A 144179-nucleotide genomic window follows, 5' to 3' on the forward strand; every position below is an offset into this window, starting at 1 on the left:
GCTTACAACCTATGACCCTGGGCAAGTAAGGTCCTCACCCTCCCTGAGTTTGAATTACACTTTGGGTAATGAACCCTTCCACAAGATATGAAAGAGGAAAACAAGGACCTACTGTATAGCACAGGGAACTATATTCAATATTGTATATAACCTATAATGGAAAAGAATCTGGAAAAGAATATATCTATATATATAAAGATATATAAATAACTGAATCACTTTGCTGTACATGTGAAACTAACACAACACTGTAAATTAACTATACTTCAATTTTAAACATGGTTTTAAAAAAAAGATATGAAAGAGGGAGATTTGGAATAGAAGATGGTTACCTAAGGGACAACATCTACAATGAAGCCAGTGAAAAGGTTCTCCCACAAACCCCAAAACACAAGTAGGTGAAGACAAGCCTCCATCACTTACAAAGCCTGCAGGGTATCAGGGGTTGCGGTGGGTTGCAGGAGGAGGAAGGAAAGAAGGAAGCATCAAGTGTCCAATAGGCTCGAAAACAGGAGAAACCCCATCACAGCCAAAGTGTTCCCATACCGCAAAAAAAAAAAAAAAAAAAAAAAAAAACTTTACCTAATCTGAGCACCTGCTTGCATCCACTTGTTTGTGGACAAACTAGGTAAGCTTAAGAACAAGTTATTTAAAATAATTTGCATACAGGAGGTTAATTACACCAGAAAACAGGATATCTTGGCTACAGATAAATGTTCCCTGCCTCACTTTTGCCATAAGCTCCACAAAAGAGAGAGGGCTGCGATTTTAATTAGGGTGCTTTGGGAGAGGCTCCCTGAAAGAGGATATTCTGGCAAATATGTGTAGGAGGTGAAGGAGTGAGCCCTGGGGAAAAAATTCCAGGCATGAGAATTCCTGGTACGTCAGGGAACAGCAAGGTGGTCAACGTTGGGGGGCAGAGATTGAAGGTGAGAGAGGCCATGGGGCTCAGTGCAGGGCCTTGTAGGGCCTTTGAGGACTTAGGCTCTTACTTTAGGTGTATGGGACCCCACTTGCGAGGTTTTGAGCAGAGGAATGCCATAATCTGAATAATGTTTGAAATGGATCATTCTTGCTGCCATGTTAGTGAGAGTTACTAACCAGACTGTGGATGGCAAGTGTGGAAGGAAGGAAACCAATGAGAAAACTCCTGTAGCTATGAGAGAGGAAGATGAGGCTGCCCACGTCAGCTGGCAGTGATGACATTGGTGAGAAGTGGTCAGATTCTGGATATATTTTAAAGGCAGAACCAATAGGACTGGTTGATTTATTAGGTGTGATGATTAAAAAGAGAGGATCCAAGGATGGCTACAATGTTTTTGGCCTAAACAAATGGAAGGATAAAGTTGCCATCAACACAGACAGGACAGACTGTGGCTGGAGAGTGTTATGGGTAGAATTGTATCCCCCACACCCCGGAAATTCATATGCTGAAGTCCTAACTCCTAGCCCCTCAGAATGTGACCTTATTGGAAATAGGGTGTTGCAGCGCAGACCCAGCGGCCATGGCTCACGGGCCCAGCCACTCCGCGGCATGTGGGATCTTCCTGGACCGGGGCACAAACCCATGTCCCCTGCATCGGCAGGTGGACTCTCAACCACTGCACCACCAGGGAAGCCCAGACTAGTGTTCTTTTAAAAAGGGGAAATTTGGACATAGACATGTCCAGGGAGAACATTGTGTGAAGATGAAAGCAGAGGTCTACAAGCCAGGGAGCACCCCATATTGCCAGCAACCACCAGAAGCTAGGAGAGATGAGACAGATGCTCTGTTACAGCCCTTAGAAGGAGCCAACTCTGCTGACACCTTGATTTCAGACTTCTAGCCTCCAGAACCATGAGACAGTAAATGTCTGTCATTTAGGCCACCCGGTGTGTGATACTTTGTTACAGCGGCCCAGGGAACTAATAAAGAGGGGTTTGGAGGGAAGCGAGGATCAGGGATTTAGTTTGAGCCCCATTAAATACAAGATGCCTATTGAACATCTAAGGTAGGTCAAGGAGGCAGCTCAAAATTAAAGTCAAATGCTCAACAGAGACGTCTGGACTAGAAATTTGTTTTGCAGATTATTAGCATACTCATGGTATTTAAGCCATGAGATGAGTGAGATCTAGAGATCCAGAGAGCGAGTCTAAACAGAGAGAAAACAAGGTCCAAGGAGGAGTCCAATCAAGGTTAGAGGAATAAGGAAGAACCAGCAGAGGAGACGAAGAAGGAGCCACCTGTGCAGTAGGTGGGAAATGAGGACTCTGCGGTGTCCCAGAAGCTGAAGGAAGAAAGGGTTTGAAGGATGGTGCAGAGACAGGCTGTGTCAAATACTGCTGGTGGGTGAGAGGGTAACAGAGAATCGACCACTGGTATTAGTAATATGGGTGACAGCGATTTTAGTGGAAAACCTACTATGTATCTAATTGCATAGATTAGATAGATCCAGAGGCAAGGAATTATAGACAATTCTTTCTTATAAAGGAAACAAAGAAAATGAGCATTAGCTGGAAATGAAAGTGGGTTGACAGAGAATATGTGTGTGTGTGTGTGTGTGTGTGTGTGTGTATGCACACTTTAGTTTAAGACTGGAGAAATAACCCTACGTTTTTATGCTGGTGGAAATAATCCAGAAGAGAGGGGAAAATTCATGATGCAAGTAAAAGGAGGAAGAATGGCTGGAGTCATGTATTTCAGTAGATGAGAGGGTCAGGGAACCGGTGCCAAGGGGAGTGTTGTCCGTGGATAGGAGTATGGAGGCTTCTTTTACAGGAACAGGAAGGAAGGCAGGTATGTGGAGTCTAGGAGCTGGTAGGTGGGTAGATGTTGTAAAGGAAGGCTTACCATTAGTAAAACCAGGAAATCTCCGGAAACAATGCCTTCCAATTGCCTGGAACTTCTGGGTAGGCATAAGGGCATAGAGTAGCTTTTGCCATTCAAAAGCCATTCCCTGCCTTTAGATTCCAGAGTCCTTTCCACTGACAGCCACTCAAGCAAGTCCATGTGTCTAATTAAAAATATGGATTTTCCGATGTGAGTTAAAGCCAAAATATAGCTTCAAAATTTGCTTGGCCAAGTACATTTAATAATACCTAAATGCTCTCATGTGTTAAATATTCATCCATTTTCTCCATAACTGCTTACCATAAATATTGATGATGGCCTAACTTTGAAAATTGCTGTGTACACAGGAGAATATTCACGTGTGTCTCACTGATTTTCCTGACAGGACCAAATGGAGCAGGTAAGCCAATTTAACACAACCAATTTCCAATTTTGCACAGACTGAATAGGAGGAGGGCCATGGAAATGAATAATCAATCTTACTACCATTATTATTAATAATATTTAGCTCACATACAGCTCCTTCCATCTTCTAAGCACTTCTCCAACATTAAAAAATGTATTTACTAACACTCAAGGGAGGCATTTCTGTAATGGGAAGGAGAAGTCAAGAGAGACGTACGTGGCTGCCTAGGGCTAAGGAATAAGTCGGTGCCCTGGTGCAAAACAGGATAATCTTCAGTGAGTCCCGGTCCCCACTGGATTTCCTACCTCCTTAAATGTTGGAGACATATTGCAAGCCCAGGAAGCAAGTCTCATTTCCCAATCTTAGTTTTATAAAATGTATGTTCCCCATAATAATAAGAACTGCATAATAAAAGCTACTGTATTTTGAACACCTACAATGTGCTCAACACTGCTGAGTGTTGGGGATTGGAAAAGAAAAGAGACTCTGCCCTGGAGAAGCTGACAGATCAGTGAGGGAGAGGGAGACGTGATGGACCAAACTGTATGCAGTGAGATGAAGCCGTTCCTGAGGTAAACAGAGAGGCACAGCCTCCCGGAGAAGGGCACCCAGCACATCATGAACACCTTCTCTGAGAAGGTGATGCTTCTACTGGGTGATGAGAATGGGGTGAGGGATTTGAGCAGGGGAGACAGCCATTGTAGGGAAAGGGAACAGCCTGGGGAAAGGTGGCCTGGAAGAGCTCTGTGTCCTCTGGAAACTGCAAATACTTCAGCCTGACTGGAGTGAAGGCTGCCTGCCTGAGAGGAAAATAACGTGATGCCAGAGGAATAATTGCTGAGGCCTTGTGTGCCATTGCAGCAGGTCGTATTTTCCAAAGATGGTTCTATAATAGCTCCCATCTCACTTGTTCCTCTACCATGTGACCTGCCACCCTCTTCCATCTAGATGTGGATTATGTCCCCTCCCCTTGTATCTGCGTGTACAGTGGATGGATGCTCTGTGACTGGGTCAGAGAAGGCAGTGCCACTTCTGCCTTATCCACTGGGCCACTTGCTTTCAGAGTGCTCAGCCACCAGCCACAAAGTCCAACAAGCCTGAGGCCACCATATTGGTGCCCAGGCCACCAGGCTACATGGAGAGGCCACATGTAGTTGCTCAGGTCAGCAGCCCCCGCTGAGACCCTAGCTGACAGCCAGCACTGGCCTCCAGACGTGTGAGTGAAAACACTTCCAGACGATTCCAGCCCGCAGCTGTCAAGCCACTCCCAGCTTTTGCATCTTCCCGGCGGAGACCCCAGACACTGTGGAACCCAGGCAAGCTATCCCCATGGTGGACCGTCTACATTCTGACTCATGGAATCCACGAAGCATAGTATCAATACAATGGTTGAAATTTGGGGGTGGCTTGTTATGGAGCAACAGTAACCGGAACAGCTGTACTGCAGGCTTTTTATTCTCAGAAAATGGAGAATCACTGAAGGATGTTAAGGGGAAGGTGATGTCATCAGGTCTGGTGCTGAGTGGCAGGACCAGGGGGATCCTGTTTGAAATGCAAAGACCAGCTGGTTAGCGGTTTCTGTGTCTCAGGCAGTTGGATCATTCTTCTCGGGTGAGTCTGGGTTGTCACCTTTTTCTGTCACTGTTGATTAATTTTGTCAGTCACATGCCTCTCCCTGTAGCTCAGTGATTCTTGTTCCTGGCTGTACATTAGGATCACCTGGGGAGCATTTAAAAAATCCCATTTCCTGGGCCCCACCCGTGATCAATTAAATCAGAATATCTGGAGAGGTGGGACTCTGACAGGGGTATTTTGAAAGTGTCCCCAAGTGATTCTACTGTGCAGCTAAGGTTGAGAAGCACGGAGTGAACTGTTTACGGACCATGAGGGCTGAGCTGGGGGAAGACAGTTCCTGTGGTAAATGTGAAACTCGGTTGAGAACTAGAATTACACATTGCAAAATGTTGTTATACTCTCACACCTTGGTAGAAAAAGAAGTTTCTAGACACTAGACTCTGGTTACTGTAACAGACCAAAGCAGAAGTTACAGCCCCGAGGCCATATTATGAAAAATATATGCGTTCCTGAGGGTGAATTTAGGCAAAAGGTAACGCTGAGGCTTTCTGATCATGAGGCTTGTTTATTTTCAATAGAGAGCTCCTTTCTCTAAAACATAGCTTCCCCAGCATGGTTTGATGAAGCATCTATTCCAACAAACTATTTTCTTTTGCTCTGACATTGGCCCAAACAAAAATGGATCAGTTTCATAGTCATAGCGCATGTCTAGAAAACTGAATAAAAGAATGAAGAAAACCTCCCCCTTGTGTTGCATGAATATGGAGATGAGAGGGCACGTGTGTGCAGGTCCAGGGTCTTAATACTGAAAAAGTAGTGGATGGGCAGGATGGTATAGAAAGGACTGGGCAGAGGAGAATGAAGTTATGAATGCTTGCTGACCTTGAGCAGGCCACCTGCCCCTGCTGGGCCCCAATTCCCTCAGCCATGTAAGAAGGTAGGATGATCTTGAGGTCTCCTCCTGAGCTTGAAACTATGAGTCTATCATTCGGTACCAGAAACCTCTGTATTCTGTTTTGTAATTATCATTCTGCCCCAGACTAGCAATGAGTCCTGTTACGTGGCAGCTCATTCCTCTGTGTATTAACCATGTGGCTTTTTTAAAATTGAAGTATAGTTGATTTACAATATTATGTTAGTTTCAGGTATACAGCAAAATGATTTAATTATTTACATATATATTTTCAGATTCTTTTCCATTATAGGTTATTACATGATATTGAATATAGTTCACTGTGCTATACAGCAAATCCTTATTGCTTATCTATTTTACATATAGTAGTATGTATTTGTTAATCCCATACTCCTAATTTATAACCATGTGTTTCTGATGCTTTGAAGACCCTTGGGGAGACTACCCCTCCCAGGGCAAGCCAATTCCTGGAGATGAAAAGGGCTTACCTGCCAGCATGCCTTTCATATGAAAATAAACCAATCCAGAGCCCACACCCCAAACACCTCCTTTATCAGACCTCATAAGTCTCACACGCTGGACCACTCGCCACCTGCCCCGATCACCCCAGGACCAGGTAGCAGACAACTACAACTAAAGCGTCTATGAACCAGAGCCTCCTGAAATTATTCAAACTAGCCAATCCTCAGCTCTGCTTACCCTGCCGTGCCTGTTCCCCCCTCAGAAACCACAATAAAGGCTCTTGCCCACGCCTGACCCTCACTCCCTCTGCCTCCTGACTGACCTGGTTCTGCCAGTGTGCCCCCTGCTCTTGGGATCTGGGAGTGCTAACAAGCTACCTTTGCAATGGCAGTCAGCCCCTGATCTGTTGGCTTTGCCATACCTGAATAATAGCAAAACCTCCATTTTAAAACATTCTGACCAGAGCATTCTCATTTGTAAGTCACGGATGAGAATGGCAGCCTTCCTCTCAGTGTTTCTGAGACCAACCCCTGATCCCAGTGACACAAATGCAGTCCACCAAAGCATGTATGCTTAAAAATTATAGCAGCATTTCAGACCAATACATAAAAGCACCTTTCGGGGCTTCCCTGGTGGCGCAGTGGTTGAGAGTCCGCCTGCCGAGGCAGGGGACACGGGTTCGTGCCCCGGTCCGAGAAGATCCCACATGCCATGGAGCGGCTGGGCCCGTGAGCCATGGCCGTTGAGCCTGCGTGTCCGGAGCCTGTGCTCCGCAACGGGAGAGGCCACACAGTGAGAGGCCTACACACCTCAAAAAATAAAAAATAAAAAAGCACCTTTGAAGTCTGCCTATTATGATGGGCTGGTCCAGGCAGCCATTCCCTCACCCTTAGATCTGTGCAGATTGGTAAGGAAATCGTCCATGGTGTTACAGCTGATTGGGATAGAAACTGGGGGAGTGAATACAAAGCAGTCCTTCAGTGTGACCCAGCAATCGGGGTAGCGTTGCATCAAAGAAATCGACATTAACCCTTCCAGACAAACACTCTGTGCTCCACAGTATGTATTCCCATTATCACAGCAGTCCATTATGCCTTGAGTTTGGTAATGTTTCCCATAATTTGTATCATAATGGTGCGCTGCTATTATGTGAGAGGGACCTACAGTCTCATCTCAGCTCCCCATTTTCATAGCTCACACAGCAGGCTTAATTTCACAGCTTTTAGTTTTATTACATTCAAATACCAGCAATTGATTGGGGGGGAGGGGAGAGCCCCAAATTGATTGGAAATATCTCACTGCAAAAAATCCTGAAGGAAAACTTGCCACTTTGTAAAAGGTCGCCAGATAAATAATTGCCTTCTGAATGGGGATGATTGCTGTTGCCATTTAAACCTCAGCAGAGGTCTAACACGCTTTAATACTTTTGCTAAATGCCGAGAGACAGCGGCACCATCAGACAATGAAAGCTAAGCAATTGGGGCCCGAGTCACAAGGCTTTTTCTTTTTTTCCCCTTTTTTTATGCCTAAGATGAAATGATAGGCACTTCTCAACTTTGAGCCTCCCTTTCTGCAGTGATCGTCATTCTATCCATGGGAACAGGGGTGATTAGGGGCTTAGTTCCTACTGCTGACCCGCATTGCTTTTACCGCAGGTGTTTCTCATTCCTTCTCTCACGCCGTCTCACCCTCACCAACATGGGAGAACAGTTGTATTCACCAAACGATGGGACCTTTCTAGACCTTCCTTCTGGTAAGTGGCTGCTGTGGACTGAATTGCATCCCCCCAAATTCATATATTGAAGTCCAAACCCCCCAGTGTGACTGTATTTGGAGATGCACCCTCTAAGACAACTGTCTGAAAGCCAGGAGGAGAGCCCTCACCAGAGCTCAGACCCCACTGGGCCTTGATCTTGGTCTTCCCAGCCTCCAGAACTGGAGAAAATTAATTTCTGTGGTTTAAGCCACACAGTCTGAGGTATTTTGTCATGGCAGCCTGAGCTGAGTGACACAGTGGCCTCTGGAGGAGAGGAAGACATTTCTCACTTCTCCACTGAGCAGGCCCTCACGGCCAGGAGGGACTGTGGGCACAGATTGCCGGGCAGAGGTGCAGGACGATTTCACTAAAGAGGCTTTCTGCCTGCAGAGAGGGAGGCAGTCATGCCAGTCTCCAGCCCCTCAAGTAGAGGGGATGGGCGAGGATGGTCAAGGGCATGGGACCGCATCTATAGAACGGGTCATGTGCAGAAGCTCTTGTTATTAAGTGTTGCTGTATCTGTGCGAAATGGTCTGACTTTTTGCAAGAGTTCTTTAAGTCACAACAAGGGAGAGGACGTGTCATCACAGGTGTATGTTTATGTAATAGGAGTTAACCCAGGCATTGGCAGAATTCACTTTCCCCTTGAAAGCTGGTCCTAGAATTATCTAAAAAAATGGTTAGTCAGACTCACTGGTCAATGACCTCTCTGGATGCTGTAGGTGTTTCTCTGCTCTGCTAAATGGAGTGGATCCAGCCCAGGGTCACCTGGTAGATCTTTCTTTAAGCTCTGATGCTCAAGGAGCTCCTGATCTAATCTCAGCCTATAATCAAGCAGTGTGAACCTGCATGTCCCAGAACTGAAACCTCAGCCTCAGAGGCATGTCTCCTGGGCTTGGAGTTGAATGTCTGATAATCACATGTGAGCTCATTGAGAATTTTTAACTTAGCTTATGAGAAACTCCTGATTCTACCACACAAAGCAAAATAATATGTGTGTGTGTCTCTTAATTCATTTCTTTCTGAAAAAAGATGCAAGATGTAGAAACCATCTTTTAGTAACCCAGCATTTCCAGAGCACCCACTCTGAGCTAGGTGCTTTATATAGTAGAAACTAACATTTATTGAGTGTTGTATTAAGATCATTATATGCATTACTTTATTTAAGCCTCACAGTGACTTCACAGGAGTGTGTTATTATCTGCCATTTACATAAAAAGAAACTGAGCCTTTGAGAGGTTTGGTAACTTGCCCAGATCATAAAAAGTAACAAAATCAGCCTTCAACCTAGGTTCCCCTGGCTCTAATATCTGTGTATGGCCCCTGTATCTCATTAATCCTCAGGTAACCCTATACAGCAGGGACCATACCATATTTCATGGACCAAATAAAGTTGCTTACTCCATATCACACGATTGCTAGTAAGAGAACCAAGCCTTTCCCAGATCCAAGTGGCTCCCAAGCCCATGCACATTCTGTGACACAGCAGGTGACCACAGCATGGCACACACAGAAAGTGCCGCAAAACAGCGCCCCCCAAATTTTAATGTGCATTACCATCTACCCAGGGATTCTACTCCTCAGTATCTACCCAAGAGGAATGAAAACATATACCCATACAAAGGCTTGAAAGCAAATGTTCTTAGCAGCATTATTCACAATACTCAGAAAGATGGGGAAAAAATGTCCATCAACTAAAGAACAGATAAACAAAACTGGGTGAATGCATACAATGGAATGCTGTTTGGCAATAAAAAGAAACAAAGTGCTGATGCATGTACAACATGGATGAACCTCAAAAACATTATATTAAGGGCTTCCCTGGTGGCGCAGTGGTTGAGAGTCCGCCTGCCAATGCAGGGGACACGGGTTCGTGCCCCGGTCTGGGAAGATCCCACATGCCGCGGAGTGGCTGGGTCTGTGAGCCATGGCCACTGAGCCTGCGCGTCCGGAGCCTGTGCTCCGCAACGGGAGAGGCCACAACAGTGAGAGGCCTGCGTACCGCAAAAAAAAAAAAAAAAAAAAAAAGGGCTTCCCTGGTGCCGCAGTGGTTGAGAGTCCGCCTGCTGATGCAGGGGACATGGGTTCGTGCCCCGGTCCAGGACGATCCCACATGCCGCGGAGTGGCTGGGCCCATGAGCCATGGCTGCTGGGCCTGCGCATCCGGAGCCTGCGCCCCGCAACGGGAGAGGCCACAACAGAGAGAGGCCCGCGTATCACAAAAAAACAAACAAACAAAAATAAAACATTATACTAAATGAAGGAAGCAAGACACAGAAGACCACATATTGTATGATTCCGTTCAGATGAAAGATCTGGAAAAAGCAAATCTATATAGACAGCAGATCAGTGGTTGACTCAGACAGGGGTGGGGAACAGGGATTAAGAGTAAACGGACAGGGGCTTCCCTGGTGGCGCAGTGGTTGAGAGTCCGCCTGCCGATGCAGGGGACACGGGTTCATGCCCCGGGCCGGGAAGATCCCACATGCCGCGGAGCGGCTAGGCCCGTGAGCCATGGCCGCTGAGTCTGCGCGTCCGGAGCCTGTGCTCCGCAATGGGAGAGGCCACAGCAGTGACAGGCCTGCGTACCACAAAAAAAAAAAAAAAAAAAAAAGAGTAAACGGGCAGGCAGGCCTTCAAGATGGCGGAGGAGTAAGACATGGAGATCACCTTCCTCCCCACAAATACATCAGAAATACATCTACATGTGGAAAAACTCCTATAGGACACCTACTGAACACTAGCAGAAGATCTCAGACTTCCCAAAAGGCAAGAAGCTCCCCACGTACCTGGGTAGGGCAAAAGAAAAAAGAAAAAACAGAGACAAAAGAATAAGGATGGGACCCACACATCTGGGAGGGAGCTGTGAAAGAGGAAAAGTTTCCACACACTAGGTAGCCCCTTCACTGATGGAGATGGGGGGTGGCAGGGGGAAGCTTCGGAGCCACAGAGGAGAGTGCAGCAACAGGGGTGCAGAGGACAATGTGGATAGATTCCCACACAGAGGATCAGTGCTGACCAGCATCCGCCAGCCTGAGAGGTTTGTCTGCTCACCCACTGGGGTGGGCAGGGGCTGGTATCTGAGGCTTGGGCTTTGGAGGTCAGACCCCAGGGAGAGGACTGGGGTTGGATGCATGAAGACAGCCTGAAGGGGGCTGATGTGCCACAGCTAGCCAGGAGGGAGTCCGGCGAAAAGTCTGGACCTGACTAAGAGGCAAGAGACCATTATTTCAGGGTGCGCAAGGAGAGGGGATCCCTTCCCCATCTGCCCACAGAAGGCAGAGCACAGCCAACACGAGCTCCAGAGATGGGCGCAAGCCACAGCTGTCAGCTTGGACACCAAACACGGGCATGAAATGCTAATGCTGCTGCTGCAGCCACCAAGAATCCTGTGTTCAAGTACAGGTCACTATCCACACACCCCAGGAGCCTGTGCAGCCCTCTATTGCCAGGGTCCCTTGATCCAGGGACAACTTCCCTGGGAGAACACATGGCACACCTCAGGCTGTTTCAACATCATGTTGACCTCTGTTGCCACAAGCTCGCCCTACATTCCAATTATAACTACCGTACCCCTCCCTCCCCCTAGCCTGAGTGAGCCAGAGACCCCAAATTATCTGCTGCTTTAAACCTGTCCTGTCTGGTATGGAACAGGTGCCTGAGGGTGACCTACATGCAGAGGTGGGGCCAAAACAAAAGCTGAACCCCAGGAGCTGTGCGAACAAAGAAAAGAAAGGGAAATTTCTCCCAGCAGCCTCAGGACAGCGGATTAAATCCCCACAATCAACTTGATGTACCCTGCATCTGTGGAATACCTGAACAGACAATGAATTATGCCAAAACTGAAGCAGTGGACCTTGGGAGCAACTGTAGACTTGGTGTTTGCTGTCTGTGACTGATTTATTTCTGATTTTTATGTTTATATTAGTATAGATTTTAGTGCTTGTTATCATTGGTGGATTTGTTTACTGGTTCAGTTGCTCTCTACCTTTTTTAAATTATTTTTTTATTTTTTATTTTAATAATTTTTTTGTGTTATTATTCTCTTTTCTTCCTTTCTTTTTTTCTCCCTTTGCTTCTGAGTCATGTGCCTGACAGGTTCTTGGTGCTCTGGCCTGGTGTCAGGCCTGAGCCTCTGAGGTGGGAGAGCCAAGTTCAGGACATTGGACCACCAGAGACCTCCCGGCCCCATATAATATCAATTGGCAAGAGCTCACCCAGAGATCTCTGTCTCAACGCTAAAACCCAGCTCCACCCAACAGCCAGCAACCTCCAGTGCTGGACACCCCATGCCAATTGACTAGCAAGACAGGAACACAACCCCACCCATTAGCAGACAGGCTGCCTAAAATCATACTAAGTTCAGAGATACCCCAAAACACACCACCAGACGTGGCCCTGCCCACCAGAAAGACAAGAACCAGCCCCACCCACCAGAACACAGGTACCAGTCCCCTCCACCAGGAAGCCTACACAAGCCCCTGAAAAAACCTCACATAGTGGGGGCAGACACCAAAAACAATGGGGACTACTAACCTGCAACCTGTGAAAAGGAGACCCCAAACACAGTAAGTTAAACAAAATGAGAAGACAGAGAAATATGCAGCAGATGAAGGAGCAAGGTAAAAACCCATCAGACAAAACAAATGAAGAGGAAATAGGCAGTCTACCTGAAAAAGAATTGAGTAATGATAGTAAAGATGATCCGAAATCTTGGAAATAGAATCGAGAAAATACAAGAAACCTTTAACAAGGACCTAGAAGAACTAAAGAGCAAACAAACAATGATGAACAACACAATAAATGAAATTAAAAATTCTCTAGAAGGAATTCAATAGCAGAATAACTGAGGCAGAAGAATGGATAAGTGACCTGGAAGATAAAATAGTGGAAATAACTACTGCAGAGCAGAATAGGGAAGAAAGAAAGAAAAGAATTGAGGACAGTCTCAGAGATCAGTGGGACAACATGAAATGCACCAACATTCGAATTATAGGGGTCCCAGAAAAGGAAGAGAAAAAGAAAGGGTATGAGAAAAAATTTGAAGAGAGTTGAAAACTCCCCTAACATGGGAAAAGAAATAGTCAATCAAGTCCAGGAAGTACAGAGAGTCCCATACAGGATAAATCCAAGAAGAAGCAGGCCAAGACATATATTAGTCAAACTATCAAAAGTTAAATACAAAGAAAAAATTAAAAGCAGCAAGGGAAGAGCAACAAATAACATACAAGGGAATTCCCATAAGGTTAACAGCTGATCTTTCAGCAGAAAGTCTGCAAGCCAGAAGGGAGTGGCAGGACATAGTTAAAGTGATGAAAGGGAAAAACCTACAACCAAGATTACTCTACCCAACAAGGATCTCATTCAGATTTGACAGAGATATTAAAACCTTTACAGACAAGCAAAAGTTAAGAGAATTCAGCACCACCAAACCAGCTTTACAACAATTGCTAAAGGAACTTCTCTAGGAAGGAAACACAAGAGAAGGAAAAAACCTAAAAAAACAATTAAGAAAATGGAAATAGGAACCATACATATCGATAAGTACCTTAAATGTAAATGGATTAAATGCTCCAACCAAAAGACATAGACTGGCTGAATGGATACAAAAACAAGACCCGTACATATGCTGTCTACAAGAGACCCACTTCAGACCTAGGGACACATACAGACTGAAAGTGAGGGGATGGAAAAAGATATTCCATGCAAATGGAAATCAAAAAAAAAAGCTGGAGTAGCAATTCTCATATCAGACAAAATAGACTTTAAAATAAAGACTATTACAAGAGACAAAGAAGGACACTACATAATGATCAAGGGATCAATCCAAGAAGATATAACAATTGTAAATATTTACGCACCCAACATAGGAGCACTTCAATACATAAGGCAAATGCTAACAGCCATAAAAGGGGAAATCGACAGTACCACAATCATAGGGGACTATGATTGTAGTAGGGGACTTTAACACCCACTTTCACCAATGGACAGATCATCCAAAGTGAAAATAAATAAGTAAACACTAGCTTTAAATGACACATTAAACAAGATGGACTTAATTGATATTTATAGGACATTCGACCCAAAAACAACAGAATACACATTCTTCTCAAGTGATCATGGAACATTCTCCAGGATAGACCATATCTTGGGTCACAAATCAAGCCTTGGTAAATTTGAGAAAATTGAAATCGGCTTACCTGGTGGTGCAGTGGTTAAGAATCCACCTTCCAATGCAGGGGACATGGGTTCAAGCCCTGGTCTAGGAAGATCCCATATACCACGGATCAGCTAAGCTCATGTGCCACAACTACTGAGCCTGTGCTCTAGAGCCCAAGAGCCACAACTACTGAGCCCATGTGCTACAACTACTGAAGCCCATGTGCCTAGAGCCCATGTTCCACAACAAGAGAAGCCACCGTGATGAGAAGCCCACACACCTCAACAAAGAGTAGCCCCTGATCACCACAACTAGAGAAAGCCTGTCACAGCAATGAAGACCCAATGCAGCTAAAAATAAATTAATTAAAACACAAAAAGAAAATTGAAATCGTATAAAGTATCTTTTCCAACCACAATGCTATGAGACAAGATATCAATTACAGGAAAAAAACTGTAAAAATACAAACACATGGAGCCTAAACAATTCACGACTTAATAACCAAGAGATCACTGAAGAAATCAAAGAGGAAATAAAAAATACCTAGTAACAAATGACAGTGAAAACATGACAACCCAAAACCTATGGGATGCAGCAAAGGCAGTTCTAAGAGGGAAGTTTATAGCAATACAATCCTACCTCAGGAAACAAGAAACATCTCAAATAAACAACCTAACCTTACACCTAAAGCAATTAGAGAAAGAAGAACAAAAAAACCCCAAAGTTAGCAGAAGGAAAGAAATCATAAAGATCAGATCAGAAATAAATGAAAAAGAAATGAAGGAAACGATAACAAAGATCAATAAAACGTAAAGCTCGTTCTTTGAGAAGATAAACAAAATTGATAAACCATTAGCCAGACTCATCAAGAAAAAAACAGAGAAAACTCGAATCAATAGAATTAGAAATGTAAAAGGAGAAGTAACAACTGACACTGCAGAAATACAAAGCATCATGAGAGATTAATACAAGCAACTCTATGCCAATAAAATGGACAACCTGGAAGAAATGGACAAATTCTTAGAAAAGCACAACCTTCTGAGACTGAACCAGGAAGAAATGGAAAATATAAACAGACTGATCACAAGCACTGAAACTGAGACTGTTCTTAAAAATCTTCCAACAAACAAAAGCCCAGGATCAGATGGCTTCACAGGCGAATTCTATCAAACATTTAGAGAAGAGCTAACACCTATCCTTCTCAAACTCTTCCCAAATATAGCAGAGGGAGAAACACTCCCAAACTCATTCTACAAAGCCACCATCACCCTGATACCAAAGCAGACAAAGATGTCACAAAAAAAAAAAAACTACAGGCCAATATCTCTAATGAACATAGATGCAAAAATACTCAACAAAATACTAGCAAACAGAATCCAGCAGCACATTAAAAGGATCATACACCATGATCAAGTGGGGCTTATCCCAGGAATGCAAGGATTCTTCAATGTACACAAATCAATCAATGTGATACACCATATTAACAAACTGAAGGATAAAAACCATATGATCATCTCAATAGGTGCAGAAAAAGCTTTTGACAAAATTCAACACCCATTTATGATAAAAACTCTCCAGAAAGTGGGCATAGAGCGAACCTTCCTCAACATAATAAAGGCCATATATGCAAACCCACAGCCAACATTGTTCTCAATGTTGAAAAACTGAAACCATTTCCTCCAAGATCAGGAAGAAGACAAGGTTGCCCACTCTCACTGCTATTATTCAACATAGTTTTGGAAGTTTTAGCCATAGCAATCAGAGAAGATGAAGAAATAAAAGGAATCCAAATCGGAAAAGAAGAAGTAAAACTGTCACTGTTTGCATATGACATGGTACTATACATAGAGAATCCTAAAGATGCTACCAGAAAACTACTAGAGTGAATCAATGAACTTGGTAATGTAGCAGGATACAAAATTAATGCACAGAAATCTCTTGCATTCCTATACACCAATGAAAAATCTGAAAGAGAAGTTAAGGAAACACTCCCATTTACCATTGCAACAAATAGAATAAAATACCTAGGAATAAACCTACCTAAGGAGACAAAATACCTGTATGCAGAAAACTATAAGACACTGATGAAAGAAATTAAAACAATATGATCAGATGGAGAGATATACTATGTTCCTGGATTGGAAGAATCAACATTGTGAAAATGACTATACTACCCAAAGCAATCTACAGATTCAATGCAATCCCTATCAAACGACCAATGACATTTTTCACAGAAATAGAACAAAAAAATTGCACCAGCTATATGGAATCACAAAAGACCCTGAATAGGGAAAACAATCTTGAGAAAGAAAAACAGAGCTGGAGGTATCAGGCTCCCAGACTTCAGACTATACTACAAATCTACAGTAATCAAGACAGTATGGTACTGGTACAAAAACAGAAATATAGATAAATGGAACAGGATAGAAAGCCCAGAGATAAACCCACACACGTATGGTCACCTTATCTTTGATAAAGGAGGCAAGAATATACAATGGAGAAAAGACAACCTCTTCAATAAGTGGTGCTGGGAAAACTGGACAACTACATGTAAAACAATGAAATTAGAACACTCCCTAACACCATACACAAAAATAAACTCATAATGGCTTAAAGGCCTAAATGTAAGGCCAGACACTGTAAAACTCTTAGAGGAAAACGTAGGTAGAATATTCCATGACATAAATCACAACAAGATCCTTTTTGACCCACCTCCTAGATAAATGGAAGTAAAAATAAAAATAAACAATGGGACCTAATAAAACTTAAAATCTTTTGCACAGCAAAGAAACCATAAAAAAAGATGCAAAGTCAATCCTCAGAATGGGAGAAAATATTTGCAAATGAAGCAACTGACACAGGATTAATCTCCAAAATATACAAGCAGCTCATGCAGCTCAATATCAAAAAAACCAACAACCCAATCCAAAAATGGGCAGAAGACCTAAATAGACATTTCTCCAACTAAGACATACCGATTGCCAACAAATACATAAAAAGATGCTCAGCATCACTAATCATTAGAGAAATGCAAATCAAAACTACAATGAGGTATCACCTCACACTGGTCAGAATGGCCATCATCAAAAAATCTACAAACAGTAAATGCTGGAGAGGGTGTGGAGAAAAGGGAACCTCTTGCACTGTTGCTGGGAATGTAAATTGATACAGTCACTATGGAGAACAGTATGGAGGTTCCTTAAAAAACTAAAAATAGAACTACCATACAACCCAGCAATACCACTGCTAGTCATATACCCTGAGAAAAGCATAATTCAAAAAGAGTCATGTACCACCATATTCATTTCAGCACTATTTACAGTAGCCAGGACATGGAAGCAACCTAAGTGTCCATCAACAGGTGAATGGATAAAGAAGATGTGGCACATTTATAGAATGAAATATTACTCAGCCATAAAAAGAAATGAAATTGAGTTATTTGTAGTGAAGTGGGTGGACCTAGAGACTGTCATACAGAGTGAAGTAAGTCAGAAAGAGAAAACCAAATAGTGTATGCTAATACATATATATTGAATCTAAAAAAAATGGTTCAGAAGAACCTAGGGGCAGGACAGGAATAAAGACACAGATGTAGAGAATGAACTTGAGGACACGGGGAGGGGGAAGGATAAGCTGGGACAAAGTGAGAGGGTAGCATGGATATATATACACTACCAAATGTAAAATAGATAGCTAGTGGGAAGCAGCCGCATAGCACAGGGAGATCAGCTCTGTGCTTTGTTACCACCTAGAGGGGTGGGATAACGAGGGTGGGAGGGAGATACAAGAGGAAGGGCATATGGGATATATGTATACATATAGCTGATTCACTTTGTTATACAGCAGAAACTAACACCTCATTGTAAAGCAATTATACTCCAATAAAGATGTTAAAAAAAAAGTAAATGGGCATAAGGGATCTTATTGGGATTTTAAGATGAAATGTTTTAAAACTAATTTATGTTGATGGATACACAATTTTCTAATTTCACTAAAAATTATTGAATTGCACACTTGAAATGGGTGAATTAAATGTTATATAAAATATGCCTAAATTAAGTTGTAAATGATATTTTAATATGCTATTGAATCATCTTGGGATTTTTTTTTTTTTTCAATACGTGGGCCTCTCACCTTTGTGGCCTCTCCTGCTGCGGAGCACAGGCTCCGGACGCGCAGGCTCAGCGGCCATGGCTCACGGACCCAGCTGCTCCGCGGCACGTGGGATCCTCCCGGACCAGGGCACGAACCCATGTCCCCTGCATCGGCAGGCAGACTCTCAACCACTAAGCCACCAGGGAAGCCCCCATCTTGGGATTTTGTTAAACTGCAGATTCTGAGTCAGTAGGTTAGGGGTGAGGCCTGCATTTCTATAAAACTCCCAAGTGATGCTGATTCTATTGGTCCAAGGTTCACATTTTGAGTAGCCAGGAGACAGATATCCAAATTCCCGCTTCTCCAATTCAACCAACCCAGACAGATTACACTCTTACTTGGGCTTTGTTTATGAAGATGGAGTATGCCAATGTTCTCTTTCTTGATTCCTCATTTGCACTGGACCATGTCATGATTGTACCAAACCCTAAATAAAAAATTTTTATTTTTCTCCATCCTCTTCTATGTTAATGTAAGCCAGCAATTCCCCATATTTTGTGTGCATCAGGTTCACCCAAGGAGCTGTTTAATACGCAGATTCCTTCGCCCACCCCTGAAATTCTGAATCTGTATATCAGGACTAGGAAGTCTGTCTTTTGAATAAGCACCTGAAGTGCTTATTCAAAAGACAGATTTCCTAGTGCTTTAAAAAATTAATTTACAATGTTGTGTTAGTTTCATAGTGATTCAGTATTTTTTCAGATTATATTGATTATAGATTATTACAAGATAATGGGTATAATTCCCTGTGCTACACAGTAAATCCTTGCTGCTTATCTAATTTATATATAGTAGTTTGTATCTGTTAATCCCATACCCCTAAATTGTACTTCCTACCTTCCCTTTCCCCTTTGGTAACCACAAGTTTGTTTTCTATATCTGTGAGTCTGTTTCTGTTTTGCATCTACATTTGTTTGTATTATTCTTAGATTCCCCGTATAAGTGATAGAGTATTTGTCTTTCCCTGTCTGACTTATTTCACTAAGGATAATAAGGATTTCACTATTTCACTAAGGATAATATTCTGTAGGTCCATCCATGTTGCTGCAAATGGCAGTATTTCAGTCTTTTTAATGGCTGAGTAATGTTCTATTATATATATAAAATCTTAATCCAGTCATCTGTTGATGGGCACTTGGATTGCTTCCATACGTTGGCTATTGTAAATAGTGCTGCTATGAACATTGGAGTGCATGTATCCTTTTGAATTAGTGTTTTCTTTTTTTCTGGATATATACCTGGGAGTTGAATTGCTGGATCACATGGTAGTTCTGTTTTTCGTTTTTAAAGGAACTTCCATACTGTTTTCCATAGTGGCTACACCAATTTACATTCCCACCAACAGTGTACGAGGGTTCCCTTTTCTCCACATCCTCTCCAACGTTTCTTATTGGTGGATTTTTTTAATGATAGCTACTCTGACAGGTGTGAAGTGATACCTCATTGTATTTTTTTTTTTTTTTTTTTTTTTTTTTTTTTCTTTTTGGCGGTATGCGGGCCTCTCACTGCTGTGGCCTCTCCCGTTGCGGAGCACAGGCTCCGGACGCGCAGGCCCAGCGGCCACGGCCCACGGGCCCAGCCGCCCCGTAGCATATGGGATCCTCCCAGACCGGGGCACGAACCCGTATCCCCTGCATCGGCAGGCGGACTCTCAACCACTGCGCCACCAGGGAGGCCCCTCATTGTATTTTTCATTTGCATTTCTCCAATAATCTAAAATTGGTGATGTTGAACATCTTTTCATGTGTCTGTTAGCCATCTGTATGTCTTCTTTGGAAAAATGTTCATTCAAGCCTTCTGCTCATTTTGATTGGATTGTTTGTTTTTTGATATTGAGTTTTATGAGCTATTTGTATATTTTGGATATTAAGCCCTGTCAGTCACATCATTTGCAAATATTCTCTCCCATTCCATGGGTTGTCTTTTAGTTTTGTTGATGTTTTCCTTTGCTGTGCAAAAGCTTTTAAGTTTAATTAGGTCTCATTTGTTTATTTTTGCTTTTATTTCTTTTGCCTTGGGAGAACAATCTAGAAAATATTTCTGCGATTTACGTCTGAGAATATTTTACCCATGTTCTCTTCTAGGAGTTTTATGGTGTCATGTCTCATATTTAGGTCTTTAAACCATTTTCAGTTTATTTTTATATATGGTGTGAGTGTTCTAATTCCATTAATTTACACATAGTTGTCCAGCTTTCCTGGCACCACTTGTTGAAGAGACTGTCTTTTCTCCACTGTATATTCTTGCCTCCTTTGTCATAGGCTAATTGACCATTAGGTGTGTGGATTCATTTCTGGGCTTTCTATTCTGTTCCACTGATCCATATGTCTGTTTTTGTGCCAGTACCATGCTGTTTTGATTAATGTAGCTTTGTATATTGTCTGAAGTCTGGAAGGGTTATGCCTCCAGCTTTGTTCCTTTTCCTCAGGATTGCTTTGGCAATTCTGGGTCTTTTGTGGTTCCATATAAATTTTAGGATTATTTGGTCTAGTTCTGTGAAAAATGTCATTGGTATTTTGGTAGGGATTGCATTAAATCGGTAGATTGCTTTGGGTAGTATGGCCATTTTAACAGTATTAATTGTTCCAATCCAAGAGCATGGGATATCTTTCCATTTCTTTGAATCATCTTCAATTTCCTTTATCAATGTTTTATAGTTCTCAGCATGTAAGTCTTTCACCTCCTTGGTCAGGTTTATTCCTAAGTATTTTACTTTTCTGATGTGATTTTAAAGGAATTATTTTCTTAATTTCTCTTTCTAATAGCTCATTGTTAACTGTAATGAAATGAAACAGATTTCTGTATATTAATCTTGTATCCTGCTACTTTGCTGAATTCATTTACTAGTTCTAGTAGATTTTGTGTGGAGTCCTTAGAGTTCTCTGTATAGAGTATTTTGTCATCTGCAGGTAGTGATAGTTTTACCTCTTCCCTTCCCATTTAGATACATTTTATTTCTTTTTCTTCTCTGACTGCTATGGTTAGGATTTCCAATACTATGTTGAATAAAAGTGGTAAGAGTGGGCATCCTTGTCTTGTCCCTGAACTTAGTGGGAAGGCTTTCAGCTTTTCACCATTGAGTATTATGTTGGCTGGGGGTTTGTCATAAATGGCTTTTATTATGTTGAGATATGTTCCCTCTATACCCACTTTGGTTAGATTTTTTTTATCATGAATGGATGTTGAATTTTGTCAGATGCTTTTTCTGTGTCTAAATGAGATGTTCCTGTGGGTTTTGTCTTTCCTTTTGTTAATGTGGTGAGTCACAGTGATTGATTTGTATGTTGAACCAGGCTTGAGACCCTGGAATGAATCCAACTTTATCATGGTGTATGATCCTTTTTATTTATTGTTGGATTCAGTTTGCTAATATTTTGTTGAGGATTTTTGCATCTGTATTCATCAAAGATATTGGCCTATAATTTTCTTTTTGTAGTGTCTTTGTCTGGTTTTGATATCAGGGTGATGGTGGCTTCATATCGTTAGAATGAATTTGGGAGTGTTCCCTCCTCTAAAACCTTTTAGAATAGTTTTGTAAGGATAGGTATAAGTTCTTCTTTGTATTTTTGGTAGAACTCCCCAGTGAAGCCATCCAGTCCTGGATTTTTATTTGCTGGGAGTGGTTTTCTTTTTTTTTTTTCCATTACAGATTTGATTTAACTTCTAGCGATCAGTCTGTTCAAGTTATCTGTTTCTTCTTGACTCAAGTTTGGCAGACTCTATGTTTCTAGAAACTTGTCCACTTCTTCTAGGTTGTCCAAATTGTTGGCATGTAACTATTCATAGTATTCTCTTAATGCTTTTTCTATCTCTGTGGTATTGGTTATTATTTCTCATCTTTTATTTCTTGTTTTGTTTATTTGAGTCCTCTTCTTCTTGGTGAGCCTTGCTAAAGGTTTATCAATTTTGTTTAGCTTTAAAAAAACAGTTCTTGGTTTTATTAATCTTTTCTATTTTTTTATCCTACTTTATATATTTCCTCTCTGATCTTTATTATTTCCTTCCATCTGCTGACTTTGGGCTTTGTTTTTTCTTCTTTTTCTAATTCTTTTAGGTAGTAAGTTAGGTTGTTTGAGATATTTCTTGTTTCTTGAGGAAGGTCTGTATTGTTATGAACTTCCCTCTTAGAACTGCTTTTGCTGCATCCCATAGATTTTGGAAAGTCGTGTTTTCATTTTCATTTGTATTGAAGTATTTTCTGATTTCCTCTTTGATTTCATCATTGACCCATTAATTTTTTAGTAGCATGTTGTTTAGTCTCCACATGTTTGATCTCTTCCCATTTTTCTTTCTGTAGCTGATTTCTAATTCCATACCACTGTGGTCAGAAAAGATGCTTGATAAAATATATAACCTCTTAAATTTGTTGAGCCTTGTTTTGTGACCTAGTATGTGGTCTGTCCTAGAGAACATTCCAAGAATGAAAAGAATGTCTATTCTGCTTTTTTTTTTTTTGGATGTAGTGTCCTGTAGATATTAAGTCCAACTGGTCTTAAGTAAGTGAAACCCCAATGGAGGGGAGTGCTGAAGTAAGTGAAGCTCATGTGCTTATAGAGGTCTGATGTGCTACCTGTGTAGGCATCTGTGGCTCTGCTCAGATGCAGCCCAAGATAGCATCTTTCCTCCTCTTGTGGTCATTCCAAATCTAGTGCAAGGTTGTGGCATGGAGTGGGTAAGGCTGGAGCTTTTGCTCAGCTGTAACTGCGGGTCAGGGTTTTGTAGGTTATGGGAATTGAAGCAGCCTGCACTGCCATTAGAAGTCTGAGCTACTTCTGGGGCACTATTTGAGCAAACACCAACACTGGCTGACACTGCCCCACCTGGACCACCTCCCAGGCCCCTGAGCTCCCTCTGCATTCCTAGATCAAGTCTTTTCGCAGAACCTGTCTGCCCTAGGTCTAGTGCCAAGCTGTGATGTGGAGTGGGTAGGGCCTGAGCCTTCACTTGCCTGGGGACTGGGGATCATGGAGTATTGGTCGCAGGGGTTCTAGTGGCTGCCCTGCTATTATTAGAGGTCTGGGCTGCTTCTGTAGTGTTCTTTGAGTAAGTTCCAACAGTGGCTGCCACTGCCCCACCTGAACCACCCCCCAGGCCCCTGGCCCCGTCTCTGCATCTCTAGATTGAGTCTTTTCCCCAGGACCTGGCTGCCCTAGATCCTGTGGCAAGCTGTGGTATGGAGTAAGCAGGGCCGGGACCTTTGCTCAGTTCAAATTGGAAAGCATGGCAAGGTGGCACCTGCTAGGGCAGACCTTGCTCTGCCCTGTCTAATGGCAAGTCAGCACCTTCATACTCCTCACAAGTGGAGTCTAGGCTTCTCTAGCCTTTCTGTCTGTCCCAGCAGTTCTCTAAGCAGACAAGGGGGCTTGTGTCCTCTGCATAGGACCCCAGGACTGATGCCCAGTCTGTGGCTTGACCCACTCACTCCCCAGGGCATATGTCTGCCTGCGTGGTCTTCCTTTCCTCTGAGTCCCCTCCCAGGGGCACAGGTCCCAACCCAATGCTTTTTCTCCCATTCTCCCAGATTATGTGGGAATCTTTCTTGCAGCCTTGGTTGTATAGGAATTCTTATGCCAGTTTCCAGTTAGTTCTCCAGGAGAATTGTTCCAAGTGTGGACGTATTTTTGATGTGTTTGTGGGGGGAGGTGAGCCCCATGTCCTCTTACTCCACCATCTGGACCCCCGTCCTCCAGGTAATTCTTATACAAGTGGTTTAAGAATTATCCTTTATAAAATGCTAACCTAAACCAGCAAGTTCAAAAGAAATATAATGCAAGCTTATATATAATTTTTAAAATTCTGGTAGCCACATTTTAAAAAGTAAAAAGAAATAGATGAAATTAATTTTAATCATATTTTTTTAACACGCTAGATACAGTGTGTTATCATTTTAACATGGAATCGATATTTAACAATTTTTGCACTAAGTCTTTGAAATCTAGTGTGTATTTTTAACTTACCATACATCTCAATTTGAATTAACCACATTTCAAGCACTCAATTTCGGTTGCCCCTGCAAACCTACTGAATCATAAATTCTGGGGGTGGAGCCCAGCAATTTATGTTTCAACAAGTGCTCTAGCTGATTCTGATGCTCACTCAAGTTTGTGAACCACTGATCTAGGCTATTGGTTTTTGAACTTGGCTGCATGTTGAAATCACCTGAGAAAACAAACAAACAAACAAAAAATGCTTATGCGTGGGTCCCAGTCTCAGAAACCATGATTTTTTTTAAAGCCTTCTTGATGATTCTAATATATAGCAAAACGTAAAAACTCACTGTTTCTCATAGATGCCTCCTTTACCTTTAGCTTCAAAGTCAGTTTCTGTGCCCCAACATCATCTTCCTATAATATTTCAGTCTCTTCTCACCAAACTCCCCATTTCCAGGTTTCTTCTTTATTCTACCTTGAGTTTTTAGACAAAAGGAATCTTTTTAATCCACTTCTGCAATTCCTTTCCTAAAAGGGAAATCTCTTTTCAAAGTGCACATCTTTTAGCTCCTCACCCGCGATGGCCAGTCCCAAACTGTTGGTTTACTCAGCAGCATTAATGTCTTCACCCCACTTCCCACAGCCCCCGAGGACCCCTACTCACCTGGGAACACCAGCCCACTCCTGGCTCCCTCCCACTCCCAGTGTAACGCCAGGGCTTTGGACACTTAACCCGTGACTTTTCATTGAACTCTAGCTCCCCCTTTCCCTGTATTTCAGAGGAATCCCTGAAAGCTCAAATCTTCCCCCCAAATCTCTTCCAGGGAAAGGGAGCAAGGAGAGAACCTGAAGTCAGGAACCCTTTTTCTCGAGCATCGCTAATAGTTTCATTTCTGGTAGATTTCCATTTCCCTCACCCTTGAGTTCTAGCAGCTTACTGGAATGAGGGTGAATCTTTGGGAAGGCCAAAGATTTGAGAATTAAAAATCCAGGCATACTCCCATGTCATAAATCGTTAGTGAGAAAGCAGCTGCTTGGCATGTGTGTGTGCAGCCCACACCAACAACATAGGTTGTGTGTTTATGCACATGTAAATATACATAGTTGAAGCACCCTCTAGTGGAACACCTAGAGAAGATCGCATTTTCCGGAGAAACTCACCCTCCAGAAAAAAAGAGTATTTTGAAATCTTAATGTGACCAGAGCATCATGAGAAATGAGATCATAAGTCTGCAGCATCTTCATAGTCATGGCAGGATACCAGGGGCGCTGGATGAGTCAAGTGACTGCCAGGTCCAGCTCAGTGAGGAGGGGGCACGGGCTAAATCAGCCTTTCTTAAAGGCCTCGTATGGAGGCCTTCATTCCCTTCGTGCCAAAGGTGTAGAAAAGCAGTTTTAGGAAGTTACAGCTGTTGCAAAGGAAGATTTTGTAGATTACCATGGAGTTCCTTAAGTTCAAGAAGCTGCCCGTTCCCATTTCAAATCACAGGACAAAGATGGATAATTCACTACTGAGATAGCCAGACTGCTGTCAGGAAGAGAATATATTGGATCCTTAACCTACTTTTTTACTCTAAATAAATTCCAAATTAAAACAGAAGAAATAGAAGGAAACAGTGGAGATTACATGAGAGTGGTGAACGCCTTGACAAATGAAACCTCAAAGCCATAAAGCCATAAAAGAAACTATTGATAAATTTTATGACATAAATTTTATGACAAAAATAAAATTTTTCTGCATGGCAAAAAAAAAATGCCATGAAAATATTCAAAAGATAAATAACACACAGGGAAAACTTTCAACAGATAGCACAAAGGGATAATTTCCTTACTGTATAAGGTGTTCCCACAACCCATAAGCAAAAGACTGACAATGCGATAGAAGAAATGGACAAAGTATCTGAACAGATAGGTGAAAGTAAAGAAAAGAAAATATTAAGCACTTAAACGTACACAGTGATTTTCAGTCTCCTTCACAATCACTGATTTCAAGGTTGCAGAGTAGGATCACACATTTGAGTAGGGCAGGCACGGGGAAGCAGGCTGAGTGATATGTGGGAATGAAGAGTATACATCAGTCCATTGTCTGTGAAGAGCAATTTTGCAATAGCTGTCAAAATAAACAGTAGCCGTACACATTGACCCAGCAAATCCACTTGTAGGAATTTACCTTACAGATATGCTTGCAGATGTGTGAAATGATGCATGCGTGAGGGAATTCAAAGCAGTATGGTTTGAAAAAGCAAAATCCTAGAAACGCTCTAAATGCCCATGAATCAAGGACTAGAGAAATAAAGCATGACACAGTCACAGAACAGAATCCTGTGCAGCCGTGGGCTCCTTATTCCCAAGAGTGAGGCAGCTTGGTGTGTAGAGATTGGATGGCTCTTCCAGATACATGAAGTGAAAAAGCAAGGTGAAGTGAGGATGTTGAGGATTTTCCATCGCACTCCATTACTTGTTTTAAAAATGAGGATCCATGGGAGAAATTTTTCTTAGTTCTTAGAACCAGCTAGTGATTTTTTTTCTTATGTTTTTGGTGTTGATGTCATTTTGTTTTATTTTTAATTCAATGGTTTAAACTTATCATAGAGGGAATACATGGATACAATAAAAGAACAAACTGTTAGTTTTTATGTTATGGACACAATAGTCACGTAACTGCTTGTGTTTTCCCCAGTATTAGCAGCTAGAAAGCTCAGAGCCATGTTAGTAGCCCACCTCTCTGGATGTACAGCATCTTCAGGGATGAATATTTTGTACTAAACTAACCCCTGGCTATTTTCTTCTAATCTTATTTTCCTAAACCATTATTTTACATGTACTATAATAAACTTCTTCAAATTCATTTTCTAATGAGGTAGGCATACTTTTAAAATAATAATAAAATAAAGCACAGTGAAGGAAGGAGTGTATATTATGCTACCATTTGCATTAAAAAAGAATAGTGCATATGCTCATATATGCATCAAATGTCTCTGGAAGGGTAGCAACTTTGGTTACCCGAAGGGGCTAGGGAACAGAGGTGAATGGAATCTTATTAATAAGTCTAGGTTATTTTGTATTTTAATTTTATGCCATATACATATTTTTTTAAACACTTTTAAAAGTCTTCCCCTTTGCTCTAAAGAGCCACCCAGTTTCTGCAAGCACCACTCATGTGGTGCAACTGTTTTACCAATAGGAAGAGGTATATGCAAAGGAGACATTGACCTACGCTCGCCCAGAGTCTCTGTTGCAATGTGGACTGCCTGGTTCTGTTTATTGTGCCAGAGCTGCTGAGATGTCTATAAATACTCCTACTGGGCTACAGAGAATGAAAATTTGGCCCATCTCCCATAGTTTGCACTTTAGAAAAAAGCAATTTGAGGTAAATATGATTTTTTCCCCTGTATTAAAAGTGAGTTCTTAATAGGAGAAGCATAAGGGCATGATGAGTTTACTACGGGATGAGGCTTTCACTTTCATTCTCTAAGCCTCACATCCGAATAAGTCCCCAACAGTGATGAGTCTATTTTTAAGTCAGGTTTACTGAGGTCTAACTTATATATAGTAAATTTCACCTTCTTAAGGGTATAGTTCAATAAGTTTTGACAAACACACATAGAACATTTCCATCACCTCAAGAAGTTCCCTCTTTCCCCCTACAGTCAAACCTTCCCACACCCCTCATTTGGGAACATGTTTACACTTACAGAAAGTCTGCCAAGATAGTACAAGTCTTTCACCTCCTTAGGCAGGTTTATTCCTAGGTATTTTATTCTTTTTGTTGCAGTGGTAAATGGGAGTGTTTCCTTAATTTATCTTTCTGATTTTTCGTTGTTGGTGTATAGGAATGCCAGGGATTTCTGTACATTAATTTTGTATCCTGCAACCTTACCAAGTTCATTGATTAGTTCTAGTAGTTTTCTGGTGGCATCTTTAGGATTTTCTATGTAGAGTGTCATGTCATCAGTGAACAGTGACAGTTTTACTTCTTCTTTTCCAATTTGTATTTCTTTTTCTTCTGTGATTGCTGTGGCTAGGACTTCCAAAAGTGTATTGAGTACGAGTGGCAAGAGCGGACATCCTTGTCTTGTTCCTGATCTTAGTGGAAGTGCTTTCAGTTTTTCACCATTGAGTATGATGCTTGCTGTGGGTTTGTCGTACATGGCCTTTATTATGTTGAGGTAGGTTCCCTCTATGCCTATTTTCTAGAGAGTTTTTATCATAAATGGGTGTTGAATTTTGTCAAAATCTTTTACTGCATCTATTGAGATGATATGGTTTTTATTCCATAATTTGTTAAGGTGGTGTATCACACTGATTGATTTGCGTATACTGAAGAATCCTTTCATCCCTGAGATAAATCCCACTTGATCACGGTGTATGATCCTTTTAAGATGCTGTTGGATTCTGTTTGCTAGTATTTTGCTAAGGATTTTTGCATCTGTGTTCATCAGTGATATTGGTCTATAATTTTCTTTTTTTGTGATATCTTTTTCTGGTTTTGGTATCAGGGTGATGGTGGCTTCATAGAATGAATTTGGGAGTGTTTCTCCCTCTGCAATTTTTTGGAAGAGTTTGAGAAGGATCGGTGTTAGCTCTTCTCTAAATGTTTGATAGAATTCGCCTGTGAAGCCATCTGGTCCTGGACTTTTGTTTGTTGGAAGATTTTTAATTATGGTTGCAATTTCATTACTTGTGATAGGTCTGTTTATATTTTCTAATTCTTCCTGGTTCAGTCTTGGAAAATTGTACCTTTCCAAGAATTTGTCCATTTCTTCATGGTTGTCCATTTTATTGGCATATAGTTGTTTGTAGTAATCTCTTATAATCCTTTGTATTTCTGCAGTGTCACTTGTGATTTCTCCTTTTTCATTTCTCATTTTATTGATTTGCATCCTCTCCCTTTTATTCTTGATGAGTCTGGCTAAGGGTTTATCAATTTTGTTTATGTTTTCAAAGAACCAGCTTTTAGTTTTATTGATCTTTACTATTGTTTTCTTCTTTTCTATTTCATTTATTTCTTCTCTGATCTTTATGATTTCTTTCCTTCTGCTGACTTTGGGTTTTCTTTGTTCTTCTATCTCTAGTTGTTTTAAGTGTAGGACTAGATTGTTTATTTGAGATTTTTCTGGTATCTTGAGGTAGGATTGAATTGCTATAAACTTCCCTCTTAGAACTGCTTTTGCTGTATCCCATAGGTTTTGGGTCGTCGTGTTTTCACTGTCATTTGTTTCTATGTATTTTTTAATTTCTTCTTTGATTTCTCCAGTGATCTCTTGCTTATTTAGTAGTGCACTGTTTAGCCTCCATGTATTTGTGTTTTTTACAGTTTTTTTCCTGTAATTGATTTCTAATCTCATAGAATTGTGGTCAGAAGAGATGCTTGATACGATTTCAATTTTCTTAAATTTTCCAGAGTTCTCATATACCCTTCACCAGCTTCCCCTAATGTCTACATCTTACAGAACATGGTACATTTATCAAAACTAAGAAATCGACATTGGTAAATTACTGTTAACTCAGCTAAGACTTTATTTGGATTTCACCAGTTTTTTCACTGGCATTTTTCTGTACTAGATCCCACCCAGGAGCCCACCTTGCATCTGGTCCATCTGTCTCCTTAGTCTCATCTGTGACAGTTTCTCCATCTTTCCTTGTTTTTCATGGCCTTGACACTTTTAGTACCAGTCAGGTATTTTGTAGTATGTTCCTCAGCTGGGGTTTGTCTTCTGTTTTCTCATGATTAGACTGGGGTTAAGGATTTGAGGGATAAATACAGAGGTGAAGTGCCCTTCTCATAGGATCATATCAGGGAACATGATGTCCTCATGACTTCCTGGTTAATGTGACCTTGAGCAGTTTTCTCCACTATAAAATTAGTTTTCCACTTTCCATACTCTCTTTGTTGGAAACGAGTCACTAAGTCCAGCTCATACTGAAGGGAGGGAATTAAAGTCCACCTCCTAGAAGGGGACATAGCTACACATATTATTTGTCCACTGCCCCCTCCAGGCCAGTCTTTCTCAGTGAGAACCTGGTAAGGTCCATGGAGAAAAGTGCACTCCCATTGTAACTGCAGCTGCGTGGGATGCTATACTCTCATCCTAGTCCACACTTGGCATGGCAACCATTTAAAGTTTTAGCTGAATTCTTATTCACTTGTGTGACCCTGGCATCTCTTCCACTCACACTGCACAGCTGAGCCAGTGCTTCCCTCCCATCTCTCCTTGGAATGCCCTATCTTTTCTTAGATTTCAGGCTATTTGGTTGCCCACCTGATCTGCCCACAACTTCAGATCTCTAATGGTTTCTAGAAGAATTATAATTTTGTTGTTTATCAAGGTTTTACCTGTTAAAAAGGGTGACGTTCTCTTCAGTTTTCTATATCCAAGGTGGAAGCAGAACTTTATGTAATGAATATGAAAAGAAATCCTCTCTCCTCCAAATGGAAAGTGAGATCTAAAGGCTTCACATCTGCTAGGACCTCAGAGAGTATCCTTGATTATGTGACTCCCAGTTAGGCCAGCCATTGGCAGATATCCCCTTGCACATCGAGGCCCGTGGCTATCCTGGGATCGATTGGAGTCATTCCAAGAATGAATGATCAAGGCCAAGTCGAAGCAAATGTTTCTAGAGCCTCTCCCTCTAGTATTATCCCCCACTCATTCCTCACCTGCCCAAGGCACCCTCCAAGTATCCCCATTTCTTAGGTCTGCCGTGACTCCCACCAACTGGGATCATGTACTCCCTTCCCAGCACCTGGGGATACCCCAGACCCTCTTGAACCAGTGAGAAATGTGAGCAGATAGTGGTAGTTGGTGGTTGCAGCAGTGAAAGCCCAGCCATCCTACCCATAGGACCCAGGAATTCTAACACCACACACTTAGGTCTCTGAAAGTTTCATTCATTCAACAACTAGCAAATACAGTAGGAATTATGTGGCAGAAACTGTGCTGAACACTGGATATGCATCTAGCCACCCCCATAAGAACAACTTAACATTTATTTGTCTACAAGGAGAGGCTTAACAGCAAGGATCCTTGTGTTTTAAGTATACACAATAACCTTCATAGTACCTACCCCTGGTATCTGAATGAGCCATTATGAAGTTTCACTTGACCCTCACAACAGCTCTGTGAGGTAGATGAAAGAGAGAAACTCAGAAACGTTAGATATTTGTCCTACAATTGCACTGTTAGTATCAGAGCCAGGTTTTGAGGTCTTCCGAGTCCAAATAATGTTCTTACTGCCTTGATGCATTGCCTGTCATGCTTGAATCTATCAGATATGTGATAAAAAGGCATAAATGTTTGAAACCAAATGTATCCTATTTAACTCAAAAGCACCCCTACCAAGAATAAAAGAATAGTCTGTCCAAGAGGATTGGGTTTAAGTGCTTGGATTCAGGTCTAAATTTATATCACTCCATCCAACAGCTCTTTTCTAATCATGGCACTCTTACTGAAGCTCAGAGAGTGACCCCTGGACCCGGCAACCCAAACTATCTGTGGGTGATAGCAGCTGGCATCTAAGCCCATTATTACCAGCTGAGAGGAAGGTCCTCTGCTCAGTTTCTTAGCAGAGGAGAAAAACCCCAATTAGGTTTACAAAGAATGTTTTGAACCTTCTCAGGGAGTCATAATTAAGGAACAACAGTGCACATCAAGTCCAGGCTTCCACATAAGCACAGATAAATTGTCTGTGGCCTCTGCAGGTGCCACTCTGTACAGCCAGCCCTGGAGACCTCAAATCTAATCTCCCTGAAGTCCCCGGAGTAAGTGCTCCTCCAGGCATGTTTGAACTTCAGAGGAAACCCAGGTGAGCCAATTTCATTATTCTACAGCAAATTTACCCAAATACCAGATAAGCAAGACTTTTTTGATTCAGTACTTTGTGCACTGGAGCAATAGAGTTACTGCTTGTTCATTTCACCTGGTGGGACACTTTTTGGAGTTTGCTTTAAAAAGAAGAGGCAAGATTGCCTTCTTGGGAAAAAATAAATGAGGACAAGTCAATTTCTTGACTTTCACGTAGAGGAGTAACCATAGATTCAAAGCTTTTCTCTATTATTTCAAACAAACAAACAAAAAACAAGTTCTCCGTGGTCAGGCTTCATCTTTGGGGATGGATAGTGTATAATCCAGGAGGCTTTTCAGCAAAATGGATTTGCCAATTTTCAGTGTTTGTCCTGAAGAAAACATTCACTGAGTCAAAACATGACATTGTAAAATCAGGAGAATGTGTCAGCCTTCCCTAAGGTAATGTCACAACATCTTGACAAAACATATGCCACAATAAAATTATATCAGAGCAAAAAAAATGAATGGCTATATTTGTCGGTATGTATTATACACCTCCGCCTAAACTTCAGTTCTTCTTACTAGAATGAAAACTTTGCAAATAAAATGGGAGAAATAAATTGCTCCCAATGAAAGAAGAATTCCTGAAACATTTATTTCAAGTAGAGCAGAATATCTTTATAACCCAATACTCTATTTCATAGGTTTATATGGGCCATGACTTAAACCCTATGCCCCTCATCATAATTGTTCTACACGATGAAAACCCATACACTAAACTGATGGTATTTGTAAGGAATGTGTTTGGAATCCCTTTAGAATCCTAAATTCGTAAGCATGGAAAAGTTTGAAAGAGTTGTATGTGTCCTATGTATATTTCACAACACAAATGAAAACCCCAAATACAAGCAATGAAAAAATAGAGCTTCTCAGGTTGAATGGAGGTGGAGCAGAGAACACAGAACCCATCTCTTCATTCTCCTTTTTAGTAGACAGTTAATCCCTATCCACACCCCCTCTTCCCCCCCTCCTCCCCTGCTACCCACCACCCACCCAACTGACAGTCCCTCGGGCACCTCTAGGAAATTTGGGGGCAGTGTGGAGCAACTGCTTGAATGTAGCTGCACTAACTGATACCTATAAAAGCAGTGTTATATTTATCTGCCAGCAAGGATAAATGGCCTCCCTCTACTTGATTTCTAGGAAGAAGTAAAGTGGGCTGCAGTTCTCTGCCCAGATTCATGTTTGATGTACTATTGCCTTTAAAGACTGTAATAAAATTGTCATAGTCATTTACTCACCTCCAGGGCAGTCCTCCTTATCCCTTGAGGATTTTAGCACCTGATTTACTCTCTCCCCCAACTCTATCCCTGATACAATTCTTAGTGACTTCAATATCCAAATAGAGTATTCTCCTAAAACCTTGACTTCTCACACTTGACCTTTGTTCCTCCAGTGATTTTCCACACCCCACAGTCAGCCATCTGCTCCCTTGGCCATGCCCTAGGTTGAGTCCTTGTCCATAAGTGCCCACCCTCAATCATCTCAATCACGGTCATCCCGCTGTCTGGCCACCATCCCCTATTTTTCTGTCTCCCTCACAGTTATTCAGATACCAATGGTTCTCCAACCCTACAGACCCCCAGTCTATTGACCCTAGTACTTTTTACTGTCACTCTACCTCTTATGTCCCGAGTTTCCTCCTTCCTCAGTTTAGATTCCTTGGTTCATATTTATATTCATTCCCTCACCCCTGGTAAAACACAATTCTGGTATTTCCAGATGTAGATTTTGTTATTATTCGGTATGGTGAGGCCAACAGATGAGAAGAGGACTGCCCCTGAAAAGCTGATGTGTTACTCACAGATCCCAGGAAGAGGGGGCATACTGTGCTGAGGATGTGACGGGGGTGTCACACAGGGAAGCACCGGGGTCAGGAGGCAGAAGGAGCAAGGGGGAAGCAGGGGCAAGAGCCTTTCCCGTGGTTTCCACAGGAAGGAACAGGTGAGCCAGAGCAAGCAGGTTTAGAATAGGCTAGTTTGAATACTTTCAGAGGGCTCTGGGGCAAAGGGGCTGTCCCTGGTTGTCTGGCCCTGGCTCTGGGGTGATTCGGGCAGGGGAATGGTGCCCAGAGTGTGAAAGCCAACAGAGGATGTGGTTGAGAGTGTGGGCTCTGGATTGGTTGATTTGCACACGAAAGGCCTGCTCACAGGAAAGTCCCTTACTATCTCTAGGAACTGGCAGCCCCAGGAAGGAAAATCTCTCCAGGGTCAGCAAAGTCCCAGATGTCAAATCGTCAGAAACATATGACTAATGCATCTGGTTAAATGCATTAACCTTTGCTTACTTCTCACCAGCACCCAAGCAGCTGGGTGGGACTAAAGCAAGACACACAACTGTGCTGATTGGCCTCACCGTAAATGGGTGAGGATAAAACTAGCGGGGTCTTGTTGCCCCACTATATTGACCTAGTTGGCTCACTGTCCCAATCTCCTGGCTCTTTTAAGGCTCTTCCTCTCTTCTCAAACATCTAACAACTTCTTCCCCACTTTTCTCTCTTTGCTTCTTCTTTCACTGAGAAAACAGAAAGAATCAGAAATAAATTTCCACATGCTCCCACCACCAGAACCACCTGTACCCACCTCCTCAACTTTCTCTCCTGTTAAAACAGTGAGCCCCCCGGGGTAAGCCCTCTGCTCCAGCTCTCCCTCCCACCCTCTCTCCTTCTCGGAAGGTAGCTCTTTCAGGTGTAGCCTCTCTCGCCCGCATCAACAGTTGCATCCTCTCTTCTGGATCATTCCCATCAAACACAAAGAGATTGTAATCTCCCACCTGAGAAAGGAGAGACCTCTCTTCACTCTACAGCTTCCTCCAGATACTGCCTCGTTTCTCTGCTCCCCTTTACAGTAAACTGTCCTAAAGAGTTTTCTGTCTACTTTCTCTGTTCCCATTCTTTCTTGAATCCACTCAGGCTCTTGCTCCCCTTCACTCTGCTAAAACTGCTTTTATTGAGGTCTCTAATGACCTCCATCTTGCCAAAGCCAGTGGTAATTTCTCACTAACCATTTAATTGAACGTATCAGTGTTATTTGACAGTAGATCATTTCATCCCCCTAGAGATACTCTCTCAGCCTCCAGGAAACCATCCTCTCTTGGTTCTCTTCCTACCTTATCTTTCCCACTCTAAACACTGGAGTGTCTAAAGCTGAGTCCTCAGACTTCTCTATCTTCACTCTTTCTCTAGGTGATCTCATCCTCTAGTGGCTTAAAATTCCATCTGCATGTTGATGCATCCAAAATATCTATCTCTAGCCCAAGTTCAGTCTTGTCTATCCAACTACCAAGTAGACCTCTCTACTTGGATATTTAAAAGGCATCACAAATTTAACATGTTCCAAAACAAATCCTTATTTCCTTCTGTTCCTTCTGTCATCTTCTACATCTTAGTTGTTGAACTCTAAGCTTCCAATTGCTCAGACCCAAACTTTGGAGCCATCCTGGATTCTTCTTTCTTCCACACACCATATCCAGGCCATGAGTAAATGCTATCAGCTTTTCTTTTTAAATGTAGGTAGAGTCTGACCACTTTTTACCCCTTCCAACTGGTCCACACCACCATCATGTCTTCATCTGTCATTTCTCACCTGAATTATTGTACGAGTGGCTTAACTGTTACGGTTTTTCTTCCACACCTGAATTGTAGCACCATCACCCTTCCACCACCCTCCTCACCACCATATCTGGCCACACCCCAGCCCTGGCTCCAGTCCTGGCTTCACCAGCAGCAGGGGATGTAACCTTTGACAATGACCTTCCCTTCACTGGGTCTCTCTCCTCATCTGTGATACAATAGTGAGTTAGGCTACTTAGGCTTCTCACAGCTTGAATATTTTAGGTCTTCTGTTTATCACACACTGACCCTTTAAAGTGTTAAAAAAGAAACCCGTTTATGCCTGGGGAGTCTAATTTAATGCTCCCACCTGATTTACATTCCTGGGACTCTCATAGTATCCTGCACCTACCTCTACCGTGTTGCTTTTCACATGGTTCCATAATCCATGTTTCACTTGAGTGTCTCCCCTCATGGGACTATGAACCCCTTTAAGGCAAGAAGCCATGTCCTAGCTGCCTTTGTGTCTTTAGCACCCAGCACAGTGCCTGGTACATGGTAACACTCAGTAAACCTGCATTACGTGAATGAACAGAAAGCAGAACACCTCCAAGCTGGGGATAGAGAAAAGAAGATAACAGAGATAGGCCCCGAGGGGATGGGAGCAAGATGAGGATGCTGAGGCCAAAAGCCAAGTCCATAGTGATGAGTTTGAAGAAGAAAAGGGGTGGGGACGCCCCAGGGAAGCATGAGACACAGTGGGGCCTGCTGGGGTGTCACTAAGGTGCACTGCAGAGCCAGCCTGAGCTCAGCCCCAGGAGAAAGGTAACTCCCTGTCTTTGAGGAGCTAACTAGCTAGTTGGGCAGCTAACTCATGTACGGACTGGAAGCCATTTAAAATTGTACCAGATGGCACATGAGCAGTATTCAAGTGCTGAAGAGTGTAGTACAGATTATTAACACTGTAAATTAGCCAGGGAGAGATTGATGTGGGCTGGAGCCTATTCTCCTACTCAGCTGAAGACAAGTCTATGCCTCATTCCAGTTTTTTTTAAGTCTGCCTGTAATTTCTTGTGTTGATGCCCTTGTGAAGCATACAAGGCTTTCATGCCAGAATCACAGTGGCAGGAATTCAGTGGACCTAGTTCCAAAGGCTCCCGGTTTCCTTTCAGTGAAATGTGTCAGATGTAGAAGTTAAGAGGTTTCACACACATGTTCACAGCCACAAGTCCTCCCCTGGTAATATGGTTGGTAAGTGGCAGTCCCCCTCCCATTACACCTGCTTGGCTAACGTTCCATGAAGTCAGGAAATGTGTCTGTCTGCTCAGTGCTGCTTCCCTTTGTGTGGCTTTTGCCCGGGAGACAGTAGCTGCTAAATGAGATTTCTGGAAAGAATGACTGAAGAAACCTCAGGAGCATGTGTTAGAGGTGGGAAGATTTGCAACTAATTGACTTGTGTCTGAAATGTCTAAGTATCCAGGCAGAAATGTTATTTACATGTAAGGAAATGAGTTATTTATAGGTGAGAATTATTTAGGAATTCCCCCATTTTCTTGGAATTTGGTTTTATCATGTAGTATTGTCTTTCCTTTTCTTTTTTTTAATGTGGTAGGAATCACAGATGTGGTCTAAACTCTGTCCACCACTGGGGTTCAGACCCCCCTGGACATGTCTGGTGAACCTGTGGGGAAGGTCTGCCAGAAATTGACAAGCATGATGACTGCAGAGTCTCCAAGGGGAGGACTCTTCCTGAGAAGAGGCAGGGGCAGGTTCTACGAGGAGAGAGGCAGGAGGAAAATGGGCTTCATATACAAGGAAAGATGTGTACATGTGGGGTGAAGAAGTATAGCTGACCATCAAAGTAAAAATGGAAAGGGCTGTTTCATTAAAAACACTCTGAGATACTGGTAACTAACAGCTCAGCTTGATGCCCTTCTATACGGTGACCTTGGAGAGAGAGATGCTGATATCTAGTGGGAACATGAAGAAGTAAGCCAGATGAGGAGAGAGGAGAGGCGTGGCTGATGCCACATCATAGCCTTTTATAAGCACATAAATACAGCCCTTGGTAACTACCAGGAATGTTTGGGAGGGTCTAAGGTCTGCATGAGAAGACAGAGAGCCAATGAAATATAGGTAATTACCAATAGCACTCCTGGACAATGCCTACAGCTGTAGACTAGCAAGGAGAGAATATGAGATACTTAAGAGCCCAGACTCTGGGGTCATAATGCTTGAAACTCTCTAGTTGTATGACCTTGGACAAGTTACATAATGCTCTGTGACTCAGCCTCCATAACTGTAAAGTGAAAAAAATAATAGTACCTAATTCATAGGATTGATGTGAAAATTAAATGGCTTAATATATGCAAAGCTCCTTAAAGAAGGTCTGGCAGATAATTAAAAATGGTGGTTGTTTGTATTATTACAGTAGTTGTATTCCTAGAGACATGAGGAAGAGACAGTTCAATGATGATTCTTAGTATATTCTCTGTAGAGGAGTGTCCTCATGGTAGTTTCCTCCCTTTGAAAGGTGGAGCCTATTTTCCTCCTATTGAATGTGGAATGAACTCAGAGATTTGCTTCCAGTGATTAGAATGTGGTAGAAATGATCCTATGTGATTTCTGAAGCTAGGTCGTAAAAGGAATAGCTTCCACCTGGCTCTGACTTTCTTAGGTGGCTCACTAACTCTTTGGGAAGCCAGAAGTCATGTCTCAATGACAGTCAAATAGTCTGTAGAGTGGCCATGTGGGGAGGAACTAAGACCTCCCACCAACATCCCAGCACCAAGTGCCAGCTGGGTCAGTGCGCCATCTTGGAAACAGATAACTCAGCCTCAGGGAAGCCTTCAGATGAGTGCAGCCCCAGCTGAGAGCTTGACTACAACCACCCAGCTAGGCTGCTCTCAAATTCCTGGCCCACAAAAACTCTGACAGGTCATAAATGTTTATTATTATTTTAAGCCACTAAGTTTTGGGGTGGTTAGACAATGAATACAGTCCTCATTAACTTACTGTTGTATTGTATTGTATTTTTCTGCATAAACTGGCATGAAAGTGGATGTAAAACTGGGTTTTTATGTAATTGAGTTTTCAATATTAGAAGACAGTTTAATTAAATATGACAATAGTTATAATTTTGGAGATCATTTTGGCTGCAGGTAATAAAAATGCCTAATTAAACTGGCTTAAATTCTCATGCACCTATTGCTTCCCATACTTAGAAGCCCACCAATAGTGTGGGCTCCAGAGCTGATTTGTTCAAGGGCACCTGCTGCATCACCCTGCGATTCTCTTGCCCCTAACCTACCCCAGTGTCAGTCTCATCCTCATGCTGAGTAACAGGATGGCTGCCATAGTTCCAAACCTCACATCAGTGCGTGCCAGCATCTAAAAAAAAAGTGTCACTTCTGGGAGCTAACCCAGAATAATGAAGAAGAATGTTCCTTGATACATCCCATTGGCCAAAATTGAGTCACAGGCGTTAGTGAGTCATCGCTGGGAAGAAAGTTGGGATTACCCACAGGTCACTCAGGGCCACCCCTGCAGTCAGGGGTGTCAGCTTTCCCCAGGGCCTCTGGGCTGGATGGGAAAGAGTTGGGCAGTTAAACAACTTAGAGGCACGTTAGGAAGAAGAAAGGAGAGATCTGTGTTGGAGAGGCCACCAACAACAGAGTTTATGTGAGGTGACTGAAACAAACAACAGCCATTATAACTTCCAGTTCCTTAAAGAGACGTGGAAAGAAAATAGCTAATAAACTTCTGCAAATCTTGATGACAACACATCCTATGATGTTCCCACAGGCTTTACTTTCTAGTTGAGGTTTTCTTTCATCACTGGTCATTTTTTGTTTGTTTGTTTTTATGTAGGATTTTTTTTTTTAGTTACAGAATTTAGAATTTAACAAATACTTCAGATTTTTAAAGGCATTTAAAGCTTCAGTAAAGCTCTCAGCTTATTTATAGGTCACTTTGGGGAGGAGAGGAAGGCCTGGAAGAGGTCTCTTCATAACACAGGTTAAAATATGCATTCTTTTCTGAGCCAGAGCGACTTCATGCAGGGCCATTCTTCATGTTATTAGGTGGCCTTTAATATCTTTGAATTATGGCATAATTAGGAGCCTGAACCTTACTCTAATGTTTATAGCAGCACTTTGTCAACCTGGGTTTCAGATCATATACAAATTTTGACACTAGAGGGAGTGCATAATGTATTACGGAAAGAAAAAGCATATACCTAATAAATTCAAGGTAGAAATGCAGAGTAGCAAGACAAGACCTTCATTATATTCTGCCCTCCAAGCCCCATAACATCACTGGAGGTCTCTTTCCCCCTTGTAGCTATAGCTAAATTTGTAGGAGGATGGTAGGTTGCTTGTATTACTGTAGAAAGAATGCTTTATTTTAGAGTCTTACCAGTGTTTTTATTTTAAAAAGAGACATGTTATGTCCTACTTCTCATATGTTGAATGGCAAAATTAAAATTATTCCTTGCTGCTTTATTCTGTTTCTGCCTTGGTCAACAGAATGTAGTAATCGTATTTTGTAAATGAAAAGACCAGAGGTTTATTCTTTGATTACAAAATGTAGTTTAGTCTTCTGAAAGTCAGGGAAAACATCCTTTTTAGCATTCAGCTTCATCCTTCATTCCCTTACTAAAGGTGCCACTCTGATTATTTAACAACTAATGTCAATTAGCAACTCATATTTAAGGAATTTCTGTTTCCTAATGCCAGAAGTCTCCCATGCTCTAACAAAATGGAATGCCTAAATGGCTAAAAACATGGAAATGATTGCAGATAGACTGAGCTATTAACATAGCGACGAAGGGCTGGTTAAAACAGTAAATGACTGCTGCCATTTGGTGAGACTCAACTATTCCTGAAAAATGTGATAACTGCCATGTGCTTTTCTATAACCTTTTTGTGTATTCATTATACATTCCACAATTAACTTAAATCCATCTTGTACTCACATCCATCTTTGAGCTACCAGTAAAATGTCTCTTTAATGGAAATTAAAATTAGAAAAGTCTAAAATAAAAAGCAAGCTCATTATGAGAAATCCTGGACTCTATCCAGGTGGGTGAAATGACCCATACAAAGGAAACATCCAGAACTACATTATTCACTTCTAAAGGACCAAAACACGTCTCTGACTACAGCCTATTTGTCTAGACTTAACTGACAGACTTTTGGTTAATGACATTTCACCATAATGGCTTTTGAAAAGTGAAACCAGTTTTCAGGCAATGACTTCTTTTTTGAATTTTTGTTTCATTCAAAAATACACTAAACACACCCTGAGAAGTGCTATTTCAACATTTCAGTTTCAGTCAAAAACACACTCATCCACTTATTCAGTACAAAAGTTTCTAGTTACCATATATCATGTGGAACAAATTTGAATTGTGCCCCATGTTTGGATGGACATGAAATGCTTTGCCTTTGTGTGCACACTGAGTGACTGGGACAAGAAGGTAGCAGCTTCTGTGGCTCCTCGGTCTGTGATGAGCATGCACCATTTTCACACATCTCCTAAGCCTCTCACCTTTATATTGTTGTACAGGTGTTTTCCTGTGCTTTAATTTTAATGTTAAATGCAGTTTGAGTGCACCGCTGAGCCCCAGAAACGTTGCCTGGGTCAATCACCTGACACCCCACCTTCAATGCCCTGCACCCCTCCTCCACCACCAAGCGCCTACTAGCAGACTTCTCTCCCTCCTTTAATATTTCATTACTTTTTATCTACAAATTGCATCTATTTTCACATTGTTATGTATTACTTAGATAACTTTGTCTTTATCATTCAACTGAAATGTTTTCATGTGGGCTAGTGAAACGTGCTTAGGTGTCTTGGATTGGGGTGAAATTAATCATAGTTTTTTCCATTAAGACGAACTGAAGCACTTTTTCATTTAACAGCTTTGTACTCAGTGACAGAGTTTCCAGGAATGCATTAAAGATGTTAAGCAAGGATAGATGTATATTGAAGCACAGAGCAAGCATTGGGTAAGTCTGTAACCATGGAATTTCCCACTTTCTACAGGGGAGCAGGTGGTGATCCTGGGAGAGATCAGACTCAAACCACTCTGTGTTAGTGTTCAGTATTAGTATTAGTAATAGTGGCTCGATATAGCAGGTGGTTTCCAGAGTTTCTGGAAATTTTGGGGGGGAAGTGGGGAGGTGCATGGGGCAAGGAAAATATCTCCATCCAGAATCTATTGGTAATTCAGGAGGTATATAGATTATCTGACCATCCCCATAGATATATCTGGTGATTTTTAGAAATGATTTCATATTTCTTTTTACCCTTTACAAGGATCAGGCAGCAACTTTGTTGGTGTATTCTGTTTCTAGACTACGATTTAGGTTAAACACTGAGTTTATTTGTGTAATTTTTACTTATAAAAATTTCTACCCTTTGATAGCTGAGTACCATTGTTTCATATATCCTGTGCACAGAACTCAAACCATTTATGGAAAATCTTCCAAGGAAATTTTGTATCTAAGTGCAGGCTGGTTAGCGTTAACACAATTTTAGGAATCCAATGTGGCATGATCATTTATCCTCAGATCTCCTGTTGTGTTCAAAATGCTATACATAAGATGGAATGGATACCCAAACAGTAGAAAATATTCTTTACCAGATATCTTCTGGGGGAAATTGTTGTTTGAGATGTTAAGGGAAACAACGCTATTTTCAAAACAAATCTAAATTCTAAAGACATCTGAGATTGTGCCTTATCTAGATCTGCAAAGGAAGAGGTTGAAAATAAAGCGCAACTCAGTTGTTCTGTTCATGAAAAATTAATCAGTAGTGGTGAAGAAAAGTTTTTATTGACATAGAAAGGTGTTTACAATGTACTGCGAAGTGAAAAAAATGCAAGTTACAAAACAGAATTTGCATTCTTTTAGGAAGATGTATGTTGGGAAGGAGATATAGCAAAATGTAATAATCTCTGAATAATAAAATTACAGGTACTTTTATCTTCCAACTTACATGCATTTTTTAAAGTTTTTAAACAATGAGTATGTATTACTTGTTTGATGTCTTATATATGAAGTTTAAAAAAGTCCAATAGATAGTAATAGCTTGATGCCCACTTTGAATAAGGTTTAGACCAATGAGTAAGATTTATTGAACCCAGAACACACAGAAATGCCTGGGGGGAGGGTCTGGGGGTGGTGACCCCCTTTGCAGAAAAGGGTGAGAACAGTGACCAATTAAATCAGAATATAGTAATGGGGGGGGGGGACAGAGCATTGTTTTTGTTTATTTGTTGTTAAGTTCTCTAGATGATTCTAATGTGTAGTCAAGGATGAGACTCATTAGTTCAACTTTATTGGTCAACATTTATGATAAGATTCACTAGCAAATATTACCTCTATAGACTCCCATTTTGACTTCTCCCTAAATTCTTGAATAGTGCCTAATTTAGAATCAATTCAGATTAGCAAACGTGTTGATTTCCTACTATGTGCCAGTCACTTGCTAGGTAGTTGAAGATGAATAAGACCCAGTCCCTGCCCTTACAGAGCTTGCACCTGAGTGAGTAAAAAAAAAAAAAGACTGTAAAAATTAATAGAAACCTCAGTTAAAATAGAGTCAGGAGGCCAGAAGGGGGCACTCTCATGCAGAGCCCAACAGGAGGAAGAAAGACTTCCTCTTCTGGCAAGATCTTGGCCAATGAGAGACTGTTACAACTCAGCCAAAGAAAAGCCACTATATTTCAAACTCCTCCAGTGGACTCTGTTTGCCATAGCCCTCCTAACTTCCTTTTCCCTTCTATAAAAGAGTTCTCCTCTCCTTTTAGTGGGGGACTTGCATGGGCTTTACATTTGGCTTGCCATGGTTGCAGACCCTGAACTACAATTCTTTGCTGATCCCAAATAAACCCACTTTTGCTGGAGAAATAACTGGCAGTCAATTTGTTTAAGGTCAACAAGACTGTAAATTAATAACTTCAATATAATGTCATTGGTTATTGATAGAAGCACACACATGGAGAACTGTGGGGTGTGGACAGAGACATTCATTCTGGGAGTTTGGGGAGGTCTCCCTGGAGGAGAGGATCATGTAGTGTCCAGTTAGCTCAATCCCCTCAGAAGTTAAGTGCCTGGTCCAAGATCATAGAGCCATATAGGGGCCAAATCTGAAACAGAGCCTTGTGATCTCACACCTAATCCTATACCATTCACTGACTTTGACAAATTGGGGCAAAAGGCCTGACACAAGGATGCAGAAAACACCCTCTTTTCCAGAATATCCCCTTGAAATAAACCACCAAGGCATCAGCCTGGAGATATTATTAGTGAAGGCAGCCCTCTCAGGCAGTTTGACCTGGCACAAAAGTTGTCAGATTAATGGCATTAGGAAATTTGCAAATCAAATGGTTCATTACTTATGATACTATACTTGCAAATAGGATTATGTTGATTAGGCAGTATAAATAGCATTTTAAAGAGACTCCCTCAGGGCAGATGGGGCTGAAATCTTGCTAGTCAGGCTTTTTTTTTTTTTTTTTTTTTGGAGAAATTAAAGAAGACCTACATAAATAAGAGCACCTCCCCAAGGAGGAGAAGTCTGACTCTACCAGTAGTTAGTGTGTCCTGGCCTCCATGAGGTTTACATAAATGGCCAAATATAAACTGAAGTCAGCCTGTCATAAACCAAGGAAAGTAGGCAGACGAAGGCTTAGGAAATGATCTTGATATGTCAGGCTTTTAAAGTAAGGGTTTTTGAACTGCTAAACAGATGAAGCCCTGGGGTCAGAGATTAGCGGCCCAGTGTGGTTTCGGAGAGCCAGGATTCTGCTCGTGATTGCCTGTTGTGACATCTTTTCACCAAAAGATGAAATAGAGGAGATCAATCGATGAGAGAACCATCACAAGGTCCTCCGGTCATGCCAGAATAGAGCCAGTGCTCCAGCCTGAGCCAGGCATGACTGCACTGAGCCACTGTCCAGGCCAAGACAACTGAATCCCCAGGGGAGTGAGGGCTGGGTGAGAGTGAGCTCAGAGGAACACCTGAAGGCTCTGACCACAGTTGCCACTCTTGTCAGCTTCACAGCACATCCCTCTGCATAAACTTGTCTTATTATATAATCTTTTGCCCTCCTGTCTCAAGAAGTCCAGGTAGTCTTTACGAGACTAGACATTGTCCCTTTTCCAAAGTATAGACATCATATGGTAAATACTCAAAGAAGATGGCATTACTTCACCTGAGTCCAAACTGGCTCTATGTAAAAAAATTCCAAGTTTGCTGCTTGCATTCACTGTATGCCATTCTACTTGAAAGTCAGGCTGGGAAGATCTCTATTAGTGAGATTATATTTTCTAAATTTTTTTTTTTTTACTCCGCTACCCCAAAGCATTTCTTTCTGGAACATCCATACAGTAAAGTCTGAGTAAATTAAACATTTGGAAAAGACTACATTAAATTAAAATGTGAATTAAGAGATTCTATTACTTTTAAACATAGAAATAAGTACATCATTAACAGTGTTTCCCCATATAAAATTCCTGGCAAAGTTGCTTTAAAAAATAAAGAAGGGTAATTTAAGATCTACATATCAAATGTGAAGAACCAGAGCTGCTTATTTTCTTAAGCAAGCTAAGCATGTCCCCTAACATTCTCTATGTCCTATTAATGTGCCTTGTAAGGTCTCTCTTTACAAGTAACCAAAGGTAAATGTAATCCTCTCTGTCCAAATTCTTATGAATTCTAAGTCGATATAATCCTATTTCACTGTAAGTCTTTTCTCCTCCGTTTTATAAATGTGCCTATAGCCCCACACCACCAAATCCACTTAACAGATATGGAAAATGTATACTGTTGCTAATGAAGGTTTACATCATCTCAGAGTTGTCATTCTCAACTGTCTCCATTTGCTTGGGAACTCATTCAGGTAGAGTGATATCCTTTCAAAACAAACTCGAAATGGCTTAAAAACTTACAGGTAAAACATGACACCATAAAACTCCTAGAAGAGAACACAAGCAAAACATTCTCAGACATAAATTGTAGCAATGTTTTCCTAGGTCAGTCTCCCAAGGCAATAGAAATAAAAGGAAAAATAAACAAATGGGACCTAATCCAACTTATAAACTTTTGCACAGCAAAAGAAGCCATCAGCAAAATGAAAAGACAACCTACAGACTGGCAGAAAATATCTGCAAATGCTGTGACCCATAAGGGCTTAATTTCCAAAATATACAGCAACCCATACAGCCCAAAAACCAAAAAAAAGAAAGAAAGAAAAAAAGAACCCAATCAAAAAAAATGGGCAAAAGCCCTAAATAGACATTTCTCCAAAGAAGACATATAGATGGCCAAGAGGCACATGAAAAGATGCTCAACATAGCTAATTATTAGAGAAATGCAAATCAAAAGTACAATGAGGTGTCACCTCACACCAGTCAGAATGGCCTTCATCAAAAAAATCTACCAATAATAAATGCTGGAGAGGGTATGGAGAAAAGGGAACCCTCCTACACTGTTGGTAGGAATGTAAATTGGTGTAATCACTATGGAGAACAGTATGGAGGTTCCTTAAAAATCTAAAAATAGAGTTACCATATGATCCAGCAATCCCACTTCTGGGCATATATCTGGAGAAAACTCTAATTCAAAAAGATACATGTATCCCAGTGTTCATAGCAGCACTATTTACAATAGCCAAGACATGGAAGCAACCTAAATGTCCACTGACAGATGAATAGATAAAGAAGATGTAATATACAATGGAATATTACTCAGCCATTAAAAAAGAATGAACTAATGCCATTTGCAGCAACATGGATGGACCTAGAGATTATCATACTAAGTGAAGTAAGTCAGACAAAGACAAATATCTTATGATATCACTTATATGTGGAATCTAAAATATACAAATGAACTTATTTACAAAACAGAAACAGACTCACAGACATAGAAAACAAGCTTATGGTTACCATAGGGGAAAGGGGATGGGGAAGGGATAAATTTGGAGCTTGGGATTAGCAGATACAAACTCCTATGCATAAAATAGATAAACAGCAAGGTCCTATTGTATATCACAGGGAACTATATTCAATATCTTATAATTAACTATGATAAAAAAATGAAAAAAATCAAAAATATATATAACTGAATCACTTTGCTGTATACCAGCAACTAACACAACATTGTAAACTAACTATACTTCAAGTAAAAAAAAAAAAAAAAAAAAAAGGAGGGCTTCCCCAGTAGCGCAGTGGTTGAGAGTCCGCCTGCCGTTGCAGGGGACACGGGTTCGTGCCCCGGTCTGGGAGGATCCCACCTGCCGCCCAGCGGCTGGGCCCGTGAGCCATGGCTGCTGAGCCTGCGCGTCCGGAGCCTGTGCTCTGCAACGGGAGAGGCCATAACAGTGAGAGGCCCGCGTACCACAAAAAAAAAAAAAAAAAAAAAAAAAAAAGACAAAATCTTCACCTGTCTTTAGCTTGCTAAATGTGTGTTTGGGCAGCTTCCTTGAAATTGCCTAGCATTATATGCCTTATGTGAAGGTGTAGCCATCAGATTTACTTAAACCTCATACTTGCAGCTTCTAAAGACACCTGGGTATCAAACTGAAGACAAGTTAATCACACCTTTTGTTGTCGCTCAGGAGTCTGTACGCAAAAGTGTGGTTATTTATCTTCGGCTTAAGAAAGTTAACTTCCTTCATTTGCTCAATGGACAGAAGACAGTGACCAACTATTCTTGCAAGCTGTTGGAAACAAGGCTGGAATGTAAATTGCCATGTGAGGAATTGCAGGTAATTATATAGAAGAATGTCCCATGGGAAAAACATACTGGAGTGGTCTAACCAGGGACAGTTTGGCATCTCCATTACTAGAAAGAGTTTTAAAATATCACAAGAACCCATTAATCAGGATGGTTTAGTTAGAAACCAGTCTGGCAACAAGGAGAACAAGACGGACTTTCAGTTTTCCCCCCTTCCTTTTAGAGAATTATAATTAAGGCCTGTTGTGTTACTATATACACATCTAGATCTTGCATGGAATATCCTGTTTACAAAAACAGGAATGAACCATTCTTATTTGCAGGACACTGAACCAAACACAGACATAATTTTTTGTTCACTAAACCAAAAGTTTTAAATAAAACATTTACTGAAGCAGACTGATCCACTGTTGTTCTCGTTTAAAACTTTTGAACTGGAATACCAACATCTTCTGAGTTAATCCTAGACTGAACTAATAGTTAAATGTATGTGAAACTCTCCTGTGGGTTACTTACAGATTATTTATATTATGTATAATGTCTTTATATGATCTGGACACTGTCTTAAGAAATGATATATCTAGCATGACTAAAGATAAAATCTGTTTTATAAATACATAGGGTAATTATAAACAAATATAAATCCATGTTAAACTAGCCATCATGTTCTAGTGAGCCTGGAAGTCTAAGGATATATTATAGGTCAGCTGATCTAGAGAAATAAAGGTTAGCCCCCAGCTCAGCATCTACCTTCCTCACTGTGCTTTAAGGTATTGTATTAGAGATGCTAATTTCCCCCCACCGCTTTCCCATCTAAGAGAACCTGACTCACTCCCAGCCCCAGCTGCCAGATTTGTCCATTGCAAACTTGCCCTGAACCACAGCTATTTGGGCCAGTCAGAGCACACCCCTGAGACACAGAGAAGCACTCCACAGACCAGACTGAGCCATCAAACCCTCTCTCTCTGTCTCACTCCATTTGATCTAAGAAACACAGCAGCCAAGTTAGAGGGTAGCTGAAGCACACTGACAGTGGAACACTGGTGTCATTGTCCACAAATCAAGGCTCATGAGGGCCCTGGGGCAGCCCTGGTGCCTGAGTCCTGAGGACACAGTTTTCTTTCAGTTTCCAGGAAAGTTGTGGCTTTCTAATAAAACACTTTTACCTGAGGTACTTTAAAATGGTTTCTGTTCCTCACCTTTCAGGTGCTCTCTGGGCTCCCTTGCTTTCTCACGTCTGTCCCTACTCCCCTTGGTGGTAGAACCGGAAGAAGGGTCCCCATCCTATTTAAGAAGGAAAGAGAAGGCAAGAGCCACAGAAGTAGTGTCCTATCCCACGGATAAGCAGTGAGGCCTCATAAAGGAAGACAAGCCATGGGGTCAGAAACAGAGGATGTGGGAGGCTTCAGGACCAAGCCTGTGAACGATGCGCAGGCCTTAGGGGCCTGTTATTCTGCAGTGCCATCTGCACGGTGTGGGACAGGCCTAATGGATTAAAGCAGTGCTTCTCAAATGTATATAAGCACAGTAATCACCCAAGGATCTTGGTAAAGTGCAGGTTATGATTCAGAAGGTCCAGGGTGGGACCAGAGAGTTTGTATTTCTAACAAGCTCCCATGTGATGCCAAAATGTGGCCACAGACCACACATAAGTAGCAAGGGTGAGAAAGAGCTGGGCAGGATCGAATCGTGCAACAACAGTAAAATAAACAGTAAATAGCAATAGGCAATAAAATAGCAATAATATAATGTAAATAAGTAAAATGAAGTAATTAACCATAAACAACAATAAAAGGATTCCCATCATCAGATGGTGATAGGAAATTACAAGATCTCAAGATGATGGAATTTCTGGACCTAAAGACTCCCTACACTCTACATATAGCATCAGTGATTTTTGATATAGTTGGTCACTCCTTGGGGCTGAGAGAGAAAAGCACTAGAAGCTGGTTGTGAGGAAGTTAGTGATGGAGACTGGATCCCCTGTGTTCCATCAGATAGGAATGCAAAGTTTAGAGTGTAGTGCTTGGCCCCGTGTATAGACCACAAATACAAGCCCTTCTGCATATATAGCTGCTATGTGAAAATTAAACTTGGGTCATACCAAATCTATGCTATATATTTAAGAAATAAGTTGCAAAGTGTCCTTTAATCTCCCTTTTCTGCTAACCATAATTTAGCTACATATCTACTTGTAACAGGGACTCCTCTTTCTTTGATCAGTCCTTCTGGCTACATTCTTAAAAGAGAAGAGAGCCCATTGGTACTGGCCGGTGGAGCTCTGTGATGGGAAGAACAGCTCAGGCCTGGAAAGTTTGGTTCTTGCTACTGAGAGTCTTTCTGTTGTGTGCAACGGAGGAGAAAGGGGAGATGCATTCGGTTCCTTTCCAACTCAGTTTAATCCCTGACCATGGAATATATTAGTGCAGATCTTAAGTCCGGGAAGCCTTCTTTTTATTTAAAGCACACACACTGTTGGAGGTGACAGTGCTTTTAACCATGCAAATACTATGAAGCTCCCAACTTAGTTATGGCTCAGTTAACCTAAAGTAAACTGAAAAGCCAGGCAGTGGGGAGCTCTGTGCTTTACTGGGAGAATGCCATACGATGAATTTCCTTTTAAAAAGTTCACTCTGTGTTGCCTTTATTTAGTGATTTCTCAGTTAATCGTCAGCTTTAACCCCTCTTCAACTGCTCAGTTAAGTAAACATCTGATTCAAGTGGGTAAACTGTCTTTATATTTTTATATCATCTGCCTCCAGAGGAAGGTAAATGAATTCATTCATTCATTTATTCACTGATGCTGGATCAGGACCAGTTGTGGGTGTATGGGTGTTACAGCAATGGACAAAACAGATAAAGACTATTCTCACAACACTTGAACCTTCTAGATGGGCAGAGGGAGACAGCAAACAAAATAGGAATATGAAACCACTAAGAATATGATAAATAATATGATGAAAATGAAACAGGATGATTTGGTAGAGAGCGAATTGGTGGCTGGTTTAAACTATATGGTCAGGGACATTTAAGATAAGACCTCAGTGATAAGAAAGAACCAGCCCTTACAAAGATGGGGAAAACAGCTAGGGTGAAACCATTAAGATGAAAATGCACTTGACATTTTTAAGAAATAGAAAGAAAACCAGTGTGACTACGAGAAAAGAGGAATGGAATGGGATGGGGTTAGAGAGAAGCTGGGAGCAGATCATGTGCAGCCAGGTAGGCAGCCCAGAGGAAGAAGTAGGGTCAGATCACACAGGGCCATGGTCCACAGAGACCACAGAAAGTGGGGACCAGATGGTTTCAGGTCATGGTCATGGTAAGGAGTTTGGATTTTAGTCTAAGGAAGCTGGGAAGTCGGTAGAGCATTTCAGTCAAGGGCTTGACATAATCTGATTGATGCTTTTAAAAGAACATCCTGTGCAGAAGAATCCCAAATAATTTATGTAGACACTTCACCCTCAAGAAGGTGGAGCACAGCTCCCCATTCCTTAAGCATGGACTGCGCATAATTACTTCCTTCTAAAGAGTACAGCATACAAAGGAAGGGGGATGTAACTTTACAGTGGACAGACCTGGCAGACACTGCCTCCCTCAGCCAGGTGATCAAGGTCAACATCAGCAGCAACAGGTCATGTTAATAGCATGTTCGTTCACCTTTGTGGTCTTCATCCTCCAAATCCATAACCCAGCCTAATCATGAGGAAAACATCGGACAAATCCCAACTGAGGAACATTCTACAAAACACCTGACCAGTCCTCCTCAAAGTCATCAAAAATAAGGAAAGTCTGAGAGACACAAACGCAGCCAAGACGAGCCTAAGGAGACGTGATGACTAAATATAATGTGGTGTCCTGGATGGGATCCTGGAGCAGAGATAGGACATTAGGTAAAAAGTAAGGAAGTCTGAATAAATGTTTAAAATGCTGCATAAATAATGACTCATTAATTGTAACAAATGTACCATACTAATCTAAGATGTAAGTAATAGGAGAAATTCAGTGTAGGTTAGTATATGGGAACTCTGTACCACCGTCACAATTTCTCTGTAAATCTAAAACTGTTCTGTATGGAAGCTTTTTTTCTTTCTTTCTTTCTTTTTTAAAAAGAGCATGCTAGCTGCTGTATGCAAACTGGACTCTAGGGCATAAAAGTGGAAGCAGATTCTAATATCCCCTATGTTCTCGAAAACTAGCATTCTCTGTATTTTAAAAAGGAATTGCAGATATAAGAAAGAAGAGTTCATACCCGTATTTCCAATTCAAATTCAGGACTACAGAGCTTTTACATAATCTTCTCCATCTCAGGCTAATCGGAGCGTTGTTCCCTACAGAAATAAATGTTACAAGGCAAAGCCTTCTGAATTCTGACATTTATGGAGCCCCCAGAAAAAGTGCCAGCTCCATGCCTGATCACCCCAAATGAAGCCTGACTCATATCAATAACCTCACCCATATCAAGTTCTTAATTTCAAGGCCTCATCCTTAAAAATGAATGAATAACCAAGAATTTTGACACATCTAAGGAAAGCCTTCAACATGAAAGAAAGAGATCAAGAAAAACAGAGGGAAAAATGTATGACAGCAGGAGGAACATATAATTCAAGAAGCAAGAGAGAACTTAGAGGAAAAAATAATTATTACCCTGAGACATTTGAGAAGATATTACATCATTAAAAGCCAACAGAATGCTATGAAAGAGGAATGGAGAAAAATAAAAAGCTCTTAGATAAGATCATTAAATAAAGAGTTAAGTAAAGGAGTTCAAAAATAAAATTAGAGTTCCGTCCCAAAAAGAAACACAAAAAAGAGGTGGAAAACATAAGAAAATAGATAACATCTATAGGGTTTCAGTCTAGGAGACATGACATCAGATTAACAGGAGGCCAAAAAGAGAAGAGAGAAAGCAGAGGGGAAGAAATGATCAAATGAAAAATATAAGAGAATTTCTCAGATCTGGAGGATAGGGGTGTTCATATTTGAAGGATCTACCGAGTGTCCAGCACAATAAAATAAAAAACATTCACAGCAAATTGTGAAACCTCAGAACATGGAGTTTAAAGAGAAGATCCGAAAAATTTCCCAGAGAGAAGCTTTCATAGGTCATATACAAAGAAACAAAAAGCACACTGGTCTCAGAATTTCTCATTAAGTTAGAAGACAATGGAGAAAGGCCTCAAAAGTTTTGACAAAAAATCATTTTCACTGATCACTGAAGACCTAGCCAGACTATCACTCAAGTGGGAAGATAGAATCAATTAAACTTTAAACATACGAAGGCTTGGGAATTTCTATCCCACAGTACTTGTCTTACGAAATTACTTGAGGATGTCCAGGACAAAAATAAAAGAGGGGAACCAAGGAGGAGGAGGCTACACTGAGACCTCAAGTGGGCCTGGAGATGCCGTGATAAACGAAACACAGGAGTAAGGATTGTAACTATGGAATAGCAAGAAATTTTGATCCTAGAACCAATATTAAGTCTAGATAACATGGATGGGCACCTCCTGCTCCCCTTGTATACAAGACTAAAAGTCAGAGGACCTGAGTTTTAGGGTCCCCTGACTAAGCAGATTCCTTATTCTCCTGGATGCTGGGGCCAATGAACTTTAAACTTTCAGGAGAAACAAGGAACACACTGAGGTGGCGAGGGAGGGGAGGGGGTTCACTTACACCATTGTGTGTCCTTAATCTTGTATCTTATGGACATCCTTTGAAAGGATACTAAACTGAAGCAAAGTAATCTTGCCCATTCCAAGTTGTCATCTTTCCAGGCCTTGAACCTGGGCTGGTCTTTCTTGTCTGTCCTGCCTTACACGAGACCCAGACAACAGTGGATCCAACCCAGGGGAGTAATGAAGGGAGATCCCAAGTAAGACAACTGTGTAGTAGGCCTAAGAATAGGCAGTCCAGTTTCTAAGAGCAGGATGAAGAACTCCAGGAGAGAGGGGCCTTGGGGAAAATGAGTATCCACAGGATTTAATGCTATCCATGAGAGTATGGAACTGGTTAAGAAAATGATAAAGAAGACTCCCTGAAAAACGAAGAGGAGTGGGGAAAAATTACAAATGGTGCATTAATTATAGGTAACATTTATGGAGCACTCACTTTAGACCAGGCACTATTCTAAACACTTTACTTTTATTAGCTCTCTAATCTTCATAGCAATTCAGAGATTGGTACTATTATTATTCCCATTTTAGAAAATGATGGAGCTGAGGCACAGAAAAGATGAAAAAGAACTTGCCCAAAGCCCACAGTTAGTGAGTGGCAGAGCCAGCATCAAACCGTGGCAGCCTGGCTCCAGCACCTGAGCACTCGAAATACTGCCTGAGAGCAGAAACACAATCATCGTGTCCCACCCGGCTGTGCTGTGAACAATATTTACCTAAACACGACAATGAAAGCAGTGTTTCTTGATTTTCATTTCTTAGTATCAAATATAAATATAAGCCTAAACATGTCTTCAGTTAACAACGTAAAATTAAAGTACAAGTGGCAAAGTTGGGAAATAGAAAAGTAGGTCAGAAGACGTGAAGAAAAAGGTAGGGGTGCTGTTATCTTCATCATACAAAATAAGGAGTTGAGAGCTACCATCTGTAATTGCATTTGTTTGTTGTCTCTCCTGAAACTCTAATGTAAGTGGCGATCTCATCTGGCTTGTTCACTGCTGTATTTCCAGCCCCTACAAGAGTTCAAGGCATATATCAGGCATTCAATAGATATTTCAGGAATGAGGGATGGTTGAAAGAAAGAAGGAAGGAGAGAGAGAGAGAAAGAAGGGAGACCAGGAGGGGGAGGGAGGCAAGAAAGAAAAAGTCTTGAGAATCGTTTATTTAAATTTATAAAGGTAACTGATAGAGGAAATAAAAATAGTGATAGAATTTTATTGGGAGGGGCTGAGAGTGTGGATATTGAAAGTCATCTAAATCCTAATCTATCACAGCAAAAAGTCAATAAAGAGTATATTTGATAAATAAGGAAATAGTGATATAGGCATATTATTAAGAAAAAAAAAGTAGATAAATGCAAAAAGAACTACAAATAAGAAAACTTATATGTTAAAAGTACCTGTTTTGGGCTTCCCTGGTGGCGCAGTAGTTGAGAATGTGCCTGCCAATGCAGGGGACACGGGCTCGAGCCCCGGTCCGGGAAGATCCCACATGCCGCGGAGCGGCTAGGCCCGTGAGCCACAATTACTGAGCCTGCGCGTCTGGAACCTGTGCTCCGCAACAAGAGAGGCCGCGATAGTGAGAGGCCCGCGCACTGCGATGAAGAGTGGCGCCCGCTCGCCGCAACTAGAGAAAGCCCTTGCACAGAAACGAAGACCCAACACAGCCATAAATTAATTAATTTTTTTTTAAAGTACCTGTTTTTAGATGGAGGGTGTGGCTATTGAATGGTAGAGCAGGACACTATTGATTTCATTATAAGTCCATCCATATATTTTTTTCTGTAACTATCTACAAGTATTATTCTGATTTAAAACAAATTTGGGGCTCTTCCAATACCTTTTCACATTAGTTTGACTTTGATCAATCAATCAATTCTATGAAATGTTTCAGGTAATTAAAAAAAAAGATGTAGCCCTCTTCCTGTCCAAAATCAACCCCATAACCCTCTGCTCTGGTAACATCTCCATCAGTTAACCTCTCTCTCATCTTCAACCAGGTTCTTTTCTCCTGACTTTTTCTTCTCAACTTGTAAAACCAAAATTTTAATAGCTCTCTCCCTGCACGCCTTTCCCTCTACCTGTGATTCTATGACTCTCTTCTCCTTCCAAGATGAGCTTGAAAAGTAGTTCTCACTGCCTCTACTTCCTCGCCTTCCATAGTGCTCTGATCAACCCTTTGCTGTCCATGCCGATTTTCCCCTAATTTTGCTCCCATGAAAGTTGCCAGACCTTCCAGTTGCCGGATCCAGAGGACGGTTTTGGGTCCTTTGCTTTCTTGACCTCTCTGAAGCATTTGACACCACAACTCTCAGTCTCCTTAATGGGACTCTCTTCTGTTCACTGCCCTTTTGTAGGTATTGCATTCTCCATGTTCTCTCTCTGAGCATTGTAATCGCCTTTATGGGCTCCGTGACCCGACATATATAAAATGGCAGCCCATCCTGTGTCTCTTGTCATGACCTATTCCCGTGAACTGGTCAACTTACTCTTACCTAATCACCAATCTAAGTTTCCTTTGCCCATTTTGGCTCTAAAGGATAGGTTTTGGGGGTAACTGTGTGCTTAAAGCTCTCTCTTCTTGCAACTACTCCCACTCATAACCCCTCCTGATAGATGAACATTTGCAGTTGATTTGATGACAGGGAACCTAACTTTGAACCCCAATTAAGTGAAAAGTCATCACCCTCCAAAAAATTCTATTCTCATTTATAAACCTGTTACAAAACTTTTACTCAATTATTATATTTTAAATTTCCTCAATAAAAATGTATTTTCTCACTTATTTTATATATTTAAAAAGGGGACACCAAGCTATATTAAGTGACCCAGCCCTGTGGCCACAGCTGATAGGACCAAAGGCAGACATCAGACCCAATATGGGCTAACCAAATTCCTTTCCTGGGATTGGTGCTATAACAAGGCAAAGCCTGGAGCTGGGGCAAGTTTAAATTATGAGTAAATTGTGAAGTCACGTCTGGGGTTTTCAAAAAGTTAAGAGCAGGATTCTGGAACTAAACTGCCAGGGTTCTCACCTCAGCTTTACACACTAACTGTGTGACCTGGGGAAGTTGCTTTAACTCTCTCTCACTTTATTTGAGCCAACTTAACTGTATTTCTGTTACAGGCTCTTAACAAGTGCTTATTGATAATGAGGATTATAGTTGGTATTTTAGGGGTTACATTGAAGTTCTCCATCTTGGTGATTCAAAGGCACATTGTAAGATAAAATTTGGGAGAAAATTCAACTTCTAATGAGATTATCCATCTGTGGAAATAGCAGACCTTGGATCCTCCTCTGAGAAGTCAATGTGTGTTTTAACAAGTTATTTTCTTCTGTCAAATGGGGGTGTTACATGCCCAGGGTGCTCGACAGACAACTCTCAAGATGGCAAAGTGTTAATAGTAATAGTAATAATAATAATAACAAAAGCAATCATAGCAAATATTTATTTTATGCTTATTTTGTTCTCACCACAACTATGAAGTTGGCACTATTATCATCCCCTTTTACACATGTTGCAACTGAGGCACAGAGAAGTAAGTAATATTCCCAAGGTCACAAAATTAACAAGTGGTGGAACTGAGATGAGAACGCTGGCTTTTTGGTTCTGGAATATCTGCTCCTAAGTCTTAAACAGCAATCTATCCCACAAGTCACTTTACAGCATAAAGTTAATTCCCTCAAGGATCAGAGCACATAGCCATGGTGCGCTGTTTTGGAGACATGGGCCTCAGTCTTAATCTGAGGAGTCTTCCTGAAATAGAGAAAGTGAGAAAAGTAGTTAAAAGTTTAAACATGTGTTATTGACCATGAGGAAAATCGCACAAGAATGTTAATAAGTCTATTCCTACTTCTGGAACAATACTGCTGTGTGTGTGTGCGTGTGTGTGTGCTCACACTACGTTAATAAGCAGACAGTGGTGACTTTAAATTCCAAGACCAGTTAATGCATTAGTTAGAATATTGGCTAAGCTGATATAACAATGGAACCTCAAAATACATTCACTCTCTCTTATTTCCCTCGCGCACAAAGTCCAGGTATACATGGTGCAAATCCGGTAGGAATACTTTGCTTGGCTCAGCTCTGCTCTGTCTGCCACCCTCTCAACATATATAGCTTCCATTGCTGGGTTCACCATCTCTCAGACAGCAGAAATGAAGAAAGAAAGTGGGATTCATAGCCAGTTCTTTTAAAGGCAGTTCTTTTAATCACCCAGTAGTGAGGTACTTTAATTCTGCTCACACTCTATTGGTCCAAAAAGTCACATGAGTACATCTAGTGGAAGGGAGGTTGAGAAATGGAGTCTTTAGTTGGATGGATGGCTAAACACCAAACTAAAAGGAATTGGGGAGATATTTAAGAATCTACCACTATACAATTATTACTTTATTTAATGGTCTTCTAATAATCACAGCAAGATTCATTTATCTGTTTAATTCTTATTATGATTAATATTAGGGAAGAAACCATGTTGATTTTAAAGAAGTTCAGACAAATAAAAATGACATAACCAAGTATAAAGTTTAGGGATTTCATCTTTATTGGAAGACCTTTAAGTGTGGAGATTATCTTTGGCTGTGTCTCTGCAATTCAGTGATTTTTGTGTGTGTGTGCTTCCCTGGCTGCTGTTTCTCATTGGCTCCACAATTCCTGGCTCTTCTCTGCCAGGGCTATCCAGCCATCTGGATCCAGCTGGAGGGAGAAGCAGCAGGCAGATCCAGGGGAAAACTTCAGAATTTTACAGGAGGTTTTGATTAAAGTTTGGAAAGAAGTATTCATTCCTTCACAGCAGATGTCTTTTTTTCCCTCTCATTCTGCTAATTTCTCATTGGATGTTCCTTCATTCCTTAATTTAATTTTATTTCCATTTTTAGGGTGCCTGTTTTTTCTCTATGGCCATTTTCATGATCTCAATCCCTCAGTCATTTGGGATCTTTTTTCTTCCCAATTTCACATTCCTTTATCCATTCTTTCTGCTCACTTATCCATTCTCCCACAGCTTTGGTTACCATGATGAATTTTATTAATATTCCTTTCCATTTCCTCATTTCCTTGCCCATAAAATGAATATCTCTGATTTACTGTGTAATCTTTTCTCTCCTTCACTACTTTATTCCCCATCTCATTTGTTACATTTCCTCACTCCTCATCCACTCTTCATCGCATTTTACCCATTAGTTCATTCATTCCATGTCACTTTTTGCACACTGGCTTATCCCTGCAATTAATGCTCATGTGCTTTTTGCTATTTTCTCATTTTATACTTTCTTTCCCCACAATCCTGAGCTTAAATTCTTTCTACACCTACCTTTTGTGTTCTACTATTCATTCTCTCAGCTTTTCATTCACCCATCTGGAGTATAACCATAAAGTAATGTCATAAATTACCCTTTAAAAAAAAAAGAGCTGAGGTTGGAACTTATTCTGCAGCCAGCTGTGACATCCCCTCTTCCTCACCCCCAGTCCTTGCCCTTTGCTGGGCAGATCGTGTTCACACTGCCTCCTAAATGGATCACAGTTCTGTGCACCTGTCCCGTCCCACTGCTGTTGCCTTCTGTTCTATCTCAGCTTGGGTTTTCCCCGAAGCAGACCCTGAAGTAAAGATTTGGATACAAATAATTTGGAGTTTTTTGTTTGTTGGTTTTTGCTTTATTTTGTTTTGTTTTCTTTTGATAGTGGGAAAGTGAGACAGGGAAGAAAGGAAATGTAATAAAGGTGCATTAATGAGCAGGTTACCACTGGGGGATTTAGAGCCAAATCCCACTGGGGACTTTTTGAGCAACTATGTGGAACACACCTCAGAATGATCCCCCTGAGGGAGGGGGAGTCTGAAGAATTATCTTCCACTGCCCATCCCACGTTGGTGAAGGTGGTTCCTGGGGCATTATCTCTCCTGTGCTTCCATCCTGCCCCGGGAGCTGCCAACGGGCTCTCCGAGAGAGAGGGTGTCCTCTGCTCTGCCCTGGGGGCCAGAGCTGTTTCAGCCTGTGCAGGATGGTCGTCAGGGGGCTCAGAGGACCTGGCAAGGCCCTGGAGGACTTGGCCACATCTGCCCATCAAGATTCCTCCCCACAGTGCTCCCCCCACTCTCCCTTCCCTTCACCCATCCTCCTCAACACTTATATCCATGCTGGAAACAAGGAAAACCTGGCAGAACATTCGCCAAACTGTTAGCAGTGGTTATTTTGAAGGAAGATATGTAGGTGGAAATTATAGAGGATTTTAATAATCTACATTATATATGTTCTTTTTATTATAAGGAAAATATATATATATATATATTCTCCATCTCATTTTCTGTGTTCAATATCTTTTGTATGTCTCCCCTTTTGTCCAATTCTGCATCCCCTCATCCGTACTAAACCGCCTATGTGCTTCCTCTTCTGCCTTTTTTCCACCTCTTGATTCATTTTCTTTCTGTTAGATCACTCTTCTTTGTTACCTTGTCTGAGTTTTTTGTCCATTGTGCAGCTGTGTTTCCCAGTTTCCTGATTTATTCTCTTCTGTTTGGTATCGAATCTCCCTCCTCTTGTCTCAAGTCTGTGACCACCCCTCTGCTCTCATGTAGAATTTGAGAACAGAGAGGCAGCTGCTAAGCGGCCCACCCTGCTGTGGCTCCCTCTCCAGTTACACCTCACTTTCTCTCTCCTCCCAGATTTGCACCTACAGCAGCCCCTAGAAACCATAAAGCCAGTTATGAGCAGGAGGCCCAAGGACAGCTGTTGATCCTGAAAAGGGTTTTAATTTGTCTCTGTCTCATTAGCTTAATGCTGATGCTGGCAGGCCCCCTGGCTGCTGACGAAGCTTGGTGACTTTCTTTTTAACTTGGCCTGAGGCTCCTCAGGTCCAAAGATGAAGCTGACATTTCAGGCAACTTTCCCTTGGTTACCCTGGCCCTTTGTGTCCACTCACCAAGGACTTTCATTCATCCCTGGGCCTACAGTAATTAAAAGCAGGAGGCGAGCTCGTCCTCATTGGCTAGCCTCTCTCTGTGAATCGGCATAACAGGCAAAATCGAATATATACATGCTTACAGGGCAGGAACCATCTCTTAGTATAGGGTTTGCTTTGACGACTGAGCTGGGAGAATTATCCACCCGACATGTGCTGCTGCGAATAGGAGACCAGAAGCTAAATCATCATAAGTTGCTTTTAAAATTGACCCCAGAAGGTGATTTATAACTAAGAAAGACACAAAGCTTGAAGACATGTTTTTCTTTTTAGTAAATGATTTAAGTTGCCACATTTGAAAAACAGGGGTTGTGTCTGAACTTGGTCAAGTTAAGAATCTATTCAGGCAGAGTGTAGTAGGCAAATCTCTGACTGGTAGTGACGCCCTCTCTTGGTCTGAATCTCAATTTCTTGGTATTTCATACCGTGCCTTGTGAACTTGACCTCATGTGTATTTACTGTGTTTAATGACCTTAATGTCCCCAGAGAGTGAGCAGTGGTGACTCCGGGAAAACCTGCTGAGCTGGGAGATACACAGGTAGTTTTGCCTGGACTCTATTTGCCTGGTATTCTAGGTTCAAAGTGATCAGTTCTGGGTTTCAGGGAGTGATCCAGCTCCTGGGCAGAGGTCGACAGGGTGACCCACTCCTGTTTAGGCCACCTATTTAAGATGACACGAGCCTGGAACTTTGCATTTCCTCCCACTCCTCCAGAACCTTTAGCAGTCACTGTCCATCACTAGCAGTCCTCCTACTTCCCTCCTGGGCACCCATTCTCCTCTTGCTGCCTCTAGGCTACTCACTCTGGCAAGCATCTTATCCATCCATCCATTCAAACAGCATTCATCAGGTGCCCACCGTGCATCATGAACTGGGCTGTAAGGACCTAGAGAGGTATACGTCTGGGCTCCCACCTTACAGGAACTCACAAGGCAGGAGAGACAGACCTGAGAAATAGGTGGGAATCCCAATCAAGGAGGGGGCTACTGTGTTTGGGGGCCCAGAGGACAGTGTTATGGGTCTGTGAGGCCAAGGGTGCAAGGAAACTCCACAGGCTTCCCCTCCCATAGCAGGTGATCTTCTTAGTGATCCAGCTCCCAAACAAGCTGCCAGCATCCTGAAGGCAGAGGTGTGTGTGCCCTGTTCACAGGACATCCCCAGGGCCTGGCGGGTATCTTGCACAACAAGCAGCACACAGTAGGTTTTCACATTTATTAGTGAGTAAATCAATGTGGTAGCTTTTGAGTTGGGCCTTAGAGGACAAAAAAGAGTTCAGTAGGTAACAAAGAGAAATGGTTTATTTATTAATTACTTTGCTTTATTTAAATTATTTAGGTATTTGAATAGCCAATATATTCACATAGTTCAAAAATCAAAACAATAGGGGCTTCCCTGGTGGCGCAGTGGTTGAGAGTCCACCTGCCAATGCAGGGGACACTGGTTCGTACCCCTGTCCGGGAAGATCCCACATGCAGCGGAGCGGCTGTGCCCGTGAGCCATGGCCGCTGAGCCTGCGCGTCCGGAGCCTGTGCTCCGCAACGGGAGAGGCCACAGCAGTGAGAGGCCCGCGTACCGCAAAAAAAACAAACAAACAAAAAAATCAAGACAATATAAGAAGACAGACATTAAGAAGTCTCAGTCCCATCCTTGTCTCCATCTATTCCTTTCCCTACCCCATCGTACCCCTCTCCTGCCCACTGTGAGTTACTATTTTTATTGAGTTTTATATATTATTCCAGTAAAACCATATACAAATACATATATAATCTTATTTCCTCCCCTTTCCTCACAAATGGTGGTATACTCAAAAACTGTTCTGCTGCTTTTTTTACTCAACAGTATATCCTGGATATCTTTCCTATCGGTATGTTGAGAATGACCTCATTCTTCCTGCAGCTGCATTGTATTCCATGGTATAGATGCACCTTACTGGAAAGGTCATTTAAGCACCTGCATGTGAGAGGTGCTCCTTCTCCTCCCTTCCTCCCCCATCTCTGCATCAAAACTTGCCCCCTGAACACTGATCTCCTTTAATTTAGTAAGCCAATTTGGCTGACTAATTGAATAAGCCAGTTATATCAGTGCATTCAAAAGATGGAAATTTGTTTATATGTATACTGTGTAAAATATGCTTTTAGAGCAAATGTCCTATTTCAGAGACATCAACTCCCAAAGGAAGTAAGCAGTGGAGCATCTTCATACAGGGACTGTGTGGTGTCTGCAGGTCATCCATATTCTCAGAAGGGTCTCTCCCTGGGCTGAAGACACAGCAGGGGCTCAGCTCACTAACTGAGGAGGAGAATTGATTCCCACGGCCAATATTGCAGGTTTCACAGGCTGCTGCTGAGAGATCTATTTGAGGCAGCCCCGTGCACACCCTCTCTGCCCACAGGTGCGACCCTGGCTGGTGTGAGGGTAGAGAGTCATTGCCTTCTGCACCATTCTACCCCAGTTGTTTCAGATTGTCAGATGAACTGTACCAGTATTCCCAAGTAAACCTTGTTTTCTCCCTTAACTAAAATCATTCTTAACATTAAACCAGATGATTTTAAAGGGAACAGCATATTTGATTTTTCCCTAAGTCAATTCCTTCCAGCCAGAGTGCTGAGGTGCATGTAAGATGTGAAATCTGTGAGAAGGGAATAAGGCCAACATGTTTATGTTGGTGATTACTGTTGACTTGTTTTCTGCTGTTAGTATTCTAGGCAGCTCCCCTGCTTTGTGTGACTGCTATTTTCAGCCATCTTTTATCCAGGGTTTCTCCTCTCTTAGCAATTTTTTTTTTTCATTCCCACAGTTCAGAAGCTCAGGTATCTAATTCTTCTTGCAGAAGAATGTGTGTGGGCTGTGTTTGTATGTGTGAAAAGACCAGACTCTGCTGGCTGCCTGTTTGTTTCAGTTGTTTTAATGATGACTGTGGATTGTTACAAAACTGATTGGTCTGCAGCCTCTGGATGAATATGAGAACAGCCAGCATGAGCACACTGGCTGCTGTATAGCTGCTCATTGACCCCATTCAGAAGTGGCTGGAAAGTAGATGATGGCCCGGCAGGAGGATAGTTGGAAGGTTGTAACCTACCCTCCCCCAAATCAGGGTGGGTTTTGAGCCTGTGTATTCTCATTGGAGAAGGACTGAAGTATGGTAGGCAGCAAAGAAAAACAATTGTTGTTTCAAATATTAATGGTGGAAATCCTCTTCAGGAGGACCTTTTGTTGATCTGGATTGTCCATTTAGATATGAAAAATGAGGCTCCCAGGCAAAATACAGAAGAAGAAAGCAGAACAAAGACAGGGCTACATTGCTCTGAAAAGAGAAGAGAAAAAGAAGAGAGGTCACCCCAGGGATATCATGGTAGGGGGCGAGAGGCAGAGGTAGGCTGAGAAAGTCAAGGCCAGCAAGGCATCCTGGGAGCGGAGATGGCTGAGGAATGGCTAACAGCCAATTGTGAGTTGTTCTCTGGGCTGTAACTCCTCTATGTGTTTCCTCCGGAAGCCTTCTGTAAAATCTGCTACAAACACAGCCTTGCTTCAGTGGTGCTGTGGGGAAGGAGGGCTGGGGTGGGAGGAGGGTGCCTTTCACTTGGGAGTTTTATGATCTATTTCAGGCAAGAAAGGCAAGGGGAGAGAGGTCAGAGTGATCTTCCTGCTTCTCCCATTTTAGACAAATTGCTTCAGCTTAAGACGTTTCATACGCCAGGGTACCGTATTTTAGGATGGCATGTCCTGAAACCCATTAAAAGCAAGAAATGAAACTTTTATATATACATAGAGCTAAACTTAATTTCTGTTTCTGTTTGGAGTTCTGTGCATCTCAGTCATTCAGTGTATCTGGGCTTGCATCTGAGCTGGGAGGTGGAGGGTGAGAAGAGAGAGGTATATATAATGGCAAGGTCCCACTGGGATCATACTACCTTTTGCCCCTGGAGGGACACCCAGTTTCCCTCTGACCTTTGGTCATCCGTCATATGTGTTGGGGAGAGTTGTCCTGCAGTCCCCACCACAAGGCCTCTCCAGGTCCACTCGCTCTGAGCCCCTCCAATGTCCACACAGTCTCAGGAAACTTTTGCTCCTTCTGGGGCAGGACACCCTGTGGATCTGCTTAAGACCCTTCACCACCTCTGGGCCATTCCTGCATCACACTGAGGTCCAGAGAGTTGAGGCCCATCTCTTAGAGTAGACACACCTGGGAATGAGGCCACAGACCTGCCCTGTCATCAGCTCCCTCAACCCATCTGGGGTTTTATTTCTTCATCCCAGTGGGAAGAGGAGCAAAGCCCCAAGTATCCTATCTCAGGGACCCCCACGTTCTAAGCCCTCCTCTCTTCCCCTCCAATGATGCAACTCTGTGATTCCTCTCAGGAACCCACACTCTTACATTATCAGATATTCTCCCAGACCTACAGGGCCTAAACTTCTGAAATTCAAAAAGGCTGCTTTTGTACTGCTGGACACTTCCTCCCTAAGGCAAAACCCAAGTGACAGTATCACTGTTGCAGCCATCAGTACCCATCCCGGAGAGTTCATTGAGAGTCACCTGGCAGGTTCCTCTTCGAACACCTCAGTTCAAGGTCACAAAAGTAGTGCTCCCGGGGCACCATGAGCTGAGATAGTGATGGGATGTATAGAAAGCGTTTGCAATTCAGCCTCTTACTGAGAATGAGGGTGAATTCTTTTTTCATCAAAGCAGAATGAATCTGGCTTCTTCTAAAGTAATCCCGTCCTTGAGTAATCAGGTGTCTTCTACATTACGAACTTTTATATTCAAATCAGAGATTCTGAAACTGAGGTCATGATCTCCTTGAAATTATATGCAAAATTGTCTAGGTGCCTCTTTTCTGACATAAGCATCCATGGGATTTTTAAAAAATGAGATTTTTCCAAAGAATTTGTGACCCAGATGAGGTTAAGAACTGTTGCTATAAGCCAAGATCACAAATCTATTTCCCCTTGACTCTCGTGCATCCCTTTGACTGAATTTTGAAGTTCAGAAAATAAAGATCTATTTGAATGAAAAGGATCATTCTGTGCACTGAACTAAAGCCTTAAAAACCCAAACTTTATGTCTGATATCTCTTCCCACAGGTTCACCTTACAATGGCACCTTACAGTTTTGAGGGAAAGCTAGATGTGACATCTGTCATCTCTTGGTCACAAGGGCTAGACACATGTCTGCCTCTCTTCACTGTTCAGGGTGCATGCTTCCTGAGGCTGTTCATCTCACCTTCAATCACAGTATGTGAGCAGCTGTGCTCCACTGCTTGAACTCCCTCAACTTCCCTTAACATAGATCTTTGCAGAGCATAAACCTCTTTAATGTGCATTATGTCATTTGACCCTTAACACAACTCTATGGGGTAATAAAGGGCCCCACTTTATAGGTACAGAAGGAGAACTTAGAGAGCATAAAGACTGGTCCACAGTCCTGCTGGAGTTCATGCCCAGCAGAGTGCTGACCACAATTCTTTCAATAATTGCCTTTAATTAAAAAGCAATTACAAGACACTCAGTTTTGTTTTTATGCTCTGTTAAGGACTAAATTGTCTTCCTTCCGAAGTTCATATGTTGCAGTCCCTGACACCTTCCCCTGACCTCAGAATGTGACCTCATTTGGAAACAAGGTTGTTACAGATGTAATTAGTTAACATGAGGTCATACCAGAGTAGGGTAGAGTCCTGATCCAAAATAACTGGTTCCTCATAGGAAGGGGAAACTTGGACACAGATATGCACACATGGAGAATGCAGTGTAAAGATGAGGGCAGAGATCAGAGTGATGCTTCTACACACCAAGGAATGACAAAATTGCTAGCAAACTATCAGAAGTTAGGCAAAACGCACGGAACAGATTTTCTCTCAAAGCTCTCAGCAGGAACCAACCCTACGAGCACTTTGACCTTGGACTTGCAGCCTCCAGAACTGTGAGACAATATATTTCTATTGTTTAATCCACCCAGTTTGACGTAGTTTGTTACAGCAGCCCTAGCAAACTGATATACACTCTATTCCACAATTTTCAAAAATTAAATAAAAACATGAACCCTTGTTTGGTATAAGATATTAAAACAATGCAGCAATACGTGGACTAAAGTGTAAAATCCCCACTCATGTCAGTACATCCCCCTCCCAAAGTAACATGGTTATATTAGGTAGTTATCCTTCTAGAAATTTTTCTATGCATTTACATGTATATTTGTAGAGATTCCTATAGGTATTTTTTTAACATTTTTATTGGAGTGTAATTGCTTTACAGAGTTGTGTTAGTTTCTTCTGTATAACAAAGTGAATCAGCTATGTGCATACCTATGTCCCCATATCCCCTCCCTGTTGTGTCTCCCTCCCACCCTCCTTATCCCACCCCTCTAGGTGGTCGCAAGCACCGAGCTGATCTCCCTGTGCTATGCGGCTGCTTCCCACTAGCTATCTATTTTACATATGGTAGTGTATATATGTCCATGCCACTCTCCCACTTCATCCCAGCTTACCCTTCACACTCCCCATGTCCTCAAGTCCATTCTATATGTCTGTGTCTTTATTCCTGTCCTGCCCCTAGGTTCTTCAGAACCTTTTTTTTTTTTTAGATTCCATACATACGTGTTAGCATACGGTATTTGTTTTTCTCTTTCTGGATTACTTCACACTGTATGACAGACTCTAGGTCCATCCACCTCACTACAAATAACTCAATTTCATTTCTTTTTATGGCTGAGTAATATTCCATTGTATATATGTGCCACATCTTCTTCATCCATTCATCTGTTGATGGACACTTAGGTTGCTTCCATGTCCTGGCTATTGTAAATAGAGCTGCAATGAACATTGTGGTACATGACTCTTTTAGAATTACGGTTTTCTCAGGGTATATGCCCAGCAGTGGGATTGCTGGGTCATATGGTAGTTCTATTTTTAGTTTTTTAAGGAATCTCCATACTGTTCTCCATAGTGGCTGTATCAATTTAGACTCCCACCAACAGTATAAGAGGGCTCCCTTTTCTTCACACCCTCTCCAGCATTTATTGTTTGTAGATTTTTTTGATGATTTCTGTGCATTAATTTTGTATTCTGCTACTTTACCAAGTTCATTGATTAGCTCTAGTAGTTTTCTGGTAGCATCTTTAGGATTCTGTATGTATAGTATCATGTCATCTGCAAACAGTGACAGCTTTACTTCTTCTTTTTCCAATTTGGATTCCTTTTATTTCTTTTTCTTCTCTGATTGCTGTGGCTAAAACTTCCAAAACTATGTTGAATAATAGTGGTGAGAGTGGGCAACCTCGTCTTGTTCCTGATCTTAGTGGAAATGGTTTCAGTTTTTCACCATTGAGAACAATGTTGACTGTGGGTTTGTCATATGACCTTTATTATGTTGAGGTAGGTTCCCTTTATGCCTACTTTCTGGAGAGTTTTTACCATAAATGGGTGTTGAATTTTGTCAAAAGATTTTTCTGCATCTATTGAGATTACCATATGGTTTTTATCCTTTAGTTTGTTAATATGGTGTATCACATTGATTGATTTGTGTAACTGAAGAATCCTTGCATTCCTGGAATAAACCCCACTTGATCATGGTGTATGATCCTTTTAATGTGCTGTTGCATTCTGTTTGCTAGTATTTTGTTGAGGATTTTTGCATCTATGTTTATCAGTAATATTGGCCTGTAGTTTTCTTTCTTTGTGAAATATTTGTTTGCTTTTCATATCAGGGTGATGGTGGACTCGAAGAATCAGTTTGGGAGTGTTCCTCCCTCTGCTATATTTTGGAAGAGTTTGAGAAGGATAGGTGTTAGCTCTTCTCTAAATGCTTGATAGAATTCGCCTGTGAAGCCATCTGGTCCTGGGCTTTTGTTTGTTGGAAGATTTTTAATCACAGTTTCAATTTCAGTGCTTGTGATTGGTCTGTTCCTATTTTCTATTTCTTTCTGGTTCAGTCTCTGTGCATTTCGAAGAATTTGTCTATTTCTTCCAGCTTGTCCATTTTATTGGCATATAGTTGCTTGTATTAATCTCTCATGATCCTTTGTATTTCTGCAGTGTTAGTTGTTACTTCTCCTTTTTCATTTCTAATTCTATTGATTTGAGTCTTCTCCCTTTTTTTCTTGATGAGTCTGGCTAATGGTTTATCAATTTTGTTTATCTTCTCAAGGAACCATCTTTTAGTTTTATTGATCTTTGTTATTGTTTCCTTCATTTCTTTTTCATTTATTTCTTATCTAATCTTTATGATCTTTCCTTCTGCTAACTTTGGGGGTTTTTTGTTCTTCTTTCTCTAATTGCTTTACATGTAAGTTTAGGTTGTTTATTTGAGATATTTCTTGTTTGTTGAGGTAAGATTGTATTGCTATAAACCTCTCTCTTAGAACTGCTTTTGTTGCATCCCATAGGTTTTGGGTCATTGTGTTTTCACTGTCATTTGTTTCTAGGTATTTTTTGATTTCCTCTTTTATTTCTTCAGTGATCTCTTGGATATTAAGTAGTGTATTATTTAGCTTCCATGTGTTTGTGTTTTTTACAGATTTTTTTCCTGTAATTGATATCTAGTCCCATGGCATTGTGGTCGGAAAAGATACTTGATATGATTTCAATTTTCTTAAATCTACCAGGGCTTGATTTGTGACCCAAGATATGATCTATCCTGGAGAATGTTCCATGAGCACTTGAGAAGAATGTGTATTCTGTTGTTTTTGGGTCGAATGTCCTATAAATATCAATTAAGTCTATCTTGTTTAATGTATCATTGAAAGCTTGTGTTTCCTTATTTATTTTCATTTTAGATGATCTGTTCATTGGTGAAAGTGGGGTGTTAAAGTCCCCTACTATGTTTGTGTTACTGTCGATTTCCCCTTTTATGGCTGTTAGCATTTGCCTTATGTATTGAGGTGCTCCTATGTTGGGTGCATAAATATTTACAATTGTTATACCTTCTTCTTGGATTGATCCCTTGATCATTATGTAGTGTCCTTCTTTGTCTCTTGTAATAGTCTTTTAAAGTCTATTTTGTCTGATATGGGAATTGGTACTCCAGCTTTCTTTTGATTTCCATTTGCATGGAATATCTTTTTCCATCCCCGCATTTTCAGGCTTTATGTGTCCCTAGGTCTGAAGTGGGTCTCTTGTAGACAGCATATGTATGGGTCTTGTTTTTGTATCCATTCAGCCAGTCTTTCTCTTTTGGTTGGAGCATTTAATCTGTTTACATTTAAGGTAATTATCGATATGTATGTTCCTATTCCCATTTTCTTAATTGTTTTGGGTTCGTTATTGTAGGTCTTTTCCTTCTGTTGTGTTTCTTGCCTAGAGAAGTTCCTTTAGCATTTGTTGTAAAGCTGGTTTGGTGGTGCTGAACTCTTTCAGCTTTTGCTTGTCTGTAAACGTTTTACTTTCTCCATCAAATCTGAATGAGATCCTTGCTGGGTAGAGTAATCTTGGTTGCAGGTTTTTCTCCTTCATCACTTTAATTATGTCCTGCCACTCCCTTCTGGCTTGTAGACTTTCTGCTGAAAGATCAACTGTTAATCTTATGGGGATTCCCTTGTATGTTATTTGTTGCTTTTCTGTTGCTGCTTTTAATATTTTTATTTTGTATTTAATTTTTGATAGTTTGATTAATACGTGTCTTAGTGTGTTTCTCTTTGGGTTTATCCTGTATTGGACTCTCTGTGCTTCATGGACTTGATTAACTATTTCCTTTCCCATATTAGGGAAGTTTTCAACTATAATCTCTTTGAATATTTTCTCAAACCATTTCTTTTTCTCTTCCTTTTCTGGGACTCCTATAATTCGAATGTTCATGTGTTTAGTGTTGTCCCAGAGGTCTCTGAGACTGTTCTCAATTCTTTTCATTCTTTTTTCTTTATTCTGCTCCCTGGAAATTATTTCCACCTTTTTATCTTCCAGCTCACTTATCCATTCCTCTGCCTCAGTCATTCTGTTATTGATTCCTTCTAGAGTATTTTTAATTTCACTAATTGTGTTATTCATCACTGTTTGTTTGCCTTTTAGTTCTTCTAGATCCTTGTTAAATGTTTCTTGTATTTTTCCCTTCTTTTTCTGAGATTTTGGATCATCTTTACTATCACTACACTGAATTCTTTTTCATGTAGGTTGCCTATTTCATCTTCATTTATTTGGTCTTTTAGGTTTTTACCTTGCTCCTTCGTCTGTAACATATTTTTTGGTCTTTTTTTTTTTTTTGATGGGTGGTGTTTTATTCCTATCATACTGGTTGTTTTGCCTGAGATGTCCAGCCCTGGAGTTTGCAGGCAGTTAAATAGAGCTGGGTCTTGGTGCTGAGATGAGGACCTCCGGGGAGCCTTACTATGATTGATATTCCCTGAGGTCTAGGGTTCTCTGTTAGTCTAGCAGTTTGAACTTGGATCTCCCACCACAGGAGCTCGGGTCCAACCTCCAGCTTGGGAACCAAGATCCTTCAAGCTTTGTGGCACAGTTAAAAAAAAAAAAAAAAGAAGAAGAAAGGAAGGGAAAAAAAGGAGCAGTACAATATCAAAGAATAAAAAACAAAATAAAATTGGAAAGATAAAATATATATTAGGAAAAAAAAACTATAATTGAAAGAACTGCAACAAGGTAAAATAGAACCACAACAGAAAAAAGAAAAAAAAAACACAAAATGGGGAGTGGGGAGGCAACAAGCCAAAAGGAGAGATCACTAACAAAGTATAAAGAAAATTAGAAAAATAAAAGATTTATTAGGAAAAATAAAAACATAAAAGAATCAACAACAGTGAATCAACAAGGTAAAACAGAACCCCAGCATAAAAGAGGAAAAAAGAAAAGAAAAGAAAAAAAAAGAATAAAAAGCCTTGGCTATGGGGTTGGAGTTTGGGGAGGGTGGAACTTAGGCAAGGGTGGGGTTTATGTTGGGGTGGGACCTAGGCAGGTGGGGTGGTGTCATTTGAGCGTGGGGCAGGGCCTAGGCAGGGCGATATTCAAGCGTGGAGCAGGGCCTCTGCTTAGGATCTGCGCACAGAAGGGGAGAGACAGCACATAGTAAACAGCGCCTCTGGAGTGTTGGGTTCTGCAGTTTGGAGTTAGGGCCCTGAATGAGGGTGTGTGGGTGGGGTTTAGGCCTAGGGCATTGGAGGGGGTTTCCGAGTGTAGAGGTAGGGCCCTGGGTGGGGGTGTAGGGGCAGGGCTTGGGCTCTGCACGGCAGGAGGGAGGCTCCCAGGGCGCAGGATTAGGCCTGGGAGCCCAACAGGGTTCCCGGTGCCTAAGTGGACAGGGAAAACACTGGCCCCATTCCCTTCTGTTCCTTCACACCCTCCCCCACCATCTCCCTCAGGGTTTCCCCCATCGCTGCTGGACCCCTAACCATGGGTGGGTCCCTCTGGGTGTAGGAGCTCCTCCTCTCCCCCAGCCACCCCTTGGGGTGCCGGTCCTAGAGGTCTGGCCTTTACTTTTGCTCCCCCTTCCCTCCCTCCCACTCCCTCAGGACCTGGGTGGCTGGAGGGGGCCTCAGTGGGCATAGTATCAGGCCCAGGATCTCAACAGGTTCCTGGGGGCCCAAGTGGGCAGGGGAAACCTGGCCATGCTCCCTTTTGATCCTCTGCCCTCCCAGTGGTTCCCCAATTTCCCCCTTGGGGCGTGGGATCCCTTCCCCTACCCCAGCCGCGCTTCAGGGGCGCCAGTCCTGTCCCACCTCCACTTCTCCTCCCCCTTCACTCCCCCCATGCCCCATGTCCTACCCAGTCGCCTGGGGTTCCTCCCGTCCCCTTAGGTGTCCGTGGTCCCCCACCAGAGCCTGGTAGGTGCCCTATTTGAGAGGAGATGCGAATTTTGCATCCTCCTAGTATGCTATCTTGACTCCACCCCAAGATTTCCTATAGGTATTTTTAAACCCAGTGTTTCTGACTCTGAGTTTCCACTACCTATTATCTCTTTCTCTCAGATACCTGAAAATATGTTTGCTGTTCTACTGGTTGTTAGTTAGAAGTGTTCTTTTACTTCAACAACTCGTTGAAGTTTGTGTGTGTGTGCGTGTGTTTGTGTGTGTGAACAATCATTTTCAGAAAGAGGAAAAAACTTAAAAGAATCTCCTTGAGTCAAAGTATACACACTGGAAAAGCTTTTTGAGATTGAAAAAATAGATATACTTGCTCTGCCTTCATCCCACAGCCAGGCACTGGGTAAAAGTGGGAACGCAAGTTTTGTGAGATGGTTTCCACCCAGCTCAGAGGATAACCCACACTCCCACATACACACAGTGGTAGTTGTTTACCCACAAAGATCTGACTGGCACCCTCCAAGTTCCACCTGTTTCACCTGAAATATACTTTTTCCCACTATTGAGACAAGGTGGCTCTCCCTCCTTCTGTCAACTCAGAAATTTCTTTTTTAAAACACAGCAAAACAAAAAAACAACCCTATCTCCAGATGGCCATTGTTGCAGAGAACATATGGTGCCTGGGAGGAGAGAGAGAACCTTGGGCTCCTCCAGCCTTTTCCAACAAATATGCGGACGAGGAGTCTAGAATGCTCAATCTGAAGGAGGGAGGGGAAGCTCGAGGTCTGCAAGGTGAAGTCACCAGTCACATCCTGCAGTATTGGAGACTGTTCCCTCACCTGGTGTTCCTTCCATCTCACTCACCACGGTCCTTAGAGTACTTCATTCCTTGAGCACCAGATGAATGCGGCAGCCCTGCATAATAGCTGAGGCTGAAAATATTTCACTAACTTTGAAGCTGTGGAAAATAAAGCAGGAGAGAGAACCACAGAACAGGAAGCTGAGGCAGAGAAGAGGACCCTGCATGGAGTCCAAAAGGAATAAAAGAAGAGAAAGGAAAATACAGAGAAGCAGTGGGGGGTGGCAGGACAGGAGGAGGGGATGACCAGAAGGGGTGTGGACAGAAAGAATCTTGTCCTACTGTGTAACCAGGCTCCAAGGTTGGCCCCCATGATGGTTAATTTTATGTGTCATATTGGCTAGGCCATGATATCCATATATGTGGTCAAACATTATTCTAGATGTTGCTGCGAAGGTGCTTTTTTGATGAAATTAACATTTAAATCAGTAGACTTTGAATAAAGCAGATTGCTCTTCACAGTGTAGATGGGCCCCATCTAATTAGTTGATGGTCTTAATAGAAAAAGACTGATCTTTTGCTTGGGAAACACAAGCAAGGAGAAATTCTACCATAGGCTGTCTTCAGACTCAAACTGCAAGTCTACTCTAGGTTTCCAGTCTACTGGCCTACCCCACAGATTTTATAGTTGTCAGCCTTCACAACTGTGTGAATCAATTCTTTAAAATAAATATCTCCTCTCTTTCTCTCATTCTCTGTCTTTCTCCCTCTCTCTCTTTCTCTCCCTATCTCTCGCTGCCCCTACACACACACACACACACACACACACACACACACACACACACACACAGTATTGATTCTGTTTCTCTGGAGAACCCTGACTAATGCAGCCCCCAGCAATACCTCCCCTCCCTGTATACCCATGCCACTCCTCACATCAAAAAAAGGTCTTGTTTCTCCTATTGAATCTGAGCTGGCGCTGTGATTGCTTTGAGCAGTGAAATGTGACAGATGTGAAATTCTGAGACTGCTAAGTCCAGGCCTTAGGAAACTAGGAACTTCCACTCCCTTCCTCTTGGAGTGCTTACACTTGGAATGTTCCCACTTGGAACATGCTTTGAAAGATCCCAGCCACACAGAGAGATGATGTGGAGGAGAACCTAGGTGCTCTGGTTGATAGCCCCCATTGAGGATTCAGCACCATCTTGGATTTTTGAAAACCAGATGAGCCCTCAGATGACCGTGGCTCCAGATGACATCACATCAGGTGGAAGAACCACCCAACTGAGCTCAGTCAACCCATGGGCATTATGAGAGATAACAAAATTGATGTTGCTTCAAGCCACAACAAACTGCAGTGGGGCTGGTTTATTACATAGCAGTAAACAAGCTGTCTTAAAATTTGGCCTAAGATAGACACTTTTTCTACTAATAACTGTTTTTCTGGATGGCTTTGTCCATGCCTCATAAGAAGAGAGAAAGTCTCCAGGAGAAAGTTTGCCCTTATTTTCAAACCCAGGATCGCCCTTTCCTAGGTCATCAGGCAGCTACAGCCAAACATGCCAGGGGCCCAGCTAAAGAAAATCACACTAACACACCTTTGCACTTGAAGTCAGCAGCTAAAAACCGCTCCTTCAGCTTTGGTTTCTAACAGCCAATGGTTTGTTTATTAGCAAATAAGAAAAGTGGCCCCACACCTTTTAGCATGTAGAACAGAGTGGTAGTGTTGCTGGGGTGGAAGCAGAAACTTTGCAAGGGAGTCGTCTGAATTCACTTCACTGTTATTTTCTTGAGAGGAAACTGGCCTTAGTGTCTTCCTTGCAACATTATATTTCACTGCATTGCCCAAGGTCATTATCAATCCAAACCACAGTGGAACTAGGCCGAACTGCTCATAAACTTCACTTTATGACCTACCACAGGAATGTCCTCCACCTTTCAAGAAGGAGGTTCATTCCAGTCCTATTAGAAGTTTGATGATAAGACCTAGCACTTATGTTAAGACTTTGACAACACGGATTTAACTTAAGAGAATGTAAGAAATTCACAGACATACTACCCAAAGCAATCTACAGATTCAGTGCAATCCCTATCAAACTACCAATGGCATTTTTCACAGAACTAGAACAAAAAATTTCACAATTTTTATGGAAACACAAAAGACCCCGAATAGCCAAAGCAATCTTGAGAAAGAAAAATGGAGCTGGAGGAATCAGTCTCCCTGACTTCAGACTATACTAGAAAGCTACAGTAATCAAGACAGTATGGTACTGGTACAAAAACAGAAATATAGATCAATGGAACAGGATAGAAAGCCCAGAGATAAACCCACGGACATATGGTCACCTTATCTTTGATAAAGGAGGCAGGAATGTACAGTGGAGAAAGGACAGTCTCTTCAATAAGTGGTGCTGGGAAAACTGGATAGGGACATGTAAAAGTATGAGATTAGATCACTCCCTAACACCATACACAAAAATAAACTCAAAATGGATTAAAGATCTAAATATAAGGCCAGACACTATAAAACTCTTAGAGGGAAACATAGGCAGAACACTCTATGACATCAATCACAGCAAGATCCTTTTTGACCCACCTCCTAGAGAAATGGAAATAAAAACAAAAATAAACAAATGGGACCTAATGAAACTTAAAAGCTTTTGCACAGCAAAGGAAACTATAAACAAGATGAAAAGACAACCCTCAGAAAGTGAGAAAATATTTGCAAATAAAGCAACTGACAGAAGATTAATCTCTAAAATAGACAAGCAGCTCATGCAGCTCAAAATCCAAACAACAAACAACCCAATCCAAAAATGGGCAGAAGACCTAAATAGACATTTCTCCAAAGAAGATATACAGATTGCCAACAAACACATGAAAGGATGCTCAACATCACTAATCATTAGAGAAATGCAAATCAAAACTACAGAGAGGTATCACCTCACACCAGTCAGAATGGCCATCATTAAAAAATCTACAAACAATAAATGCTGGAGAGAGTGTGAAGAAAAGGGAACCCTCTTGCACTATTGCCTGGAATGTAAATTGATACAGCCACTATGGAGAACAGTATGGAGGTTCCTTAAAAAACTAAAAATAGATCTACCATACGACCCAGCAATCTCACTACTGGGCATATACCCTGAGAAAACCATAATTCAAAAAGAGTCATGTACCACAATGTTCATTGCAGCTCTATTTACAATAGCCAGGGCATGGAAGCAACCTAAGTGTCCATCGACAGATGAATGGATAAAGAAGATGTGGCACATATATACAATGGAATATTACTGAGCCACAAAAGAAACGAAATTGAGTTATTTGTAGTGAGGTAGATGGACCTAGAGTCTCTCATACAGAGTGAAGTAAGTCAGAAAGAGAAAAACAAATACCGTATGCTGACACATATATATGGAATCTAAAAACAAAATGATCATGAAGAACCTAGGGGCAGGACGGGAATAAAGACGCAGGCCTACTAGAGAATGGATCTGAGGACACAGGGAGGGGGAAGGGTAAGCTGGGACAAAGTGAGAGAGTGGCATGGACATATGTATACTACCAGATGTAAAATAGATAGCTAGTGGGAAGCAGCCACATAGCACAGGGAGATCAGCTTGGTGCTTTGTGACCACCTAGAGGGGTGGGATAGGGAGGGTGGGAGGGAGGAAGACACAGGAGGGAAGAGATATGGGGATATATGTATACGTATAGCCAATTCACTTTGTTATAAAGCAGAAACTAACCCACCATTGTAAAGCAATTATACGCCAATAAAGATGTAAAAAAAAAAAAAAAAGTAGACAGAAAAAGCTGTCTACTGCTCCTGGAGATGTGCTAACTGCAGAGAACATTCATTCATGCCACAAATATTTTTAAGTATCTACCACGTCCCTGAGACTGTGCTAGGTACTAGCACAGATGCACCAGTTATGGTCCCTGCAACCACAGAAGTTGAAGGCTATATGGGAAAGAAAGACAACACCATGGTGCTCTAAAGATTACAATAACTTCATCAAACACCGGTCTTTAGGTCAAAAAATAAAAGCATACATTTCTGGGAACACTTGGGAAACAAAAAAAAGAAATTCACAGACTCTCACTGCAACAGCATCTAAAAGTTATATTCTACATTCCGGTGTGCAAAAAAAAAAATGTAGTTTATTTCCCATAAATAGTGACATTCTTCAGGCCTACCTTATTGATTAGTTGGGGATCAGGGGAGTGTTCAAAGTCCGAACTTGCTGCAATGGATGGCAACACAGCTGGTTGAGTTTAAGCCATCTCTCTTACTGTCTTAGATGACTCCATCTTCCCCTTCTCTGGCTCTTCTTACGGAGGAGGTGAGGAGTGTGCATTTTGCATGACCTGAGGGCCCGTGTCCACATGGGGAGCTTCAGACTCTCACTGTTCTCCTGGGGAGTGGGGCCTCTGGTCCCATCTCTAGACTGATGGCCACAGTTGTGTGTGTCTGGTTCCAGACAGTTTTCCTGGTCATGAATCCTCCAAGCTGCTCCCTGGGACATGCCCACCTCTGTGCTCCTATTTACCAAAGCATACAGGACCCTCTGGCCCCAGCAGCCTCCACAGAAGGAGCTGCCCCAGCTCATCTGTGAGGCAGACTTGCTAACAGTGCTGTAGTATCCTGCCCTGCCATGTTGGCAGTGCCTGGGCGCAGGTCTTCTCCTAGAGACTGGCTGCCCCTGTCCCCCTCCCCCAGAGGAACATGTCACTAGCCGTGACCTCAGATTCCCTTACATCTGGATATTTTTACTATAGAACCCGTGGAGGACCCACTCATAAGGGCACAATGAGATACACGTGCCTCAGCTCCCCACCCACTACTCTATCTCAGACTCACAATTGACCAGGGCTGGAAGGAGTATGTTTTCTACTATCGCTGTAATACCTAGTTTCTCTCTATGCTATAGAACAGGAGTTGGCAAACTTTTTCTGTAAAGGGCCAGAGAGTAAATATTTTAGGCTTTGTGGGCCATATGGTCTCTGTCACAACTTTTCAACTCTACTGTTGCAGTGTAAAAACAGCCATAGACAGTATACGAATGAATGTGATTGTGTTCCAGTAAAGCTTTGTTTGCAAAAACGGGAGGTGGGCGGGATTTGGTCTGTGGGCCATTGTTTGCCAACCCCTGCTGTGGAAGAAATCAGTTGAGCTGAGTCTTCCAGGCATAGCTTCTGATAAGGAAAAGTGGGGTGGGTGAGAGATAGTCACAGTTTTGGGGTTTGTTTGGAGTTTTTTGACACCGTTGCCATCAAACTGTGGCTCTGTGAATCTTCACTTTAAAAGCACAGGGAGATCAGCTCGGTGCTTTGTGACCGCCTGGAGGGGTGGGATGGGGAGGGTGGGAGGGAGGGAGATGCATGAGGGAAGGGATGTGGGAACAGATGTATATGTATGACTGATTCACTTTGTTATAAAGCAGAAACTAATTAAAAAAAAAAAAAAAAAAAAAAAAAAAGCCCATACCTGCTTTGACCAACAGAATATGGTGGAAATGGCAATGTGCCTTTGCTAGCTCAGTCCTTAAGAGACTAGAAGATCTCTTTCTGTCTCTTGGAACCCTCGCTCTTGAAACCCTGAACTGCCATGTAAAAAGTCCAGTTACCCTGGAAAAACTATATGGAGAGGATCTTAGATTACACAGACATGAGAAGGGTGCAGTGGAGCCCAGCCTTCCAGCCATCCCCACCAAGACAACAGGCACATGAGCAAAATTGTCCTGGATTGTTTAGGAAGCCCAGCTGAATTCCACCAATTGCCCCCCACCTCCCACCCAAGCCATAGGAGTCAGAAGAATCACCCCACAAAGCCCTTTCCGAGTTCATGACACACAGGAATGGTTGTTCTTTGAAGTCACTAAATTAGGTGAATCGCCTGAACAGATTATGGATGAAAATTCAATGGATTAATTCAAAAATATTATTCTTTTTCCACTTAAAATCTAACAGTCACTAAATCTCATTGTTTCCTCTTCTTGGTAAATACAAGGTAAAGCTTTAAGCAATTGATTTCTTGTCTTACATATCAGAGCATGAGAAGATTAAATTCTCCTACCACAAAATTCCAGCCCAAAAATTCTGGAAGGAAACATGAGCGACTCAGATGAAACGGTAATTGGTTTGGGACATGAGGGTACGTTAGCATTGTGTTTGACAAGGATTACATTTTTACTGCCGTGAAGGGGCTTGTATCTTCCTTGGCACAGTTATGCAATCCCCCAGGGCTGCACACAGGACAGGACGTGTCTATTCAAGCATCACTGGAATAAACAGGATTAATGAACATGAGGCCTTTCTCCCTTCTCTCTGTTTTTTGAGAGGGGAAGATTCTTGCTTTGTGGGTATGCCAGCACCTGGACTTTCCTTTTTGGTGCAGAATCTGGGTAATGGACAGATTTTCCCAAGGAGTATAATTAGAGTGAGAGTTCCCAAAGCATCTTTGTGGGGAGCGTAAATGGAGGCCCTAGGGTTGGGGGTGGGACTGGAGGTGGAGAGAGAATAGAGGAGCCATGTGGAGGGGAGGGAAAGCGTGGATGGGAGAGAAAGAAACAGATTGTCAGCCACTCTGTGCCACCTCTGTGAGTGGGAGACGCTGTGCCGGGTGCATGTGGGGGAAGAATTTTATAGTGGGCAACTGGGAATGGGGAGTAGATTGATGGAGTAGCAGCTGCTGCCTGTGTGGAAAACAGTGGCAGAGAGCAGAGAGAGGACTGTTAAAAGATTTGGCTGGACATTAAGAATTTATCCCCACCTCCATCTCTTTGGTCTTTTTTCAAAGGCTAAATGGCATTGAAAACTTTGATTATTATATGTGCCTATTATAAACCAAGGCGTTTTCTTTTTTTCAAAAGTATCCTTTAGAGGAGAGGAATTATAGCCAAATCCCTGTGAAGTTTCTCATATCTGGGGCTTTCTTTCATTTACTTTATTTTGAACAGCTAAGTGCTGTTTGGGGAAGGCACATTGGCCTAAAAGATCTCCATCAATGCTGTTTTTCAGTGATTCTGAAAATCTGGAAATTCCCTGATGGAGTCTAAGAAAGAAGCAAAAATATTAACTACAAATTTAGTTGTTTATTTCTAGGGTATCAGCTCATAATTACAATCAGTGATATTCATTGTCTATAGAACATCTTTTATAGATCTTATAAGTCTTTTATAAATCTTTAAATAGATGTTCGTAGGTCTTTAAAAAGCAAAACAGTACATATTTATGTTATGGAGATCAAACATAAACACCAGCAAGGTGACTAAAAAGAAAAACAAGAGATCTAATATTATAGAATGGGTACTTGCTTCTTGAGGTAACATTTCCAGGGAGAGCATCATTCACAGAATCAAAAAGAACTAATTCTCCAGTAACCTAGATGGAAATAAAGATGATGCACTATGAAATACTGTGGAGAGTGGTTCAAAAAGTAACTCTAGTCATGTTTTTAGTGATTTTTCTTATAGGGGAAAATAAGGGGTTTCCTTTATATCTCAGGTTGTTTTACTTGGGGACATGGAGATACATGTCAATTTCTTTTGTGCTTCTCTGCTATTTCTTTCAAATGACACTGCACATACACTGAGCCACACTGTGTCCCAGTTATATTCAGGCTTCACAATACATTCTTTAAGCCCTGTTGAAATAAGCAAAAATAGCTTTTGTCTAAATTTCGTATATGTTTCAAAAGAAAATGTGGTGTTTAGAATCTTTGTTATCCCCAAATACTTGTTTTTGCATTTCTCAACATGCACAGATAATTTCAGAGAAAACTCAAGGTGAATCTCAGAGTTGATAATCACATATAATTGTGCTTCTTGAGATTGACACATAATTTTATAATATTACTTTAATTTGCCAAAGGAGAGGGTAGAAAAGGAGCTGGAAAACTTTCTTTAATCCCTGTGTTGATTTGGCCTAAGAAGTTGTGGTTAGAGTTATCTCGTTTTCTCTTGTTTCGGCTTTGATCTGAGTAGAAGTCATGAATCAGCAAAGCACAGATCAGATCTGACCCACAGACTTGCTCTGTTTGGTTTACACAATGTTTTTTGTTTGGTTTAAGTTTTTAACATTTCTCTTTAGATGAGGTTCACCATAATCACCACTACTCCTTACCCCCTGCTTGCTTTAGTCATTTATATTATCTTACTGGTCCCTGTGGATGTTTTTTTTTTGTTTACTGGTTTGGTTTTTTTGTTGTATTTTGTTTTGTTTTTTTGCAACCTTTGGTGAGAGTTTGTAGAAATTAGTTACATAAATTGGCCATAAAACCTACAAAGCAATTTGTTTATGTGTCAGTTGCTTTATCATTTCTGGATTTACTATCAAGTGGCCTCAGAAGAAAAGAGGGAGCATTTGGTTGGCTCTCCCTGTGGCTTTCTTAATGTTATGCTTTTAGTTTACTCATAAGTTTGGACCTAAAAATAATATTGGAGCACCCTGGTTGCCACGGATGGTACTGGATTATTCCTTCTGAACAAAGACTTTTAGCGTTGGAGGAGTATGAGATGTAGGTTCTCAAGCTCACAAACAACACTAAACTTGAAAGAAAAGTCTGTTGCAACCGTGAGTAAAGCTTGATTCAGGCATTTCAAACATCTCTTGAGGACCTACTACCAATCAATAGTATTTTCCACCTTACAGCATTTATTGTGCATTTCTTTTTCCCATTCTGTAGACTAAACAAATAGACTACAAAGAGAAGACTTTATTTTGAGAAGACCATGTCAGTCACGTTGGCATCTACCGGAAATGGTATTCCTGTGTGTTAGAATACCTTATAAGTCTCTTTTCATTTTTCTAGAAAAAAAAAATCTGGGTATCAGTAATATGTGTTTAAAAATAAAAGCCAGCTGCTCATCACACATTCACAGCTTCCTCCCCTGCCCTCCCTGCTTCTTTGCCAGGCATACAGGAAGTCACATTTTCAATTTTCAATTTTATCTTGCTTTTTAAAAATCTTCTACTGCAAAGCTTTTCTGTTTAGATGGATCTGGTGGCTGGAATTGGGTATTTTTTTTGCCCTGACTCGCTAAATAAGAAAGGTATTTATCCACTTTACCTTTTACCTTTGGACAAAAGGTATTTATCCAACACACTGTCTATCTAGCGCTTTTCAGACCAGAGGGACTAGATAACACATACATTCTGGAAGACTCACATGCTATTCCACCAATTAATAAAATGACATTTTAGGCAAACACGTTCTCTTATCTACTTTATTTTAGGGGAAACATATCTAAGATATTAGATGTGGGTGGTTGATTGCAAAAATGGCCCCAATTCTCTACCTCTTCTCATATCCAAGCCCTCTGCAAAGTGACTTTTTAGCTCCTCCCATCAAGAGATAGATTTCATTTCCCCACTCTTGAACCTGGGCTGGTCTGGTGACTCTCTTTGGCCAACATGGCAGAAGTAGTGGTGTCCCAGCTCTAAGCCTAGATCTCAAGAGACCTTGTGCTTCCATTCTCTCTTGGAGTCTTGCTGCTGTCATGAGAACAAGAATGAGAGAACTCATGGAGCAGAACCAAGTTACCCTGGCTGAGGCCATTCCAGATGAGGCAGCCCCCAGCCCACCTGCCAGCTGGCCACAGATGCATGAGAGACACCAGCCAAACCCCGCCCCATCAGCAGAACTGCTCAGCCAACCACAGACTTGTGAAAACTAATGAAGAGTTCTTTTTTTTAAAACAATATGTATTGAAGTATAGTTGATTTACAATGTTAATTTCTGCTGTACAGCAAAGAATATGAAAAAGAATATATATATATATATATATATATTCTATTTCATATTCTTTGCCATTATGGTTTATCACAGGATATTGAATATAGTTCCCTGGGCTATACAGTAGGACCTTGTTGTTTATCCATCCTATATGTAATAGTTTGCATCTGCTAATCCCAAACTCCCAGTCCTTCCCTCCCCTACCCCCTCCCCTTTGGCAACCACAACTCTGTTCTCTATGTCTGTGAGTCTGTTTCTGGTTCTTAGATATGTTCATTTGTGTCATATTTTAGATTCCACATATAAGCGATATTGTATGGTATTTTTCTTTCTCTTTCTGACTTACTTTACTTAGTATGATAATCTCTAGGTCCATTCATGTTGCTGCAAATGGCCTTATTTCATTCTTTTTTATGGCTGAGTAATATTCCATTGTATATATATACCACATCTTCTTTATCCATTCATCTGTCGATGGTTGCTTCCGTGTCTTGGCTATTGTAAATAGTGCTGCAGTGAACATTGGGGTGCATGTATCTTTTTGATTTGTAGTTTTGTCTGGATAAATGCCCAGGACTGGGATTACTGGATCATATGGCAAAAGAGTCCTTGAAACACTCTGTTTTGGGGTGGTTTGTATGTGACAGTAGCTATTTGATACACTTCCCCATAAAATAGGCATTTTGGCATATATGGATGTATATCATAAAGAACAGGAGCATAGATGTAAGTGCCACTACACGGTAGTTTGGAATTTAGTGTCATATTCACCATGTTCAAGTCCAGCTATATCACTACAAAATGGTTGACAAATTAATTCCTCTAAACTTTAGTTTCCTCATGGAAACTAAGGAAAACTAGTACATTACAGGGCTATTGTAAGGATTAGAGATGATATACATAAAGTGCCTGGAAAACAGGTGCTCAATAAATGAAAATTACTAGTATGCTTATGTATATGTTTGAGGTTATGTGACTTGTAACTAATAAGTTTCACCTTCCTGGAGCCCACAGATTATGAGCAATACATGTATAACTATTAAAGTGGTCTGTGTATCTGGCCCTCACAGGGAGGCCTGTCTAAAGCCAAACTCCTCCAAGTAGCTTTCTTCTAGCAATATCTCAAGGTGGTTCTCCTTGGAGGTCTAGAAATTATCTGGCCCAGACCTTCACTCTCCGTCCCCCACTCTTCACTTCTGCTGGACTTTTGCTATGGTTCAGTGTCCCTGCACTGTCCTTGCCCTGCCTTCCTGGTTTGTTGCTATTGTTTGCTTGTTCCTCTGGGGTCTTCATGACTGCTGACAAGTTGACACTATTACTGTGGCTTGGCTTCTCCAGCCATTAGCTCTGTCTTGTTACTCTCTTTATCAGTATTTTTAGCAGGTTCTCATGGCAAAGACTGGCTAGATACTCATCAAACCCCTTTCTCTCTCTGGGTACATAGCTGAACTATATTTTCCAGTCCCTAGTATCTGTTGGGGACCATTTTTATTAAAATTTTGTTGCAGAATTTATGTATAAATTCCAGGATAAAACAAGGGTGCACCTTCTCCATGCTGTCTTTTCATTCCATGGTTAGCTGGTTGGAAAAGATAGACTGGAAGACAACGGTGGCATAAGGAATGACAAAAGTCCTAGATGGAAAGAGCCTGGATCCCTGTGTCACCACTTGGAAGGGAGCCACCTAAAAGAATGACCTGACCAGGAACATCTGCATTAGTCGTTGCATCAGTTACAAATACATTTTCATTATGTTAATAAGTCTCTGAGATTAGAGGGGTTGTTCGTTACCATCGAGTAGCCTAACATATTCGACGAATACAACTCCCAAATTTTATAGCCCTATTTTCTTTGTTTATTAAGGTGCTCCTACCATAACAGCTTTACTTTGTCTCGTTGCTTCTGACAGAGTCTTTGCACCTTTAAGCCCGGGCAAATTGCCTAGAATTTGGGTGGAAAGAAAATATATACTAACTCAACAAATATGTATTGAATGCTTACCATTTGCTAGGTATTGGGCTAGGCACAGAGGTTGGATAGATGAAACACAAAAAGAGCATCACAGTGCCTCACTCAATGTTATACTTCCCCAGGACTGACGTCTGATGTCTACCTCCTCTGCTCCCAATTATAAATTCCCTGGATACTGCAAGAAGGGCAAGAAAAAGGGTTTTCTTCCTCTGCTTCTCCTTCACAAGTCTCAGTCCTGAGGCTACAGGGCAGCGCCATCATATCTTATTACATTACCCTCCTAGAAGACCCATTTGAGGCTTCTTAAAGAAGACACCTCTTTGCTTCGCCTTCCATTCCACAACTTCAGAGGTGACTAAGGCAATTAGGAAACGCCCATAAACATCCTCACTGTCGATATAAAATTTCAATGTCACAGTATTTTTATTGTTGTTGTCATTTATTCTCCTGCAAAAATGCCAAGAAAGATGGATCACAAGATTGTGAATCTATGGGTTTCACCCTAACATTGTTTACAACCTGGAATGTACCTGGTTATTAAAAATGGGAAAGTAAGTAATTGGTAAAATGATACTTAGCTTTATTTTCCACTGAAAAAGATAAGACACTTGGTTAAAGAGAGAGACTCTTTGACAGAGGAAAGATGAGGTTGATTAAAAAAAAAAAAAGTCCCAGCGGTGATACTTATTTCAGTCATAAAAAAGTTGCATTCCCGGGCTTCCCTGGTGGCACAGTGGTTGAGAGTCCACCTGCCGATGCAGGGGACACGGGTTCGTGCCCCTGTCTGGGAAGATCCCACATACCGTGGAGCGGCTAGGCCCGTGAGCCATGGCCGCTGAGCCTGCGCGTCCGGAGCCTGTGCTCCGCAACGGGAGAGGCCACAACAGTGAGAGGCCCGCGTACCGCAAAAAAAAAAAAAAATTTGCATTCCCAATTTAGCTTCATAGTCCTGAAACATTTCTCCTTCCAATGCTTTTGGTTTTTCATCTGCCACTAAACAACATGTTGCTGTATAATTAAAGAGTTACATTTGGGGGGTTTTCAAGGATCTTTGTGTATTAGTTGGATGGCGTTTAGGGCCAGGCAGCAAGGTGGTTCAGAAAAACTTCAGTTTATATTTGCCTGTTGAAAAATGTTAAAAGGGCTTTTTTTGAAACCAAAGGTGTCTACTGAGTCCAGAAAGAATCAGAGGAGCCACAACAGCTGGATGCTATAAAAGCCTCAGGATTGGAACTCATCCTTCGATCATTTCACTAACCATACATAGAATATTCAGCAAAGGGATGTTTGCCACGGAACCATCATCTGTTTCCCAGCTCTGCTGTGTCTGACAGTAAGTGAGATCGGCTTGCTTTGATACTGAACGTGTTGGATGGAAATAATTAATTCTTAGTCTGTATAACTAAATCATTGTTTCGCCTCTTTTCCCAGCTTTAAGCGGGTTCCCACGGGCCATCCGCTGCGCCTGCGCACAGGGCCATGCACATGCTCCCTGTGAGCTGTCAAATCCCGTCTGCCAAAAGAAATCTGCTTTACAGATTTTAGATGGGATTTAAGATACTAAACAGTGTTCTTCAGTGAACAATAACGAGATTCTAGTAACAACTTGATTTACAGACTAAATGTGACAGATGTGACTAATCTGGTATTGATAATACTACAAAATATAATAAAATTCTATTTTTAAAATAGTGCCAGTTGAGAACCTTTCTTCCATGTAAACAGTTCAAAGTCTTTTAGTGGAGAAGTAACCCTGTTTTCTGATTATGCTGCAATTGGCACGAAATATTTCACTAATGAATTGAAAGAACTACATTTTTTTTATTGAGTGTTAAAATTTTTTAAAAGACAAAAAACCTAAAAAAAAAATTTGGAAGCTGAGCAAAGATAGCAAGACTAACTTTATTTTTATAATTCTCTGAGTATTGAGTTCAAGAACCTAGTAGCTAGCACAGAGCTTCTCAACAAAGATCTGTTGGGCCAAAATCTTTAAATGTTTCTTCAACTGAAATGTCTGTTTTACCTTTAGCCTGACTTTTTACCTATGTGGAATGTTTCTCTCTGGCAAAAGTACTATATTCTGACACATAGTTCTTTTTTCTAAGTACTAAGTTACATTGCTCTTGGAGTTTTCAGACTTTGAATATACCCCATGTGGGACATTGCAAATGGCGAATGGAACTCTTATGCCGCTGGAAATTCTAAACTACCTGAAAGAAAATTTGTTTCTCTAACTCATTTTCTGTTCAGCCATAGTTTTTTTTGTCAGTGCTGAGATAAGTTCAACTGCAGTAAATAAATTGCTCAGTTGATATTCTCGTGTTGCTGCCTTTATTTTTCTTATGACATTCTGGAATTCTTCTGTTGTTAAAAGGAAAGAAAACTCAGTTTGGTGCCTGTTTCCTTTTCCCTGACTTGATTTTAGAAATTAATGAGAATGCTAATGAAATAGCAAAGAAAATAAAAAATTAAAACAAACCAACAAAATGTTACTGTATAAGCAAATCTGAGACCAAAGAATGAAAAAAAAAAAGGAAAGAAAACTCAGAAGGATGTACCCTTTGAACTAAAATGTTAATAAGAATATATGCAAACAAAAAGAGAGAAAATAGAAAACAGAAGGAGAAGAGTCAAAAGATGCTTTGATATAGACATAGCAAAGATCTTGTTTTGGAGCCTTCTACTATAGGGTTAAGGTATTCTGGGGGCATCTGTTGAATGAACAGGACAGGTGGGCCTCACTGAGGCCTTTGACGTGCTTGTTAAGAAGCCTCCTGGAAAACAATGATAATTCTGTCAGTCCCCAGAATTAAGAAACACTGGACTCTTCTGAAGACCAGGTGAAGGGGATAATCTGGGGGGAGGGGAGGTTTGAAGAGCTCTTTAGAGAGAACTTATCCTAAGGAAAGAGGAATGTTTAAAGAGACCTTTAAGTAACCATTGGAATAGGATGGTGCTATGGTCTGAATGTTTGTGTCCCCTCATGATTGGGGTTAGTGCCCTTATAAAATAGGCCCCACAGAACTCCCTAGCCCCTTCTGCCATGTGAGGACACAGTGAAAAGACAGCCATCTGTGAACCAGAAAGAGGGCCCTCTGCAGAACCCCAGAATCTCCAGAACTGTGAAAAGCAAATTTCTGTAGTTTATAAGCCACCCAGTTTATGGTATTTGTGTCACAGCAGCCCGACAGTCGAAGGCAGATGTGGACTTGTAACACAAGACAGGAACTGTGGCTTGAATCTACACCCAGACTCACCTTCAGATCCGTGTCTGAGTCTAGGAGGAAAAAGCTGATCGAAAACATCAAGAGTTGCTTCTCGAGAAACTGTGAAGGGCACAGCTGTACTGCTTTGGGACACTCTTTTGAGGAGGGTTTCAGTTTCCCCCACATTCCTATAGAATTATGATGTGACCTCAGCACTTGGCCACCGTAAGAGTGGACACCTGTGGCCAGCAGAGCAGCCCAGAGCAGTGGCCTGTCAGCTGGGGGTCAACGTGCAGTGAGGGGCCAAGTGCAGTGGCCACAGGCCTAGAAGACGACTGCTCCTGGAGGATGGAAGGAGAGTGGGGGGAGGGCGTCCAGCAAGTCCCATGGTCACCAGGCCACAGTGCACAAGAGGGACACCTTCTGGGGATGCCCAGTGGCAGTGGGGAGTGGGAGGGTGGCTTCTCAAGGGACCAGAGGTGCCACATAAGCAGGTGAAGGCAGTAGGCCAGCAAAATGTAGGTAGAGAGACGAATATGGCCCCAGAGATGGCTGAGACCTAGAGACACTTGGGTTAGAGAGAGAAAAAGGCATCCTGAAGGAGAGATCTTCAGTTTCACTTGTGGATTTCAGAAGAGGCAGAGCTGGGATGTTAAGGTAGGTCTGGCTGCTTCTAGGCCCTGCTTTATTCATCACTAAGCATTACTGCTTCAAACAAAATTATTAGTGCAACATGTGGCCCCAAGCCAGGCCCTGAGCTTGAATGTCTTATTCTACCACATGAAAGAACAAGGAGTAAAAATTCATCCTTTAAATAATGAAATCAAATCTGTGTGAAATTTTTTAAAATTATTTACTGATAATGTCAAGATATAGGAAAGCGATTTGTGCCGGGAATTGATCTGATAGAACAACAAAATAAAGCAGATCCAATAGAGTCACAGCCGCTGATGCTGGGAATTGATAGAAGTGACCTGACTGCCTGGCGTCCAGGTACCCCTCAGCGGCCCTCCCCACCAGAGCTGACACAGCTGACCCCACCATCAGTGGTCAGTTCAGGCCTGGTCTCCAGGCTACCCCTTAGATCCCACTGGGAGCTTTTAAAAATCACGGGAACTCTGCCTGCACCTCGGGCTAATTACATAAGCATCTCTAGGTGTGGGACTCAGGCTTCAGGAATTTCTAAAGCTCTCCAGGTGATTCCACTCTGCAGTCACAGCTCAGAACGCTGCTCCAGGATCTCCGCAGACCTTGGGAAGAAGGGCTGAAGAAAGCTTTGCCCAGCGTCGTGCCCTGGGACCAGTGACCGGGCAGCCCGTCTGGAGGCTCGCCTCTTCCCCGGCCCCCGACAACACGCCGTGCAGGGGTGCCTGGCCCACGTTTGCAGATGGGTCCACAGGTGAGAGGGTTGCTTTTTCTAATGGGATCTTTATAACACTGTTGGCTTTGCGCGGTGATTGTAGATGGTCATAAATATCTAAAAGTGATATTCTGAGGTGCTTTTAGTCCCATGGCACTTGCTGTGAAGCCTCCAAGAAGTCACTGTGCCTCTTTCTCCTCTCAGGCACAAGCTTTATTGCAAAAGGGCCAGTTCTGTTTCTGTTTCTTTTGACTGCAGCCTTCTGCTGACTCATGATACTGTTTATTTTGTTTTATTAAATATTGTTGACTATGTTAAAATTGTTGAAACATACACACACACACACACACACACACACACACAGAGCTGGCAGCCATCCAGCTCAGCAGGGGGCCGGGGCAAAAAGCTGGACTTCTGCCTTTACCTCCAGACCCAGGCTCTGTCTGGTACATCAGTTCTAATTACAGACACCCTCCTTGTTCCTTGAGTCTGAGTTCCTGTTTTAATAACCTGCTTCACACTCCAATTCCTACTACTTTGGGCTTTATCTGTCTCCCTGAACCAGAAGTCCACCTGCAACTGTTATCAAATTGCCTCAAGCCTGCAATTCACAGACAGCTGTTCCTAAAGCCTTCACCCGTTCCTACATCATGCTTTGCGGTGCTTTGCACACCAAGCACACACTCTTGCTTGTGACCATTAGCTGCTGGACTGGATCATTATCCACCTTGTCCCATATTCTTCCTCGTTCTTGCCATGGAGCTCGCCTCTGCTCCCAGCCCTGTCCCACACCGTCGGCCCTTCTCCATCCATCACCTCACTGCACTTAGTAGAATCCTCTCATGACCAAGCAGGAGCACTTACCAAAAGCAACCAGTCACTGGCTCTTAGGTATTGATATATTTCATCCCCCCAAATTATCTAGTGGTATTTGAAATGCTTTTTAGAATATATATGTAAGTTATGTGCTTCCTGCTCAACAGATCAATAACAGAAAATCTATATTTAATATGATTAAATACATGTTCATTCATTCAATAAATGTTTTACCTGCTAGGCACCATTCCAGGGATGAAGGCTACAAGACAGACCAGATTCCTGCTCCATGGGACTTACATTCTAGTTAGAGGAGACAGACATATAAAACACATTTAAAAAAATACTGTTGAAGGATGCTAAAAATGGTACAGATGAACCGGTTTGCAAGGCAGAAATAGAGACACAGATGTAGAGAACAAACGTATGGACACCAAGGGGAGAAAGCGGGGAGGGGGGGTTGAACTGGGAGATTGGGATTGACATATATACACTAATATGTACAAAATAGATAACTAATATATAAAAAAAGAATGCTAAGTGCTATGAAGCAAATAGAACAGGGCGAAGTGATAGAGACTTTAAATTAGGTAGTTAATAAGGTAATTATTGAAGAGGTGGTTAAAGCGTGAATGATAGAAAGGTCTGGGAGAAAAGTGTTCCAGACAGAAGGATGAGCTAGGACAAAGGTCCCATGGTGGCAACAAGCTTGACATCACTGGGGACAGTAAGAAGGCTATGGAAATGGGCGTGTAGGGAAGAGTGGGACCAGGTGAAATCAGAGAGGTTGTCAGGGTCAGATAAGGTAGAACCTTAATACCAATGTAAGGAGTATAGATATTATTCAAAGTGTCATCAAAAGCCATTGATGGGATTTAGTACAGGCCTGAAGTGATCTGATTTACATTTGTAAAACATCACTTGGATTGCCAGGCAGAGAACAGATTATAAAGGGCAGGAATGGAAGGAGGGAGGCCTGTTTAGAAGGGAAAATGTATCAGTCTGGATACATTTGGCTTGGCTTTGACTAGTGGGTTATAATGCAGATAGAAGTGGATGGTTTCAGAATATATTTGGGGAAGGAGTGGATGTCAGGAGGGGTCAGAGGTATAGGAAAGTGATGAAGCAAGAACAGCCTGTAGATTGAAACTTAAACATATGGTTAATTCTTTTAATGTGAAAATCTTTATTTTGACAAATAAGTACAGTATAAAAAATTGACCTGAAAAGTTAAAAACAACTTTAGAACACTCCCTAACACCATGCACAAAAATAAACTCAAAATGGATTAAAGACCTAAATGTAAGACCAGACACTATAAAACTCTTAGAGGAAAACGTAGAACACTCTATGACATAAATCACAGCAAGATCCTTTTTGACCCACCTCCTAGAGAAGTGGAAATATAAACAAATGGGACCTAATGAAACTTAAAATCTTTTGCACAACAAAGGGAAACATAAACAAGACAAAAAGACAACCCTCAGAATGGGAGAAAATATTTGCAAATGAAGCAACTGACAAAGGAGTAATCTCCAAAATTTATAAGCAACTCATGCAGCTCAATATCAAAGAAACAAACAACCCAATCCAAAAATGGGCAGAAGACCTAAATAGACATTTTTCCAAAGAAGATACACAGATCGCCAACAAACACATGAAAGGATGCTCAACATCACTAATCATTAGAGAAATGCAAATCAAAACTACAGTGAGGTATCATCTCACACCAGTCAGAATGGCCATCATCAAAAAATCTACAAACAATAAATGCTGGAGAGAGTGTGAAGAAAAGGGAACCCTCTTGCACTGTTGGTGGGAATGTGAATTGATACAGCCACTATGGAGAACAGTATGGAGGTTCCTTAAAAAACTAAAAATAGAACCACCATATGACCCAGCAATCCCACTGCTGGGCATATACCCTGAGAAAACCATAATTCAAAAAGAGTCATGTACCACAATGTTCATTGCAGCTCTATTTACAATAGCCAGGGCATGGAAGCAACCTAAGTGTCCATCGACAGGTGAATGGATAAAGAAGATGTGACACATATATACAATGGAATATTACTCTGCCATAAAAATAAATGAAATTGAGTTATTTGTAGTGAGGTGGATGGACCTAGAGTCTGTCATACAGAGTGAAGTAACTCAGAAAGAGAAAAACAAATACCGTATGCTAACACATATATATGGAATCTAAAAAAAAAAAGGTTCTGAAGAACCTAAGGGCAGGACAGGAGTAAAGATGCAGATGTAGAGAATGGACTTGAGGACATGGGGAGGGGAAAGGATAAGCTGGGACAAAGTGAGAGAGTGGCATGGACGTATATACACTACCAAACGTAAAATAGATAGCTAGTAGGAAGCAGCTGCATAGCACAGGGAGATCAGCTTAGTGCTTTGTGACCACTTAGACGGGTTGGGATAGGGATGGTGGGAGGGAGACCCAAGAGGAAGGAGATATGGGGATATATGTATATGTATAGCTGATTCACTTTGTTATAAAGCAGAAACTGACACACCATTGTAAAGCAATTATATTCCAATAAAGATGTTAAAATTAAAAAAAATTTTTTAAGATGCCTCTTAGGTACCAATCACTGAATAATCTGTTACACCCTCAATTTACTGGGCAGTTTCACAGCAAATAGAAAAGCATAGCATCCCTACTCTTTAACAAAAATCTAAATAATGTTTGGTAGGGACAGTGGTGTACTCTGCCCATCAAATAATGTCGTCAATACTATTTTATTATTACTACTTTCAACAAATTGGCAGAAGGCACTTTGACAGTCATTTGGTGTTCCACCCACACATGTAACCTGGCTCCCGTGTGATTGCAGAGTCTGTCAGCGGTGACGTGAACAGGAGCTGGGGCAGCGTCTGTGGGGAGAGCCAGATCTCAGTCCTCTCACATTTCATCCTGGCTGCCGACAGATCTCCCCTCCGTGTAGGGAAGGGAATGTCTGCTGATGTCCTGCTTTCTTTTTCCACTCCTCACCCTAACATGACCTTGGGAATACAGCTCCCTGAAGCAAGAGTTCTTCCCACTCTGCTTTAGAGTATTCAGGCTCCAACTATAAGGTATTGATTAAAGCATGGACTTGCTTGTGTTCACATCAAAGACGTTTTAGGTGTAAAGATTGGTGGGAAGTAAATTATTGCTATTTTTCCTGAATTACTATTGTAGACATTTTGAAAATTATAGTAAGGAAAATGAGTATCATTCTTGAGTGATACCCTTGTCCTTTTCATGTATTTTCTTTTTATATATATATATATATATATACACACACACACACACACACACACACACACACACACACACAGGCACATATTGTGCTTTTATAAAATTGGAGGTTTCCTGCTTTTTTCACTTAACAATTTATCATATGCATTTTCTCATATCACTCCTTTTCTAAAACATGATTGTTAATGACTGCAATCATATGCCTGTCCCATAAAAACATCATTGAACATAAATCTTTGTTTATGCATCTGATTCATTTTTTTATTTTTAAATTAATTTTATTGATTCCTAGAAATTAAATAACTAAGTCGAAAGAGAAGACATTTAAGGCAAATTCCCTGCCACCAAAGTTAACGCTAGTAATGATGACAGCAGCTGTTTGAAAGTGCCTGTTTCACCACAGCCATTTTATGAATGGATATAAGATGTTCTCATGTGGGGGAAAAAATAGAAAAAATGACACTGGTGTATTTAATTTAAAGTTTTTTTTTTTAATTTACAGTTTGAGTCTTGAATACCTCATATGTCCTTTAGCCACTATCATGAATTGGCTTATCAGTAATTTGCCCATGGTTGTATTAGGAAAAGTTTATTATTGATTTATGAAGGCCCTTTACATAATAAATGAAATCCTTTGAAAGTGATATAATTCGAAACACTTTCCTAGTTTGTTCCTTCCCTTTTAATTTTTGTTTTTGTTTTTTTTTTAAATCATGCTTTTTGAGGGAATTCTGCATCAAAATTAATAGCAGATATTTGGGAGTCCAATCTGAGATCAAAGCCTGGCTCTGCTTCTTACTAGCTGTGTCTTTCAGATTATTTAGCTTCTTTAAACCTCAATTCCCTATTTTTAAAATCAATGTAATACCACCAATGTGATAAATTTATGGTAAAGAGTAAATATAATAATGGTAATAATCTTAACATTTGTGTCAGGTATTATATACTCTTTTACATGGTGCATTTATTTTTAATTTTATTGAAGTATAGTTGATTTAAAATGCTGTGTTAATTTCTGCTGTACAGCAAAGTGATTCAGTTACACATATGTGCATTCTTTTTCATATTCTTTTCCATTATGGTTTATCATGGGATATTGAATATAGTTCCCTGGGCTATACAGTAGGACCTTGTTGTTTATCCATCCTATATATAATAGTTTGCATCTGCTAATCCCAAACTCCCAATCCTTCCCTCCCCTACGCCCTCCCCTTTGGCAACCACAACTCTGTTCTCTATGTCTGTGAGTCTGTTTCTGTTTCTTAGATATGTTCATTTGTGTCATATTTTAGATGCCACATATAAGTGATATCATATGGTGTTTGACTTTCTCTTTCTAACTTACTTTACTTAGTATGATAATCTCTAGGTCCATTCATGTTGCTGCAAATGGCATTATTTCATTCTTTTTTATGGCTAATATTCCATTGTATGTATATATACCACATCTTCTTTATCCATTCATCTGTCGATGGACATTTAGGTTGCTTCCATGTCTTGGCTATTGTAAATAGTGCTGCAATGAACATTGGGGTGCATGTTATCTTTTCGAATTATAGTTTTGTCTGGATATACGCCTAGGAGTGGGATCGCTGGATCATATGGCAACTCTATTTTTAGTTTTCTGAGGAATCTCCATTCTGTTTTCCACAGTGGCTACACCAATTTACATTTCCATTACACGGTACATCTTGTTTAATCCTCAAGACAGCCTTATTAGGAAATCTTCTGATATTAAGGCATATTACTTATGATAGAAAATGCACATTCAGGGCTCTGGGGAGTCCTATAGTAAAAACAACCTGGTAAGCTTTGTTTATCTCAGCATCTGCCAAACTTATTTAATCACAGAAACTCTTTTTTCAGGCCATGAATATTATACAGTACTGGCATTTCAAGGAGAAACTTATTTTAAAATTTAATTTTATTTTGAGATAATTGCATATTCACATGCAGTTTTAAGAGATAGTACAGAGAAATCCCATGTGCCCTTTACCAGTTTCCCCCAGTGACAACATCTAGCATAACTGTAGGACAGTATCACAACGAGGACATGGACATTGACGCAGCCAAGATTCAGAGCACTTCCCTCACCACAAGGATCCATCCTGCTGAACTTCTACAGCCATGCCCACTTCTCTTCCACCCATCCCCTTTTCTTTATATCTTCTATTTCTTTGCTGAGCCTTTCTATTTTTTTCATTTGTTTCAACCATAGTCATAATTGTTCTTTGGAGCATTTTTATCCTGGCTGAGTTAAAATCTGTCAGTTAATTCTACCATTTCCATGATACTGCTGTCTTTTTTCATTCTGCTTGTGATCTTTCTGATTCTCGGTATGATGAGTGATTTTTCAAGTACACCCTGGATATTTTCATATTATGTGATGAGACTCTGGATCTTACTTAACCTTCTATTCCTGACTTTTTCTGGCCCTGCTCCAGCACGGGAAGTTGGGGGGCACTGCCTCGTTTGCCAGATGAAGGGAGAAGGCCATGTTTCCCGCTCAGCTTTCATTGACACTTAGGGAGGTTGGGGGACTCCTCGTTACTGCTGGGCAGAGATGGCAGTTCAGCTCCCACATGTGGTCCCACTTGGGGGGGAGGGGCGGTTGACAACTCATTACTGCTGGTGACGTAGAAGCCTGGCTTCACTCCCACTTCCTCTGACACCATCCCTGAGGAGGAAGAGGGTGCCTCCTTCCGGCCAGGGGGAAATGCAAGTCCAGGCTCCCGCATGGTCTCCATGGACACAGCAGGAGGGTGGGAGATGGGGGCAGCTCATTGCCTAGTGAGATGAAGGTCCCAGCCCCTGCTTGTCCTTCTCTGACAGCACCCCAGAAGGGGCGTTAAGGTGCTCATTACAGCCTCTCAAGAGTGGAAGTCTAGGCTCCCCACACAGCCTTTACTGGTGGGAGTGAGAGCAGGGCCACAGTTTTTCCTGTGCTCTTGGCTAGAGGAGAGTGGTTACTGTCTAGAAGTTTTTTGTCCTGCGAGGCTGTCACTTTCCTGCAGCTTTGACTAGAGACAGCAAGTTTTTGCTGGGATCCTTTTGGTCTGCGTCTGTTGGCATTTCTAGATGGCCGGCTTCTTTAGCTCCAAATCTGGAATATACGAGGTAAAAAGAAACCTTAGGAAACTAACTACTGTGTCATCCCTCAGGTCCCATGCTCCCCTAGGTGGTCTGCCTTTTCTCTCCACCTTTTCAGAGTTTTGTTTTATAAATAATGTCCAGGGTTTTTAGTTGGAGAAGTAGGGAGGAGGAGTAGGGCAAAGCATCTTTGCTCCGTCTTCCCTGAAACAGAAGCCTTTCCAGGGCACGTTTTGAGAAACGCTCTTTATCATGCTTTGTCATTGAGTTGCAACATCCCAACATGTTCAAAGTACTTTGTTACTTATAATGGATAAAGCGTCAAGGCTTGCAAATGATTTACTCTTTGATAGATCAGCGAAGGTACAAGGTTATCCCACCTTTCTGGTAGTTTTTGTAGGATAGCCAACCACCCCAATACTTAGCAGCTTGAAACAAGGACCACTGATTTAGCTCATGGCGGGGCAGAAATTTGGGCTGGGTTCCACTAGGCACTTGAATGTGTCTGTGGTCTGCAGCGAGTCAGCTAAAGCCCACTCCTTGGCTGGGTTCTCTCATATCTGGGGCTCCAGCTAGATCACTGGGCTGACTCAGGGCTGGTAAACGTGGTGTCTCATCCTTGCAGCTCACACAGGTATGTCAGAGATCCAGCAGAGAAAGAAGAAGTTGGTGTGGCCTCTTGAGGTCTAGGCAAGGCTCTGGCGGTCTCTTTTACCTCACTCTCATGGCCAAGCAAGGCATAAACCAGTCCAGATTCAAAGCGTGGGGGAAATAGATTCCATGTGTTGATGGGAGAAGCAGCAAAGTCACTTTATAAAGAATGTAGTTTACAGGGGGAAGGGTCAAGAACTGTAGCCAGTTTTCCAATTTCTAATATCCCCATAATAATGTCTTCTCAGCTTGCATTTTCTAACATGTTTTCTTAGTAGGAAAAAAGTTGTGGCCAGTAGTTGCTCATAACCACTGGATAAACTCTTGGGAAAATGTCCCATGTATGAGCGTCACTGGTGATAGCAGGAAACAGCTGATAGCCAGTCAGGGTGACTCACCTAAAATGCAAATCCGATCATGTCACTCATGGACTTAAGACTCGTAAATGACTTCCCAATGTCTACAAAGAACTCCAAACTCAGCATAACCCATAAGGCTGCCCGTGTCCTCACCAGCCTCCCACCTCTGGCTCTACATTCCAGTATACGGATCTGCTCACTGCTCCCTTGCCCCCACTGTGTTATTCCAGACTTTGCCCTACCCTTTGTGCTATTTCTTCTGCCTGCAGTACCCTTCCCCACCTGCTCCTCAGCCATCTTCTGTCAGGCTAGCTCTCCCTCCTCTGTCCAGGCTTAGCATATGGGTCATGCCCTTGAGTGAGGCTTCTCTGCCCACCCCTTTCTCACAGGCTGGATTTATTGACTCATCTCTGTGCTCAAAACATGCCTTGTGCATCATGCTAATTGAGCACTTGTTATATCGAAATTTTTCATTTTTAAGTCTGGCTTCCCCACTAGACTGTGAATTCCTCCAAGACAAAAAGCCTATTCTCACTTAACTTTGTAGCTGCAGTGCCTAGCACAGTGCATATAATACTGAATAAATAATATAGCAGGTGGTGGTGGTACCCCCGTCCATATCTCTGGGGCCTTGCCACTTTCCTATGCTCTGAGTGTGACTTCCAACTATTGTAGGCTCATGGCAATGCTAGCTGTTCTCAAAATAATTCACTATGCATGTCTTCAGATAATAAGAGGTGGGGCAAGATGCTTCTATTTGAAGATGATCTAAAAAGAAAATAGAGTGATTTTTATACGCCTCGGCAAAAAAAAAAAAATGAACTTATAATAATTGTTTATGGGGTGAGGCATGCTTCACCCCATAAACTTGGTTTTAGTGGTGAAGAACTCAGCTTTGGAATCAGAGTGATCTGTGTTCAGATCTCCTTCTCATTAGATATTCAACCTAGACACAGAACCCAGCCTCTAGTTAACTTCGTCTGTAAAATGGAGCTAATATAACTGAGTCGCTGTGAGAATTAAATGATATAATCCTTGCAGACTGCATAAGCACATAGAAAACTGTTATGATTGTTTTTGTTTTTAGAATGGTTATGGCTAGAAATTTACAAATCTATACATAATCTGAAAAGAGAATTTTGCAGAGGTCATACAGTGAAAAATCAAGGCTGTTCATTGTAAACCTGGAAAAGTGATCTTGCACAGATTTACAAAAAGGCTAACTTCTTACATTTCAGAATGTCTAGGACCTATTGATCTTCGGCCCTTTTGCAAGTTAAAGGTATTGAGTGAAAGGGAGAAATTGGTCTCTAGAGTTACAGTTTGGTGGAGTCTCTGTAGGAGAGGGTGTGGTGTGTGTGTGTGTGTGTGTTTTAAATAAGTGGAAACCTCTGCTAAATGCTCTGTAAACAAGCTTTGTTGGATTAGCAGAACCTGCAGAAAATATGGTGACTGAAACCAGAACCATCAGTAGGCTATAGTATGCTGTAGTTTTCAACCCTTCCTAAAAACCTCATGTAAAACAGATCTCACCAAAGCTGCTCTGTTGGAAGGGGGAAGAGCATGCGCACTCTGCTTTCCCTTAATTCCCCCACCCCATCCACACCCCTCCATGTGAGTAAAAGGAACTGGGAGACCTGAGTTCCAGACCCAAGCATCCCACTTCCCTGGCTATGTGTGATCTTGAACAAGTTCCAGCCTCTCTGTTTTCAGCTGCCTCATCCATAAGATGAAGAGACCTTGTGGTGCCTTCCAGTCTATAGCTATGATTTTCAAAATCTTCCCATCAGCTTTTTTCTGGAGCTCCCTCCAGCTTCTCTGAGTTCTGGAAGCTCCACATTTGGCCTCTGCCTTTGGCAAGGACTGTGCTTTTCCCTTATCCAAGAAGGAGTCAGAATTTTCAAAGTAACTGATACTGTATCTAGCGCCCTAGATGAGATTATAGGTTGTGCCTGCCAAGTCTGCATTGAGGTTTGGGAGAAATTTTAGGAGAAATAAACACTGGGAGCTGCAGATGAGGAACTAGTGCTAAGAATGCAAGGGGCAGGCTTTCTGTGAATGATGATAATAATGTTGATGCCATTAAACAAGCTACAGGCATATCTAGGTAACAATCAGCACTAATTGCATTTAAATCTGCACCTCAGACACTTTTGCTACAGTATAAGAACAGGGATCCTCAATTTTGATTTAGGATTTAAAATTCCAGATGCCCCCTTACCCCTACCCCACAGACACACAGGAATTTCAAATTCAGTTGATGTGGGTAGGGCCTAGTTTTTTGTATTTGGGGAATTCTGAAGTCAGCCAAGTCTGAGAATCACTGTGTTTAGAGAGCTAATGTGCCTGTCTGCTTCTTCCTCAAGGCAGACATTTGCATATACCCATCAAAAGCAAATAAAACTGAAATGCTTTTATCATTTACCTGACTTTTTTTTTTATTCACTCATGAATGTTTATTGAGCCTACCTCATGCCGATTCATAAAGGGAACAATTGCTTTTCACTAGGAAAATCGAGAGTGTATCAAGAATAATTTTTTACAGGTTTTTTTTTTTCAACTTTATTGGAGTATAATTGCTTCACATTGGTGTATTAGTTTCTGCTTTATAACAAAGTGAATCAGTTATACATATACATCTGTTCCCATATCCCTTCCCTCTTGCGTCTGCCTTCCTCCCACCCTCCCTATCCCACCCCTCCAGGCGGTCACAAAGCACCGGGCTGATCTCCCTGTGCTATGCAGCTGCTTCCCACTAGCTATCTACCTTACGTTTGGTAGTGTATGTATGTCCTAAATCCAGCTTTCAGTGACTGTTGTTACTGTTTCAGTATTACCTAACCCTGCTCGGCACACAACAAAGTTAATATTTACACTGTTTACAAAACAGTTCAATAAGTACTGAAACCACGGCACACAGAAGAGAATTTGCTACATCATGATCTCGTTTGAATTCTCTGATGGCGGTTCAGTGGTCTGTGTGACAGAGTTCAGGGACTTTGGACTATCTGAGCTTCAGACTTTCCTGGATCGCAGCTTCTAATCTTCAAAAATGTGACTTAAAAGAAAAAAAAAAAGAAAAAACTTTGGGGAAGTGGAATACTATCACTCCTGCTCAAGTGTGTTCCCTGGCACTGGAAACCTTGTTTACTTGCTCTCCAAAAAGGATTGTCATCCCTGGTTCCAGCACTGTGCTTCCAGCAGCTGTCCCTAAATGATTAATGCAAGCAGGCAGAAACCTCGGGTCATTCCTAAATTGGAGAACTACCTGCAGATTAACACACTAGCTTAACCTTGTTTGACTGGGATTGAAGATTTTCTCAGATATCTGTCTGACATCACCGAGGGGCTAAGGCTGGACTTATGCTATAGCATACCTCTATCAGTGCTGATTCAATCACTCATTTGCTTAACTCAGTCAACAGCCCTGATTTCCAAGTGATACTTCTCAGAAGACTGCAGAGTGGCCTCAGAAAGCAATGGCTGCTCTCTTCCCTGCTACTAAGATCAAGAAAACTGAGTGTCAGATATGGAGAATTTCAATGAAGGGATCTACTAGTTGGATCCTGTCTGTATTGGATCCTGTCTGGGTTTTCAAAGTTTGCCTTTTCTGAAACAGATAATATCTCCCAATTTTGAAAAAGAGCACTCAATAGGTGTTTTTAGAAGAAATTAAAATATTTATTCTTTTTGCTTCAGTAATTCCAGTCCTGGTGCTTTATAATCTGCCTTTTCCTCTTCCATGCTAGAAGAAAGGAAGGAAGGAAAGAAATATGTTACACATATAGATGCGCTTCAAACAATACTGAGATTGGTTAACTAAATTGTTATGTGTCAGTTTGGTGGGCTATTATAAACTTGATTATGAGCAGTATAGAATAGCATGAAAGTGCTAATGTTTGTGTGAAAAAAAGCAAAATACAACAATACATCTATACTGCACATTGTAAATGAATGTATATGAATAAAAACTAGCAAGAAATATAGAAAATAAAAAGTTGATATTTGGTAGTTGTGAAATACTGAGGGTTTTTATTCATTTTCAAAATGTCCATGAATGCTGTTACAGTATAGTTTGTGCAATAAAAAAGTAACATGATTATCTCCTTTTTACAACAGTTTAAATGTTCTCTTATAAGATGCCTTACTAGCTCCATTTTACAGTTGAGTTCATTGCCCAAGGTCACTTCAGCTGGGCTGGATTCTGACTCCTGAGCCCCTTCTCTTAAGCACTATGCTATGTGCTGCTTCCTGTAATTTAAGTCATATTTGTGGGTTATTACTGGGAAGCATAAAAGGCAAAAAAAAACAGAGAAGAGAAAAAAAAGGGGAAGAGAAGAAATAAAAGAGACCTATGAAGAGTAATGTCAGAGGAAGGACCCGGGCCCCCTGGTTAGCTACCCCGCCTCCATCACCCTGTCAGTCTCTCCACCTTCGAACTAGCAGTCATAAAATGTGCCTGCATCCACCGTGACATTTGGTGGACAAAGACACCTTGCAAATGTAAATGCCAAATGTGCACAGTAACCACTCAGAGATGAAAGGTGAGTAGAGAAGCTGAACTCTCCGGCTAAAGTGTCTGACACTGATTTATTGTTAAGCTCAGGAAGACCATAAACCCAACACCCATTCGACTGCACACTCAAGATGGCCTATCACTCATCACACTTGGGACAATCAATTTAAAGTCTTCATTTAAATATCTCCCTGGAAGAGAATCTCTGGAAACAGGACAGATTTTCAGTTACCCTCAGCAAGTGAATTCCCATAATACGCAGGACCGTTTCTGGAGGTTTGCAACTACTTAAATAAGAACTGATAAATAAATTCCATACGAATTTATCACTGCTAGAATGCTTTACATTAGCAAGGGGACTGCAAATTTGCTTTGTATTAACCTAATGAGCAGAATTCAGTAATTGAACCAGACTTGGAAAATGCCTGCCCATTAGGAGAAGCACCAAAACTTTTCCACTTGGACTCTGAGGCCCATCCATTAGTATGACTGCACAATGATGAAAATGTATCTAAGTATCTAGTTATGTCTTCAGTTATATTTGTGACATGCAAACTGGGTTTCCCTGCCAGAAATCTGAGAGTCGGACAGTTTGTGACTGCCATGGAGCTAAATTCATAAGCTATTTTTTTTAACCAAAATTATTAAGGAAAGCAGAGAGGAGTAAAGTAAAATTAAGTTGAGGACTGAAGGGAATACAGCATAGTGGTTAACAGGGCAGCTTTGGGCATCTCTCTCTCTGCCACTGGCTAGGCACATGACCTAGAACCACTAGCAGTCCCCTCATTTGTCAATTAGAGATAGCAATAACCCAGTTGCTTTGAAAATTAAATGAGAATTTCCACAAAAGTGCTTAGAAGAGTGCCAATCACAAAATAAGTGTTCAATAAATTATTGTTAATGCTTTCATCTGGAAATAAATTTAAATGACATTTATTCTATCTTCTCTTAGCAACAATGGATTTATTTAACCTTTTGTGACTTGAAAAAACCTTTAAGACTCTGAGGTAAAACCATAGTCTATTTCTCAAGATAATTGCACATGTATACGCACTAAATATTTTGCAACTTTAGGCTCAAGCACTCTCTGGAGTCTAAAAAGTTCTGCTCTCATCTATCTTTTCATTCTTCCTTTCTGTTATTTTTAACTTCTGTGGTTCTCCATATTTTACCACTGCCTAATTAGTCTTCCTTAATGGCAGCTTCCGGAAGTAAGAAAGCCAAAGCTAAACCTATCATGTTTATAGTTAAGGTTTGAGGAAATTTCAGATCAAGGTAATCAGGCAATCAAAAAATTATAGGCAACTCAACGATAAGAAAACCAACAACTCGATTAAAAAATGGGCCAAAGACCTCAACAGACACTTCACAAAAGAAGATATACAGATGGCAAATAAGTATATGGAAAGATGCTTCACATCATATGTCATCAGGGAAATGCAATTAAAACCACAATGAGATGCCACTACACACCTATTAGAATGGCCAAAATCTGGAACACTGACAATACCAAGTGCTAGTGAGGATGTGGAACAGCAGGAACTCTCATTCATTGCTGATGGGAATGCAAAATGGTACAACCACTTTAGAAGACAGTTTGGCAGTTTCTTACAGAACTAAACATACTCTCACCATACCACCCAGCAATTACACGTATTGTTATTTGCCCAAAGGAGCTCTAAACTTATGTCCACAATAAACCTGTACATGGATGTTTATAACAGCTTTATTCATAATTGCCAGACCCTGGAAGCAATCAAGATGTCCTTTAGTAGGTGAATGGATAAATAAACTGTGGTACAAGCAGACAATGGAATACTATTCAATGCTAAAAAGAAATGAGCTGTCAAGCCATGAAAAGACATGGAGGAACCTTAAAGGCATATTAATAAGTGAAAGAAGCCAATCTGAAAAGGATATATACTGTATGGTTCCAACTATATGACATTCTGGAACATGTAAAACTATGGAGACAGTAAAAAGATTAGTGGTTGCCAGGGGTGAGGAGGGAGAAGGATGAACAGGTGGAACCCAGAGGATTTCTAGAGCAGTGTAACTACTCTATATGATACTATAATGGTGGATACATATCATCATACATTTATCCAAACCCTGAGAATATACAACACCAAGTATGAACCCAAATGTAAACTATGGACTTTGGGAGATAATGTTGTGTAAATGGAGTTTCATCGATTGTAACCACTGTACCATTCTGGTGGGGATGTTGATAACGAGGGAGACTAGGCAAGAATACGTATGGGGAGTATATGGGAAATCTCTGTACCTTCTACTCAATTTTGCTGTAAACCTAAAACTTCTCTACAAAGTTAAAGACTATTTTTAAAACTTACATACTGTTTAAGGCTTATTAGCCCCTTTCGAAAATAGTTGATAGTATAGAACTCAGAACACATGAGCTCTTAGTCACTGTATTAAAAATTACAGTTCCATAACCAGGACAGTTCTCAGAACGTATTTAGACTATGAGGTTGATGCTGAACTCATTATCTTCAACAAAGTCAGTCCTCTTCCTGCATCTTCCATCTTGAATTGTTGGGTCAATCATTAATTCATTTACCCATTCAACTATAGTAAGTCCTGGAAAGGAATAGGAGAACAAATCAGACCCTACCCTCAGAAGCTTAAAGTCTAGAGGAGAAAGATAGCTAAACAAATGAAGGGTTTTGAGGGCTATAATGAAAATATGTACCAGATTGGGTAGTGGGGTAAATTGGATAATTTTTCCTAGGTATTCCATCTGTCCATGCAGCTTGCTTTAGCCAAGGGCTTTTTTTTTTTTTTTCAATCTTCAAAATATTTTATTACGAATTACAGTACAGGGATTATAGAATGTTTCCTGTTGTTCTCTAATACATACATTGCTGAATGAAACACTGCTAATTCCTGGCAGTCTCCCACATGACTATAACTTCTATAATAATTTCAACCACTTAGAGTTACAGAAGAAATCTCTAACAGGCAGTGGAGTGGAAACGACCAGACACTGTGGCCAGTGGGCTCTTGACTGGTGAACAGTGACATTGTTTTCTCCAGGGGTTGAAATCCATATCTATGGCTGACAACCCACCAAAAGCTGGGACCCAAATTTGTACAGAGACAAGATAGAGTGGAGAGAAAACAGCACCCAACAACCCAGAAGTCACTACATCTTATTCCTGAGTTTTAGCTCTCAGCTGCACCATGCAGGAAAATGTCACTTTTCTTCTGGGGATTATAGAATTCACGTCTCCTTAACTAGTTGTATCTGGAAGCATATGCAAATATGTTTCCACTGTGATTGAAGCAACAAGCTGACATCAGTTGATCTGTTCCGAAGCTTTTAGTTTTGCTCTGGCACCTTTATCCTCAAAACTGAATCACCCATCAGATCCCACAGTTGCAAGGGTGTCATGAACACCCTTGGAATGTGATTCCATTTACCAAGTAGGTGTCCTGAAATGTGAGCAAAATGTGAACAAAATCTTTAAAATCAAAATCTTTAAAATGCAACCACATGTTTCATCTAGGCCTCTAACTTACATTTCTTATACCTGCAGAAGAAGAGCATCCCCCAGGGAACAGCTGCTTCTTCAGCCTGGGTCCTGAGTGAAGAGTCATGTGAAGCAAACTGGAAGTCAACCTACAGCCTAGAGCAGAACTATTGCCTACCCCTCAGCACTCATGCAAATGAGCGAGAGGTGAGTGTTTGTCATTCTAATTTGGAGTTGTTACTGCAGCAAAACCTGACTGACACTGATGGGCTTAAAGGAGAGCACGTTTATTTCTACCTGAGCATCTGAGAAGAAAGTATAATTAAAAAAAAAAAAGATTTTGAAAATCTAAGGATGCTAGTAGGTTGGTATGGAGATTATACAGGTTTTGAAGCAAGGTACAGAGATTGAGATTTCTGGACTGGTAAGGAAAGACCTAAAATAGCATGCTAAGCAGTTTGTGCCATAGTCTGTAACAAGGGACCTTTGCAATAATTTTAAAGAAAAGGGGCCAGATTTGCATTTCAAAAAATTATTTAATTATAATGTGGTTATATAGAGGATGTTTAGAGCTCTAAGGTCAGTAACAAAGATATTAGTTAGACCATTAAGATAGTCTGGGTGAGATGCCTGGAGCTTTGCAGTAGGGCTGTCATATGGTGCAATATAGCAACCTTGAGTAGCACCAGAAGGGGGAAGGGGGTGATGTGAGACATGATAAGGGGGTACCATTTCAAGGACCACGACACTGATAAAATACAGGAAGTGAGATACAGGCAGGCAGGAATGAAGAATGGCTCCCAGATTTCTACCTTGGGTGACAGGGTAGATGGTAATGCCTCTAACCAGTATAAGACGATGACATGGAAGAGGGAAAGGCAAGATAAATCATTTCATCTTGGACATGCTACGCTGAGGTTCCTTTGGGACACCCAGGTGGATATGCCAACAAAGGGGTCTGAATTAGAAATGCTGCTGTGGGAAGAAGAGGATCCTCCACGGAATGTGCCTATATAGGGGACTGACGGGCCCTGGAGGACACTAACGCTCAGGCAGTGAGAAGCTGAGGACAGAAAGCCCACGGAGGACACAGAGGTGGCATTGTCAGACGCAGGTCAGGAAAAGCTGAGAGGCTAGCATCATGGGAAGGAGTGTGAGCATGAATGCACTGAGTCTGCTCTTCACTAAAACCCAAGGTGTCCCTCCAAACCGAGATGGAAGGTCGCCTCTTTGCAAGAAAAGGACCCTTCACCAGCCAGAGTCACTAAAAGCCACACACAGAGAGAGGGTGACCTGTTGTCATTCAGAAAAGCAGCCACTGATAGTCACAAGAAAAATGATGAGGTGGCCAACGCAGCACAAGGGGAAGAGGGCACAGCCCTTCCATACTCAGAGAGTCCTTGGCTCTGCTCTGGCCATGATTGTATTTAAAATGCTGTTTGGAAGTCAGGCTTCATGTGCCAGGGACTTTCATCTTGCACAGAACCACGTGAGAAACTTCAGGCTGCTGAGCAGAGACGAGGAATTAGGGTGTCACTGATTCTCAGCTTGTCAGAGAGGGCAAGCCTGGAGTCAACATCAATCAGTTCAGTCATTTAAATACATGACCTTGGCCAGGTTTATGCATTCATTCAATTATCTGTTACTATTTTCCCATTACTTACTTTGTGCTAGATATTATGCTAGCAATAGTGAACAAGACTGACAAGTTTGCCCTGGTGGGATGTTTATTCTGGTAGGAGAAGTGGCCATAAATTATGTCAATAAACAGATAATATCTAACTGTGACAGTTAGACATTAAGGAAGTAAATAGGATGATGAGCTAAACCAGTGGTATGCTTCAGAATCACTTGGAGAGCTGTTAAAATACAGATTGCTAAGACCCACCCACCCCCATTCCCAGAGATTCAGCGGTCTCAGGTAACAGGGATGCTGCTGGTCCAGGGATGACACCTTCAGAACTTGTGAGATAGAGCAACTACGGAAGGTTTTTTAGAAAATAACAAATAACACGTAGGTGGGCTTTTTGCATTCCAGGTACTAGTTTAAATGATTTGCCTATGTTACCCCATTTAATCCTTTTAACAACTTTGTGAAGGAAGAACCAATAGGGGGTGCCCATTTTAGAGAGGAGAAAACAGACACAGAGATGTTAAGTGTGAGGCCCAAGGTCTGAGCCCCAGGCAGCCTAGCCACAGGGCTTACCTGGTGTCCCTCCCTGCGCACTTGTGCTTTCAGGTGGGGGACAGCTTCTCCTAGCAGGTGGTGTTTGAGCTAAGACCTACTGGATCAGAATGAGGAGCCAGGCAATGAGCTGGGGGGGAGAGCTTTCCCAGTCAGGAAATGGCAAATGTAAAGGACAAGGGGGTAGAAAAGAGCTCAATGTGATTAAAGAGAGTAAAACGGTCATGTGACTGGAGTTAGCAAGAGAACAGTAGTGTGACAAAAGGTTAGAGGGTGAGGCAGAGGATGGAATCAAATGGATCCCTAGAGACCACAGTAAGAAATTTGCATTTTGTTTTAAAAGCAACAGGAAGTAAAGAAGTAATTTTTTAATTAAACATTTTATTTTGAGAGAGAAATGTAAATTCATATGCACTCATAAGAAATAATAGAGGTCCTGCATACACTTTACCCAGTTTCCCTCAAATGGTGACATCTTGTAAATATATTGAACAATCTCACGACCAGGATATTGCCATGGATAGAGTCAAGATACAGACAGAACATTTCCATCACCACAAGGATGCCTTATGTTGCCCTTTTATAGCCACACCTTCCCACTCACGTTCTTCCCCTCTCCACTCCATCCTTAATTCCTTACAACCACTAATCTGTAATCAACTTTTATAGTTTTGTCATTTCAAGAATGTTATAGGAAGTTGGCTTTTTTTTATTCAGCATAATTCTCTGGCGAGTCATCTGGTTTGTTTTGTGTGTCATTTCATCCTTTTCATTGCTGAGGAATATTCCATGGTAGAATGTACCACAGGTTAACCTGTCACCCTTTGAAGGACATCTGGGTTGCTTCCAATTTTGACTTATTACAAATAAAGCTTCTATAAACATTCATGTACAGGTTTTTGTGCATCTTCATCTTGCTGGGATAAATACACTGGAGTACAATTGATGGGTCATAAGGTAGATACATATTTAGTTTTTCAAGAAATTGCCCCAAACTGTTTTCTACAGTGGCTGTTCCATTTTACATTTCCGTCAGCAATGTATGAGTGGTCCAATTTCTATACATCCTCACCAGAATTTGGTGGTGTCACTATTTTTTAAGGTAGCCATTCTGATAGGTGTGTAGTCTCATTGTGGTTTTAATTTACAATTCCTAATGACTAATGGTGTTGAACATTTTCTCATATGCCTATTGGACACCTGTATATCTTCAGAGAATTATCTGTTCATGTCTTTTGCCTATGTTCTAATTGATTTGTTAGCTTTTTAACTCTTAGGTTTTGAGAGTACTTTATATATTTTAGATTCTAATCCTTTGTCAGATACATGCTTCACAAATGTGTCCCCCACTTGTAGCTTGTCTTTTCATCTCTTAACAGGGTCTTTCACAAAGCAACTTTTTAACTTTTATAAAATCAAGTTTATTAACTTTCCCTTTCAAGGATTATGGTTCTGGCGTCAAGATTATTACTCTTTGTCCACCCCAAGTTCCTAAATATTTTCTCCCATGTTTTTTAAAAGCATGCTAATTTTAAGTTGTGCATTTAAATCTGTTATCCATTTTGACTTAACTTTTGTGTAAGGGGTGAGGTTTATGGTGAGGCTCATTGTTTTGCTTATGGATGTCCACTTGCTCCATTTGTTGAAAGAAGCATCTTTCCTTCATTGAATTGCTTTTGTACCTTTGTCAAAAATCAGTTGGGCATATTTATATGAGTCTATTCCTGGGTTCTCTATTCTGTTCCATTGATTTATGTATCTATCCTTCCACCAATACCACACAGTCTTGATTCATGTAGTATCTAATGTCTTAAAATTGGATAAATTGATTCCTTCTCACACTTTATTAGTGTTTCTCAAGATTATTTCCTTTTCTTTCTCATATAAATTCTTGAACAATCTTGTCTATATCTAAAAATCTTGCTGGAATTTTGGTAAAAATTGGGTTAACCTGTATATTAATTTGGGGAGAACTGTTGTCTTTATCACGTTGAATCTTCCAATCCATAAACACTGTATGTCTCTCTATTTTTTAATTTCTTTCATCAGCATTTTATGGTTTTCATTATACAAGTCCTATACATGTTATCTTAGATTTACATATAAGTATTTCATTTTTGTTTTTGAAAAATTGTAAATGGTATTAGAATTTTAATTTCAGTATCCACAAATTCATTGGTATATTGAAATACAGTAGATTTTTGAACGCTTATCTTGTATTCTGCAATGTTGCCAAACTCACTTTTTAGTTCTAGGAAGTTTTGTAGATTCCTTGAGATTTTCTAAGTAGATTGTCACGTCATCTGCAAATAGGGACATTTTTATTTTTTCTTTCCAATCTGTAAGACTTTTCTTTCCTTTTCTTTCCTTATTATGCCAGCTATAACTTCCAGCACTATGTTAAATAAGAGTGGTGAGTGTAGACAACCTTGCTTCATTTCTGATCATAGGGAGAAAGCCTTCAGTCTCACTATTGAGTATAATGTTAGCTGTAGTTTTGGGGATTTTTTGGTAAATGCTCTATATCATGTCGATGAAAGTTCACCTCTGTTCCAGTTTTTCTGAGAGATTTTATGATGAATGGTGTTGAATTTTGCTGAATACTTTTTCTGCATCAAATGATATAATCCTGTTGTTTTTCTTCTATATCCTGTTAATATGGTGGATTACACTGATTTATTTTCAAATATTGAATCAGCCTTGTGCCCTAGAATAAATTTCACTTGATTATGGTGTATAATTCTTTTATATGTTGCTAAATTCTATTTGCTAATGTTAAAGATTTTTATTTCTATATTCATGAGGGATATTGGTCTATAATTTTCCTTTTTTGTGTACTATCTTTGTCTGGTTTTGATATCAGAGCAGATACCAGCTTCAAAAAAATGAATCAAGAAGTTTTTTCTTCTCTCTATTTCTGAAAGAGATTGTGTAGAATTCGTTGTTAATTATTCTTTAAACATATGGTAGAATTCTCCAGTGAAGCCACCTGGGTCTAGAGATTTTTGTCTTGAAGAGTTTTTTAATCACAATTCAATTTTCTTAATAGTCATATGGCTATTCAAATTATTTACATCATGTTGAGTAAATTGTGCTGGTTTATGGTTTTCAAGGAATTATTTTGTCTAAGTTGTCAAATTTCTGTGTGTGAAGTTGTTCATAGTATTCCCTTATTATCCTTCCAGTGTGTGCAAGGTCTATAGCAATATTCCCTGTTTCCTTCCTGATCTGGTAATTTTTTGGTCAGTTTTTGTAAGAAATGTGTCAGTTTTATTGATCATTCAAAGAACCAGTGCTTTGTTTCATTGATTTTTCACTATTTTTTATTTTCAATTACATTGATTTCTGCTCTGATCTTTATCATTTTAGTCCTTCTGCTTGCTTTGAGTTTATTTTGCTCTTCTTTTTCTAGGTTCTTGAAGTGGGAGCTTAGATTATGGATTTGAGACTTTTCCTTTTTTTTTTTTAATGCATGCACTTAGTGTTATAAATTTCCCTCTCAGTACTGCTTTAACTGTGGCCCACCAATTTTTATACGTTGTATTTTCATTTTGATTCAGTTCAGTGTATTTTTAAAATTTCCCTTGAGACCTCTTCTTTGACCCATGGGTTACTTAGAAATGTGTTGCTTAGTTTCCAAGTATTTAGAGATTTCCCTGTTTTACTGATTTCTGTTTTGATTCCAATGTGGTCAAAAAACATACTCTGTATGATTTCAATTATTTTAAATTTGTTAAGGTTTGCTTTATGGTCCAAGATATGGTTTGTCTTTGTGTATGTTCCAGGGACACTGCTATTGCTGGGCAGGGTCTTCTGTAAATGTTGCTTCAGTCCTGTTGTTTGATGATGTTGTTGCAGTTCTATATCCTTACTGATTTTCTGTCTAGTTATTCTATTAATTGTTGAGAGGCATATTGAAGTAATTGTTGATTGGTCTTTTTCTTTCACTTCTATCAGTTTTGTCTTCATATAGTTTGCAGATCTCTCTGGTGCATACATACTTAGGATTGCTATGTCTTCTGTATGGATTGACCCTTTTATCATTACATAATATCCTTCTCTGTCTCTGGTAATTGTCTTCACTCTGGAGTCTATTTTATCTGTTATTAATATAGCCACTCTTGCTTTCCTTTGATTATTGTTTGCGTGGTATTTTCTTTCCCATCCTTTACTTTTACTCGCCTATATTTTTATATTTGAAGTGAGTTTCTTGAAGCCAGCACATGTTGGGTTGTGTTTTTTCATCTACTCTGCCTATCCCTGTCTTTTGATTGATGTATTTAGACTGTGTGCATATAATGTAATCATTGATATGTTAGGGCTGAAGTTGGCCACCTAGGGGAAAGGGCTTCTTCCTGTTACTGCAGGATGGGGATGGGAATGGGAATTCTGACTCCTTGGTGGTCTCCACTGACTTTGCAGAGGGAATAGTTTAATTACTATTGGATGATGGTGAAAGTCCTGACTCTCTATTAGGCCTCTCTGAGGCCACTCTAGTAGGGAAAGGGAGAGGCCCCTCATTACTGCTGGGCAGAGGTAGAGGTCCAGGCTCATTATGTGTTCTCCACTGACATTACAGGAAGAGTGAGCCTCATTACTGGCTTATGAGCATGAAGGTCCCAACTCACTTCTTGGCCTCCTCTTGTTACCCAAAAACTAGGTTCACCTCTCGGTGGGTGTTGAGCCACAAGACACAACCAAGCCAAAGATCAGGAGAGGGAAGGATTTATTACTGCAAGTAAGGAGAACACCTGGCATCTTTCCCAGAACAGTGTCTTCCTGAAGAGCAAAATCGGGGAAATTTTAAGCCAGGGGTACCTGCATATTCATGAAGGGGCTTGAGCAGAGGAGAATTCAGCATAGAATTGGGGCAAAGGTTTACAGAATCCAAGCTTTAGATGATTGAAGTCACAAGGGTCAGAAAAGGTCAATGTCATCATCCCTTAGGTTCCAGCTTATCGGATGGTCGAGTGCTTCAGGCTAACCTTTACCACTGAAACAGAACCAGAAGTCTTTACAACCGACATATTATTTTTGCTGTTATTACTTCTCTTGCCTAATAAAAAGATCATTATTACTGAGACCTGTTCAAGGGCAAGTAGTGTGGCCAAGTTTAGATCACAAAATGGCTTAGGCCTAAAATGGCTTCTCTTATGTCAAAAAGCTATATCTGGTTCCTTACCTCCAGAGACCCTCTACCCTATCTGTTTACACTCTGACACCAGTGCGGGAGTCAGATGGCCCTGGGGAGCACCCAGTTTAGTGAAGGTGGAAGTCTAGGTTCCCACTTGGCCTTTGCTGACGTGGGTGGGGTGAAGTCACAATTTTGTTTCTGTGACGTTTGGCTGGAATAAAGTAGTTATTATCTAAAAGATTTTGTCTTGCTAGACTGTCCTTTTCCTGATCCTTATACTAGAAAGAGTAGGGTTTTGTTGAAACTTTATTATCTGCTTCTGTTGGCATTCGCAGATGCCAGCTCCAAGTCTGGGATAAATGGGACAATAAGAAAACTCAGGAAACACCACAAGGTCATTTCTTGGGTCCTAAGGTCTTTTGCCAATCTGCTTTCTTCTCTCCACCTTTCAGAGTCTTTCTATGTTTATTTTATATGTAAAGTCCAGGTATTTTAGTTGTACTCGTGTAATAATCGTGTTTTTTATTTTCTGTAAATTATGATGTTTTGACATCTTAAAATACCTTTCTGGCTGGGGAAGGACTGCCCCTCCCTGTGCTGGTCATTCTTAGAGAGCTAAGTTGGCCAGGAGCAGGCCTTTGAAATGCAAATTAACCAATCCAGAGCCCTATCTCCTCTCTGAGGCCTGTGTACCACAGGAGGCAATATCTTTCCAGGGCCAGGAGTCAGACAACTAGAGACCATGCCATAACCCAAAGCCCCCTGAAATTATTCAAACTAGCCAGTCCTAAACTCTTTACTTTGCCCTGCTTTGCCTCTGCTGCAGGAACCCCAATAAATGCTTCTGGCCTGTGCTCTAGCCTCACTCCTGCTTCTGTGTCCTGACCAAAAGCAGGCCTCTTGTTTCTAGGGGAACCATAAGTAATAGTCCACTTTTTTTTTCAATGGCATTGACTACTCGGTCACCTTTATAAATTAGGACCCGGGCACAAAACAGCTCTGCAGGAGGGAAGTGGCAAAGTATGTCTATTTCATCTTCCCCAGAAGCAGCGAAGGCTGAAATGATTTTAAGGCAGTAGCCTGATTTTTGTAACCTCTCCCTTGCAAACACCTTGCCCTATTTTGCGTCATAGCACTCAATTTGGCAAAAGTGGTTCATCTCAACTCTCACCATGAGCTCGTGGCCAATTCAATCCAACTCTCCACTACCCTGTGGTTTTGCAAGAATGCAGTTGAATCTGTGTGGCGTGGAGCACACAAGCACACTGACCGGTCTCATTTTCCTTGATGACTGCATATACTCCTTCCTCTGTGTCCTTAATACTGCCTACAATCCCACTGCCTTTCCCTAGGCCATTCTACCAGCCTCCATCCTTACCCAAAACAGTTACCTCACAATTTTTCCTTTCCCCTCAAGCCTCTCCCATCTTGTTCTCAGCTGCAGAGCCTGCTCACTCATGTGGTCATTGAGCTTGCTTCCTACATCACTGAGAAAGTTGAAGCAATCTGAGGAGAAGCTCCCCAAATTCCTTACTGTATAGCTCCTCCCCTACCACAGCCTCTGTACTCATGTATTCAGTCTTCCTGCCTGTTGCTTTAAATGATCTAACCTGGGTTTCCATATTAGTCATATCTTGATGCATAACAAATTACCCCCAAAACTTAGTGGCTTAAAACAATAAACATGAATAATCTCATGGGTTCTGTGGGTCAGGAATTAAGGAGTCACTTAGCTAGATAGTTCTAGCTCAGAGCCTTTCATGAAGTTGTGATTAATGTGTCAGCTTGGGCTGCAGTCATTTGAGGCTTGGCTGGTTCTGGAGGATCTGCTTCCAAGATGGCTCACTTATATGGCTGTTGGTTGGAGACCTCAGTTCCTCATCACATGGGCCTCTCCAAAGGGTTGCTTGAGATTCCTCACAACATGACAGCCAGTTGCTTCCAGAGTGAGTGATCCAAGAGAGAGCAAGAGGGAAGCTACAGTGCCTTTTATAACCCAGTCTCGGAAGTCACACACCATCATTCTCTTTGTTAAAGCAAGTCACCAAGTCCAGCCTGTATTCAGGGAGAGGAAAAATTAGGCTCCCCCCTTTCGAAGGGAGATATGTCAAAGTATTTGTGGACATGTTTTAAAAATCACACTATATAAAGGTGAATCCCTCCATTTATACTCAAAGACATCAGTCCAGCAGTTGTCCCCCCTTCTCCTATACCAGCCATTTTTACATCTCTACTTGATCATCGCCATTATTGTGCAAACATGTTGTTATTTTCCCACCTTAAAAAGAAAAACTTCCTTCAGGCACACTGTAATTCTTTCTCACCTTTGCACAAAACTCCTCAAAGGAGCCGCCATTAGTCTCCTCTTACTCTCAAGCCCACATCGATCAGGATTTCTTCCCCAACCATTCATGAGAATTGTCTTGTCAAGTTACCAAGTCAAGACCTCACCGTTGCTAAATTCAGTGATCGGTTCTGAGTTCTCACCTTACTTGACAATCAGTAGCAGTGATCACTCTCTCCTTTTCCATACATTTTCTTCTGGCTCCTAGGTCACCTCAGTCTCTTGATTTTCCTCCTATCTCATTGTCTGCATCTTCTCAATCCCCTCCACTTGTTCCTCTTCTCTCCAACTTATTAAAGCTGTAACATGCCAGTTTTAGGACCTTGGTCCTCTTTTTTTCTCTAACTGCACTCACCTTCTTAGTGATCTCATATAATCTTATGGCTTTAAATACCATCTATAGGTCATGACTCACCAATTTTTATCTGCTCTGCAGACCTGTCAACTGAATTCTTTTTTTTTTTTTTTGCGTTACGCGGGCCTCTCACTGCTGTGGTCTCTCCCGTTGCGGAGCACAGGCTCCGGACACGCAGGCTCAGCGGCCATGGCTCACGGGTCCAGCTGCTCCGCGGCATATGGGATCCTCCTGGACCGGGGCATGAACCCATATCCCCTGCATCGGCAGGCGGACTCTCAACCACTGCACCACCAGGGAGGCCCTCAACTGAATTCTTGACTCACACACCAGACAGCTTATTCGACATCATCTCCTCTCAAATGTTTGATAGATATCTGAAATTCAACATGTCTAAAACTGAGATGTCCATCTCATACCACAAATCTACTTTGCACTCAGCCTTCTTCATCTCAGCTGATGGCAGCTCCATCCCATCTCCACTGTGACTCAGGTCCTTCATGTCTTTTCTCAGAGATCACCTACTCATTGAAGCCTATCCTGACCACACACTGTTTAAATCCTCACTTCTCCTCAACCTTACCCTGCTTTATTTTTTCTTTTTACCCCATATATCATACATCATCCTGTAACATACTATGTAATTCACTTAATTATTATGCTTATTATGTTTCTTCCCTCCACAAAGGTGATGGTTTTGCTTTGTTCACAGATGTGTCCCAACTGATGCGTTTGCTTTGTTCACTGGTGTCCTGTATCTGTGTGCATCTAGAAGCATTCATATCACATAATATGTGCTTAGTAAATACTTGGTTACTGAAAACATTTTGCTTATATATTTTTTAAAAAGGCCTCTCCTTTTGCTACATGAATATGGATTGATGGGGGTAGGGAGAAAAGGTATATCAGGAATGTTTTCACCTGCAAATAATAGGAAAATAATTGAACCACTTTGGATTAAAGAAATGAGTTATTTTTCCACTCAGAACATGATGTCTGAAGGTGTGGCTTTTGTCTCTAGTGAAACAGAGCTAATGTCTCTGTGATTCTGGTGCTTTTTCTCTTATACTCATAAATGGCTGCAGCAGCTCCAGCCATCAAATCTACATTCTAGGCAAGGAGAAAGAGAAGGCAGATGAGGTGTTACCAGCTATCAGGTCAAGGCTTGGGCAAAGGTGGAGATGGAGAAATGCAAAAAGCCTGGCCATATATTTTTGTCATGGTTTGGGGAGGTGATAAAGAAAAGAATGATTTTTTTTTTTTTTTTAAGAGAAACTGTGTGAATGGTGGAGCCGTTTACTGAAGTGATTCAAAATCAGGGAGAAAGATGTCTGGAAAGAAAAAAAAATCAAGGTCTCCAATTTGAACATACAAATTTGGAGATGCTTGCCCATCATCCAAGTGTAGATGTCAAGTAGGCAGTTGGATATACAAGTCTAGTAGTAATGGGAGAATTTGGGGCTGGAGATATACATGGAAGAGCCACGAACGCATGGATGGTATTTAAAGCCATCGTACTCAATGAGATCACCAGGGAATATGGAAGGAGAATGTCCAAAATTGAGCCATGAAGGAAGGGGAGAAGGAGAAAGAGCAAAAAGGCTAAAAAGGAAAAGAAAGGGAAAAATCAGGAAAATGTTGTGTCATTGAAACGTGAGAGCAGAACATTTTAAGAGGAAAATTACTTAACCTTTCAGAGTCCCAGTTTTCTCATCTGTAAGATGAGGTGAAGAAGAGTAGGGTGTTTATGAGGATGAAATGCTATAACATATGTAAATGCCTAGAAGTTTGATTTACTGTGATAGGCACACAATGTCTCTTCCCTCCCTTTTGGGTAGCTTCCTCGGTAATGTTACCAGACCCATGGGAGGAGAGAACATTCCAGGAAACCTTCTTATATTCCAGCAGTGTATGTTGACTCAATATGGTAAATAGCCACTTGTCTGGGAAATAGTTATGCAGGATGAATAGAATAAATATTGATTGTGTTTTATCCTGGTATCCATACAGCTCAAGGACAAAGGAGACTCAGTACGTGAATTTTAGAAACAGTAAATGTGCTGCTCATATTTTCAAGTCTGTATTTTTAATGAATGAACACTTTTCTTGATGAAACAATGAACAAATCATGTGTAAAGAAATGACATAATCTCTATTCCAGGGCAGCATTAAAATGTTTGTGAGTGTATGTGTGTGCTAACTTGTTTTAAGGTAGTTGACACAGTTGGTTTCATAATGGTGTTATGAAGTCATTACTACAAGACGACTTCTTGCTCCAGTACCACCCATTGAACTATTGCCCACCCAGCAGTGGATCAGTGGTGAGCCCATCACCACTCTAGGAGACAATAAAAACTCAACTCAAAGAAGACATACTCTACCTTAGAGAGTGCATTTAAAAGCTGTGCTCTACCTTCTAGAGAGTGGATACAGAATGTACATCCTCTTTATAAGTTAAGGCCAGGATTAACTGCTAGGACCTCTTCATGCAGTTATACCTGCAAGTGTATTTATGGATGTATCTATCTGCCTGCCCAGGCAAAGTAAATTCATGGTATCAAAGGAGTACAAGCCCACCTTGATACCCGGAAAGATTTACCCACTTCGAGTCAAGTGAATGGGAATCAGAATGGAAAAATCAAGGGACTATAATCTGAAGTGAGAACAATATTGGCGTTTGTTTTATTTACAGTGATTCTGAGCTCTTGGAGTCAAACATTTTTTTCTCCCTTTTGCTCTTTTTTTGCACCTTGCTTTGAAACCACTTTGGACAAACCAACAGTAATAATCAAATGGAGGGTTTAAACAAACCCATGTAAAACTAGTCTGATATTTGGGGTTCCAGGTACCTGAGAACTGTGCACCAACACAATATACCAGCTTCCTTTGCCCTTCATGAGTGAATGACTTATGTATAGACTTCAGGGGATGTAGTTGAATGGTTATAGGACACACTTTAAACTTGTTTTTAGGACTTCCCTGGTGGTGCAGTGGTTGAGAGTCCACCTACCGATGCAGGGGACACGGGTTCGTGCCCTGGTCCGGGAGGATCCCACGTGCTGCGGAGCGGCTGGGCCCGTGAGCCATGGCCACTGAGCCTGCGCGTCCAGAGCCTGTGCTCCGCAAGGGGAGAAGCCACAACAGTGAGAGGCCCGCGTACCGCAAAAAAAACTTGTTTTTAACAGCAAGGAATGTATACTGGGCTGAAGAATCCATCTTCCAGCTGCGTACAGCCATTTTTTAAAAATCACTTTTTTATGCAGCATCCCTGGAAAGTCATCCATTTACCCAACAGAGGGAGCAAGGGCTCCCGCAAGGAAGCATTTCATTGCTCATGGAACACATACTGGAAGCACTCTTCCGTGGTTTGAAAACCTTCATTCTGTTGCACCCTTCAAATCTTGGCTGGTGAAGACATGGCCTAACAGAGTGCATTCCCAGAGTCTTGCTGGCAGTACCGACAAAATGAAATGAAGAAGCCAGTAAAGCTATACTGCTAGTATGTGGAGCTCAAGAAACCCTCGTCAGAAACTTAATGTTTGTTAAGTGGGAAGGGAAATAAAAGTATCTCCTCCAGTGCCTGCTGAAAGCATAATGATTATTCTGGCAGACTTTAAAGTTAGTTCCAAGTTCCATTTCATATGCCCCCTTGAGAAAGAAAACTGAATGCACAAAGCAAAAATTCTGATTGGGAGCAAGATTTTTGCTGCTGGTTCTCCTTTTCAGCCCATGTGAGCCAGTGGAAAAAGAGCTAATATTAACTTTTTTCTCAGTGCCCATGGGAGGCATTATGAGCCCAAGTGAGGTCCCGAATGGCAAGGCGTTGGCCTTGAAAGTCCAAGCTAAGCACTAGTCGGGTGCTTGGAGACGGGGCTGGCAGAAGCTCAGGTCGACAATGTTGTTGGAAGCCTAAGTTGAAACTTAGATTAGAAGAGGCTAAGTGACCCGCCTATGGACCAGGACTAGATTGAGGGGGCAGGGCGGGGGTGAGGACTGTAGTCAGACAATAAGAGTTAATTCTTATTGGGTACTAGCTATACACTAGACATTGTACCAAGTACATTACACCAATTATCTTTTTATTTCATAGAGGTTAGTTACTACTATTTCACTTGGTTTACATATGAAGAAACTGAGGCTCACATAGATGAAGAGTCTTTCCCAAGGTTGCCCCCGGAGTGAACAGGGAAGCCAGGACTCAAGTTCCAAAGCATATGACTCCAGAATTTGGCCTCATCATATGGTGCTAGATCAGGCTGCTGGGACACACACAGCAGCTGAGTTCCTCAATTGTGAAGTGACAATGGCATCCTCCTCTTCTCTCCCCTTCTTCTTCCTTCTGCTGCACTTCTGCAGGCCTGGCCATCACCCAGGCTCAAATGCTGACAGTGGGAGAACAAAAGCAAGCAGGACAGCAAAGAGAGTCAGTAGATGGGAAAGAGATAGGCAGTGCAGGGCCCAGGGAGAGGAAGGACCAGGCTGCCAGGAACATGACAGCTGATGGGCAGGAGGAAAACACACCTCACCTCCCATGTTGGCTCTTCAGAAATCTGTTCACTTTAACTTTGAGAGAAATATAACATTTTTCTCTACAGTTGTTGAATTATTTCATCAAGAAGTCAAAGTAATGAAACTAGGACAGGATAATAGTCAAATAGTGAGTCAAAATCCATATTATGAAATAGTATATCTAAGAGTTTATTTTAAATTGGTATATTGGGACACAGAAAGGAAAAAGTTATAGTTAATATAGTTTAATATGTTGCAAATTGTTTACTGCCTTCAAGTTTTGGAAGGGCTAGCCAGTGAAGGAGGGAGCTGGTTGGTTCTGTGTGGCTTCCAGAGAGGCATTAATTCCTGTTAATTCTAATAGAAAAGGCTGTCCATCAGTGAATCTCCCCTTCCCACCCCCTCCCCAGCACAGCAGGGACTCTTCATCACAGGGCACAGTTAAGCAGAAGCTAGATCATTGGTTAAAATTTAGTTGTATGTGACAATCCCCAGGAAAGTTTTTAAAAATACTAATGCGTTGGCCTCATTCCGCAAAATTCTAATTTAATTGATTTGGGGTATAGTCCTGACACTGCAGTCTTTAAAAACTGTCCCTCTCCCCACTTCCAGTCCTGGTGATTCTAATATGCAGCAAAGTTTGAGAACCACTGAGCTAGATTCTCATCAGGGATGCTGGAGAACAGATATCCACTCTGAGTAGAGGATTAGTCCAGATTCTCCCCCACCTCTTTCCCTTCTAAGATCCTAATTTGCTAGCTAAGGCCCTTCACTGTGTGTTTATTGTTTATGATGGCTATCAATAATTTTATGATCAATTATTTGTGAAAGAGGGTTACCATTTTTAACGTGGAGGAAAGTAACAAGATGCAAGCAACAAAAGACCACATCCACTATATTGGATTCCTTTCTCTTCAGAATTATGTTCAAAGAAAAGAAGCTAAGAAAATGCCTGATAAATTTAGAATGCTATTAATCTGAAACCACCCCTCTTCCCTGGCCCTATATCCTTGCACACTTTTATGAGAGTTTCTGGAGACTAATAAGAACAGTGCAATGGATACACTTGCATCCTGAACATCCAATCTAATTGTTTCAAGAGAAAAATGAATTTGGATTTAGAAGAATTTTCTAGAGGAAGAAAAGAGTAAGGGGTATGCCTGCTAGTTGAAAAACAGAAGAACCGTCCTGTTTCAGTCTGCACTTGATATGCCTGCCACCTGGCATCATTTTTCTCACTCCTAGACCTAAGTATCATATTTGGCAGAAACTGTCAGAATCCCTTCAGAACGCAGTCTGATCTTTACACAGGGTCTGAACTAATCCCACAAAGGGACTTACAATCATGATTGCCAGTGGTCTGTTTAAAGACAGAAGTACAGGACTGGTATCAACATAACTGTGTCCAGTAGACATGAAAAGATTCAAGGAGTATAGCCTAGTGGAAACAAGCTCTTGGCCTGATTTTTGCCTGCCATGATCCTGTAGCGTGACTTTGGACAAACTATGTCCCCCTGGTGCTTCAGTAACCTTAGAAGTTAAACAAACAGAGAAATGCTGACTCACATCAGAGGGATCATTTTGAAGCCAAGAAAGACTCCTAAAGAGGCTCTGCCTTAGTAACAGAAAAAACTAAACTGAGATTTCATGATCCTAAACTAGAATCCCCAGAACTTTTAACTTCATACAGCTTTGTTTCCTGCTGCAGGAAGGACTGTGACAGAGAGTAGAGTTGAAGTGGAGTTATTCAACACTTGTGCACAGGAAAATCCTAAAGCTTGATGTTTGGGGATTAAAAAAAAAAAAAAAAGTATGAGAAACTGCACTGTTCCTCTGTGGGTTAAGAGTTTAATATGTTATACTCATGAAAAATCTATCTCAAACTGTTCATGTTGAACTTGTCAAGCAGCTTTGGCAGGAGCAGAATGGATTGGCAGACAGACAACTTCCTCATGTGCAGGGGTAAAACCATTTAAGAACCTCTGAGCCTAGAGTGGAGAAGGATGCCAGGGAAAGAGGAACAAGATCTGAGCTCTGAAACGCCCACTCGTATATGAAAGTTAATCTCTATGGCCCCTAAAATGTTGAAATCACCTCCTCAGGCAGGTGATGATAATTGTCAAGAGCAGAAGGTAATTGTTGATGAACCATCCACCAGCCTCAGAGAGCAGCAAATGCTGGGGAAACCATAGGGCGGCTGGGAAACAGAAGAGGGTGAGCCATAGTACCACTTATCAAAGAAAAGGGATCATTCTCAATCCTATTACAAGGAAATAAATGAAAACAACGTTTATAGTGGGAGATTATGGCACATGAAACCAATTGGCTAAAGAGGATTCTCAAAGATAGAGGGAACTTTATTGAGTGTATTTTCTTAAATGATGATTTGGAACCTGATCCATAATTTCTACCTTCTCTAACTCTCCTGCTATCCTGAGCAAAAGATCTCTGGGGAATACCCATCTCTCACTCTTATTTGAAAGTTTCTAAATCTACTCACTCCATCTACCTGTGTCTATGGCCCGCTTGAACACCCCACTCTGGTAGCCACACCAGGATCTTGATATGACTCCAAACTATTCCACCACTGAGACTTTGAACTCTGATCACTTCCCAGCCATATCCCCTTAGGCAAGTAATTCCCTCTTTCTCTTTGCTCTTACTGTACTTGCCTGTTGAGACCTCCTAAGACTTCAGTATATGTATTGTGAATCCACCCATTGTCCCAGACCCATCAGTTGTCTGGAGGCTCTACTTCCTTTCTTGCATACTCCAAATTATATCAAGATGGTTCAAGAATAAAATACCTGAGAATAAATTTAACCAAGGAAGTGAAAGGCCTGTATTATGAAAACTAATAAGACATTGATGAAAGAAGTTGAAAATGACACAAACAAATGGAAAGATCTTCCATGCTCATGGATTGAATGAATTAATACTGTTAAAATGACCATTCTATCCAAGGCAATCTAGAGCTTCAACTCAATTCCTATCAAAATACCAATGGCATTTTTCACAGAACTAGAACAATAATTCTAAAATTTGTGTGGAATCACAAAAGACACTGAATAGCCAAAACAATCTTGAGAAAGAAGAACAAAGCTAGAGGTATCGTGCTCCCTGGTTTCAAACTATACTACAAAACTACAGTAATCAAAACAGTATGGTACTGGCACCAAAAAAAGGCATATAGATCAGTGGAACAGAGAGCCAGAAGTAAACCCATGCTTATCTGATCAATTAATCTATGACAAAGAAGGCAAGAATATACAATGGGGAAAAGACAGCTTTTTCAATAAATGGTGTTGGGAAAACTGGACAGCTACATAGCTGTCCAATGGGATCAAACTGGACTACTTTCTCATATCATATACAAAAATAAAATCAAAATAGATTAAAGACCTAAATGTAAGACCCCAAACCATAAAACTCCTAGAAGAAAACATAGGCAGTATACTCTTTGATATTGGTTTTAGTAATATTTTTTTTTGGATATGTCTCCTCAGGCAAAAGAAACAAAAGCAAAAATAAACCAATGGGACTACATCAAACTAAAAAGCTTTTGAACAGCAAAGGAAACTACCAACAAAACAAAAGGGCAACCTATTGAATGGGAGAAGATATTTGCAAAGGATATATCAAATACAAAATCAAAATTTTGTATTTTGATATCCCCCCAAAATACAAAACTCATATAACTCAATATTAAAAAACACAACAACAACAACCCAATTTAAAAATGGGCAGAGGACCTGAATAGACATTTTTCCAAAGAATACATACAGATGACCAACAGGTGCATGAAAAGGTACTTAACATCATTAATCATCAGAGAAATGCAAATCAAAACCACAATGAGATATCACCTCATACCTGTCAGAATGACTGTCATCAAAAAGCCAAGAAATAACAAGTGTTGGCAAGGATGTGGAGGAAAAGGAACCCTCCTGCACTGTTGGTGGGAACGTAAATTGGTGCAGTCACTATGGAGAACACTATGGAGCTTCCTCAAAAAATTAAAAATAGAACTACCATATATGATCCAGCAATTCTACTTCAGGGTGTTCATCTGAAGAAAACAAAAACTGAACCATAAAAAAAGTATGAAATCTTGCCATTTGTGGCAACATGGATGGACCTACAGGTTATTATACTAAGTGAAATAAATCAGAAAGAGAAAAATACCATATGATTTCACTTATATGTGGAATCTAAAAAACAAAATAAATTAACACACAAAACAAAATGGAAACCAACGCTTAGACACAGAGAACAAACTGGTGGTTGCCAGAGAGGAGGGGGCTCGGGGGATGAACGAAATAGGTGAAGGGGATTAAGAGTTACAAACTTCCAGCTATAAATGTCACGGGGATGTAATGTACACATAGGGAATATAGCCAATAATGTTGTAAAAACTCTGTGTGGTGATGGATGGTAACTGGACTTATTGTGATGATAATTTCATAATGTATAAAAATATCAAATCAGTATGTCATAAACCTGAAACTAATATAATAGTATTATATGTTAATTCTAACTCAATAAAAATACATACATAGATTTTTAAATTAAAACTATAACAGCTCATCTAGTCAACCTCTCCTTTTCAGTGACCCTCCCTTCTTCTACCCTTTGACCCCCTCTCATGAGCCCTGCTCATCTTCCTGCTTGGGCAAAAAAATAACACAAACGTGTAAAGCTCAGCCACCACAGTTTCTGGTTTCCAGCTTCTGCTGGGCTCTCAGTGCTGCTCGGCAAGTTTGCCTGCCCTGTTTACCTCTCACAGCCATCTCACATCCCCAGTGCTCTTGTCAAGCTCCTCTATTTCATCCTCAACCCAACCCATCTACTCTCCATGGATAACCTAGCTCCCACTCCACAGAGAACAAGAAATGCAAATCAGAACCACACCAACTTCCCCCTCGTCTGGGAGGACAAAGGAACCTTCCTGGAGTTTAGAACCACTGTCTCCTTCCCTCTGTGAGGGAAGGAGCTTGTCCCTCCCTTTCCCCTGGTTTCTTGCTCTCAACTTCACACCTACTCAAGACTCTCCACTCTTTCCCAACAACAAAAGAACCACCACCTTCCCTCCAATTCAGCAGGCCCCTCTAGTTACCCTATATCTCTTCTTCCCTTTCCAGGCAATTGCCTTTAAAATTATTAGTATGTTCTTTGCTTCCAGATCCTTACCTCCCATTTGAGGCTTGATCCACAGAAATGTGACTGCTGTCCACTCCACTGGAACTGCTCTTGCTAAGATCACCAATGACCAACTTCTAGATCTGAGGGATAGTGTTCAGTTTTTATCTCCCTGAACTTATTTCACTTTTTTGAAGCCTTTTTCTCCCTTGACTTCAGTTAGCTCACTCTCTTTGGTTCTTCTGAATCCCAGACTGCTCTCATGCCTTAAACATTGCAGCTTGCTAGGATCCTCCCCTCTTTACAGGTCCCCAACCACTGCCCCTGCTTCTGCTAACACCTGCTCTTCATCTCTCCTCCATGAAACCACCACAGTGGTCTTTCTTATCCCAAAGCCGATCATGTCACTACCATACTGAGAATTCTCTAGTGCCTCCCCAGCATACACAGGATGAAGCCTCTTCGTGTTGCTCTACCCAGGGCTCCAGGAAACTTGTCCAGCTTCATCTCTTTTTCTGCTGAAAGGCATCCTGTGCTGCAGCCATTCTGAAAAACTTGCAAGATCTTGAATAAGAACAAAATATGATAAATATTAATTAAGTGACATTCAATAAGAGGACATTCTAACAGGAATGACTTACAGAAGGTTTGACTTATGTCTCCTTATTTTAATATTATTTAAGATTTAAGTGATTTATTTTCTCCAGAAAGGCTTTTCATACCTTTTTGTTTCTGCATACTGTTTCCTCTGCCCAGGGTGGTCCTTCCCAGTTGGTGAATTCCTCAACCTTTAAAATCAAGCCTAAATTCATGTCATCTTCTCTACAAAGCCACTCTTCACTTGCCTCTTTCTGGTCTTCCCCTCCTGGTACAGTAGACTCACTGGCTTCCTCTTTTATCCACAGCATCTTATAATACTTCCTCTGTAACACTTGTCCACCTGCGTTGCAATGTTTTATTCAAGCATCCATTTCCCGCACTGGTCTGAGAGCTACCTGAGGGCAAGGATAATGTCTTAATCATCTTCAAATCCTCAGAACCAGCCCATGTCTGATACACAGCTGGCTGGCTGGATGATGAATTTCATTCGGTTAAACTGTAAGAAATTGCCATTTTTATAGGCTCTCACTGGTCAAATACCAGCAGTTTCACTTATTGGCATAAATATTTTGTCTTTCTTCATGCAGCTGAAAGCACCTGACAAGCATTGTGTACTTAATCCTGGGGAAAATCCTGTAGGGTAGTATGAGAAATCATGGTCGTCATTTTATAGATGGTTCGGTGGGTTGGTGGCAGAAGTGGTGATGGAACCAGATCTTTTTACAATCATACCCCTCATCCTAGGGTCTATGGTTCTAGATTCATGAAATTCTAGAGTGAGAACGAAATTCAGAGGCTTACCTGCCTGGCAGCTCCAGGCAGCAAGACACATACATTATCCTTAATGGCTTTCTGTCTTTCTTATCATGTGTCTGGAGTTGAAGATGGTATGCTCTCTCACAATAATAATTAAATATTTTCTCTCACACCCTCACCAGGCAGTCCATTTCTAAGTCATCTCTCTCTCGCTGCAATATGTCAATTTCTGACTTTATGGAGATAAAGCAGCTTTGATGTACCCAGCTTATAATAACCCTCCTACTACTTATAGCCACTTCTTCTCCCCTCAGTTTTATTTTACTCCCGAAAAAAAATCCCTTCTCCTTTCAACTCTATTCATAGGACCTTCACATAATTTTAATCAAAAGGTTTCAGGGTCTTCCATCACAACATTTCCCAGTCTCATTAGACCATGTTAAAAATGGAGCACACATTAACATCCTGCTGACCTAATGTTCAGGGGAATAAAATTTAGGAAACTGGGCTCCATGGTGTTTGCACATCCCTTTTTAAATATGAAGATAAAAGCTAGATGTGATATCCTTGTAAGGGCATCATTTGTATCACACAGTATAAAGATAACTTCCCAGCCTTGGCAAGGCCATATTTCTGTTTACATATTCATGATTGCAATTGTCTCTTTAACCACAGACTCATAATGCCACCTCATACTTAGAGCATACTTGTGCTTTTATAGTCTTGAATAATAATTGAGCTTTTATATTCTGTCTTGCATAATAATTGAGTTAGGGTATATTTATTTTGTATGCTGTCTTCGTTGGGTTCTATCATCCAATTTTTTCTCTAATTTTTCTCATCATTTTAAATTCTATCCTTCTGAAGTCTTAGTATCCACCCCCATCCTGTCACCCCCTACTCCTCCAACCCTGAGAATTGGCGATACCTACAGATTCAATTAGGATGCTTTCAAACATATTGCTTTCAAAGTCAATTTTCTTTTATTTTTAAATATTACATAGCTTGAGTTGGAAGTTTCTTGATAAGTTTCAGCAGGCACTTTTTTTGCACACTTGCTATGTGTTTAACCCTGTGCTAGATCCTGTGACAGCTTTTAGAGCTCATGGTCACTGTGAAGAGGTTGTTCATCCACACAAGTAATTGACTAAGAATAGAAGCTATTTTCTGATCAAAAAGACAAAGGAATAATAAAGAAGTAAGTGCCCTGTAAGTCAAGAAGAAAGATGTCAAGATTGGACTTGATTTATGATGTGAAAGCCTAGGAGAATTTAGGTGTTTAAAAATAGTAAAGAGGTGGTGAGATGGACCGCAGAAGCAACAGCAGATGCAGATATGGGCATTAATGGCCTCTTGCTCTGGGGGCTACACACTTGGCTCATTAATCACTTATAGCCCCTATTACTCTGTACTGCAGTTAGCTGTGTGTAAGTCTGACATCCTCTCTGGTTTACAACTACAATGATAGCAGAGACCGTAAGGAACTCATCCTTATTCGAATACTCAGTGAGTTTAAGAGTGCCTGGTCTATAATACATTTGCAATAAGTATACATTTAGGATTTTGTTTTAATTGGTTCTAGTGAAAAAGCAAGTTAATATAAGGCGTGGTGATTGAATTCCGGTTCTGGAGGCCTCTGAAAGGCAACTGGGCCATTTCAGCTTCATTGGGTGGGAGCTACTGAAGTATGAAATAGGAATGACAAGATAATGTGGTACTTGGGGAATTTACCTGGCAACAGTGTTCAGAATGAATTAAAGGAGGGGAAGGGGGGAATTGAAGGAAACTATTGTTAACTCTGCCTATCACTCTCTCTCATCTCATTCAAACTTCTACAAGGATCTTTGGAATCTCATTATATTCAAGCCCCATTCACTCCACAGCTTGTTCTAACCTACCTTCTGTTCCCACTTCACAGTACTTAACTACTCAATCTCTCTGCAGTATTTAATGTCATTAACATTTTATCATTTAAAACCAGCTTTATTTTTAAAAATTTTATTAGACTTTATTTTTTAATGCAGTTTTAAGTTCACAGCAAAACTGAGCAGAAGGTACAGAGATTCCCTATCTACTTCCTGTCCCCACACATGCAGCTTTTTGTTTTTTAATTACATAATTATTGTGACAAATTTAAGCAATACTTAAAATGCAAAGAAGAAAGTAAAACTTAACCCAAATCTCCACTTCCAGAGATAATCACCATTAACATTTTGGTGAACGTTCTCCCAAACATCTCTCTAGTCTATGTCTATATGTACAAGCAGATGGCTATGTGTATAGAGATTTACATAAATTAGAACACATAATACTCATCTGTCAGTAACTTGCATTGCTTTCCCTTAACAAAAAGTATAATTGTCAGCAAGTGTAAATTTGTGTAATTTTGGATAGGGGCATAGTCCTCCAGTGACTCTGTGTACTACTATTTGTATGACACACTCCCTAGAGGATTAATGTTAAAGTTTGTTTTCAGTTTTTACTGTTATTCATAATGTTGCAATAAACATTTTTATCTTTTTTGCCAGTTTACCATTATTTTAGTAGACACCCTCCTTCCTAAAATTCTCTGTTGTACATTGTACATTCTTATGACCTGTCTCTATTCCACTGGCTCTAATTCTTCCTGGTTCTCCCACCTGTCTGGTGGTTTCTTCTCAGCCTTCCTCATGGGTTCTCTCCCTGACAACTCTTCAAACATTCGTGTATAACTGGTCTTTATCCTTGGCTCACTCTTGCCTCCATTCTCCATCCTTTTTCCAACCAATCTCATTTACTCTCATAGTTTACCAACCACATCCAGATGGACAACTACAAATTCAAGATCTCTATGCCTGACATCTTTCCTGAAATTCACATAGATATCTGCTAGCTGCTGCACCCGGACATCTCAGCTAACTCAGTGCAGCCAGTAGCTTCACTCCACCCTCAAACCCACTTCAATTCTTGTTCATTTAGACACTTCATACAAATGCTTGGGTGGTCATTTCTTACTCATTCCTCTCTGTCCTCATTCTACATCCAGTCGACCACCAAGTCTCTGAATTCTGCCTCCCAAAAATTTCATGAAATGCCTTAAAATATTTCTCAGGAAGCTACTGGAGGATATTCCACACCAAGACAAGGGAGTAAAACAAGTAGAGGAAGATATGCTAACCAGGATACAGGGGCTCCAAGACAGGAGGGAGGAGAAGGGGATTCCCAGAATGATGAGGACAACAAGTTCCAGGGCAATCGCTATTCAACAGCCCAGGAAAGAAGCCACCAAAGGGGGAGTAGGATGATGGAGGATTCCTGGAGAGATGCCTCCAAGAAAAGAGTCAAACTGCTGGAACATGTGATGTGTTGGAACACACTGGGAGATGTTATTTCAGTTTGGCAAAGGTTTTGGGATGGATTAGCAACAGCTTCATAAGCATAAGTCTGTGTAATTTTTGATAGGGGCATAGTCCTATCAAAAATATATAGCATATACTTTTTTCTGTGAGTCTGTCGCTAATTCATCCCAAAACTATATATAGAGAGAACTGTAATCACTCAAAGCTACATGGCTCAACTCTGAATGATAATTCCATAATCACAATATTGTCAATGCTGAATATTGATTTAATTGAATACATGGGTATAACTTTACTGGAAATATAGGATAAAGAAAAGTGTTCTGTGTATGTTTGGGGAGAGGAAGGACTCTAAGTGAGCCTGTTTCTTAGCTTCCATTTTAGAATATGAATAAATAACATTTAAAATTGAGAAATCAAGAAACAGCACTTAAAGAAAACAACCAGGAAAGTTGACAGGAGTTGCCTAAGAAAAGGAGGAACAGGAATAGGGAGAAATGGGATGGGAAACTCCTGTTCTTATCATAACCTGGTAGTGTCATTTGCTTTTTTAAAATAGATATATGCATTACTTTGACTTAGAAAAAAAATAGAAAGAAAGTTGGGAAGAATCCAAATATGTATCAATAGATAAATAGTTAAATAAAAAATGTTTTATACAGTAGAATATATACAGCTTAAAAAAAATAAGGTAGATCTATGGGAGAAGGCAAAAGTGTCCAAAATACATTGAAAAATGAAAACTACTAGTTACAAAATGATGGTATTATCTGATTTTCACCCCCCTGCACCATGAATAATAAGTCATTTACATAATAAAGCAAATCAGAGGAACTGTAATCAAACCATTAATGATTTGGGGGTTGGGGGGAATGAAATTTCACTTTTCCATATTATATGTTCAGCAATGTTTGAATTTTACATAAGGAAAATGTTTTGTTTCCGGTTACAAAATTATACCAAACAGATGTTTCTCATATCCATTATGTCCTCTTCATTCCTAATACCCCTGCCTTGAAAGCTCTTAAGTGGCTTATTGGCAGCCCCAGAGTAAAGTTCAAGCTCATTAGGATGGCATTTAAGGCTTTCTAAGGAGGACCTCGGCTGAGGTGTCCTGCCTGGGCCTCAGCCACTTCCTGCCTTGTGTTATGGGGACTGCTTACACAGCATTCTTGGGCTTGTCCCGCTCCGCTCTGGGAGACCACTTTCTGTACCACTGTCCCTCCACTGACCCACTCTCTACCCCCATCAGCCTCCAGCACAGTCTGGGCATCTCCTGCCTGCTTCAGAAAGCCTCCTCTTAACCCTGAGCTGGGTTGGGGTCCCCCTTCTCTACCCCTGACAGAGACTTATGCATGATTTACCTGAGGACATTGTACAGAAATGATTATTTTCTGTGCCAGCCTCCTGTCAACTAAACTATTAACTCCAAAAAAACAGAGGCCATGTTTTATTCATTTCTTCATCCTCAGAGCCTAGCGTAGTATCTGGCATCTAATAAACATTCAATGTATGTTTGAGTTAATTGAATAAATCAGGCACTAGTTGCTAAAAATCTGTTATATGTCCACTTGGGTTAACCATCGCTATTAATCTCTACTTTAAAGGCCAGAACGCTTTGAAAAACGTCTGTGTACTGGCATTCTAAGTTGTGGGAAAGTGGAAAGGGAGCAGGTACCACTGTCTTCGTGCCAACCTTCATGTGAACAAAGCAGCAATCACATGCGAACTGTGGAGAGGTGGTGGGCAGACCATCTGTGATTGCAAGTGGCAATGCTCACTCTTTGTTGCCTGTTGCTTTCCTGGATCTGAAATCCTCTCCTCATGGCACATTTGCCACCCAGATGTGACATGCTCCAGAAGGATGCCTTATCTATTCACTGAGGGATTTTTTAACCAGTTATGCATCCACTCAATGGCAATCTGATTCAGCACTGATAGGCCTAAATTCTTTTTATGGTAGTAAGGACATAACCAGTGTTCTTCCTTAAGTCCAGGTAGAATCCATCTATAACCATAGTTCCTCAACTTTCACAAGCCTGTGGACTTAAATGGAGTCCCATTATGGGTAATATTCCAGATTTCACTGACTCTTATGCCTACCTTGACTTAAATGGAGTCCCATTATGGGTAATATTCCAGATTTCACTGACTCTCATGCCTACCTTGACAGGCTACTGAGTGTGTCCCCCTATGCCGGGTAGCATTCGGAGTCTTCAGGCGGTCTAGCACTCACATGTGTCTTTCCTCTAACTCTGTTCTGGCTGCCTCCCTAACTCACATCTCCCTCCAGATGGGCCTTCCCCAGGAAGACAGGCTCCAGAGACCATGTCACATGGATCCCTGCACTGGCATATGGTTACAGGGGTCCCAGATCATGGCTGCTTGGGCTGCAGTGTCATAGAGCTTTTAGTGAAATCGCTCATTTTGTTTTCCCTGTTCTTCCAACTCCCCACCTACAAATAAACCTGGGTCCTTCTTACCTTGAGATAAATTTGCTCCCAAGAGGATCTATGTTCAAAATATATCCAGAATCCAACCACTTCTCACCACTCTCACTTGCTACCACCTAGTGCAAGTCACCGTCTCTCTCATTAGATCACTAACATCCTAACTGGTCTCCCTGCACTCATCCTTCCCCCTCCAGTCTATTCTCAACATACCAACCCAGTGTTTCTGTTAAAATCTAAGACAGATCATGACACTCCTTTGTTCAAAACCTCCAATGGCTCCCATCTCACTCTGCATAAAAGCCAGGTTCCTCCCCTATGATCCTACCAACCTCATACTATTCTCTCCCTTTCTCACTCTTTCACAGCTATATTGAGCCTCTCTCATTTGTTACACATCTACTGTTAGAATCATCTCCTAGAACTTCATAATCTCAAAGATATAAATATCAAATATTTTAGATTTGGAATTTTTTAAATATTATGTCTTCTTGGTAAAAATAGAACATATTCAATCAGTAAAATAAATAAGTCCTAGATTTAAAATAAATAATGGATTAAAAGGAATACCTATAAGGCACTCAGGTAGAAATAATGGGGCTAAAAGCTAAACTTTTAAGTATATATCTTGCTTTGATTTGAGTTTTGGACCGTGTAAATATCTTGCATAAGTATAAAACAATTTTTAACATCCATAAATAAAAGTAAAATAAAACAGTAAATTTAACTGTATATCTAATTGGTGGCATAACCACATAGAGAAAAAATTTTCTGAGTGGTTTTAAACATAGTAACTTATTGTACCCATCCCTAGTGGAATATACCCTAGTAACAAAAGTAACTGCATAAAAAAATCTTAAACTGTTTTCAGTATTCTTATTATCGGTGATAGTCTTGGTATCCCTATTCTGAGAAAGCTGTATGTATATTACAGAGTAAAACAAAACTAGAAGTTATACTGATGTAATTGAGAATCAATTATTTTTAGCCTTAAGTAGAAGGAGATACAGATATTAGATTTATGAGATTATGTAAAAGCACTGTAGTCCTGAAACAGAATTACAGGTATTAATATGAGCTCATGATATATTTTATCTTTAAAATAAAAATCATATTTGCTAGCTCTGTCCACTGAAAATAACCAATCCAGTGGCATTGAGCATCCCTATTCCTCAGATTGTGGTCTCTAGATACCATTTCCCAATAAAGGAATCAAGGTTCTTGGGAGGTAAGGCTCATTTCCGGCCTAGAATTGAAAAGTACAAAATGGGCCCAGAATATCTTGCCATAACAGGTAACTCAAAATCTGTCAGTGACCATCAGAGTCATAGCAAAAGGTGTCAGGAGCCGACTTCAAAAAGGAAAATAAGTGCAATGAGCCCAAACACATCAAGTATGTTTTTAAATCAATGAGTTCAAAATTATACTAAAATAAGAAAAATCTTATTGGCTACTTTTGGAGGATGCTTGGGAGCCAACTCATTGCTTGGAAAACTGGTAAATAAAGGAAACTAATTAAGTTTTTCCTTACTTTTCTATAAGAACTATACCTCAGGAAAACTAAATAATTAATGAGAGAACATTACTTTGTGTACAACTGTTTTAGTTATAAATAAAGAAAGAATAATAGAATTAGAATATTTTCATTGTGCAACTTTTAATGAATTTATAGATCTAGTCAATAATAATCATAAAAGATAACCAGAAATTAAGCACTGCCCAATGGAAAAACACAGCACTATCTATAAGTTAGTTCTGACCAAAAAAAAGAAAGAATCTAAATCTAATCAAGCATCTAAATCCCACTACCAATTTCTAAGAAATTCAGGGAACCAAGGACAATATTAAATGAACCGCAGCGATTACACTTAGCAAAAGTCTAAAATTTGGAAAACTCAGAATAAAAAAAGAAAATATGTCTTCTTCAAGGAAATTTCAAGGAAAAGAAGAAAGAGGGGTAACATATAGATAAAAGGGGACATAAGAGACATGTGAACCAATTGCTGTGTAAGAACTTTATTTGGATTCCAGTTCAAACAAATAAACTGTTTAAAAAATTTTAAGATAATTGGAATAATGTGAACACTAACTGGGTTATTGATGATAATGAGGAACTGTTAAATTTCAGGGTGTGAAAGCAGTACTGTGGCTTTGCCTTTGAAAAGAGGCCTTATTTTTTTTAGAGATACATTCTGAAATATTAACAGAAGAAATTATATGATATGTGGGATTTGCTTCAAAATAATCCAGAGTAGGTATCGTGGGTAGAGATGTAGGTGAAACATAATGACAAGCTACCAGTTGATAACTGTTGAAGCTGAGTGACAGGTATTCTGAAGTACCTTATACCATTCTTTCTACTTTTTCACATGTTTGAAATTTTCCATGAAAAAAAAGTTTTTAAAAAATAGATAAGTACATGTTATCAAAGAGAATGAGTCTGTTCTCAAAGACATATTTGTACATCCACATTCATATCAGCATTGTTTCCAATAGTCAAAAGGGGGAAGCAACCAAATGTTCACCTGTGGATGAATGCATAAACAAAATGGGGTGTAATACGATGGAATATTATTCAGCCTGAGAAAGGAAGGAAATTGTCACACATGCTCCAACATGGATGGATCTTGAGGACAAATCCTAAGTGAAATAAACCAGCCACAAAAAGACAAATAGTGTATGATTTTCACTTAAATGAGGTATCTAGGGTGATCAAACTCAGAGACAGAAAGTAGAATGGTGGTTACCAGGGGCTGGGGTGGGGGAGGAAGAGTTGTTTAAGCAGTATAGAATTTCAATTTTGCAAGATAAAAGAGTTCTAGGGCTTCCCTGGTGGCGCAGTGGTTAAGAATCCGCCTGCCAATGCAGGGTACACGGGTTCGAGCCCTGGTCCAGGAAGATCCCACATGCCACGGAGCAACTAAATTTGTGCACCACAACTACTGAGCCTGCGCTCTAGAGCCCGTGAGCCACAACTACTGAGCCCATGTGCCACAACTACTGAAGCCTGTGTGCCTAGAGCCCATGCTCCTCAACAAGAGAAGCCACCACAATGAGAAGCCCACGCACCGCAACAAAGAGTAGCCCCCGCTCGCCACGACTAGAGAAAACCCATGAGCAGCAACGAAGACCCAACACAACCAAAAATTAATTAATTAATTAATTAATTAGAAAAGATAAAAGAGTTCTAGAGATCGATTGCACGCCAATGTGAATGTACTTAACACTACTGAACTGTACACTTAAAAACAGGATGGTAAATTTGATGTGTATTTTATCACAGTTAAAAATAAAATATTTTTTTTAAAAAGAATGGATCTACACCCCAATGTTCATAGCAGCATTATTTAAAATTGCCAAGATATGGAAGCAACCTAATTGTCCATCAACAGAAGAAAAGATAAAGAAGAGGTGGTACATATAAACAATGGAATACTACTCGGCCATAAAAAAGAGTGAAATTTTGCCGTTTACAACAACATGGATGGATTTAGAGGGCATTATGCTAAGTGAAATGTCAGACAGGGAAAGACAAATACTGTATGATATCACTTATATGTGGAATATAAAAAGTACAACACACTGGTAAATATAACAATAAAGAAACAGACTCACAGATATAGAGAACAAACTAGTGGTTACCAGTGGGGGGAGGGGCAATATAGGGGTAGGGGATTAAGAGGTACAAACGACTATGTATAAAATAAATAAGCCCGCCCCAAGGGTATATTGTACAACACAGGGATAGCCAATATTTTATAATAACTATAAATAGAGTATAACCCTAAAAATGGTGAATCACTGTATTATATAATTATATAATATTGTACACAACTATACTTCAATTTAAAAAGAAAAGAATGAATCTGTACCATAAAGGTTCTGAGAGAGCAGTACTGCTACAAAGGAAATTATATGACAGTCTTAAGTTCACAGAAGAAGGAAAGAAATAAACTTAGATGGAGTTTGGGTATTTACAGAGGGGACAAACATTGGAAGCCCATGGAAAAGCAGTTGAGTTATGGGGGGAAGAGAGGTACAGAAAGCCTGTGGCTCCATAACACCTTAGCGTCTATAGACACTTGTACTGGTGTATTTGGAAACCAGAGTAATGAGCGACATGTGCTGGGAACCACATTGCCTCACCGGTGCTGACCCTGCAGTGCCTGGAGGGCGGGTCAGCAGAGCTTGTTCTCCTGAGGACCTTTGTAGTTTGATACGGACTGGTGGCTCCTGAGCCAGCTCTGTACCTGATTCTTATCCCAACCTCTTGCTGTCACCTGCTAAATGTCAAGTCTCCCTGGAAATGGTGGACTGGGTAAGATAGGAAAGATAGGGAGTTAAAAATTGCCTTTAAAGTTGCTGGCTTAATTTTAACATCTTAACTTGACACATGAGCTTTAACACTGAAATTTCTCCCAAAAGTTGATAAATAAGCTTTTATACATAAATACTTTTTTAAAACATCAAGCATTCTGTTAAAAGATACTAAAATGTTAAGGCCAAGAAAAGGGTACTTTATATAATTGGAAAAAGGAGACTATTATACAATACCCATTAACATCTTTTAAGACTGACATGTAGAAAATTTTTATACAATGTAATTAAAAGGAAAAAATAATACAGGTTAAGCATTAGGACTAAAAAAGGTGTCAGCGCTGCTTGTGAAAACGTCACGGTGTACTCTATGTTCAGAACAATTGTTTAAAACTAATGAACAAATATGTATTCGAAGAGATTTGGTAGCTGAGAAAATTGAAAATGGATTCCGAATTATTTCTATTCTAGGTCATCTCTTCTAGGTCCCTAATGAAGTTAAATAGGGCAACTAAAATAGTAATTTTAGTTGGATGACTAGAAGATTGTTTTGTTTTGTTTTGAAGTACACCTTTGCTGCTACAGCAGTTAATTTGGCTGAAAAAGAAGGGGTTGACTGAGGAATATTCAGAAATGAACAGAAGTATTAAAAATAATAGATAATGACTAAAAAGTTTTGAGGGGGCTATAGCTGCATATCTTTTTTTTTAATTAATTTATTTGGTTGCGTTGGGTGGGTCTTCCTTGCTGTGCGTGGGCTTTCTCTACTTGCATCGAGCCGCGGCTACTCTTCGTTGCGGTGCGCGGGCTTCTCATTGCAGTAGTTTCTCTTGTTGCGGAGCTCGGGCTTTAGGTGCGTGGGCTTCAGTAGTTGTGGAATGTGGGCTCAGTAGTTGTGGCTCACGGGCTCTAGAGCACAGGCTCAGTAGTTGTGGTGCACGGGCTTAGTTGCTCTGTGGCATGTGCGATCTTCCTGGACCAGGGATTGAACCCATGTGCCCTGCATTGGCAGGCGGATTCTTAACCACTGCACCACTAGCTGCATAGGGAAGTCCCAGTAGCTGCATATGTTTAATATATTTTAATGGAATATTTTTTACTATCATCAGTTGTTCATATGTAGTCAAAATCTCTACCTCTGTGCTATTTTATTGTCAATGCCAGACTATAAGAGGCTGCAGAATGGTTCAGGCCAGTGAAGGAACTGCATGGAGGTAGCTCTCACAAGGCAGGGGCACAGGATGGGTCCAGGACAAGGACAAATTATAATGATCAAAGCAGAGTAAGGAGGAGGAACATATCCTATGCAAGTGACAGCCAGGCAAAGGATCTGGAACCACTTTAAGTGCCCTTTCTTTGTATTCCCCTGCCACCCTCAGTAAACCTCAAACATTGCTCTAATGGACATACGATCACAATTATTGGCTCATACTAATCCACTGTCTCCTAAAGACTATAAGCTTCTTAAGAATTGCCCCCTTAAATTATTCTACTTTTTAATTCTAGCCCTCGACACAGGTATATAGTAGGTATTTAATAATTGCTTCTGGTATATCTAATTAAAAGATTGAATGAATAATATCTTCCAAATATACATTCTTTGTCCTAAATTTTTTTTTTTTTTTTTTTACGGTACACGGGCCTCTCACTGCTGTGGCCTCTCCCGTTGCGGAGCACAGGCTCCGGACACGTAGGCTCAGCGGCCACAGCTCACGGGCCCAGCTGCTCCGCGGCATGTGGGATCCTCCCGGACCGGGGCACGAACCCATGTCCCCTGCATCAGCAGGTGGACTCTCAACTGCTGCGCCACCAGGGAAGCCCCCTTTGTCCTAATTTTTATTGTGAATTCAAGACTCATATTTCCAATTGGGTGTAGGACAACACCAGCTGCCTGCTCCACTGGTACTTCAAACAAATCCAAACTCAAATTCACCATCTTTCCCTTCCCACCCCACATAAACCAGTTCTTCCCCCCATTCTTCCTATTCCTCTCCTTGAGTAAATCTTAAAGATTCAAGCAGGCAGAGTTTAGACCAGATAACAAACGTCCATGAAAGAAATGTATTTTTCTAGCCTTCAATCTAAACAGAGTGACAGTACGGAAACAAAGGAGACCGCAACAATAATCTCAAACATTGCTAAGAAAAGGGTGTGTGTGGATTTCTCTCCCAGGCTTTCGTTCCTTTAGGAGTCTGCCCTGTCCACGCCCATGAACTTCTGTTGGGGCTGTCAACCACCTCTTGATCATACTGGCCAGTCAGTCTTACTCCAGGGACATGGTGTGTGGAGCAAAGACACACAGTCAGACAGTTGAAGCCAAGTCACTCAATAACCCAAGCATTTCTCAAACTTTTGGAGCTGGCCTGAGTACTGCTCTTCCCAACATCTGGGGCTACCCTTCTTCTATTAAGTCTGTGAGCCCCCATCCCAGCATCCTTTCAATAAATCCTTTTTACTTGCTTCAGAGTCTATTCCTGCAACCTAAAATCAAGGGACCTCAGTACAAAGGAGAATTGAAGCATACTCAACTGTAGTCTCTGATCTTTTACGTTGTTTTCAAATGGCTAAAGATAGGTATGAAAGTTCTATGATGAAACTCGGGACTAGATACTCTAAAAGGGAATAATAGGTCTCACAAAGAGTGGAGGAAAGAAAACTCTGCCTGAATTTCTCTCTCTCTCTCTCTCTCTCTCTCTCTCACACACACACACACACACACACACACACATGCACAAATCTAAAAGAGAAAGAAAGGAAGAAACATCTATAGAAAACATTGTGAATATCAAAGAGTATTGGGGGAAGTCCTGGAAGTCCTCATTTATAAAAGACATGCACAAAATGGAAGAAGGGCTTAGAATCAAGGCCAAATGCAAAAGGTGCTGCATGAATAGGATCTCAAAGCTCAGATCAAGGAGAAGCTTGTAGGAAATGCTGACATTTCCAATTGTGCTTGGAAGATGGGAAAAGAGAATGTAAAGGGGGAAAAAATGAACATTTATTGAGCAGTTACTGTGTGTGAGCCTCTGTTCTAGGTATTTTACATAGACTGGCTCATTTGTTTAACAAAAAGGGTGGGTGGTGAGGGATGTCTGAGGAAATTAGTATAACCCTATAAAAAGAGTTTACTTCCTCTAAACTAGAGGAATTATAATGTCTCATCTGTAACCTGACACAGGCTGAGTAAACAAATATAAATGAAGGCCATTCACCATATGTCTAAATATTTAAAAGTTATAAGACAAGCTTTGCTCATGCCCAGCCCAGGTTTCCACGCAGTTCTCCACAGCCATCCTGGGGATTTGCCCTTGAAACCCGAAGGCTGAAAGAGTCGTGCTCTCTCCTACATGGTGACACAGATCTGCTGGGGGCAGCGACAGGATGCAAGCTGGTCCTGAGCCCAGGAGCCCAGGGCAGGTACTAGGGTAGGGACCTGATCACCCCAGTCACCACCATTGCAGGGAGTCCAGCAGACTAATTCCCTAATACACAGCCATGCTTTTCCAACCGAGGTAGTTCTAAGTGCTTCCCAAATCACTCCTCAAAGGAACACAGTCAGCTGGGAAGCCTGGTCGCCTAGACACCCGCTTTGGGGTATTTGAAGAAGCCAACATTAAACAGAGCAGCCCAGATCTTTCTCTGGTTTCCAGACAGAGGCCATGATTTTCTCCTAATCAATACCCGCTCTCATACCCACTACCCCATCAGGCTCTGAGTCCAGCATCCTCCATCCTCAGGTGAGGCTGAGGTAGGGTCTAGTTTCACACATGTGTCCCTTCCCAGAGTTCCCATTTAATCAATCAATTCCAAACTTTGAAAAATTTTTCTTGGGAGACATAAAGGGGGAAAAAGTTTTTCTGTATTGATGTTTATGACGTGTGGGCCCTTCTTGATAGGTGTGATGTTGATAGTGTTTATATACATAAACCTCTTAAAATGTAGCATGGAGGGCTTCCCTGGTGGCGCAGTGGTTGAGAGTCTGCCTGCCAGTGCAGGGGACACAGGTTCGAGCCCCGGTCTGGGAGGATCCCACATGCCACGGAGCAACTAGGCCCGTGAGCCACAGCTGCTGAGCCTGCGCGTCTGGAGCCTGTGCTCCGCAACAAGAGAGGCCGCGATAGTGAGAGGCCCACGAACCACGATGAAGAGTGGCCCCCGCTTGCCGCAACTAGAGAAAGCCCTCGCACAGAAACGAAGACCCAACACAGCAAAAATAAATAAATAAATTAATTAATTAATTAATTAATCTTAAAAAATGTAGCATGGAAAATTGAATACACCATATAAATATAATCTGATCAAGGCAATATAAATATATTGGCACTATTACTTTCCATGATCTTGACGCTGTTCTAGCTGTGCAGGCCAGGACGATTAGCTTTTTTAACAGTCACATCACATTGTTGGCTCATATTAGGTTAAGAATTGATTTAAACTCTTAGGTCTTTTTCACAGGAACTCCTACCAAGCCAGTTCTCACCTATTCTGTAACTGATGTTTTGACTCTAAATGCAGGATTTTACATGTATTGCTATTACGTCTCACCTTACGACCTTTGAATCTTCTCTCTTTCGTTTGTAGTGTTTGCTATCACTTCTATACTCTATCATAGGAAACGTTAGTAAGCTTATATTCTATCTCTTCATTCAGGTATTTGGTTAAAGTGGTAAGGAGGGTAAACAGCAGATATAGAATCAATGAGAATAGCTTAGAGGTAGCAGGTCGCAACTCAGCTTTTCTGAAATGTTGTTTTTAATAATGAGTTTCCCAACAATGAAAGGGACTTCTTAGAAATACGGGGAAAGAGCTCAAGCAAAAGTCAAATGACCCTCAGCAAAGGAGGCTATAGAAAGAATTTTTGGATACGTGGACTTCTGAGGACACTTCTAATTGTACGATTCTGTGATTATATGATTCTAAGTCCAGAGTTATAGGGGAATATCTCAGCAGTCCTTAAGCCCATTTCAGATTCCTACAGGAAACTTTCCTATGCCCCTAAGCTCACATGATGGCTCCTCTAAATCCCTACCCCCACTCCATTCCTTTTACTGTTCTGGTCATATTCTACCTGTTATTATAGTTGTTGGCATCAGGGTCTCATTTCACCATTAGATTCTTGCATTTAAGAACTACATTTTGTTTATCTTTATTTCTCTTGCACCTGTAGAGTCCGATTTGTAACCGGCAGGTATCAAGTTGAAGGTAGGAAAAAAAAAATGTAGGTTGCGGCTGTGATTTAGAGTTCCAGCAGCAAGGGGAAGCTTGACCTTTGTCCCCACCCCCACCCCGTGACTGGGCGTCCCCTGAAGGCAGAGGCCATAGTCTATTCCTACTCCTCAGAAACTAACTGTGTTTAACGCATGATAGACAGTATTTGTGGAGTGATGAGTGAGTTGACAATTACTCCAGGAAGGAATTCACTTTACTCTGTTTTCTGGGAGGACTACAAGAGGAGAAAAGAGGGAGAGGGTGTGGGGAGACTGAATGGTAGGATCTGACATCCTTTTGAAAGCACAACCTATACACCAAGGCCTGAATTGTCCTAATTGTCCTAGGAACTCATCCCTAACCCTGGCTTCAGACTTCCCAACTCAGAACAACCCTCTGATTAAAGAGCCCCTGGTCTCTAACCCCTTCCTCCTACTACCCTTTGGATCAAACCCATTTTAGATTAGGCTTGCCAAATTTAGCAAGTAAAAACACAGTACACCCAGTTAAATTTGAATTTTGCATAAACAACAAATAATTGTTTTTAGGTTCAGCATGTTCCATGCAATACTTGGGACATACTTATGGTAAGAAAATATTTGTCAGTATGTGAAATTATAATTTAACAGGGTGTCCTATATGTATATTTTCTGGCAGTGCTATTCTGGGGGCACACTCTGGATTTGCTTTCCATACAAACTGCCTTTTCCTAAGCTGTCAGTGGGCACATGCCCTCAGTCTCATCCCCTTGCACACCATTAAATCCAGGCTCGTGGTTCATACTGTGGGAGTAACATCAAATGTCAAAGCACCATTCATTAGTGGGCACACAGTATTTGATGGAACTTCTGATCCAATGTAGCCCTTGCTCTCAGATGAGAGAGGGAACAGAAAGAAACTGAGTTCCTTTCCTTAGTTTTCACAGCAAGTCATGGTCAGAGGCAGAATTCTGATCTAAGGTTCCGAATTTGGAGGCTCACTGAACTATGTTGCTCCCTCTCTGTTGAGGACTTTATTCTGTTACGTAGTCCTTCATCTCTTATGAGTCTTAAAATTGCTTGAAAATTCTCAGGGGGATGCAGCTAAAGGTTGGGAAAGGGAGAAGCAATGGCATTGTTAAAAGGAAAGCATCTATTACACAGAAGCTTTGTAGCAGGCAGCTTATATAACTTAAGATATCTGAATCCCGCTGGAGCCCACCTTAGCATCAGTAGGCTAATTCCAAAATGTTCCTTTAGACAGCACCCGAGGCAAGAGAACAAACACAAATGACTTTCTCGCTGTCTGCTTGTGTGTGTCTCTGTCTTGTTCTTGGCTTTAGAGAGATTACAAAGGGAGAAAGAAGGAAAGAAGAAACAACAAACCCGTTGGTTGATTTTTTTTCCCTAAGTCTCTTAAACATTCTGAGTGAAACTCACAAATGGCTTAATTTTTGCAACATTTTTTTGTGCCAAATGATTGGGCGTTTGATGCCTTAACCCTACAGCTCTCTCTCCAGCTCAACCAGGAATGAAATTGCTTTTCAGTAAAACCACCTGCCCTCTATACATTTGGACATCTTAAAATACACAAAACTCAAGACCTATCTTTTATCTAGACTCTGAGTACATTTTCTTTGGGCTGGTTTCCTTATAGAGGATGAATCATAAAATATTACTTATTATTTAAAAACTGGTCTCCAGTTGGTCCAGTTTTATCCTTTGCCTGGCTCATCATTCTAAAACACACTGGTATGGAAACAGGTTATTAGCTTCTTAAGCTTCTAGCTGTAATATTGTACAGGAGACATTCCACTTTGTAGCAAAGCAAAAGAGACATAACCTCCACATGAACGTACTAGAAGTGTGCAGATAGAATTGAACCAATTTTTATTTGTTGGCAACTGTGCTGTAATTGTCTGAACTACAGTACTTTATGAAACCTATTGAAGACCCAGGACATGGGAAATGTCTAGGAATTGTACCAGAAGATCAAGCCATAAGCACTTGTCTTCTGTGTTAAGTATTGAAGTATAGGTACCAACCATGATGCCAAGCCCCCAAAGTGCATCATCTTCTTAGAGTGAAAATATTTCAATGACTTTGGACTAGACAGCTGGAAATACCTTCTTTGTTTATGTACCAAAGTACGTTGACAGATAAAGTAGGTATTGTGGTATAATGATGAGAGCAGCATCTTGAAGTGTAGGCTGACATTTTTGCATTTCTGCCAGGAAGGCAGCACGGGTCAGAGGTGCCTGACTTCCCAGCTGAGAGCCCCTCTGAGCAGGGACCATTTGGGGTCAAGGTCATGCCAGTGTGTGTGTCTCAGAGTTCAAGATCTAAATAATCATATCTGAACGGTCTTAGACCATACTCCATTTTGGAAATAGATTAACAATATTTAATATTAATGAGGAAAGAATTAAGACATTCTTAATATAGAGGTACGTGGAAGCTTGGACGCAAACAATGTAGGTTTCTAAAAGGTCTGGTGAGAATAAGACCTCAGGCAGAGAAAAAACGTAATGTTTGTAAATTAGCCTGGCTAAATGAAGAATTTCTATTCAACAGCCCGCTGGGGGCTGTGGGACAAAGGGAAACTGCATGATGAGCTCCAAATCGCTTTTCTGCCGAGTCTCAAGAGGCAAAATAGAGCAAAGTTGGGGCTGCTGAGGCTGCCATGCTTTCAAAGAATGACTTCAAAATGGACCCTCTGGTGACAGCTTTGTCAAAGAAGAACGATCAGATGCACTTAAAAATGAACATCTCCACTCACATGTTTTTGTGGCTATGGCCAAACCTGTCCTGTTCCTGCTTACAGATCAGCAAACTTGAGGAAGGGCTCTCTCAAAGTAAGAAGCAGTTATATTTTGTATCCACTGAAGGTAGATTTGTATGTGCCTGTGAGTAC

The sequence above is a fragment of the Mesoplodon bidens genome (genome assembly GCF_964165515.1).
Source record: "Mesoplodon bidens genome assembly, chromosome: 9".
Taxonomy (NCBI): Eukaryota; Metazoa; Chordata; class Mammalia; order Artiodactyla; family Ziphiidae; genus Mesoplodon; species Mesoplodon bidens.